The 134,625-nt window shown below is 42.0% G+C and overlaps 3 protein-coding genes across 4 annotated transcripts; 2 read left to right on the forward strand and 1 right to left on the reverse strand.

Annotated features, from left to right (window-relative positions):
• Positions 1-8,186: 8,186 nt before the first annotated feature.
• On the reverse strand, positions 8,187-41,311 carry CMPK1 (cytidine/uridine monophosphate kinase 1). The gene is made up of 6 exons (XM_081087093.1): positions 40,983-41,311; positions 14,347-14,493; positions 12,518-12,670; positions 11,182-11,258; positions 10,832-10,928; positions 8,187-9,494 (listed from the first exon to the last, which is right to left on the reverse strand). Exons 1-6 carry the CDS (start codon positions 41,151-41,153, stop codon positions 9,453-9,455), a joined length of 687 nt encoding a protein of 228 aa, XP_080943219.1. The 5' UTR covers positions 41,154-41,311; the 3' UTR covers positions 8,187-9,452.
• A 24,559-nt stretch (positions 41,312-65,870) lies between these two features.
• STIL (STIL centriolar assembly protein) lies at positions 65,871-96,987 on the forward strand. The gene is made up of 11 exons (XM_081088065.1): positions 65,871-65,954; positions 67,789-67,887; positions 71,759-71,909; positions 76,007-76,116; positions 77,150-77,264; positions 78,397-79,362; positions 82,960-83,125; positions 86,620-86,851; positions 89,238-89,454; positions 90,908-91,158; positions 95,001-96,987. Exons 1-11 carry the CDS (start codon positions 65,881-65,883, stop codon positions 95,788-95,790), a joined length of 3,171 nt encoding a protein of 1,056 aa, XP_080944191.1. The 5' UTR covers positions 65,871-65,880; the 3' UTR covers positions 95,791-96,987.
• A 10,823-nt stretch (positions 96,988-107,810) lies between these two features.
• Positions 107,811-122,329, forward strand: TAL1 (TAL bHLH transcription factor 1, erythroid differentiation factor; the record flags this gene model as incomplete). 2 transcript variants are annotated; one of them, XM_081085307.1, is made up of 4 exons in its annotated part: positions 107,811-107,827; positions 113,269-113,715; positions 115,047-115,141; positions 118,828-122,329. In XM_081085307.1, the coding sequence occupies 3 exons, from the start codon at positions 113,270-113,272 to the stop codon at positions 119,280-119,282; spliced, it is 996 nt and encodes a 331-aa protein (XP_080941433.1). In that variant the 3' UTR covers positions 119,283-122,329. The 2 variants fall into 2 exon arrangements, with proteins under 2 accessions (XP_080941433.1, XP_080941432.1); XM_081085306.1 differs by lacking the exon at positions 107,811-107,827 and having other exon boundaries at positions 113,270-113,715.
• Between the last annotated feature and the right edge of the window lie 12,296 nt (positions 122,330-134,625).

Consider the following 134,625-nt stretch of genomic DNA (forward strand, 5'->3'; position numbering starts at 1 on the left):
GAAGTGCTGAAATAGACTGAAAAATAGGTGGGATGTTGGCAGCTGCTCCTGAAAGAGAAGGTTTCTATAGAGGCCACATTATGATAAAAGACCTGACAGATCCAGTTCTTGAAGGAGCGGTCTTGGGACTGAGCAGGGACTCTGATGTATGCATTCAGCTAGGAGGGAGGAAGGCTGGGGAGCTGTGGTTGTTTCGGTGGTTTGGGAGAGAGAGAACGGGTGAGAATGGATGCAGTGGATCCTAGATGACTGGGCCTGAGAGCAAAGAGCCTCACAGTTCCGCACAGGGATTCGGGACAGGAAGGTGCACCCTGGTGCGTGCAGAAACAATCCACCCGCTGGCAGAAGCGGCGGAAGGTGAATGCAGGATGGATCCTGGGCGCCCCTTGGTGGCCGGACTGAGTAACTACACTTAATACCACCGGGACACGGACAATGCCCAGCTGATTTGGTACTTCATTTACCTCAGGACTGGGAGGGCCACTCTCCCACCCAGGAGGGAGCACCTGTTGTAGTAAAAATGATCTGTAGAGTGCATGTGCCTGGGGTCGTGTGGTTGTGTTACCCAATTGTGTAAGTGTATACACGCATGAGTGTATGTATGTACATTGGTGTGTGTCTGAGAGCATGTACAGTGGAGCCAGTGATTGGACATGTGAGTCGTGTGTACATGTATGTACTAGGTGATAGTATGCAAGCATGCATTGTGAGCCAAACTGTACATCTATATGTTTGTGTGCATATGTATCTGTTGGTGTGATTGCTTGTCTGAGTGCATGTGTGTTAAGGTAACTTTTGGGGCCTTGGCTTTCTTTTTTCTTACACATTGAAATAGTTAAGCATTATAATCGTATTGTTTGTTTAAAGTTTGCTCTTGGATGCAGGCCTGTTCCAGAATAACTAGCAGATGCGAAAAGCATCCATTATGTATTTTTGCAATTAGCCGAAAACCCAGAAACTTTTCTTAAATAACAGACACAATTCTGTGGGTTGCTTATTGCTCGGAGCCACCTCCTTTCTCCAGCTCGGGCGAGCCAGCCCTGGGCCAGCCCCACTCTGCCCAAGCCAGCGAGGGTTTGCAAACTGTCCTCAGTGAGATGGAAAAAACATTAAGGGTTCAGAATAGAACTCACGGTACAGCTTATGGCGGGGGGGGGGGGGGGGGGGGAGAATAGCGAGGGGAAGTGGAGCAGCCTCCGAAACCGGAGGAACCTTTGTCAAATGGGCTCTTCCAGCCTCGCAGTTACCCAGCATTCTATTGTGGACCCAGCTAGACAGACACGATAAACCCACATTCCTCTACCTGCTGTTGAGTGCATTTCCTCGCCTTATCTTTGTACACTCCTACCTCCCACTGTTTGGTACATGGACCCCCATCCCCTCACTCACCCTCACTGCCATGCTTTTGCTAGTGCTATTTTCCTCTCCCGAATGCACTGCTTCTCTCCTCCAATACACCCAGGAGCCTCCTGACCACCAGTAGCACGGCCACCAGCAGCACAGCCACCAGCAGCACAGCCATCCCAGACACTGGGGAGGGCACCGGGAGGCAAAAGCAGAAGCTTGAGGAAATTTCCCAGTATTTGGGTCCTTATGGGAAGACACAGACTCTCACGATGTTCCTTAGCCTTTCCTCCCACGTCCATGGGCAGGGAACTGTTGTGTCCTGGGTTACAAGAGGGCCCAGAGAATGTGGCTGGGGTTCCAGGTGGACTTCAGACTTAGTGACAACTGGGACAGGATTGCCCCAAACCACAGAATCCCAGAGCTGGCAGACTAAAACATCCTGCCAAGTAGGCATCCGGTCTCTGCTTGCACACCTCCAGTAATGGGGAACCCATCATTTCCCCAAGAGCCCAGTTCATTGTTGGGCGGTTCTAAGTTCAAAAGATCTTTCTTGCATTATTTCCACTGCCCTTGCTCTGTCCTCAAGCCACACTGACCACATCTACTCCATCTTCCTTCAGAGTTCTGGAGATCGATGGTGGCCTCCTGGGCTCTCCTCGTCTTTTAGGACAGTAGCAGCTGCTAAGTGAGATGAAATCAGCCCTACTGTCAAGTTGGCATTCACTGACAACTTCTTTAGTGGGAGAACATTTGTGATCCCCTTGCAGTACTTCTTCCCCCTCAACCCACAACCTTCAAGGATGGCAGACTAGGCAACTGTTTGATTACTGAGCTTTCCTGTTTGTTGTTATTAATTTATCAGTTTATCAAACACTAAAGATCTACTTACTCTATGCTAGGCAAGAAGGCTTGGTCCTTCGCCTGCAAAGACGCAAGGCTGGGAGTTCCCAAATATCTGCTCTGGTCACTTTGTTTAGTACAGTGGTTCTCAGCATATCAATATCAGCATCACCTGGAACTTTATAAGACATGCAAATTCTTAGGCCACACCCAAGATCTACTGCACCAGAAACCCTGGGGGTGAGCCCAGCAATCTGGGTTTAACAAGACATCCAAATGATTCAGATACACTTGAAAGTTTGGGAACCACAGGTTTAGAGTCACCTGGGAGACTTTTAAAATTAAGTTAGAATTTCTGGGGTTGGGGGCTGAAAGCATTAGTTTGTTTCTAAATATGGTCTCAAATACATGCCCAGAATACTGAATGAAATGTCCCTGAACCATCACAAGATCTTACTTTGCTTTTCCAAGTCCTTCTTCGGAATGATGGAGGTAGAAGCATGCGACTGTGGAGGAATGAAGCTGGGAGAAAGGAAAACTGGGTGCCAGACCTTGTTCTGTTTCTATCTGGAGGGCTTTGAGGACACACTCCTTTAAATATCCAGTAAAATGTATAGACAATGTAGTAATAATAAAATATATTACGAATCTACTCTGTGCAGGTCATTAAGAGAACTACAACGATCTCTAAAGCCTTTCCCAAAGACTCCACTGAGCAAGAACTACAATGCGTAACCACGGAGGAGGAAGTTGCTCACTTCATTCTTCCCAGCCAGTCCTTTCTACTGGAAGTCTTAGAAGGCTTCCAGTAGGAAAGTACACTAAGGAGTTTCAGATCCGTAACATGAGCCACAAACTATCAAAAGTTTCCATAAAGCAGAGATTTTCTGTCATAACACGGTAACATTAAAAGAGGTACAATAGGTAAATATCTGTCAACTAGATTGAACTATGGATAGTTGGATGCAATTTTCACCATAACAGTTTTCTGGCCCAGACTTTCCTTGCTTTCTTTCCAAGATAGTCACACTTTAAATCTTTCTACAACTTGTGTGCTAAAAGTAGAGAGAGACTGATGGGTTCAAAAATTCATCTTGGCTCCCGCCCCCAGGACTTTATGGTTATCAGCTTCCAATCTTCAGGCGGAATGAGAACAAAATCCTAAGGAGATTGCAAACACACCCAGTTGGGATCCAAAGTTCAGTGATGCAAACTGTAGCTACAGTGACAGCCAAAAATAATTTTCCGTTTCAATTTATTTTTTCAACAAATATTTACTGAGTGCCTACTATGTGCACTGGGACACAGAGATGAAGGCAGACATTTTTGCTGTCCTGGCTCTTATAATGTAGCAGAGGAAAGCAACAATAAATAAGCAAAGCAACTTCGCAAATTGCACAAGTGCAATAGAGAAAATAAATGAGGGCAATAGGCTAGTGATTGGGGAAGCATGGTGGGGTATTAGAAGTCGCCTAAAATTGGGCTCTATTACAGGCAGGCCGAATGGGCTGTGAGAGACAGGAAACAGCTCTCTAAGGCCCAGAGACCTGGGTTCCAGTTTTAGACTTACAGCTAACTAGCTGTAAAGACTTTTCCTTCATGTAAACAAACTAACAAAATTGCTTAGAATCAAGGCATACTTAATTTAACTGAAGTATGCAGGTTGGCCAATTGCCTTGGGCTCCTTGGGCCTCAATTCATTAATTCATGAAACAGGAAAATCACCATATTAATCCCCCTTGTTGGAAAAACTAAATGAGATCACACCGGTAAAAGTTTGCATAAAAGCATTAAAAGCACTATACAGAAATACAATCCATTTAAGAAACCACTGGATTTGAGCTTAACTAGTAAGCATGTTGAGGGCAAGGGTTGTGTATTACTTATTGTCGTATCCCTAATAAATCTGTTTCAAACATACTTTGAGTGAATGGCCAGCCAATTTTTTGTAACTTGAGCATTTTAGTGCTATTCTCTCCTGGTCTAGTGACAGACACACTGCCTAAGGAAGATGCAGATTTCCTGTAAAAACTCTCTGATCTCAGTCACAAGGGTTAGCATCTCTGAAATCTCACTTCCTAACGTGACCAGTCCGCTAAATTAAGATGGCAGATCCATGCATGAATGTAATTATAGACTGTAATAATGCCTCCCCTATGCACCTAGCTAATATTACTTCAGCAATTGGCCATAACCTTGTATCGTCATTTAGCTGATGACTAAATTTAACAGCTACTTTCTTAAGTCAAATATACCACCTGAACTCAGAAATAGCTATAAAATTACTCAAATCACAAGTTAAGGGCAAATGGAGACAGTGTTAAGGAGTCACATTCCTGAAACTCATTTGCAACAATAAAATAATCATGGAGAGAAATGGGAATGTGGTCTATGACCATGAAGACTTTTGGGCAGATTAAAGAATGGTGTTTGGTGCGAGTGATTATGGGTAGAATTAAAGTGAGCTCTTCCAAGAGCCAACATGTCTGAAGCAGAACTGGACTGAACCAAATCCTGCTCCCTATTCAAGTGTTTACACTCCCCACAGTCATCCCATCCCATCCCCTGGACTTCTGAATGTTCCATTAACACACAGCAGCAGCAGCCTCAGCCCAATAGTTACCCTCTTTCCCCAAACAGCACTGATCCAGATCGAAGACCTAAACGGAAGGAAAAATACAGATAGATTTTGCATTGACACATTTAAAACAAGCGGAGCCCAGCAGGTGTGGCTCAGTGGTTTAGAGCTGACCCATGAACCAGAAGGTTCCCATCCCATCCGTGGTCAGGGCACATGCCTGGGTTGTGGGCTCAATCCCCAGTTGGGGTGTGCAAGAGGCAGCAGATTGATGATTCTCTCTCATCAATGATGTTTCTATCCCTCTCCCTTCCTCTCTGAAATAAAACATAGGGGGATTGTGATGCAGCTGTTTCAACTTGGTTGTTTCGATGTAGGACTATTTTGACCCAATCTAAAAGTTAGCCATTAAACTTTAGCAACCCCCCCCCCCACCCCCAAATAACGTGTCCATCTTGACCACTATCCCAGTTGACGCTAGAACAATGGTAGTGCCTCCTGTGTACGTTACCTGGCAATTAAAGAGTTTTCATTTTGACAGGCCATTGTGATGCAGCCTCATCACCAATCAGATACTTGAGCCTAGTTCTCAAAGCTGCTTTGGAGCCACTAGTGGGAATGCTCCTCTATAGCAGCTCCTCGAATAACGATTCAATGTCATTTAGTTATAATGTTGGAACCTGACTCGTTTATATCAATTAGCCTATGTTAAAATTGACTTCATTACATATCATTTCACTTACAGTTGTTAAGCGAGGACTTACTGTATAAAAATAAACCAAGTGTGAGCCATACACTACAGCTTTGTGCTTCCAAGTACTAACTGCTGAACTGACTCAATGTCTTTCCCCTCTGGCTCTGGGAGCCCTCAGAGCCAGGTGAGTGCGGACCAGTTCCACTGGAGTCCCCAAAGAGCTACAGGGTTTTATAAACCAGCAAGGAAACCTTTCAATCCAGGGCTTTTCTTGAAAGTCCATCTTGACTTTACTATCAATTCCCCCTACCCCCAAGCCCAATATTTTAGAAGCAGCTACTAAGAGTATTTCTTCCAAGAAGCCTTCTAACAGGTAGTATATGAACATTCCTTAAAGTTCACACACATGGCTTTATTTGAATTTTACTTTCTCTTTTTAAAGGTGGTTACTCAACCAAATGAGAATACATCTGCTATGTATATGGTATGCTGCTTAACGGCTTCATTCCACTGTGTAGAAGATAGCTCTTAAAGTTTGCCTCAATTATCTCCTTAAGGGCTAGAATGTAGAGGTACCCCTGCAGATGCTTTCCCTCTGGCTGATTAGGGCATGAAAGGCCAGTTAGGAAGCTGCATAGTTTCTTGAGAATGCATCATAAACAGAAAACAATTTTCTGTGGCTGAAAGAACCTCACCTGGAGAAATGTTGATTAGGAACCCTGTCTCCTTAAACAGTACAAAATAATTAAGCCCTCTTCTCTTATGTCAGGGTCTTATGAGGACAGTAATGAAAAAAAAAAAAAAAAGCCTCTTTGGAAAAGAGGGACCCAGGAGAAGCAGGTTCTGCTCTAATGAATGGGGGCGCACAGGGATCCCATATAAGTCTGAGCAGACAGCCTATAGTCGGTATGGCTCACATGGGGTATAGGGTGGGAGCCAGAAATTCAACTGTTCTCTTCAGCTCTCGACAGGAAAAATGGTGAGTACAGAACTTAATTGAGGTCCAGAACTAACATCACAGTCACAATAACCATACCCGTTCAAAGGAAAGCAGGCCTGGATCCAAGAGAGTGCTTACACTGGAGTCCAGGATGACGAAAAAAGGGAAAGGAGATTAGGACCATTTTTACCTTTTTCCTTTGGTGCATAATAAATGAGTTTCCTTTCTTTCATTAAAAAAAAAAAAAATACTTAGAATGAAACAGTACTGAACTTAGCAGAAATATGCATGAAGGCTAGTGAGAAGTGCAGCAGACTATATGTCAGCCAACCAAGACAGCTAAAAGGTCTATCAGCATCAGTGTTAGTTTTAGACAGAAAGTTCTTGGAAGGCAGAAAATGTGTTTGTAGTACTATGGCTTGTGCAATTAATGTGTGTTTGAAGAGGAAAGACCAAACCTCCGGGACCAGTGAAATGTCAGACAACCACTTAAATTACATGGACAAAGCCACAAACCCACAAAAAAACCCGCATCCTGAGACACACTACTTGCCTGCTACCAATTCCCCGCTCAGAGAGACAAGGAATCGATGCTGCAGGCTGGCAATGAAATAGGCCACTTGTGCCTCAATCCAGATTACTTCTTGAAGGAATGGGATAGTAATGCTTCCTGCTTAATTCAAGATACACAAACATAATACACAGAGCAGAAAATTCTCCTGGGTCCCAACTCTGCTTTTGCTTTGTGAGGATGCACATGTTAAGTCTCCCATATGCTTGTGAAAACAGAAATCTGAACCAGCAAACAACAAAGGCCGCAGCACAAAATTTATTGGAATTATTTACTAAATAATCCATATATATCTAACATCACTGAATGGAAATAATGTTAATTTTTTTTTTTAATTGCAAGACTTCCACTGGGTTCTTTCAAGAAAAGTCAAAAACTTCTTGGTGACCGTGTCTTTAACAAATGGAATGACCTAACTAGTGAACTTAGATGTATCTCAGTCAGCTACTAAACTCAATATTGCTGACATGTTTTTCTATTTAAGCAAACAAAAAACAAAGCTTCATAGTTTAGTAATTATTATGTTTCTTGGTTTTGGTTCTCAAATGCCGCAGAAAGATATTTGATGAAAGGAAGCAAAGCACCTAGTCTCAGCAGTCTCCTTAAAACCCGCACGTTTAAGGTTGCTTTCACAACACCAATATAAATATTTAGATCCCCATCTGATAGGTTTCTTCACTATGTGAAGAGGAACACATTCAAAACCTGAAGTCTTCACTCTTGCTTCATACTACAGCCATTTTATTAAATTACCCATAAAAGCTCTCTGTCCTGGCTATATGGAATCACTAGATAAGAATTCATTACAACCTCCTCCAAGAAACCAAGATGTCAATACAAATTTTGGTGGCTTATATGTTATAGTACTTATGGAAACTTTGTTGTTTTAATGGCAAGTATATTGCAAATTCATCATTAATAAGTGAATTTCATAATACACATAGAAATAAATAAATCTATTACAAGACGGGTGGTGAACAAAACTAGGTTTACAGTTGTGAGTACACGAAACAGTTAATAAAGCCGTTGTAATAATCATAATGTGCATGTCTTTTTCCATATGAACTTTAAATCTACTTTTGCCCACCCCTGTATACGAATATACACAAATTGTCCTCACTATTCCCAATGGCTTTAAATATAAAAATTTAATTATATTAACAATTATACAAAGTCAAATTTTAATTACGTTAATTATACAAAGTCAAAAAGGTGCTGAAGACCAGAAACATTTTAATAAGTCTCATAATAAGAACCTTGATACCACTTTGCATTGGTGATGTCAGAAAAAAAGAATGGAGAAAATAAATTTCTCAGAGATTTTTAAAGGAAGAATAAATTTAAGGAAAAATTCCTTTGGACTCTACAGCCTTCTTTTTCATTCTGTACCTTTCCATGCTTCAACATATGCCAAAAAATAATTTACTGAATAAAAGTAGCCAGGAAGGAAATCAAACATTTATAAGATATATTTATTATTTTTCTGACCAAAGTGCAGTGATTTTTAAATCTTCTTAAACAAATAACTATGAAAAAATATTCAAGGAAATAAAATACAAATGGGAAATTTAATCATTAGATTTCTTCTACTTTATACTAACCTTAAATTTAGTCTAGAAAACAAACCAAAAAAAAAAAAACCCCAGACCATTTTACCATAAATCTAGTACATGCATTTCAAGGTTTCACTGCTAGGAATTTTGTTGAGATCAATTTAATCATTAATAACACTATACAATAGAGCATAAGGAACACATGTCATTAGATATGACCCTTGCCCCTTATCCTCAGATTTATGTCAGAATAAAGCTGACAATTCTGCCAGGCTCTGAACCCCCAGTGCGCTCATCCCAATCCCTGTAAGCAGACTATGCCATGTCATACAACTTTGTACAAATTGTATTAAAACTAAAACATAGCTAAGTTTTCTTACCTTTTTATAGGATATAGTCAGTTATTGGATAAATACTAAAACACTTCTAGCAATTCATCTTATGAGTTTACCAAACACATTGTGCAAGAACTAACTACACAAAAAGTTCCTTTGGAATTTGGTCCACAAATTCACTTAACAGGTTGGAAATTTAAAACCTGCAAGAAAAAGAGGAAGTGAGGAATCCCTAATCCTGACACGTCGTAATCACTAAAGGGATATATGCATACTAAAAAGTTTTGCTCACAGAAGGCACAAACTATAAAAGGGATATCCTTATCGAATAAAAACAAAGAACTAGCTAATGCCCTTCCTTGTTTTGTGAGCACCATAGCTAAGACAAAGTTAGACCCGAATTCACTGTCTATTCCTGTGACAAAAAAAAAAAAAAAAAAATGAAGATAAAAAATTTAATTTGTCTTACTATATACTTTCTGGCCACTAATTGTGATGTAATTATGAAAGATTAAAATTGCCTTAAAAAGGGATTGTGATAGCAGCTATCAAAGCAATATTCAAGCATGATTTCAAGGATGCTTTCAGGTTTAGTTAGCCTTCTTTGTCAAAAATCTTCACAACTTCATCAAAAACCTGTAAAGGAAAAAGATAGTAATAATTTTAAAAGCAGATATTGTTAAAATACCATGTGGCTTAGAAGTATATCGATTTTATGTTAATTTCCAAAGTAGATAATTAAAAAACACATTATGATTTCTTAGTTTTATTTATTTTACTTTTGACAGTAATATAATATCATAAATAATACATATAAGCCCTGGCCAGTTTGGCTCAGTGGATAGAGCATCAGCCTGCAGACTGAAGGGTCCTGGGTTCGATTCCCGGTCAGGGCATGTGCCTGGGTTGCGGGCTCGATCCCCAGTGTGGGGTGTGCAGGAGGCAGCTGGTTGATGATTCTCTCTCATCATTGATGTCTCTCTCTCTCTCCCCTGCCCTTCCTCTCTCTGAAATCAATAAAAATATATTTTAAAAATACATATAAAATTATGAACATGTTGCATTCAATTTTAGGAATAAAACTTCTTCATCGGCTACCAAAAACTGATAAAATGGAAGTGGCTTATCTTCCTAGTTCTGATTCTAAAACACTAAAGTTTTCTGATATATTACCTCACCACTATACAAAGTGGCAATAGATAAAAAAAAAAAAAAAAGCAAAAATGACTATACAATAACAAAGGAAGGTCCAGAGGAAGAAGACTCAGGAAATCAGGGGATGACTGGGTGAATTAAAAAGCACTAGAAATAGCTGCTGGGCACTGAGAGCTTCTGAACCACAGTTGAGAGAAGACAGCTGACTTATAAAGGAAGAGAGCAGTGCTGAGCCACGGACACCGTGCACCTCTGGAGCTACGTGTTTTTATTTTTATTTTCCTTTTCATTGAATTTACTGGGGTGACACGGGTTATCAAAATTATACAGGTTTAGGTGCACAATTCTACAACACATCATCTGCACACTGCATTGTGCACTTACCACCCCAACTCAAGTCTCTGGCCATTAACATTTATCCCCACTTTCCCCCACTCCTGCCGCCCCCTGGAGATCTGTGCTCTGTGCCAGAAGAAATGAAGCAGCCTCGGGCTCCTGAGCTAGATAACCTGCAATTCATATTATGAATTTTTTTTTAATGCTCATGGTCCAAAGCATAGTCTCAAATGCCAATTTTCCAGTGTTTGAGAAATGAGGTTTGGAATTAATAAACCACCCACTTCTATGAAGACAAGTCTGAAGTTGTAAAACCCATTTTAGACTCTATTCAAAAAGGAGAAAAAGCCTAATTTTTCATTTAATCTCCAGTGTCTTGAAAAGCAAACTGTTCTGTCATACTATTTTTTTTCTCCTGCCTATGCCCTCCATCACATTTTTACTTGACTTTTTTCTTTTTAAGGGAGGATAGGGATACTCACTTCATCAACAGATTTAGAAGCATCTATTTTCTTGACTTTTCCCATTTCTTCATATAAGTCAATAACTGGCTTTGTTGACTGAAGATAGGTTTGAATTCTGGGGGAAAAAAAAGGCAAATATTGCAAGGCTCTATCTAAGTATTCATCCGTTCTCCTCCATGTTATAGGATAGCTCAGAGAACACTGGATTTGACCCAACTGACTCCCTTAGCATCTTCTTAGATAAGCCAATTCACATAGTTAAGCATGACATTATCTTTTTCTGGACCAAAATGAGGCAAGTATTTAACCTGCTATTCAAGTTCCAAACTGAGACTGAGGTGGCTTATTGTATAAAAACTGCAAAGTACCTCTTTTCCAAGCTCTCCCTGTTGTCGTCACTCCTACCACTACTCTTTCCCCTCTCAAGACATCGTTCAATACAGATCTAAAAAGAAAAATAAATACAAAGTTATTATAAAAAAAGAAAGATATGAATTTGTCAATCTTTTAACCTGAAAAGAGAATAAAGTTTGAAGAGTTTTAAAAAAACCTGCATTAAAAAAACCTGAATGTATCTAATTCATTAATCAACATGTAAAGTCCTCTTAAATTTAAACATGTGGTTCAATTTATATAAACTAGATTAAGTAAGTACAGAGCATAATACGAATTCATTCATGACTCAGTTTTTCCTGTGTATTTTTTTTCAAACCGCAATAAAAAGAAGATCTATGTGTGTATGGGTCCATCTAGGATACATTATTAACTTATTAGGTATGAATTACATGCCTTTGACTTTGTTCTATTTTTGCTTACTTTTCAGTAATTCCATAAATATCCAAATATTGAAGAATCAACATATTTGCATTTGAATAAAGTACCCCTTGTTAATCATGAATAAACATTCCTTAGTTATAAAGCTGTGGTAACATTCTAAAGTTAACTTTGAAGAATAAGTGAAAACATATTTTTGGGGGTTGGAAGAAGAGAGTTACATTTTAAAACAACTCAAAGGCTTCAGCAAGTCCCTCCACCAGAGGCACATTTGCAATTCAACCAGTCAACTTCCTTTAAAGCAGAACTTCAGATTCTTATTCTTTCAGGCTGTTGACAATAATTTAATGAAGTTTACAGGTGTGAAAGGCCTTTTAATTAAATGAGTCCAAGAAATTAACTCAGTTAGTCAAAGGTATGTCTAAGTATGCTATTGGAAGTGCCAGAAAGAAAAAGAACGCTTTCCTGCTTTTTTTCAAGATCATTTTACACTATGAACACAAATCAGGCTATCTTAACTGTTGCCTTAAAATAGAAAGTTTTCCCAAATTCCCAGAAATATGTGCTTATTTTCCAATAAACAACCATCCCAAGGCAAGATACACTCTCTAATAGTGCATACCTCAGAAGTAACAGGGCAGCTTCATTACCTAACATTATTATACAAGTCAAGTTTTACTTAAAAACAAAGCAAAGAAAATTCTTATTATTTTCAAAATAAAGCAAAGTTTAGGTCCACAAGATTGCTGATGCCAAAAAGTGTTTAATACTCCAAGAGCAAGACAGTGCTATTCTGTCCATCCAATGTTCCAATTCAAAAAAATATTGCTGCCAATATAAAATGGAATATAAGTAAAGAGTGACTGCATTTCTTTAATCAATGAATCAAGTTGTTTAAAGCCCATGTGGGCAGATGAAGATGTTCATTACCTCATTATCACAATCAAAAAACAGGACGAAAGATACATCTGCCTTCCCATCCATGGTCTTATTCCAACCTTGAAGGTTGTCTTCATTTCTTGGAAACCCATCAATCAAGAATTTATTCTTCTGAGCATTGGCAGCCATTATCTGATCCATTTCCTAAAAGGAAGATTTAGGGTCAATACTACATTAACAATTTCTTAAGGAGGGTAGTGGATATATTGGTGTTTCTTTTATTATTCCTTAAATCAGAAGTAAAGCATGAAGGATGCATGGACAAAAAAAAGACTTAAAGAAAATGATCTGCCCTGGCTAGTGTGGCTCAGCTGGTCATGCCATGCACCAGAAGGTCGCTGGGCTGATTCCAGGTCAGGGCACATGCCCAGGTTGCGGGCTCGATCCTCAGTATGGGGATGTGCAGGAGGCAGCCAACTGATGTTTCCCTCTCACATGAATCAATCTCTCTCCCTCTCTCTCTCTCTCTCTCTCCTTCTTTCTCTGTCTCACTTCCTTTCTCTCTAGAAAAATCAATAGAAATATATTTTTTAAAAGAAAATGATCCAATTAGTATTACCAGTAACATGGTTGCCTCGAACTAGTGGAATTATGGGTATGTATCCTTCCCCCATTTTATGCACATTCACATACAATTTGTGGGCAGTTTCCAAATGTTCTACAGTACGCATGTATTACTTTCACATACACATTCACAGCATAAAGAGAAATATAAGTATTAATCAATATCTTTGCTTGGGCCACTAGAGACCCAAGCCAGCCCTCCCCCTCCCCTTCCCAAATCATCTTGCTGTGGTGAGAAGTATGCTGCATCTAAAGGCACTCAGATTCTCTGCAATAATTCAAGTCCAATTGCAAAAATACTTGGGAAAATATAAAGAGACTGCTAGAATTAATGATTAGTATAGGAGTTAATAATCTCTCTCTTTTTAAACTGCAGCTAATTAAACCTAAATGTCACTGGCTACCCCGAAACACAGGTAGCAAAGAAAACAATACATTCAGAGAGACAGCAGAACACCTCACCATCCTCTTCCAAAGTCTGAATTTAGGTAGGAGAATGTGGCTATGTGAATGGGAGATGCAGATCTCTGATCTCCAAATCCTTACCACTACTAATCCCCACGGGCTAATAAGCTCAGATGCATGATTTGGTCAAACTCCCGAGGAGCCTCTTTTCCAAAGCAAACCAATATCTAGTCCCATAAGTGCTCACACTGTCAAGACCCCTGATTCCTTTATCTGAGTGTTGGCTTTATCCCAACATCTAGCTACTCCAATATTCACAACACTTCTACACAATTCTTTTGGACTTCTACTATAGCATTTCTACCCCAATTATGGTAGTGGAAGATATGAGAAGAGGTACATCCATATTCTACTCACTCAACACACATCTGAGGCCAACTATCAGGGAACATGAAAAGCAAGGTCATGGCCCCTGGGGAGCTCAAAGTCCAGTGGATCATAAAATGTAATTAAATGTTCTAAGTTCTATGATGAGGTATAAAAGGATGCTATGATAAAACAAAGAAGCAAGCACTAACTATCTGGGACATTCAGAAGCTTTACCCAAGAAGGGCACATGTGGGAGGCAGTCAATCTATGTGTCTCTCTCACAGTGATGTTTCTCTCTCTTCTCCCTTCCTCCCTCCCTTCCACTCTCTCTAAAAGTAAATGGGGAAAAATATTCTCAGGTGAGGATTAACAACAACGAAGTTCAACAACAAAGTTCAAATATTTTCATTACTCAAAGAAAAGGCAGATTTAACTTATCATTTCCTTGCTTATTGAAATTGGTTGGCATTCACATTCCTTACCCTCTTTAACAAACTGATGGTTATCTCAACTGGCACAATCTTTCCATCTTTAATGTACTTTTCAATGAGTTCACCATACTGTGAATCTGGGTTTTTCCTTTCATCACGAAGAAGTTCTCCTGCAGAAAGGTGTGTATAGCCATATTTCTGAAAGAAACAACACATAGGGAAAAAAAATCAGAATACATTCAACCTAATGGAACTATTGTTTTTTTCCCTTCGTTTTAATTTCTATACTCTATTTCTTTTCTTACAAAAAAGAAGTTTGGCTTGTATATTAAATAATTTAATATTTTAAGAGAGATTTCATGCGATCTCTCAGTTTGCTTAAAAATATACTTTACCACTCAGCCAGTGCAGAGTAGTGGCTGAACATCAACCCATGAACCAGGAGGTCACAGTTCAATTCCCAGTCGGGAACATGCCTGGATTGCAGCAAAATGATGACTCTTCTCATTGATGTTTCTATCTCTCTCCCCCTCTCCCTTCCTCTCTTTGAAATTAATAAAAACACATTTTAGACATATACATTTATTTATTTTACCTACATAGGGCATGGTAGCTATAAAGGTCACAAACCATGAAATCCTCCCAAAATTTATCTAATTACTCAAGACATTAACACCTCATTATATTTCTTCACAAACACTATCAACAATCAATGTTGAAATGTTATTAACCTTCAAAAAAAATGCCTAACAAGTATCCATAAGATTCAAGGCAAAAAACAAAACAAAAATCTTGGCTGTGTTTTTTATAAAGCAATGCAAATGTTCAGTGACACACCAACAATATAATTGCTCTTTATGGATTGCCTCTGCTATATGAAAAACAAATTCCATTGTTTAAAACCCACATTCTATAAAATCTGCTTCCCTTCCTTAAGCTCAACATGTCTAAAGTGAACTCATCAGCATTTACACAATCTCCATTTTTCTGTTTTATTCCCTTTCTCAGTAAACAGTATAAGTCCTACACAAAATCAGCTTTCCTGGCCACTCTGGTCACATCAAAAAGCATCTTAGAGTATCACTGTCTTTCCACCTAGACCAGCATATTCCTTACTACTCTCGGACCCAAACCGAGAATCATACCCCTAGACCAACGAGCCAGCTAACTACTCTCAAATGTCCATTTCCTAAATCTCTAGTGAGGTCTCATTAATAGGGAAATACAGTTACCTATTTTATATGTTAGTGGAATGAGTAAATGAGATAATATATGGAAATCGCATACCAGAGAGCCTAACACATAGTAGGGGATAAAAGCCATCAATTATATATATAAAAATGTTTATGTTATAATATGTGTATATATAGTCAGTGTAATGGTTTTGATAGAAACACTAATCAAGGTGTTTAAGTGAGATGATAGATATGAGTATCTTATGAAAGGTCAGTAAGTATAGTTTCATGACTGTGATTATCATTATTATTAAGGACTTACAAATAATGTATCAGGTCATAGGTCACATTATAGGGTAGTTGAGCTAAGTCATATACAATGCTATGGTGTTGTTCTGCCATTTCCCCAAGGTCAGAATGAGAAAACAATATAGATCTAAGAAATAATACTGAAAAGCTTTCTCTACTGAACTTGCACATTCCCTCTGATTAAATCAAAAGAACCGTAAAATCTATTTTTTTTTTTAGATTTTTTTTTTTATTAGTTAAGGTATTACAAATGTGTCCACATCCCCCCCATTAACCCCCAACCTCCCCCCCACACACAAACTCATGCTCCCATCCCTCTGTTGTCCATGTCCATTGGTCTGGCTTATATACATGTATACAAGTCCTTCAGTTGATCTCTTCCCCTTACCCCCGCCCTCCCCTACTTTCCTTCTGGGGATTGGTTTACTCCCAAATATGACGACACTCAGAACTACATTCAATGTTCAGTTACAACAATCATATCATCCTAAATTCTTAAGACTCCCTAAGTGGGTTTTATCTTACCCATAATAAGTGAACAATAAATAGTTGATAACTTAAATCTTATCTTTTTTAAATATATTTTTATTGATTTCAGATAGGAAGGAAGAGGGGGAGAAAGAGATAGAAACATCAATGATGAGAGAGAATCATTGATCACCTGCCTCCTGCATGCCCCACACAGGAGACCGAACCCACAACGGATATGTGCCCTGACGGGGATCGAACCGTGAACTGATTCATAGGTCAATGCTCAGCCACTAAGCCATCTTGGCTGGGCTTAAATCTCATCTTTCATTTCAACATTAATATCTGAGGCAGCCCATACTCCCACCCTCCTTTCAAAGTAGTATTTCAATTGCACATTTTACCAAAACGAACTCTTTCAATTACCCAGGCTATGGTGAGTTTTTCTTCTTTTTCTTTTTTTTTGGATTGCAGGAGCCATGTTCTTTACCCCTTTTCTATTTCCAAAAATTGTTGGCAAACTTGTCCTTGCTTATTAATGTAAGTTAACAGTTAGGTAGACAGCAAATACTAAATAGTTTATTTGCTGACTAAAATTTGGCATAAAGTTTGGTCAGAATAAACAATCATAGTATAGTTCATGTCTCTTAGTCATATAGCTCCTTCCATTAGAAGAAATGACCAAACGTGTATTTAGTTGTTGTAATAGGCTTTTTAAAAATTTCTAACATTTACAGAAAAATGAAATATGAAAGTGTTTAATTATTTAAACTGTTATTTTAAAATTATTTCCACACCACACCATTTTAAATGCCTACTTTGATCACCAAGTATAAGCAAACTTTTGAAAGATGGGTGTAGAAAGGACTTTATAAAAAATGAAGTGTGACATACTTTCCCATTTATTATGTACAATTTTCAAAAGGTATTTTGCATATACTGTCAACAAAATTTTAGAGCAGCTTCATTCCCCACTGCTTACTTTGGCTCCTGCTTGGAAGTCTATGCTTACTGGTTGCTCTCAGCTGGTCTAGAGATTACAGCATATGGTAATGTTGAATAATGCAGAGACAAACAGTACTAAACAATGCAAATGTTCAGTGAAACACCAGCAATACAATTGCTCTTTATGGACTGCCTCTGCTATATGAAAAACACGAACATTTAGAAGCCCAGCTAGTGATTTAGAAATTAGTACATACACTGTTTGTTTCCTGACATTGCAGAACTCAAATCTGTAAGCTTTATGTTTCATTAAAATGGGTTTTGCATACCATTTTTAAAAGAGAAACCAGCTACAAACTGTAGAGGTATACAAATGGAATTTAAAAAAAATAAATTAGTCTGTCAAAAGAGAGAAAACAACCTAATCTGCAAAGTCCTAGGAAACAAGGAATTTAAATAAATATAACCATGTCAAACCTACATGTGTCTTTCTATTTCTCATCCACATTCCACTGTTTAAAAATCTTCCATTTATTAGTGATTTTTTTATACTCTATTTTTCTTAAGGATTTTGCAGTTTTCCTCTTACCACAGAGTTGCTATAACAAAAAAAGCAGCTATTACTTACATATTAGTTATTATAGTATTTTAGTAATAGCTATACCTTTTTTTCCAGTGGGATGACATTTTTTAAAAATTTCTTTATTGATTAAGGTACATATGTGTCCTTATCCCCCCATTACCTCCCCATCCCCCCCAATCATGCCCTCACGACCCTGTTGTCTGTGTCCATTGTTTAGGCTTATATGCATGCATACAAGTCCTTTGGTTGATCTCTCCCCCTTAACCCCACCCTATCTTCCCTCTAAGGTTTGACGGTCACAGCTATACTTTAAAGAGCGTGTTTTCAAAGTATTCTGCTTTCATTAAGTAATCACTGATGCCAATTTTAAAGGAAGCAAGAATGGGTATTTCCTAGGCTTAACCAAAACATTTTTACATTCTCTGAAATTTCCGAGCAATTAAAACCTAGTGGTCACTAAATACAGTCTTAAGAGCAACATTCAAAACCACAGCAAGTTATAAAAACTATAAACTACAATAACTACCATGACATAAACTACTATTCAACTAAAAATAGTTTTCTAGTGACAAATGTATAAACAATTCATTTAGAGTAACTGTCTTTATGTTTTACTTTCATTTTCTTCTTTAAGAAGTTAAAAAACAACTCAACTTTTATGAATCACAGACTAACATTTCGAGGGAGAAAAAAAATCCCTATGTTCTCAATATGACAAACAGACATTCTATATTACTACAACTAGGCAAATGTTGATAATAATGATATCAAACCTCAAATCATCTTGATCAATTTCTCTCACTTACTAGCCCTAAACCCTAACTAACTCTAACCCTGTCTTTCCCTCTTTCTAAATTTAGCTAATGTGGTTCTATGTGAACAAAAATAAACAACAACAAATAAAGAGTTCAAGGTAAATGGCAAGTCCTTGGAGGCAAGAAGAGATCCACTGGACTGCTACTGAGCCTTGCACTACATAGAGGAAATATATATTAGATACAAATATATTTTTAAACAAACCAGAAAGAAAGAAGAAAAACTGTCAATATTTATATATAGCATGATATTGTATATAGAGAAACCTAAAGATGTGAAAAAACTACTAGAACTGATAAATGAATTCAGATTACAAAATAAATATCCAGAAATCAGTTGCATTTTTATAAACCAATAATGAACTATCAGAAAGGGAAACTAAGAAAACAAGCCCATTTACAACTGCATTAAAAAAAAATAGCCAGGAATAAGTTTAACCAAGGATATAAAAGGCCTATACTTAGAAAATTATAAGACACTGAAGAAGGAAACTGAAGAAGATACAAATAAGTGGAAGCATATACTGTGTGATAGGAAGAAGTAATATCATTAAAATGTCCATTCTACGTAAAGCAATCTATAGATTCAATGCAATTCCTATGAAGTTACATTTAATGGCTATTTCACAGAACTAGAACAAAAAATTTACATGGAACCACAAAAGCTCTAGCTGGTTTGGCTCAGTGGATAGAGTGTTGACCTGTGGACTGAAGGGTACCGGGTTTGATTTCGGTCCAAGAATCGTTGCAGACTCCTCCCCGCTGGGGCCCTGGTCGAGCGCATGGGGGAAGCAATCAATCGATGTGTTTCTCTCACATCAATATTTCTCTCTGTCTTTCCTTTCTCTTCCACTCTCTCTAAAAATCAATGGAAAAATATCCTTGGGTGAGGATTAAAAAAAAAAAAAAAGACAACCCACTGAAAGGGAGAACATATTTGCCAATGACAATCTGATAAGGGGTTAATATCCAAAATGTATAAAGAACTTATAAAACTCAACACCAAAAAAACAATCCAATTTAAAAATGGGTGAAGGACCCTGAATAGACATTTCTCCAAAGAGGACATACAGATGATCAGTAGACATACAAAGATGCTCAATGTCACTAATCATTACAGAGATGCAAATTAAAACCACAATGAGATATCAGCTCATACCTGTCAGAATGGCTATCATCAATAAATCAACAAACAAGTGTTGTTGAGGATGGAGAAAAGGGAGCCCTCGTACATTGTTGGTGGTAATGCAGACTGATGCAGCCACTGTGGAAAGCAGTATGGAGTTACCTCAAGAAGTTAAAAATGAAACTGCCTTATCACCCAGTAATTCCACTTCTGGGAATATATCTGAAAAAAAAACCCCGAAACAGTAATTTGAAAGAATATATGCACCCCTGTTTTCATGTCAGTGTTATATACAATAGCCAAGATTTAGAAGCAGCCCAAGTGCCCATCAGTAGATGAGTGGATAAAAAAAGCTGTGATAGATTACACAGTGGAATATGACTCAGCCGTAAAGAAGGAAATCTTACCTTTTGCAACAGCATGGATGGACCTGAAGAGTATTATGCTAAGTGAATTAAGCCAGTCAGAGAAAGATAATTACCATATGATTTCACTTATATGTAGAATCTAATGAACAAAATGGAAAACAGTCTCATGGATACAGAGAACAGACTGACAGTTGTCAGAAGGGAGAGGATTTGAGGGGCTGGGTGAAAAACATGAAGGGATTAAGCAAAGAAAAGAAACTCACAGACACAGTCAACAATATGGTGATTACCAGGGAAAAAGGGGGTTGGTGGGAAGTAGAAGAGGGTAAAGGGGGGCTAAATGGTGATGAAAGGAAACTTGACTTGGGGTGGTGAACATACAATACAATCCTATATAATAAAAGGGTAATATGCAAATTGACCAAATGGTGGGTGGAACGACTGGTCACTATGACGTGCATTGACCACCAAGGGGCAGACGCAGGAGCTGCCCCCAGCCAGCAGGCTCCGATCGCCCGATGGTGAACAGGGAATGGGGGGGGGGGGGCAGCAGGGGACAGAAATGGCCAACCTCTTGGTCCCTCCCTCACCCTCCCCCCCTCAGCTGGCAGGCTTTGATCACCTGACGGCGAACAAGGAACTGGCGGTGGGTGGTGGCGGGGGGGGGGTGAGGCCGGCTGCCAGCAGCCAGGGAAGATGGCCCTGATCGCAGGCCAGGCCTAGGGACCGTACCCGAATTTCATGCACCAGGCCTCTAGTATACAGACAATGTACTATAGAGTTGTACAACACAAACCAATGTAATTTTATTAACCAACATCACCTTATAAATTCAATAAAATTTTTTACATATAAATTTTAAAAATAAGTAAAACAACTGATTTAGTTACAATTATTGGATGTCCTGTAAATAGTTGATACGTTTATGAAGCATTTAAGACTACGTTTACTTTGAATTCCCTATAAGATCGGTGAACCTTAAAATCTAAATTGTGGTTATGTACTATCAACAAAGCACTTTTAGAAGAACACCTGGAAATGCTGCAGGTACTATTCATAGCCATCCAGACTCACCAGTCTGGTACTTGTTGCAAACAGTAACTTTAGAGCCTATAGCAACCCAGCAACAATTTGTGTAGGGCTCTCATTATTTCAAAGGCATTTCCAATAGAACTTTTTCCAATTACTGGGTACACTAGCTGAAATGTCTGGTAAGGACTTTCTTGGAACAGTATCTGCCAGTCTTAGGGAACTTTTCTTTGACTGCAAGTGTACACAGATAGTACTTAAAACTGATCAATTGTTTAGAGGGTTAGAAAGAGGTTTTTCATATAATCACCATTAGAGAAAGGCTAACATTAAAAAAAAAAAAAAAAAGGCTATCCAGTGGGGAAAAAACTTAAGTGTAATATTTGACTTAAATTGCTAGCAGATTTTCAATCTCATTTTTAGTCTGCCCTCATTGTATTTTCAAATGTGTGCACTGCATTTGACCATACCTATTTAATTGCAAATCTACATATTAATATAAACTATGGAAGTTTTAAACCCAGCTAAATCTTTTCTTAAGCAAAAAGCTTAATTGGGTGATTTAATAGACAGACTCCAGATTAACATGAAGCATACTTCTTCCTCTAATTAAAGAGTGATATTTTAAAAGCTTACATCCTGTAAAAGAGAAATGAGGAAGGATATAAATCAATTCAACTACAGATGATTACAGCACTATTTCATTTTCCTCAAAGTTTTCCTTTTCATATAAGAAAACCTTAATTCAGGCAATACTTGGAACTTATTTTAAATCCATAAATATTTATTGTCTATCAGATGCCAAGCAATGTGTTGTTTCAGGGAAGGTAAAATGTTATATTCTCAAAGGATGCTTAGGATTTGCATATATAAAGTGACTTGAACCCTATTATTAATTAAGGCAATTCTTCACATATGCATAACTTTTGCTAAGGAATTCAGTCTTGACCAGCACTGTCTTCCTAGGAAGAAGTTGATTCTGCAGAGACAGTGGCAAGAAGATAGAACAATAGATAAAACTTAAATGAAGGACGAGTTAGAAGCCACCAAACAGGCTGTTTCCTCATTTGTGTAGACCTGGATAGCTCTCTAACATTTTGCAGAAGGCTTCTCAGATAATTGAGGATATTTGGTATCTGATGTATATACCAAAAGGCCCCAAAATCAACTATGAATTGAAATGGTCACATTCCCAATTTCATTCCAGTTGGTCATTTCCAGTATTTTTATTTCTTTTAATTTATCTCAGCCCTTCCTAATCGAACTACATTCCCTATAGCAGAAGGGGATAGAAATGATCAATTTTTACTTAAAGTCACTGCAGAGCCTACAAGCTATACACTCATATCACTACAACCCAAATATTGTAGGTGGTGTAAGAGCTGGGAATTCAGTTAATTTAGTTACTGTGAGAACACTGGAAGGACATACATCAAACCACTCAGCTGTAGCCCTAGTCTTTGAGCTTTCACCTTATGAAAAAGAGGTTTTTTTAAACACTAAGTAGGCCCTACTGTACATTTATTCTTATTTTAAAAAGGTAAATAACATTAAAATGAGAGTATCATTTACCCAGGGAATACCAAAAGAAATCACCCTAAGAGAAATAACTACTTGGGAATGTAATTTGTAAAGAGCCTCATCACAAAATAACCACAACATTTTAATAGCTCAGGTTCTCTTTGAGAACTAGAATTTATTTGGATTACAAATCAGCACTTGAGAAAAATGTGCTAAGAACACCAAAATCTGAATTCAATAATATGTGCAAACATGACATTTGAGCATCGCCCAAGTTACCAAATGAATGCAGGAATGCTTTTAGAGAAACACACAGAATTCAGCAAGGATCACAAGAACATAACCTTCCATAAAGTCATCTTCTATATATATAAAAGCCTAAGCGACCGTCCGACTGGCTGACTGGTAGCTATGACATGCACTGACCACCAGGGGGCAGATGCTCAATGCAGGAGCAGAAACCACAGGCATGGAAACATGCAAGAGTGATGAATCTCAGAGGTAAGGGGGGAAGGAGGAAGGTGGGAAAAGATTAACCAAAGATTTTATATGCATTCTAGAGGCTCACCTGTGGGGTCCCTTGGTCTGGCCTGCGCCCTCTCACAATCCAGGACCCCTCGGGAGATGTCAGAGAGCTGGTTTCGGTCCAGTCCCCACAGGCCAGGCCGAGGGATCCACCGGTGCATGAATCCGGGTCTCTGGTATACTTGTAACACTGAACTAGAAGTTAAGAGATAAAGTTTTATAACTACATTTTGTCACAACCCAGTGTGACACTGGGAAATTTACTTAACCTTTCTTAGATCTCAGTTTCTTATTTGTAAAATAAAAATATCTACACTACCAGAAATAATATCTACACTATATAGTAAATATCATCATTAGCTGTTAGAACTAGAAGCATCTCCTGAAGAACATACTCCTAAAAATGTGCTCTGTGCTAACAGATTCAAGACCTAATGTGAGAGTACTCAGAAAGGTCAGGGAGGAGTCAAACTTATACAGGTTAGTCCTAGAGCAGTGATGGTGAACCTTTTGAGCTTGGCGTGTCAGCATTTTGAAAAACCCTAACTTAACGCTGGTGCCGTGTCACATATAGAAATTTTTTGATATTTGCAACCATAGTAAAACAAAGAGTTATATTTTTGATATTTATTTTATATATTTAAATGCCATTTAACAAAGAAAAATCAACCAAAAAAATGAGTTCACGTGTTACCTCTGACACGCGTGTCATAGGTTCTCCATCACTGTCCTAGAGCAAAGTCCAAAATAACCAGTGGCTAAACTACAAATTACATACCAATAAAGGAACAGAACCACTTAAGTGGCTCAACAGCAAGTGAAACATATACAAGAAAAGAGTAATGTCAAAGAATAACCATAGAATAAATAAGAGTATGCTATGTAAAGATCCAATTCATTATGTAAATAGTCTCAAACACAGAGGCTCCAAAAATTGGCATCACAAATGTATTTGAGTACATTAAAAACCTTATGAGAACCAACAAGAACTCACCTTGCTTTCTATCTTCTTATAAACAAACAGATCAATAGCTTTCACAACTAAGAATGACTAATTAGAAAATATACTTTTAAAAGATCCTATTCAAGTCAATTATACCTAATTTTTTAAAAAGTCCTATTCTAAATAGCAATAAACATTTAAATTAATATCAAATCCAAAGAGAAAAGCAGAATAAAATTCAAAGTAGCCTCACATTAAGGATAAAAAATTCCTATATAATCAGCATCATCGCCCTTGGTCAGGTGGCTCAGTTGGTTGGAGCATTGTACCATGCATCAAAAGGTTGCAGGTTCGATCCCTGGTCGGGGTGCATATGGGAGGCAACCAATTGATGTTTCTCTCTATCCCCCCTTCTCTCTAAAAAAAAAAAATTTTTTTAATCAATAAAAACATTTTCAGATGAGGATTTTTAAAAAGCATCATCTAATTTCAAGAAAAAAGAGAAACAGTACCTGTACAATCAAAAACTTATTTAAAATCTAAAACAAAGTAACTGCAGAGAATAGCAGCAAAAATCAATTTAAATGTTTGTATAAAAATTTCTCTGAAAAGTGATCCATTCTTTAAACAAAGGAGAAACAAAAGTATAACATAGCAACACAAAAACATACTGCATGGGCATAAAGTCAACAGTTATAGGAGATAGAAAACAGTCCAGTTTTATAGCCTAGAAACAGATGGAAATTTAGAGACACACTGTTGAGAGGATCTAAAAGGCACAGCAGCAGAGATTTAAAAGAAAACATATTTCAATGAAGCCCTACTCCAGTCAGTAGAGTTCGAAATTATAAGCAAGATGTTCTGGAAATGACACTTCCATGGCTAAGACAATATATCCACACTACTTCTAGTCTCCAGAATAAACCCTTGGAGCACTTTCAGAACTTTATTGTGTCAAGCAACCTCTCTCAATTAACATTTTAGAGAAAATTACTCTTGCTAGACAACAAAGAATATCTTCATTTATAGTCTACCAACCTGTGCTAACAGAAGTGTGAGCAAAATCATTATTTGGCTTTAAAAGGTAGTACATATTAGAAGTCGCATGTGTCACCCAAGAGAAAATTAAGAAGGAGCTGGAGAGGCCTATGGATGGGGAGAAGACATGCCCATTGCTGCTGCTGCGTGTCTTCACCACCAACACCTGGTGCTACTACTGCATGGACACGTTCTCCAGTGGGAACATGCTTTCCAGTGAGCTGCAGATCTATACCTAAATGGATGCACTCTTGAAAGAACTGACTGGCTTAGTAAATGAAGTCTACCCAGAAGCTAGAAAACAGAGTACACACTTCAACTTTGCAACTATTTTCACAGATATTAAAAGACCTGGCTATTGAGTTTGGCACATCATGTCTGGGAGAAAGGGGCTGAAGACATTTATGAATGCATTTTGCTTAATTTCTAAGAAGATACATTTTTGATGGCATCAAATCTTAGCCCAACCTGGGATTTAATGTTGACCATAGATAACTGCACCCATCTATATAATGTAGAGCAGAATACTATAAGGGACTCCTGATTCTTGATTAGAGCCTATCTTTCATGTAAGGAAAATGTCCTAAAAAGTGCTAAGTTTATGGGAAAATTATATGGAAAAAAATTTTCTCTGCCATAACTATACAACAGGAAAAATGCTGGATACCATTCTGCAAAATAGGCAACTTCTCCCACCCCACTAGTCTGATTTAACTTAAATCCAATTTGCTCTGGAATCAGTCAAGGAAGAATAAGAACCTTTTACACTCTTCCTTTCCATCTACCACTATCCCTTCTCTTTCCAGTCCCAGCTCTTAGTCCCAGGTATAACATAGACACTTACAAACCTCTTTTGTAGTTGTGGACTCACTTATCAGTCTTTTGATCTCTGCACCATAGGCAATAGAAAGTGTGGACCCTGAGAATGAAGATACCTACTATGAAGGGCTCCTGATGTCTAACTGGGTTAAAAAACAAAAAAACACACCAAAAACCAGAGCCTTGCAGTCATTTCTACACAAACCCTACTTCAGGGAGAAGCCTGCACTAAGCCACCCACCTCCTTCTGCGCTCCTTCAACTGAATTGCCTTCCTGCACTGTTTCTGCCATCTGAGCATCTTCACCAACTAATCAAACTGGGAGGATTTGAGTCCTCATTTGCATGAGGACATACCAATCAGCTCCCCTCTGGCTGGGAAAGCTACTTTTCCTTTCCACCAAAGACAGAAGATTGTGTTTCCCCAAAGATGTATGCCAGAGCAGAACAGAGCAATCTAACTAGAAAGGGGGCAGGCCCCAGGGCTGTCTCACAGCAGTACTGGTCCCTCAGCTGTTCTGCTTCATAATTATGCTGTAATACTATGAGCTGTTTCACAGCCTAGCTGTTCTCACATTTGTGCTGTATCACAACTGAGCTGTCTGCACTGATTTGAGCTTTTTCACCACACCCCAAACTGGGGATTCCTTTGGCGCTGATTTGGCACAGGCTAAAAGTATACTATGTCCTAATTAATACACAAGATGTAAGGCCTTATCAAAATTTAAAACTTCAGTGCTCTCAAGGACACTACCAAGAAAATTAAAAGATGGGAGAAAATATTTGTAAATCATATCTGAATAAGGGACTTCTAGCTAAATTATATAAACAATTTTACAACAATAATAAAAATATAAATAACTCAATAAAAAATGGGCAAAGCCGAACCGGTTTGGCTCAGTGGATAGAGCGTCGGCCTGCGGACTCAAGGGTCCCAGGTTCGATTCCGGTCAAGGGCATGTACCTTGTTTGCAGGCACATCCCCAGTGCGGGGTGTGCAGGAGGCAGCTGGTTGATCTCTCTCATCGATGTTTCTAACTTTCTATCCCTCTCCCTTCTTCTCTGTAAAAAATCAATAAAATATATTTTTTTAAAAAAATGGGCAAAGACAACTTTTAAAATACAATGTTCAGGGTCAGGGGGGTGCAAGGACAAAGGATCCAATTAGACATTTCTCCAAAGAAGACATACAAATGATTAGTAAGTACAGGAAAGTTGCTCAACATCATTAGTCATCAGGGAAATGCAAATCAAAACCATAATAAGATACCATTTCACACCCACCAGAATGCTTCTTAAAAGTAACAACAAAGAACAGATAAGTGTTGGCCAGTACTTAAAGAAACTGGAACCCACCCATCTTGCAGGTGGGAATGTAAGATGGTGGGGCTACTTTGGAAGTCAGGCAGTTCCTCAAAAGGTTAAAAATGAAACTTCTGCACATTATATATCTGATATGGGCTTAATATCCAGAATATATAAAGAACTTCTATAAGTCAAAAACAAAAAGACAAACAAAAATTTTAAATGGCTCAAGGACATGAATAGACATTTCTCCAAAGCAGTTATACAAATAGCCAACAAGTAAATGAAAGATGCTCACATCATTAGGGAAATGCAAATCAAAGCCACAATGAGATACCACTTCGCAATACTAAGATGGTTAGAATTAAACAAACAAATGGAAATGTTGGTGAGGATGTGGAAAAAATGGAACCCTCTTTGCACACTGTGGGTAGAAATGTAAAGTGGTTCAGCTACTGTGGAAAACAGTTTGGTGGTTCCTCAACAAGTTAAACAGAATTATCATATGACCCAGCAATTCTACTCCTAGCTATATACCCAAAAGAATTGAAAACAGGGCCTCAAACAGACACTTGTATGCCAACATTCATTGTAACATTATTCACAATAGCCAAAAGTTGTAGTAGCCCATGCCCAATAACAGATGAGTGGATAAGCAAAATGTGACATATACATACAATGAAACATTGCTCAGCCATAAAAGGAATGAAGTTCCCATACATGCTAACATGGATGAACCTTGAAAGCATTATACCAAGTGAAATTAGCCAGATACAAAAGGACAAATACTGTTTGATTCCACTTATATGAAGTATTGGAAATAGGCAAAATCATAGAAGCAGAAAGTAGATTAGGGATTACTAGGAGCTGGAGGAAGAGAGGAATTGGAAGTTATTAGTTAATGGTATAGAGTTTCTGTCTGGGATGGTGAAAAGTTTTAGAAATAGTGGTAGTTGCATAACATTATAAATGCAATTAATGTCACTGAACTGTGTATTTAGAATGGTTAATATGGCAATTCCATGTTTTATTTTGCCACAATTTTTTAACAATTAATAATGTAATATAATAAATCATTAAATCATACTTGAAATGGGTGAACTGTATCTTTTGTGAATTGCTATATTTCATTCATTTTTAAAAATTTACTTATTGACTTTTAGAGAGAGGAAGGGAAAGAGTGAAGGAGAGGGAGAGAAAAAGAGAAACACTGATTTGTTGTTCCACTTATTTATGCATTCATTGGTTAATTCTTGTATGTGTCCTGACCAGGAATGGAACCGGCAACCTTGGCATATCCGGACGATGCTATAACTAACTGAACTACCGAGCCAACGCCTCAAAGTTATTTTTTAAAATATATACATTTTTTTATTTTAGAGAGAAAAGAAGAGGGAGAAAGAGATAGAAACATCAATGATTAGAGAGAATCATTGATCGGCTGCCTTCTGCACATCCCACACTGGGGATCCAGCCCGCAACCCGGCCATGTGTCCTAACTGGAAATCATAGGCCCACACTCAACCACTGAGCAACACTGGCCAGCCTCAAGTTATTTAAAACAAAAAACAAAAACAACACAGGACACAATTTCTGAAAAATCAGAAACAACAAAATCTCCAAAGCAGAGAATTAAATAATGTACCTAATCTATAGATTATGATATTGTTATATGGATTATATGGTAAAACATTTATTAACATGTAATATGTTTACAACTTTATAAGTGAAAAGCAGGTTTTCGGAGAGTATGAGCCTAATTAAAAAAAAAAATGTCTGGAAGACTATACCCCAAAATTCTGATTATTGGTGGTTTTATCTGGATGACAAAATTACTAGTAGTTTTTATACTCTTCTAATTTTTCTATAATGTATGTGTACCACTTATATAGTAAAAAATGAAGAAAATAAAAAGTATACACATCTTTAATAATAGGACAATTAAGGTATATATACGTATTAGCTATAACACTTTCTGATCATTAAGTCATTTGGCATCTAATAACCCATTTTAAATATAATTAGCATTTATACTATAAACTTCTCCTTAAATCCACTTGTCCTTTCTAGAATTCTTAAATGTTAACTACAAACATTTTCTCTAAGTAGAAAAATCTTTCACATTCAATACAATAGAAAATGTCATACCAGATTTTTAAAAATCTGTAAACTGTTTAGTGAGTAATCATTTTTTTATGCTGTAGTAAACAATGGGAATAGAATGCTCCTCAAAACTACTTTTCCAAATTACTCTTTCAATTCTTTCCTATAGATCTTTTCTAAAAATAAATAAATAAATGTTACCATGAACATACTTACTGAGTGCCACGTTCTGTGCTAAATACTGTAGAAGCATGATCTCATTTCATCTTTATAATAACCCAGTGAAGTTAGCATTATTATCATCACTTTACAAATGAAGATACAGAATCAGAAGTTAAGCAGTATAGTCACAGGTGGTGGACTAAGATTCAAACAAACATCTGACTTCAAAGTCTACATTCTTTTTAATACTATGCTATATTGTAAGAAAATTGGCCCTAATATCCCATTTCTTAAATCTTTTTAATGAAAAACCACATACATACACAATTGTTCTATTTCAAAAAACTTATTTCTTCTCCCGCCTTTACACATTCTTTGTTACCATTCTGAAGTTCTATGAAAACATGAAATATAGCAGGAATTTATAACTACAATTCCTTGTTGCTCTCATTCATACAACACAGAACGGCAAAGAAGATACATATTCATAATGATTGGATAATTTGCCTCGAGTGAGCCTACATTGGATTGTATGGTATATAACACTGACATCTAGGATACAGATCTGTTTTAGGGCTGACAAGACCACCTACTTCCACACCCCTCATTTTCCAAAGAGGGAAATTGAGATAAGCTGACTTGCCAGTTAGAGCAGAGAAAACTGGCACTTGAAACTAAGTCTCCTGACTTAGTGACTCTACTCCTCCACAGTGGGTCCCTGAGGTAATTCCTAGGTGACAGATATGGAGGCAGTCTTTTTTCCTCAAGCTACTATTACCTTTGAACACAGAATCCGCTGGTGGAAATTAAAAAGGAGATTCAAAGCTGATGGACTTGGTCATTTTGTTGTATCCTAGGATGGAGATGTGATCGGGAACTTTATCCATACACAAAGAGCCAAGCATATTCGACCCACCATTCAGCCAGATTACAACCATCCTTGCTTCATTTGCTTTATTTTTGCCATTCTCCACTTCTGATACCATTTCCACTTTCCACTTGTCTCACCCAATAATCATTAATTAAGTAGCAAATAAGATTTTTCCACCATTTAAAACCTAATTACATAATCAAAACATCATCTGGGCTGTCTCTCTACACCCAGTAGATACAACAGAAATTCATGTTATTATCTACCTAACCCTAAATCATAAAGGTAAGTCCTATAGATCAAGTTAAATACAATACTTTCCAATGGCAAACATCAATGACTAATACATTATGGAAGTTCCAAACAGGGCAGGGAAACAGCCTTTTCTGTGCCTCAAGTTAGGCATATTTAATTGCTTGTTGATAGAGAACACAATATCGCCTAATGATGAATGGAACCAACTTATGGGTCTTCTGGAGAAGAGCGATGGAAACCAGGCATGGAACATATCATTTCCTGGAACCCAGTCCCTCAAAGTGAAAGTTTCTGACAATGATAGTTAAGAGCAGATGTTTTTTCCTTTACCAATATGATGTTTTGTTAGTTTCGTTAACCAGGCAACACTGTCAGCAAACAATAAATATAGCCAGTTACACCTGTTCTTTATTAGGTTCTAAATGCTCTTATCACATGTTCAGTCTGTAAAAATGTTCTTGATTTGTCAGGTTAAAGTAACTGAAATGATAGAGCAAATACATTTTCATATGGCAACTGGGCTAAAAGTATTAGCTTTTAAGGTTAACAAAAGTTAGTGTGATCAGGCCAACATGACACAAAGAATAAGATAGTTCTCCCGTCTCCACCCTTTCTACCTTGGTCAAAAAGTCCTACTACTAGAGCAACTTCTCTGAAAAACTCTTAGTTTCAATTCAGAAAGACAATCATTAAAACACTGGAGCTTGCTCTGGGTGAGTCGGTGAGTGAATGTGAAGGCCTAGGACATTACTGTACACTACTACAGACTTTATAAACACTGTACATTTGGACTACACTAAATTTGCAAAACATGAGATTAAGTAAAGCACAAGAGAAAATAACATAACCAAGACATGCTGTAAACATGAGGTGTGGGAGGCTGCTGCTCACACAGCAAACTTTTTTTAATATAAGTAGAAAGAATAGACTCTAAAATAACAGTAAAAACAGTATGTGCCATACTTTTATACAACTGGCAGCCCAGCTTTGTTTAGACCAGCATCACCACAAACAGAATGGCTGTATCACCAGGCAATAGGAATTATTTGACTCCTAATAAATAATATTATGAGACCGCCAACACATATGCGGTCTGTTGTTGACTGAGAGCCATTATGTGGTGTATGACTGTATATATCAGAAACAAATTTTGGTCATCTAAATCACCAAATATATATTTTTCTTATAAATTACAGTATCACAGAGAGACAAATAATTATAAAAATAAAGGGTGAACTGCAAACTGATAAATGTTATAAAGAACAACAGAATAAAAAACTGGTAAATATTGAAAGATAAATATCACATAATCTCACTCATTTGTGGAATATAATGAACATTATAAACTGATGAACAAAAATAGATACAGAGACAAATAAGCATCAGACTGTCAAACTTCAGTGGAAAGGCGATAGATGGGGGTAAGAGATCAAACAAAGGACTTGTATGCATGCATATAAGCATAACCAATGGACACAGACACTAGGGGGGTGAGGGCATGTGCTGGGGGGGGGCGGTTGGCTGAGGGAGGTCAATAGGGGAAAAAGGAGACATATGTAATACTACATGCAATACTTTAAACAATAAAATAAGACTAAGAAAAAGATAAAAACAAAACAAAACAAACTGGTAAATACTATAAAGGACAACAGAATTACAAATGGATAGATGTGATGAAGTGCTCTGAGAGCATATAGTAGAGAAATCTGACCTTGTCTAAACGTGTGAGGGCCAGTTTCAGAGGAAACTTTTGCTCATGGTTCCCGAGCTATATGCCAAAGTGCCTGGAGTACAGCAGCAAATTCACAAGAGTGCCCTGGGTTTAAATTTCTAAGGGAAATAGTAATATTTGATGTCTGTTAGATAGCATGTGAACTAGAAGCTCAGGGTAGTTCAATTTCAATGTTAGATCATGGCACGTTCTTTTTGAAGACACATCTCTGTGATGCTGATTTTTTGGTGGACAGTTGCTGTGATAAAAACTAGCACCACATGGAAAAGGAAATGAGGATAGAAGTATCCAATCTGATTCCAAGGTATGAGAAACTACAGTGCCCAACAGGCATTTACATCCCATTAGTAAGTAATTGTGGAAAGAAAATTGCCACTTTTTGTTTTAAATAATATGTATTATTTCTTCAAACAGCTACTAAATTGTTAGAAAATATTAAGTACTAGAGGCCCGGTGCATGAAATTCATGCAGGGGGGGCGGGTGTCCCTCAGCCCGGCCTGCACCCTCTCCAATCTGGGATCCCTCTCACAATCCAGGACTGCTGGCTCCTAACCGCTCACCTGCCTGCCTGCCTGATTGCCCCTACTTCTGCCTGCCAGCCTGATCTCCCCCTAACTGCTCCCCTGTTGGCCTGATTGACACCTAACTGCTCCCCTGCCGGGCTGATTGCCCCCAACTGCCCTCCCCTGCCGGCCCAATCACCCCCCAACTACTCTACCCTGCTAGCATGGTTGCCCCTAACTGCCCTCCCCTGCAGGCTTGGTCCCCCACAACTGCCCTCCCCTGCCAGCCTAGTTGCCCCTAACTGCCCTCCCCTGTAGGCCTGGTTGCCCCCAACTGCCCTCCCCTGCCGCCCGATCATCCCCAATTGCCTTCCCTGCTGGCCTGTTTGCCCCCAACTGCCCTCCCCTGCCAACCTGATCGTCCACAGCTGCCCTCCCCTGCCGGCCATCTTGTGGTGGCCATCTCGTAACGTCGTCACACGAGGGCATCGCGCAAGGGCGTGATGCCACCTAGGCTTTTATTATATAGGATTAGAGGCCCAGTGCACAAAAATTTGTACACTCGGGGGGGTCCCTCAGCCTGGCCTGTGCCCTCTCGCAGTCTGGGACCCCTCGGGGGATATCCACCTGCTGGCTTAGGCCCGCTCCCCAAGGGATCGGGCCTAAGCTGGCAGTCAGACATCCCTCTGGCAGCCCAGGAGCCTTTAGGGGATGTCCACTTGCCAGCTGGGAGCAAGCCTAAGCTGCAGTCAGACATCCTTAGCACTGCTGAGGAGGTGGGAGAGGCTCCTGCCACCACCACTGTGCTGGCAGCTGGCAGCCTGGCTTGTGGCTGAGCAGAGCTCCCCTGTGGGAGCGCAGTGACCACCAGAGGGCAGCTCCTGCACTGAGCGTCTGCCCCCTAGTGGTCAGTGTGTGTCATAGTGACCAGTCATTCCCAGTGGTTCTGCTGTTAGGGTCAATTTGCATATTACCCTGTTATTATATAGGATTGTTTGGATCTAATTTAATAAATAGAATTATTAGATACAGTATTTCTTTTGGACTAGCATGGTTGTGAAAATATTTACTGAGATGCTAAGGAAATCTTTAGCCTTTGGGAGTCTCTGTATTAAGCTAAGATGTGAAGGATGAATAGGCATTTCAAACATCAGTAGAAGGAGCAAAGGACAGAAAAGACAGGGTTCCCAGTCTTAAAGACATCATACTCTAGTTAGGGAGGCAAAACTAAAAGATAAAAAGTTTTAAAACAATTTACTGTTTAATATTTGCAAAAATCTTTCATATCTTTTCTCATGAAATTACATTGTGTGTGTCTACTTCCACTCTAAATTGAGAACCCCTCACCTAGAAACTTATATCCCTGCACACAGATACAGCACAGTTTGCATTCAGGAAGTATTTCTGGGTCAATCGCACTTCCTTTTTTTCTCCAATAGCAATTTTATAGCTTTAGCCTATGTTACGCTTTTCTCAGAAATGAAACCTCCAGCCCTGGCCAGTGTGGCTTAATGGTTGAGCATCGACCTATGAACCAGGAGGTCAAAGTTCAATTCCCTGTGAGGGCACATGCCCGGGTTTCGGCTCCATACCCAGTAGGGGGCGTGCAGAAGGCCAATGATCAATGATTCTCATCATTGATGTTCCTATCTCTCTCTCCCTCTCCCTTACTTTCTGAAATCAATAAAAATATTTTTTAAAAAGAAAAAAAAACAGGTTTCACTGTATTTGCAATTTAAATATATATATATACTTTTATTGATTTCAAAAAGGAAGGGAAAGGGAGAGAGAGATAGAAACATCAATGATGAGAGAGAATCATTGGTCAGCTGCCTCCTGCATACCCCCTACTGGGAATTGAGCCCGAAACCTGGGCATGTGCCCTTGACTGGAATCGAACCTGGGACCTTTCAGTCCACAGGCCAATGCCTGGTCCACTGAGCCAAACAAGCTAGGGCTGCATTTTTATTTCTTAGTGATTTCAAATTAGAGAAGATTAACTTTCCCAGCTAGTATGTAACTTTGGTAACTTAAAATAGAAAGGCAAGCCGAAACCGGTTTGGCTCAGTGGATACAGCGTCGGCCTGCGGACTGAAAGGTCCCAGGTTCGATTCCGGTCAAGGGCATGTACCTGGGTTGCGGGCACTTCCACAGTGGGGGATGTGCAGGAGGCAGCTGATCGATGTTTCTCTCTCATCGATGTTTCTAACTCTCTATCTCTCTTTCTTCCTCTCTGTAAAAAATCAATAAAATATATTTAAAAAAAAATAGAAAGGCAAAAAGAATGAGGAAGCTTTCAAAAGTAAGGATAGTAATATCTGAATATAGTCATTCCTCCAAGTTCTTAACAAAAAAGTCCTATGTTACAACCACTTTTAATGAAAAGGTGGTACTTCAGAAGAGTCAAGAATTCTGTGGGGAGAACCAAGATGGCAGCATAGGTTAACTCCGGAGTTTGCTGCTTTGAACAACTACTTCAAAAGTGAAACTAAAAGACTGAACGGACATCACCCAGAACCACTGGAACGCTGGCTGAGTGGAAGTCCTACAACTAGGAGGAAAGAGAAACGCATACGGACACTCAGAGGAGGCGCAGTGCTGAAGTCAAATTCTGAGGTGTGGAGTGCGCGGAGTGGGCTGGCGGCGGAGGGCGCCGTTGGCGTTTTCAATCGGGAGGGAGTCGCAGACTCTGAGCTCCAGATGCAGGCGAGTCTTTAGGGACCCAGACTCAAACGGGAGAAGCGGGACTGCCTGGCTTCGGTCAGAGCGAGTGCAGCTTTCTCTCCGAGCTTTGCAGCGGGTGCTGGGACTCAGAGAGGCAGAGCCCCTGGGGACAGGACTGAGAGCGGCCATAACTGCTCTCTCCGGCCCACCCTGTTGATCCTGTGCGACCTGCCCCGCCCAAGCCCTGCACAGAGGCATTTGCCGGATAGCCTCAGGCAAACGCCAGATTAGCACCTCCCTAGAGGACAGAAGTTCTCGCACTGCTGACACAGCTGATTCTCATAGCCACTTGGCCTGGAGGTCAAACCCTCCCTGGAATTAGCTACAACAATCAAGATTTAACTATAAAACCACGAACAAAGACCACTAGGGGGTGCACCAAGGAAGCATAACAAAATGCGGAGACAAAGAAACAGGACAAAATTGTCAATGGAAGATCTAGAGTTCAGAACCACACTTTTAAGGTCTCTCAAGAACTGTTTAGAAGCCGCCGATAAACTTAATGAGATCTACAAGAAAACTAATGAGACCCTCGATGTTATATTGGGGAACCAACTAGAAATTAAGCATACACTGACTGAAATAAAGAATATTATACAGACTCCCGACAGCAGAACAGAGGAGCGCAAGAATCAAGTCAATGATTTGAAATGCGAGGAAGCAAAAAACACCCAACCGGAAAAGCAAAATGAAAAAAGAATCCAAAAATGCGAGGATAGTGTAAGGAGCCTCTGGGACAGCTTCAGGCGTACCAACATCCGAATTATAGGGGTGCCAGAAGATGAGAGAGAGCAAGATATTGAAAACCTATTTGAAGAAATAATGACAGAAAACTTCCCTCACCTGGTGAAAGAAATGGACTTACAGGTCCAAGAAGCGTGGAGAACCCCAAACAAAAGGAATCCAAAGAGGACCACACCAAGACACATCATAATTAAAATGCCAAGAGGAAAAGATAAAGAGAGAATCTTAAAAACAGCAAGAGAAAGAAACTCAGTTACCTACAAGGGAATACCCATACGACTGTCAGCTGATTTCTCAACAGAAACTTTGCAGGCCAGAAGGGAGTGGCAAGAAATATTCAAAGTGATGAATACCAAGAACCTACAACCAAGATTACTTTATCCAGCAAAGCTATCATTCAGAATTGAAGGTCAGATAAAGAGCTTCACAGATAAGGAAAAGCTAAAGGAGTTCATCACCACCAAAACAGGATTATATGAAATGCTGAAAGGTATCCTTTAAGAAGAGGAAGAGGAAGAAAAAGGTAAAGATACAAATTATGAACAACAAATATGCATCTATCAACAAGTGAATCTAAGAATCAAGTGAATAAATAATCCGATGAACAGAATGAACTGGTGATTATAATAGAATCAGGGACATAGAAAGGGAATGGACTGACTATTTTTGGGGGGGAAAGGGGTGTGGGAGATGCAGGAAGAGACTGGACAAAAATCGTGCACCTATGGATGAGGACAGTGGGTGGGGAGTGAGGGCAGAGGGTGGGGCGGGAACTGGGAGGAGGGGAGTTATGGGGGGAAAAAAGAGGAACAAATGTAATAATCTGAACAATAAAGATTTAATTAAAAAAAAAAAGAATTCTGTGGACTATCTCTATCAGAGATAATTTAAACTTCCTTAATACAAAGCAAAACAAACAAACAAAAACCTATCTCTTACTCTACGTTATCCCATCAAAAAGAAAAAGGCCTCTTTTAAAACAAGTTTAATGTCCATTGGATCTTCTCATCTAGTTCCTTCTATGAATGGTAATCTGCTTTAGGGATTTGTAATCAGGAGCTTGGAAATTTTAGAATGCTCAGATTTTCACAACCATACCATTTACTAAGAGTAAACAGAAATGCTACACAAGAAACTTGAGTAAGACAGAGCTAGGTTTCCTTCAAACCCTTCTATCTAAAATTGGGAGTACTAACTGCAACTTGGGCGCCCCCTGGGGATCAAATTTAAAAAATGTTTTACATCTTTAGTTTAGACTGTATCCTCTAAAAATATTCAAAGAGCCCAGTGGTATGGTCCAGTAGTTGAGTTTTGACCTATGAATCAAGATGTTACGGTTAGATTCCCAGTCAGGGAATATGCCCGGGTTTCGGGATCGATCCCCAGTAGGTACCGTGCAGGAGGCAGGCAACCAATGTTTCTCCCCTCTTCCTTCCTCTCTGTAATCAATTTAAAAATATATTAAAAAATCAAAATGTTCAAAGAATACTTATTAAGCACCTGCTGAATGCCAGGCACAATGTTCAACACCTGAGACACAAATATAAGTAAAATCAAGTTTCTGATTTCTACATGCTTAAAGTCATTATCACCCCAGTGATAGGTAAGATTACCAAAGTATGAGTTACCCGCAAAGCTTGGACGTTATGACACAGAAGATAAGAATTTTGTTGGGGTGCTATAGAAAGCAATTTGGCATGGATATATACTTGAGTATAATTTGTTTATGTAAGTAAAATGTTCACCATCTTTAAAAGAGTTGGTTTAACCATCTCTTCCTGCTAACACATGCAAAATTGCAGATCTTATTTTCAAAGAGGTTATGGCACCATAATTTTTCTTGAGTCAAAACAATATACATAAATTTTAATTTAAAAAACTCAAAAATAAGGCAGTATCATCATGATTTTTTAGTAACAAGTTATTTCACAACTCTACTCTCACTAACTCTAAGAGGATTGCACTGATTTTAAAAATGGCTAATTTTCAAAAACAAATTGAGTATGAAAGGGCACAGAAAATAGAAACAAATAGTTAGAAAATAAAACTAAATTGAAAAAGACCAGTACAAATAAAAGGGAAAAGTCAAAACTAAAACCCCTCAAACCTTTCCTTCCCAGTTCAGAACACTTTCAGAAGATACCATATCAGATTTGCCCTTCCTTCCTCGAGATCTGGGAGAGCATGTAATAGAGGTAGAATTCCTCTTCAGAAAGAAAAACAGGTACAATCTTCCCTCCAGTCACACTCTTGTTCCTAAAAGCAATGCCCCATGACATCAAAGGGTCAGATAGTTGTAGGTTCTGTAGCCAGGGCTCTAAAATGTACTTCTGGCAGCCTGAGTTGGAAATCAGTGTACTTTTCCCAACAAAACAATTCTATTTCAGCCATATTTCAGGGCTCCTGTGAGCTAAATTAGCATTGGCATGATAGTTGGAAAATTTAACCTTGTTTAAATTACAATCTTTTGGGATTCAGCTATTGTTTGCCTATATAATAAAATATTCAATCAAAATACAAGGGACTCATAAAGAAAAGAATAAAAAAACCTCTAATTTAACTGACCACAGACTTCCATTGTTCATTTCATCAACTGGGGGACAGCAATTACTAAATTATAAACTGTTTGGAATCTGTAGATATCAACTTAATGTTTATGGCAATTGGAATCAAGAGTAACTATTTTCATGGAAGATAACAGTTTAAAACAGCTTAAGCTCATGTAACTGCTCAAATCTTAAAGAATAGGATAATAAACTATAAAACATATCTCATCAGGGAAATCTTGTAACAGGTTTAAAATGTCATCAGCCCTTACTGACCAGATATAAGAATAAATACTAGTTATAGAATGTGGAGATTATTTTTAAACCAGTGCAGTAACACGGGTATTATTAGTTGGGGTGTGGACAGTTAAAGCCACTTTAGGATTCAGAAACAAAATATTTAAATGCATTCAAATATAATGGTCCTAAGTTTTAAAAAGTTAACACTACTACGAAGTAAAAATAACCAATCTCATAAATTAAGTACAGGAAGTCTAACACTGAGAAAGAAATTATTTGCATCTATGTGTGCCAGAGATTTTACTTCATTTAATATTCACAAATACCATACTAGATAGAAATTAATTCCCCCTTTTTACAGAGAAACTCAAGCTAAAAGTAACACCTTGTCTGGGACTAAAGAAACAGTAAATGGCACATAGACTTTGACCCCACATCTGTTGCTTAAGTCTTTGCTCCTTCCTCTATCATGCTATGTACATATGAGTCATTTCATACATAAAACAAAAGCTTGAGATCATCCAATTGTCCACTTGTCTTCTAAAGAGTAAAAAGAACCATCAAAAATGAGAAAAATATTTATGTATTTTTTTGGTTGAGTTAGTTCCACTTTTACCCCTAAAAATAGTCAATAATGATAAATGCAGCAATAGAATATATAATGAAGTAGATGTCACCATCCGACTTTTTCTGGATGTTCTTTCGAGAGTGATATATAGGGCAGGAGTGAACGGTGTCACCGCACACAGAGGGAGAGGAGTGGAGGCCCAAAGCTAAAAGAAGCCACATCATGCAACAGAGGAGGGAATTCTATACGTTCTGTGGCAACACTTTTGTTGGTCACCGAGTTCCACAGGGACTCAGTGTTTACAGCACGCCGGTCGCCTCTTCTGTTTCTATGTATCTTGTTTGCCTTCTCTCCCAAATAGTCCCCCAGACTCTCCAAGAAGCATTTCTTAGTGTCAGTGCAGGTAACCAAGTATCAGTTTGAAAATTGTTGACAGAATTGAAATGGTAAACTTATCACCACTTGAAGAAAAAAAGAATTAGAAAGTAACACAATTTCACAATTCCAGAGTTGGACGGTATTTTATACTGAGTTTAAAGCTGGGTGTACAGCCTCTTAAGTTCTAGAGGGGGCAACTGAGACTCGGGGGCAGTGACCTGGCCGTGGACTCGGCGTGAGCTGGCAGCAGTGCCCCGGCTTTTCCAACCACACGAGCTCGGGCTGTCAGGGCTGGTACTGCCCACTGAAGGGGCCAGAACGCGCCACTGGCGGGTCACAGAACACCTAACCTAACAGCCTGTCCGCCGGGATTCCTTTCTGGGCTGATTAGTTGCGGGCTTGCGGTTTAGAGAGCCCACGGGGAGGGGCAGAGCAGAAAAACCGGTCTCTTCTTCAGCCCGGCAGCTGTGGGCGCACGACGCCTCTGACCTAAATCCGGCTCCCGCTGCCTTCACTGACTCCACGCCCAGCGACACGCTGACCTCTGCGCTGAGGGCCCCCGAAAGCTGGCCCTCTCGGAGTCCCTCTCCCAGCCCACTCTCAAGACGAACTTTGTCCCAACATATAAGGAAAGAGGGGCGCAGGAACAAAGCGACCCCAAGGAGTCCCCATCCATTCCCGGCGCCCCCGAGGCGGGCGGACGTGGACTACCAGTCCCGACGTGCCACGCGCCGGCGGACCCTCAACCACCGCCACGCGGGTGGCGCGACGGTCGCCGGGATTCGTAGTCCGCGGCCCCGCGGCTCCGGGGGGCGCGGACCTCCGGGCGCGACAGGACAAGCCGGCCCGGCGTCTGGTCAAGCCTCCAGACCGCCAGCGGCCTGGGCCTCACCTCGACGATGCGGGCGCACTGGGTCCCTTTGCCGGCGCCGGGACCGCCAAGAACGAACACGACCAGCGGCTTCATGAGGCGGTGAGGGCAGAGGAAAAACGGCCGGCGGGTCACCAGCGGGAAACGAAGACCCAGGTCGTGCAGCAGCCGGCGGCCGCAGCGGTTCAGCATACACTGCGTCTCTGACAGCAGCCCGGCCGGCCGAGGCGCGGGGCGGAACGGGGCGGAACGGGGCGGGACAGCAGAAGGGGGCGGGCCGAGCCGGCGCCCGCCACGGCCCGCCGCCAAGGCTGCCGGGGCGTCCCCGTCGCGGCCGGAAGGGGCGGGGCTCCCACTGCTGGGGGGCGGCGGTGCTAGGGCTCTTCCTCGGCGGGGCGGGGCCTCCTCCAACCCGCTCCTTCGTCCGCTCATTTATTGGTTCAATCCGGGGATTCTTAACCTGGTGCAGCCTGTGTCAGGCCCGTGCTGGAGTCTGGTGCGACACTACGGGAGAGCAGAACCTATTGTCTCTGTTCACAAGGAATTTAAGTTCCAGTGGGGAGGCAGCCGACCTGAGCAAGTCAACACACGAATAAGTAAATAAATGCAAACAGCAACAAACAAAGAAAAAATATATACAAATAGCAATGTGAGCTTTGAAGGCATAACAAAGGATGAATGTAATTTGGGTAAAGTAGTCAGAGAAGACCTCTGAAGAGGTGACATTTAAGCCAAGACGTAAGGATAGGAAAGAGCAAAATCAGGCAAAGACTAGATTATAGTGTCCCACAAAAACAGAAAAGGTGGCCCTAACCGGTTTGGCTCAGTGGATAGAGCGTCGGCCTGCGGACTGAAGGATCCCAGGTTCGATTCTGGTCAAGGGCATGTACCTTGGTTGCAGGCACATCCCCAGTAGGGGGTGTGTAGGAGGCAGCTGATTGATGTTTCTAACTATCCCTCTCCCTTCCTCTCTGTAAAAAATCAATAAAATATATATTTTTAAAAAGAGAAAAGGTGTGCAAAAACCCCGGTGTTAGAGAAGACAGACCAGAACTGTATGAATGACAGGGAGAACAGAAGGTGGAAGAGTTAGACTGGTGGCAGGTCATTCAGGCCCTTTAGTTATGGAAAGGAGTTTGGATTATAGTCCAATTGCACTGGGAAGCTCTTTAATTATAACTCCATTTCTCTGCCCCCTGCATGAAGGAAAAATCTTAAGAAAGAAGAAAAGGAGTCTAAGGAATGAGTCTTGGAACACAGACCTTTAAAAGTTGGAGAGAGGAGGAGGAGCCTGAAAAGGAAGAGCCAAAAAAGGTAGGAGGAAAACCATAAGAATGTGGTGTTCCAGCAGAATATCTGGAGTAGGATTTTGGTGATGCATTGGTGAACATTGTGTTATACTAATAACTTGGACTTGGCATCAGGGAGAATTTAGACTTATGAACTCTATGGTGTCACCCAAAGCAGATCACACACTATATTTAATTTGAAACTAGATTGAAAGAGGAGTGCATAGGTGAGGAGCTGAAGACAATAGAGAGAATAAGGGTCAAGGCTTAGTTTATTAGGATGTCATTAGGAGTAATAATGTCTAATATGGTAGCCACTAGCCACATAAGGCTAAATTAATTACGTTAAATACAATTTAAAAATTCATTTCCTCAGTCATACTAACCACATTTCAAGTGCTCAATAATCACATGTAGCTAGTGGCAATTGTACCGGACAATGTACATACAGAACATTTCCATCATCACAAAATGTTCTATTAGACCAGGGGTGGGCAAACTTTTTGACTCGAGGGCCACAATGGGTTCTTAAACTGGACCAGAGGGCTGGAACAAAAGCATGGTTGGAGTGTTTGTGTGAACTAATATAAATTCAAAGTAAACATCATTACATAAAAGGTACGGTCTTTTTCTTTTTTAGTTTTATTCATTTCAAACGGGCCGGATCCGGCCCGCGGGCCGTAGTTTGCCCATGGCTGTATTAGATAATACTGTACTAGAGCTTCTATTTAAGCTTCTAAGATTGATATGAAAGAAAGGAACAGAGGTAATCCCTAGAGAAGAAAAATCACATGGGTTCCAAAGGGCACGGGAAGGGCCTTAGATTACTTAAAAGGACTCAGAGAAAACGAAGTTCATTTATAATAGGAGTTGGAAGAAAGGTATAGTTACAAGAAAGTTTGAAGATAAGGAAGCATTCCTGTCTGATAACTTTATTTTCTCAGTAAATAAAAGGCAATATCAGCTGAGGGTAAAGAGAAGGGAGTCCGGTGTTTGAGAAGACAGAAGGTATGAAACAGACATCTTTGAGAGTGGAAAATTGGTTTTCTAAAGAAAACTAATCAGCAGGACTTCAGAGCAACCTTAGGAACTCATTTGGTGGTTGAGTTCGTCAACTATCAACGAGAATCAATTAGGTATTCCAAAAAGGATTTATTCTGGAAAAAGAAAGGATTGTAACCCAGTATGTACAGACATAGCAGCATGTGCACAAACTATCATGAGTTAGTCCCTCACTCAGGCTGGGACTCACAACCTCAGCATCACCCACAAGAGCTCCTCCCTGACCTTTGGGTTAACACTGACCATGTTAAGAGATTGCACTGGTCTAGAGCTCCTTCCCAGGTTCTAGCTGCTTCCACATGCCCTATCTATTGATTGGTTATATGCAGGTTAAGGTCTCTGTCATAAATTTTATCAAGATCATGGATTTAAGCCCTAGCCGGTTTGGCTCAGTGGATAGAGTGTCGGCCTGTGAACTGAAAGGTCCCAGGTTTGATTCTGGCCAAGGGCACATGCCCGGGTTGTGGGCTCGATCCCCAGTGGGGAACTTGCAGGAGGCAGCCGATCCATGATTCTCTCTCATCATGGATGTTTCTATCTCTCTCTCCCTCTTCCTTCCTCTCTGAAATCAATAAAAATATATTTTTAAAAAGAGATCATGGATTTAAAATATTTGAAGATGTTTGACTGTTCAGATGGAGGCATAGAGAAGACAGTGTTGAGTTTAGCCAGGGTAGGAGTTTTGCCAAACAAGCACAACAGAAGGAGAAAGGACCGAGAGGGTATTTGCAACAGAATGTTTATGATGATGTATGTGAGCCCAGAACATATAGAAAGCATTTGGTAACCGGAAGTGTTTAGTAGTGTGAGTAGTTTTGTCAACAGAGAGAGGAGACACATGGAAGAGTTTTTCAAAAACACGTATCTTACCACACCATGTAGTCACATGAATCCAAGGAGGCTAGGATTCATGAAAGACACCATGCTTCTCTGATGCTTGAACATTTAACTCCTTCTTAGCCTTATAATAGTGCTCCTACTCCTTGGTGGTGGCAGAGAAACAATGAGTCCCACCTAAATGCAGACAACAGACCTTCAATAATAATATGACTCCTTAAATATATATTGAATAAGTGGATGTTACCCAGTAGAGGGCCATTCCTTATCTGAATTAATAGATTGAATCCATAGATTAAATAAATTGAATGAATATATATTGAATATCCACTATGTATCAGGTATTTGACTTACATTACATTTTCTGAGGCTACAAGAGGTATCCTCAAAACCCACTCCTACCTATATGTGTTTATTTATCATCAAGTACATTTCACTTACATTACCATTTAATAATCATTACAATTATAATATCTGTAGAGATTTCTAGGCCAGGATTTGCTGTCCTGGACATCAACCCTCTAATTGTTGGATCATGGAAAGTCATTGATGTCCCAGGAGAGGAGTGAATGGTAAACAAAGTGCTCTTATATACCAACTCATATGAAAATAATTCAGTATTTTAACCATCAAAAGAGTCTTACAAGTTGTGTTGGCTAAACATCAGTCTTGCCTTATAAAATCCTTGTAATGCTGTGAAGTTAGTACTGTCATTTTGCAGATGGAGAAACAAAGCCAGAAAGTGGAAATACTTTAAGACCACATAACTAGTAGATAGCAAAGTGAATTTCAAACTCAGCATGTACAGCTTCAAAATCTGCATTTTTTCTCTACAATACTGCCACCTTAGGAGATAAAAAGTTTCATATTCACAAAATCCCTTTAAAGTTAGTGTTATTACAGATAAGAAAACTGATTTCAGAAAGAAGTATAACAAGAGGTATCCTCAAAACCCACTCCTATCAATATGTGTTTGTTTATCATCAAGTACATTAGGTCTTTTGGGCATATATTCAATGCATGCATACTATTCCCATATATAGTCAAGTTCCTAGAAAAGTCTGTAAGAGCTTCAGAAATAGGGCCTTGTCACCATTTATTTGTCCTATTGATCATAATTGCCCTTTAGAGATAGATCATCTGTTCCCATACTTCCACTTTCCCATTCTTCACCACACCTCTTTGCTGGTATATGCTATTCATTTTCCAGGATTCAACTCAGATTTTACCTCCTCTAGGAAACGCTCTCTAAATTTTCAAGACTGGGTTAGGTGCCCCTCTTTTGGGCTTTTACACATACCACCTCCCCACTTACTGTGTCCCTTGTTTACTTCTGTTGTAGCACTGTGGTGTATTGTGTATCTCCACACTAGATTTACAGATCCTTGAAGGAAGGGACTAGGTCTCATTACTCTTTATACAGTATTACAATGTATTAATTGTTGTAACATGACTCACTGGTATGTGTTTTTTTGTTAATCCTCACCTGAGGATATTTTTCCCACTGCTTTTCAGAGAGAGTGGAAGGGAGGGAGAGAGGAAGGAAAGAGAGAAAGAAAGAGAAACAGTGATATGAGAGAGACATATTGACTGGTTGCCTCCTACATGCACTCCAACTGAGGCCTGGGAGTGAATCCACAACCCTCGTACATGCCCTTGACCGGGCATCGAACCTCCGTGCTGATGCTCTAACCACTGAGCCAGGTCATGATTCACTCTTTTAAAGGAACTCCAAGGTTCCTGGAAGATTTAGACTAGAAATAAAGATATATTACAACTAATACCACAGAAATACAAAAGATCCACTATGGATAGCTATATACCAATAAAGTAGACAACCTAGAAGAAATTGATAAATTCCTAGAAGCATATAACCTACCAAGACTGAATTGTGATGAAATAAAAATCTGAACAGATAGATTATTAGCAAGGAGATGGAACCAGGAATCAAAAACCTCCCAACAAACAAAAGTCCGGGACTGTGAATGTCCTACATCCCACACGGTTCAGGGTTTGGGATCTGGAGAAGGGGCCGCACGCAAATGAAATGCTGGGGTCCAACCCCAGCAGGTCCAGGGGTCCCCAAAGGTGTGGACGGAGTCGGTGAAGAAGGAATGACACAGAGGCAGCGTTCAGGTGATCATCATAGCCGGGTTCTCTTGTCAGGGTCTCCAGCCAGGTTCTGTAGCCATGTTCTCTCGCTAGATTCTTCAGCCAGGTTCTGTCTAGGTTCTCCAACCAAGTTCTGTCCAGGATCTCCAGTGAAGTTCTGGTTAGGATCTCCAGCCAAGTTCTGTATCCATGTTCTCTTGCTAGGTTCTCCAGGTTCTCCAGCCAGGTTCTGTAGCCATGTTCCCTCGCTAGATTCTCCAGCCACGTTCTGTCCAGGTTCTCCAGCCAGGTTCAGTCACCAGGTTCTAGTCAGGTTCTCTTGCCATGTTCTATCCAGGTTCTGTAGCCAGGTTCTGTCTCTAGGTTCTTTTGCCAGGTTCTGTAGCCAGGTTCTGTCCAGGATCTTTTGCCATGTTCTCTCTCTAGGTTCTGTCTCTATGTTCTGGGTCTAGGTTCTGTGTCCTGTTGTCTTGTGACATCTGTATTTATACCAGTTGATTCCAATCCTATCAATCTCTATTCCAAAGGTTAGGGCATTTCTTATCTCCATTCCAGGGAGTAAAGATTATGTAGCTTAAGTGTGATTGTTCGTAGTTAAAAGTGATTAATTACCCGCCTGGCACTTAGTTAAGGGGTTTTATTCCCTCCCTAACTTCAGGGGAAAATCCCTACCTGGGGAAACAACCTTTCTCAGAGAGGTGACCTTGGTTAAAACACATAGTGCCAAGAAGGTGAGCAAACATATTAAGAACAGTATGCCATATATGCCAGGTCCCTTGAAACAGCAAGGATGGACCGGCTCCCGGCAATGAAAGAGATGAGACAATAAATAATAATTTGGAAATATTGGGGGCCAGGGGAAAGAACTTCCACTGGTGCCCAGGTTTGCCAACCTTTTATTCAATTTTGGATACATATCTAGCTCTTAGGCATGTAATTGCTGTAATAGACAGACTACCTTAAAGGTCAGTAAATATTAGAAAGATTTACTCTGAGAATATTTGGTCAGGAAATAGCTTGAGCCCTCATTGTCTGGACTAAACAATCGGTGCATAGCTCTAGCCCTTGCCATGGGCTCAAGGTTCACCAGGTTCCGGGATCCTTGTTTACACTTCTCTGATAGTGAAGACATGGGACCTGACATCTTCACTGGTGAATTCTACCAAACATTAGTACCAATCTTTCTCAAAAAAAAGAAAAGGGGAACTATTCAAACACATTTTATGAAGCCAGCATTACCATAGTACCAAAACCAGACAAGGATGCCACACATACACAAAAAAATATTACAGGCCAACATTCCTGATGAATTTAGATGCAAAAATCCTCAATAAAATATTAGCAAACAGAATTCAACAATACCTTAAAAGTATTTTATACCATGACCTACTTCTTATTCAATATAGTATTGGAATTCCTAGCCAAGAGCAATCAGAGAAGAAAAAGAAATAGGCATCCAAATTGGAATGAAGCCCAGCCAGCATGGCTCAGTGGTTGAGCCTGTGAACCAGGAGGTCATGGTTCTATTCCCGGTCAGGACACATGCCCGGGTTACAGGCTCCATCCCCAGTGTGAGGCATGCAGGAGGCAGCCAATCAATGTTTCTCACTCATCATTGATGTTTCTATCTCTCTTTCCCTCTCTCTTCCCCTCTGAAATCAATAAAAAAAAATTTTTTTTAAATATTTTTAAAAATTGGAAAGGAAAAAGTAAAACTGTCACTATTTGCAGATAACATACTATTATATATAGAAAACCCTAAAGTTGCCATCAAAAAAAAAAAAGTTAGAATAGGCAAATTCAGTAAATAAAGTTGCAGGATACAAAATCAATACATAATGTTCTGAAAGAGAACAATCCCATTTACAATTACATCCAAAAGAATAAATTACAATTTCACCAGGGATTTGAAAGACCCAAATACTGAAAACTGTAAGACATTTTAATTAAAGAAGACACAAATAAATGTAAAGATATTCTGTGCTTATAGATTAGAAAAATTAATATTGTTCAAATGGCCATACTACTCAAGGCAATATACAGATTCAATGCAAATCCCTATTAAAATCCCAATGGTATTTTTCACAGATATAGAACAAACAATCCTAAAATTTGTTTTGAACCACAAAAGACTTCAAATAGGCAAAGCAATCTTGAGAAAAGAGCAAAGCTTGAGGCAGCACACTCTCTGGTTTCAAACTATGTTACAAAGCTATGGTAATTAAAACAGGATGGTATTGTCATAAAAACACACACATAGATCAATGAGACAGGGTAGAGAACCTAGAAATAAACCCATTTTCTTATAACAGTATCTGTGCAACAAATTTATACAAATTCACATATGGCCATTTAATTTACAACAAAGGAGCTAGTTTTCTTGAATACAAAATTAGGATGATGGTACATTAACTCAAATTAGCAAAAACTTTCAGTGAATTTACTGGTGTGTGTTATTTACTTATTCTAGTCTTTTTTTAAAAAAAAATATGTTTTATTGAATTTTACAGAGAGGAAGGGAGAGGGATAGAGAGTTAGAAACATCGATGAGAGAGAAACATCAACCAACCGCCTCCTGCACACCCCCCATTGGGGATGTGCCCGCAACCCAGGTACATACCCTTGACCAGAATCGAACCTAGGACCCTTCAGTCCGCAGGCCGACGCTCTATCCACTGAGCCAAACCGGTTTTGGCAACTTATTCTAGTCTTTATTTCAAACAATCCAAGCTTTGAAAAATAAGTAAAATAAGTCAACATGAGTTAACACATAAATTGTTATTGTCACCTCTAACAAGAGGCTTAAGAATCTATAAGGAAGTTTGCATAAATTGACAGATTAGCAATTCCCTTTAAAAATATGATGTTCCTTAAAAGTGAAATTGTAGTTATTTTTAAAAAGCAATCAGCTTAGTTCAGAAGTGTAAATAGAGGAAGGGAAAGTTGGGTGTTGGAGAAATTTAGTAAATGAGTAGCAGAATTGACAACTGAGTACAACTTCCCTGTTCCTGGTGATAACAATAGCTCTTTAATTCCCAGAGCCAGCCTATTAACAGGAACGTCAGCATTCATAACATTAAACATTTACCTGGTCTAATCATAAGGCCATGTCACATAGATAGTGACTAAAAAGGAAAATGAAAAAAAAAAAATGAAGACAGTTGATATGTTAGGATATAGACTTTTTGATGATTCTCTTTTCATTTGCAATTTTTTCTTATAACATTGTGCAACAAATTCATACAAATTCATATGTTAAAAAGTGTATCATAGTTCACTGTGAAGAAAATTAAAGAGCCTGCAAATTTGAAATATAAAACTGGTAGCTTTTCTCTGTTAAGGCCAAATAGCCATAACAAGTCCATAATGACCTGAAATGACATAAATATATATAAACTAGAGGCCCGGTGCACAAGAATTTGTGCACTCAGGGGGGTCCCTCAGCCCAGCCTGTGCCCTCTCACAGTCTGGGACCCCTCGGGAGATATCCACCTGCTGGCTTAGGCCTGCTCCCCAAGAGATTGGGCCTAAGCTGACAGTCAGACATCCCTCTGGCAGCCGGGGAGCCCTCGGGGGATGTCCACTTGCCAGCGGGGAGCAGGCCTAAGCTGCAGTCAGACATCCTTAGCGCTGTTGAGGAGGTGGGAGAGGCTTCCACCACTACTGCTGTACTGGCAGCTGGCAGCCTGGCTTGTCGCTGAGCAGAGCTCCCCCTGTGGGAGCGCACTGACCACCAGGGGGCAGCTCCTGCATTGAGCATCTGCCCCCTGGTGGTCAGTGTGTGTCATAGTGACCAGTCATTCCCAGTCGTTCTGCTGTTAGGGTCAGTTTGCATATTACCCTTTTATTATATAGGATAGAGGCCTGGTGCATGGGTGGGGGCTGGCTGGTTTGCCCTGAAGGGTGTCCCGGATCAGGGTGGGGGTCCCACTGGGGTGCCTGGCCAGCCTGGGTGAGGGGCTGATGGGTGTTTGCAGGCTGGTCACACCCCCTTCAGGGTGGGGGTCCCCACTGGGGTGCCTGGCCAGCCTGGGTGATGGGCTGATGGCTGTTTGCAGGCTGGTCAAGCCCCCCCCGCCTCAGTGGGGATCCTCACCCCATGGAGGTTTGGCCAGCCTGGGTGAGGGGCTGATGGCTGTTTTCAGGCTGGCCACACCCCTTTGGGTGGGGGGTCCCCACTGGGGTGCCTGGCCAGTCTGGGTGAGGGGCTGATGGCTGTTTGCAGGCTGGTCTAGCCCCCCCGCCTCAGTGGGGATCCTCACCCCATGGAGGTTTGGCCAGCCTGGGTGAGGGGCTGATGGCTGTTTTCAGGCTGGCCACACCCCTTTGGGTGGGGGGTCCCCACTGTGGTGCCTGGCCAGTCTGGGTGAGGGGCTAAGGGCCGTTTTCAGACTGACCAAGCCCGCCGGCGACAGAAGCTCCCACCCTTTCCTTTTTTTCTGTTTTCTTTTTTCTTCTGGGATTTATTTACCTTCTATAATTGAAACTTTGTTGTGGTCACTGGAGCTCAGAGCCAGCTCCTGCTCGCTCCAGCTTCGTGGCCATGGCCGGCTAAAAGCAGGTATCTAGGGTTTATTTACCTTCTGTAATTGAAACTTTGTTGCTTTTAGAGGAGCTCAGAGTCGGCCGTGGCAGGCAGGACGTTGGCTTCCTCCATCACTGGAGCAACCAAGCCTCCTGCTTGCTTCAGCTCCGTGGCTGCTGGCCACCATCTTGGTTGGGTTAATTTGCATATAGCCACTCTGATTGGCTGGTGGGCGTGGCTTAAGGTGTAGCAAAGGTACAGTCAATTTGCATGTTTGTCTTTTATTAGTGTAGATAGGGATTAAAGAATAGCATAGCATGTATTCTATTTAAACTGGCTTGCAATCTAATAATAATACATATTTGCTTTGGATTATTACCTCTTATTACCCTGTCTATAAAATTGTACCTTATTTGTTCTATGCTTGTCATGTCCTTCCAATTCTCCATTCATTCCACATTTCAAGAAGCTTACTGTGTAGTAGGTCCTTGTTATAGCATTTGTAGATTTTATTTCAATAAGTAAAGTCCTAAAATTTAGCTTACTTTTTCTCTTTATTCAACTGAAATAGCATCTACACTATGCATATCGTTAAATATATATCCTGCTTAAAGTCCAATAGTAATAAAATGTTTAATTGAAGTTCTTTTTAGTATTTGAGTTATTAAACAACAAGATATTTTATTTTGTTCAATAAATAGCATATGCTTCAACTCTCCTCTTGCTTTCCCTTTTTCTTTTTAACCAAACTTTATTTTTTATAGCAGTTTTAGATTCACAGAAAAAATGAGAATGTAGTACAAGTTTCCATGTACCCTATATACACACAGCTTCCCCTATTATTAATATATTTAGTATGGTACATTTATTACAATTAGCAAACCAGTATTGCTACAATATTACTAAAGTCCTTCATTTATTTAAATTTTCTTAGTTTTTAAAGTAGTGTTATTTTTCTGTTCCAGGATCCTATTCACCATCCCACATTAAATTTAGTTGTCATATCGCTCTAGGCACCTTGATTAGTTTCTGGCTTCCCTTGCTTTTGATAACTTTGACAGTTTTGAGTACAGGTCAGGGATTTTATAGGATTCCTCATGATTGGAATTGGTCTGATGTTCTTCTCGGGACTGAGATGTAGGTTATTGGAAGGAAGACAATAAAGTGCCACTTTCATCACAGCATAAGTGTACATACTATCAACATGACTCATGACTAATGTTAGTCTTGATTATGTGGCTGACATATATTGGTCAGATTTCTCCACTGTAAATTAGTCCCCCCCCCTCCCCCCAATCCCCTTCCATACTGTACACTTTGGAAGGATGTCACTATGTCCAGGATTAGGGAATTATGTGTTATGCTTATCCTTTCGTTTTGTCTAATTCATATAATCTTACATTTGTCTTTCCGGTATCTTAAAGTAGTTCTAAAGAAACTTAAAGGAAACTAAGTGGCATTTCAAATCCGGACTCACTAGCTTGTGCGATCTTTAACCCTACTTTGAGGGTTAGGACAATTGTTTAAGAAAATGGCCGAGAACGCCTAATTAACCAATACTGTGGAGATACCTATGAATTGTCACACCAGTATTAATACCATAGGCCACATAATATACACATACGCCATATATACCACATGCCATTAATATATGAAGAAATTTTATTTAAAGATGTTTGTTATGGAAAAGAGAGGGCGTTTCTTAGGAAAACACTGGGAGAAATCTAACTTCCTCTTTTGCCCATTCAAGTTAAGGGCTTCTCCCGCTTCTAGTCGCGGAAAGACGACAAAGGAAGCGAGCACTTCCTCCACCAGACTCATCTCGGCCAGGCTGGGCTTTTCATTGCGCGTGTGCAAGGCCCGCCCCACCCCGGAACTTAATCGTTTAAGAAAATCAAGTGTTTAAATCCTCCGGAACCTGATCCTGGAACCCCGGTGTCGACCTCATTTCTCCAAGGAGGCTTGGGATTGGTCGAACGCTGTCCGTTTCGGGGCGCTGATTGGCTGGTGCCCAAGTCCGTCGCGGAGAACGTGCGTAATGCTTCTAGCACCGCCCCTGCGCCCTGATGAGTCGGGTTTCTGACCAGTCAGCGGGCGCGGCGCGGGTTTCGATTCGACGAGCTAGTGTTTGCCGCCTCAGTTCCCGCGACCCCAACGTCTCAGGGCGGAGTCGGTGGAGGCGTTTCCTGGAGCCCACCTCTGTTTCGGCTCAACAAACAGATCCGGCCTCAGCGGAGGTGGCGGTGACTCGGGCTTCATGCCTTACCTTCCACTTGAGAGGCCGAAGCGGGGACCGGAGAAGGACCGTGGGCGACGTTCAGGACCCCGCGTTGGGTTCAGCCCTCCAGGAGCCAGGGCTGACTCCGTGACGGGGACCTAGGGGGAGAAATAAGCGGATCGCGGATTCCTGGAGCATCATTTTTGCTTAGGTATGTGAAAGAGGTTTCCAGTGCTGTTTATAGTTGTTTTCGCTGAAAAATTTTCTTGAGGACTGAAACCCTGCATGCTCGTTCTTAATTCCTCATTATCTAGCGCAAACAGCTACATAGTAAGGGATCGGTTAATGTTTGAAGTTCGTCGTCCGCTGTAAATAATGGGTAAACAAGCAAGTGTGACAATGCTACGTTTATGAACACGGGCGAAAATAAAATCACCATGATGTGTAGGTAGGAGGTGGTTTCACAGAGGAAGGAGAATTGGAGTTGGGCGGTGAAGGATGTTGGGGGGTTACCCGGGCATTCCGAGCGAAGGGGACAGACAGGCTGTGCAGGTACTCAGACTCGGGGAACTGCAAGCAGTTCCGTTTGAATGGGATGTAGGATGAGTGGATAAGGGACACAGTTGGAATAATAGGGAGGACCAAATTGTGATGGTTTTTTATTCTGTATATAAAGAAGAGCCATCAACTTTTAAAGCAGGAAACTAACTAGGTCAGATTTATGTAGAAATAACCTTATAGTAGCACTGTGGGGAGTTTACAGTAAATCTGGTGAGTTGATGAAATCAGGAATTACGCGGAGATGGAAAGACAGACATTTTATGGGGGAGATGAAGGAGAGATAAGGATGACTTGATGATTTCTATGTAATACAGGATGCCATTGTCCAAGGAGAATATATTTTGCTAGGTATAGGTGTTATGTGGTTTTAGGTTCCCTAGCTTTAATTACTTGGGTGGTACAATGCATGAAATTTGTACAAGGGGCTCGGCCCCTTGCAGCCCAGCCTTCCCCTGGAAGGTCGTCTGGCTGTCCGGTCTAATGATCATATTATGCTTTTATTATTGTAGATTGATTTCAGAGAGGAAGGGAGAGGAAGAGAGAGAGATAGAAACATCAATGATGAGAGAGAATCATTGATTGGCTGTCTCCTGCAGGTTCCCCACTGGGGATAGAGCCGCCACCTGGGAATGTACCCTGACCAGGAATTGAACCCTGACCTCCTGGGTCATAGGTCAACACTCAACCACTGAGCCATGCTGACTGGGCTGTATTGTTTTAAATGAGAAATGGATCAACATTATCTTTTTACCCTAAGTCACAAAAAAAGAAGAGACATATATGGAGTTTTAAACCACTTCTGCTTAATGGCATTTTGTATGCTTCCTATAGTTACAGTTACCAAGAATCTAAATACTGTTACCCATGACAACAAAGCATCATAGAAGGGCTTTAGAGTTTAAAACTTGCATCCACAGAAGCTCTTCACAAAGTCCAGATACCTCCAAGAGGATCTTAGTCAACCTTACAACGGCACTTTTAATAGAATTTTGTTCTTGTAAATGTTTTCAGCCTCTGAGTTTATCTAAAAAATATCTTCTAGCCCTGGCCGGTTTGGCTAAGTGGTTAGAGACCATCGATCTCGGGTTCAGTTCTGGTTTAGGGCATATACCTTGGTTGTAGGCTCAATTTCCAGCACAGGTCGGGGTGTGTGGGAGAGGCAGCCAATCAGTGTGAGTCTCTCACACTGATATTTCTCTTTCTCTTCCCCTCCCTTCCATTCTCTCTAAAAACCAATGAAAAAAGTATCCTCGGGCGAAGATTAACCAAAAAATAATAATAATAATAATAATAATAATAATAGAATAGAATAATTATGTCTTCATTATATCTAAATAATGAATAGATATAATAAGTAACCTGTTTGTAATTTATTAATAAGTGGTTAAATCATGTTTTTTTATTTTATCATTCATTAGTAATACTCTTTTCTTTAGGATACTGAGCATTTGAAATTTAATAAATCATTCACCAACTATCGTGGAGCCTCTATATCCTCGTGCAGGGTCCCAGATGAACACCAGGTATAGAAATATTTTTATACAACTTTTTTACAGCTGCTCACATAACTTGGAAAGATAGGGTGAAATAGAAGGGGAAAAAAACTAGAATCAGGAAAATCTGGGTCTGTATTTCAGCTCTGCCATTTATTAAGTGGATGACTTTGATCAAATTAATTTACTTCTCTAAGCCTCAGTTTCCTCATCTGTAAATTGGGGATAAGTAATTTCTTTCTAACAGAAGATTTTTTGTGAAGGTTTAAGATTACTAAAGGGTCTGGCACATAGTAGGCACTTGGTAAATTTTACTCTTATTCCCTCCTTTCCTTATTTTAGTTTCACAGAGGATCATTTTACTGATAGAAAATAGTACCTAAACTCTTAAGGCTAAAAATTTATTTATATCCTAGACAAGTGGGAAAGTGGTTGGGTTCCTTGCTTCTTCTAAACCCTAATTCCTTGGGAAAATTTTCACATTGGAGATACCTAGTTTCCTTAAATGTCCCTAAGCCTTTTCCCACTCATGTGGAGTAGGAAGGAGGAGCTTGCCACCTGTCTCCAGTTTTCTCAATCTGTCAGTACTAAGGGGACCATGCAAATTGACTGTGTTATTTGCTTCTTTGGATCATTTATTGTTCTTTTTTTCCCTTAGGGAAGAACAATTAGTGCTGACAAGTGATTTTTTTTTTCTTCTAAGCTAGAATTGCATCCATGAGTTACCTTTAGTCTCGGTATTGCCTTTCTTTATGCCAGATGTTCTTGATGAAGACAACGGAAACGTGACCCAAAGAGGCTATCATATGTCTTTCGCTTATTTTTGGCCCTTCTGTTCTACTGCCATCTCTTATTCTTTGAAAATTTGTCCACAGTTCTCTTTGCTAACTTATTTTGGGTCAAATTTATTCCTTATATTCTTGGTAAAATAGTATATCTGTGTGTTTTAAACTGATTATTCCTGGCATATTCAATTCTAGTATTTTTGTGTGTGTTTTTAAAAATAATATTCAACTCTAGTTTTCTGTTGGTTGGTTGGTTTAGTAAAACCTCTGGTTTTCAGCAATCTATGGATTTTAGGACAGTAATTTTGAATTATTTTGAAGTTACAAACTGCTTTAAATAGCTGGTAGCCATGAATTTCATTTCATGAGAAAAAGTTTTTATATACATACATGCAAAATTTTGCACCCAATTTAAGAGTGCTTTTGTCTCCCCTGCCTCCAAAGTCTAAGTGTATACCTTAGATTAAGCAAAAAACTAACAACATTTATTAAAATCTTGCTATGCCAGGTGCTTAGTGTGCATTATTCTTAATTACTTTTCACAAGAAACTTATGAATTGTAAGTACTATTATTATCTTCCTCTTTTTTTTTTTTCTTAAATGAGGAAACTATAGCCTAGAGAGGTTAACCAAGCTAAAGTTATACAATTGGTAAGTGGTATAGCCAGGATTTAAACCTGATGTGACTTACTCTATACTGCGATGAAGTAAACCTGAGGTAGTGTAGATTGGGCTTCAAAGGACTACTGAGAGCAAAAAGAAATACCTAACATTAATATTTATAATAAGCCAGGAATTTTTCTAGAATACTGACATTATGCTGTTTAACAGGTGAGGAAACTGAGGCACACAGACATTAAATAACTTGATGAAGTTCACACAGCTAGCAAATTTTGAAGCAAGGTTTCAGACCTAAACAGTTGACCTCCAGACTTTTTTTAAAATCCTCTCTGGAGGATATATTGATTTTAGAGGAAGCAGGAAACATGATGTGCCCTGACAGGGAATCAAACCCACAACCTTTTGGCGTACAGGTCGATGCTCCAACCAACTGAACCACCCAGCCAGGGCAGTCTTCAGACTTTTTTCTTTTCTTTTTAATATATTTTTATTGGTTTCAGAGAGGAAGGGAGAGAGAGAAACATCAGTGATAAGAGAGAATCATTGATCAGCTGCCTCCTGCACACCCCCTACCTGGGATGGAGCCTGTAACCCTGGGCATGTGCCCTGACCAGGAATGTAATTGTGACCTCTTAGTCATGGCTTATACTGTTTTTCTGTTATTAAAAGAGGATTTTATAGGATTAGTACTCCTGGTTCTTTTTAAAAAACTTGTATGTATATAAATTCATGTATGCATAAGAAAAAAGCTATACCTAAATTTATAGTGCTGCTTCTCTTGATAGTAGTTACACGTGATTTTTTTCTTTTACTTCTTAAAAATATTTTCAACTCTTCTAAAATAACAAAAGTAATCTGCAAAGCTTCATCATATAACGTTAAACTGTTTCTTATAACGTTTCTAAGTTTGCTTTTCATTGTTCTTTGATTTGAAAATTTTCTTTTAAGGTTTTCTTCAAGCAGGATGGTACCATTTTACTTTCCTCCATCAAAATGTGCACTTTGGAACCCAATGCCAATTGGAGATTTCATCCATTTACATCTTAATTACTACAGGTATAAGATGTTTCTCTTTTCAATTCATAAAAACAGGAGTCAAAACAGTGTTTAAGGCAACATTGATTACTGTGACTAATTTTTTTTTTTACTTTCCTATTCAGAATTTCTTCCCTTCTGCTGCTGCTTAAAAATATTCTTCATGCTTTTGAGAAATAATTTCTGTTTAAATAGTCTGCAAACCTAAAGTTCTAAGTATTATAAGAACTCAAAAGAGACTAAATAATAAAAACTGAAAGGATTTTTCATAATGCTTCAATTCAGCATGATGTCTTTGTATAGCATTAAAAAGATTGAATTGATTTTGAGTGATTAGACCATATTAGAAAGGATATACAGTGGGGCCTTGACTTACGAGTGTCCTGACTAACGAGTTTTTTGAGATACCAGCTGTCTCTCGGCCAATTTTTTGCATTGAGTTGATAGAGTAATTTGAGTTAACAAGCTCCTTAACGAGCTCAGTCTCGGACCGAATTAAACTCGTAAGTCAAGTCCCCACTGTATAATACCATAAATATGGCCAGGTTCTTGAAAGAAAGACAGAAACTTGGACTTAAAGTGTTAGAAAATAGAGATCCATTGATACTTTTTTATATAAAGGGGTTACTTGTTAAAAGAATTTTAAGGATGGATCATAGTAGGGAAAACTTAGAGTCAGCCTAGCTGTGAGATGGTTTTGCTGTTATATAAGAAACATAGATTTATGCCATATTGGTTTAAGGAGCTATAACGAATCAGACTGTTTAGAGGGTCAAATTCTAGTTTTACTATTTCTTATTTATGTGACCTCAGTAAAGTAGCTAAGGATCAGTTTCCTTATCTATACTAAAAGGGTAATATTCTAATTAGACCAGGAGACCTTCCGGACATCCTTCTGGACAAAGCCATGGTGGTGGGGCCAAGGCAGAGGCGGTTAAGGGCGATCAGGCCAGATGGGAGGGCAGTTGGGGGTGATCAAGCTGGCCGGGGGGGGGAGGGGGGGGGCAGTTGGGGGTGAGCAGGCCGGCAGTGGTGATCAAGCCGGCGGGGAGGGGGGGGAGTTGGGGGTGAGCATGCCGCCAGTGGGGGGCAGCTGGGGGCAAACAGCCTGGCAGTTGGGGGCCATGAGGCTGGCAGGGGGGGGGAAATTGGGGGTGAGCAGGCTGGCAGGCAGGGGCAGTTGGGGGTGAGCAGGCCAGCAGGGGGTGGGAAGTTGGGGGTGATAAGGCCAGCAGCGGGGGGGGGGCGGGCAGTTTGGGATGATTAGGCCTGCTGTGCTGGGGAAGCAGTGCAGGCGAGCAGGCCAGCGGGGAGGGGCAGTTGGGGGTGAGCAGGCCAGCAGAGGGGGCAGAAGCGGGTGAACAGGGGGGCTGTGGGGGCAAGAAGGACAGTGGGGAGGGCAGTTAGGGGCGAGCAGGCCGGCGGGTGGGGGGAAGTTGGGGGTGATAAGGCCGGGGAGGCAGTTGGGGGCGAGCAGGCTAGCAGGGAGGGGCAGTTTGGGGCAAGCAGGCAGGCAGAGGGGGCAGTTGGGGGCAAGAAGGCCTGTGGGGGGGCAGTTTAGGGTGAGCAGGCTGGCAGGCAGAGTGGTTAGGGGCAATCGGGCAGGTAGGCAGGTCAGCGGTTAGGAGCCAGCGGTTCTGGATTGCGAGAGGGATGTCTGACTGCTGGTTTAGGCTCGATCCTGTGTCAGACATCCCCCGAGGGTTCCCAGATTGAAGAGGGTGCAGGCCAGGCTGAGGGACACACACCCCCATGCACAAATTTTGTGCATCAGGCCACTAGTTTATTTATAAGATGGGGATGATGATACTTGTTCCGTAGTACTCTCGTAAGGATTAAATGAGTCACTCTGTAAAGAATCAGTCAGCACAGTGCCTGGAACATAAGAAGTATTCAATAAATAGTAGCTATTATAAAGGTTTAGAGGAGTATTGAGATCAAGAGGAAAGAATGAAACAGGTGGTTTTGAAGAAACAGTTTATAGCATTTGATGATCTACTGAATAGAGGAACTAAATGGAAGATACAAGTCAAAGAATATTTAAGAGAAAGGTGGTATCTGACAGAAACAGTCTTGGAGAAGTTCAATTAAATATTTGTTAGGCCTGTTCATTTCTCCTTGTCTATATTTCCTATTATCTTTCTGTGCTACATTTTGAGTAATTCCTTTTGTTCTTCAACTCTACTAATTTTCTTTGTGGCTGTGCTTAGTTGCCATCTAACCTGTTCATTTAGGTTTTTTAAACATGAAAGTATAATACACCAGTATGTGAAAGACTGTGTATAATATACTAGAGGCCCAGTGTACAAATTCCTGCACCGGTGGGATCTGGCCGGCCTGCCCCACTCAGGCCGATGGCAGGGGCGGGGCCATGGGCAGTTGGCTGTCCGGCGCCACCCCCTGGTCAATCTCCCAGTTGAACTCCTGGTCAAGGGGACAATTTGCATATTAGCCTTTTATTATTTAGGATATGTATAGTTTATAGAATAATAAACATTTGTGTACCTATCCCCAGTTGATTATATAGGGTGTCCCAAAATTCACTCAAGATTTGCAATTCAATTGAATTGCAAATCTTGCTTGAATTTTGGGACACCTTATATAATACTCTGAGTTTTTAATTGATTCTGTTTTTAAGTCTGCAAGTTTTTTTTGTGTTTTTTTTCTTTTTCAAATTGGCCAGTATTAAATATATATATATATATATATATATATATATATATATATATATACATACATACATATATATATATACATTTTTTTTAATTAATTTTTTTTTTTTTAAATACAGCGGGGGCCTTGACTTACGAGTGTCCCAACTAACAAGTTTTTTGAGATACCAGCTGTCTCTTGGCCGATTTTTTGCATTGAGTTGATAGAGTAATTTGAGTTAACGAGCTCTGTCTCAGAACGAATTAAACTCGTAAGTCAAGGCTTCACTGTACATTTTATTGTTTTTTTTACAGAGAGGAAGGGAGAGGGATAGAGAGTTAGAAACTTTGATGAGAGAGAAACATCGATCAGCTGCCTCCTACACACCTCCTACTGGGAATGTGCCCGCAACCAAGGTACATGCCCTTGACTGGAATCGAACCTGGGACCTTTTAGTCCAAAGGCTGATGCTCTATCCACCAAGCCAGACTGTTCAGGGTATATATATTTTTTTTAAATATATTTTTATTGATTTCTTTTTACAGAGAGGAAGGGAGAGAGATAGAGAGTTAGAAACATTGATGAGAGAGAAACATCGATCAGCTGCCTCCTGCATGCCCCCTACTGGGGATCGAGCCTGCAACCAAGGTACATGCCCTGGACCGGAATCAAACCCAGGACTTAACAATCCACGGTCCGACGCTTTAACCACTAAGCCGAACCAGTCAGGGCTAGTATTTTTAATAGTATCTTATTCCTTGCTCATATTTTAGTCCCTTTTATATTTCTTTAAACATTTGGATAATATTTATTTATATTTTATATTCATACTAGATAATAAGAAAGCAATGGATGTGACTATTTCAGTCAAATTTTAGAAAAAAAGGAGGCTAGCCTCATAGTTTCTTATCCCCTGTTCTGATTCATAAAAGTAAGCAAGTGCCTGGAGAACAGATATAACCTCAGTGTCTGCTTATTGTAGTTCTGATTTCCAGGCAGCCTTTGACCTTGGGATTTTCTGACAATGATTTTTCTGTACATTTTTAAAGATGTGAGTTATATTTCAGGCAGCATTTCATGGCAGGAGGGTGTTTTAGGATAACAGATCCACTACCTTTATAAAAGACTTGTTGTTTTTCAGAAATCCAAAGCTTGTGGTAACTGAGAAGACAATCCGACTTGCTTGTCGACATGCTAAGCAGAATAAAAAGAACTTGCCATGTTTTTTACTTGGTTCTCTCACAGTAGATGAAGGTAATATACTTTAAAAAATTATTTTTATTACTATAATAGAGTTTATGTTTACTGATCTAGCCAATTATTGTAATGTATTTTGTGCTAATGTTCTTTGCTGTATGCCAGTGATGAAAAAGTATAAAAGTTGACACTTCATCACAGAGTTCACAGTCTGGTCAGGTGGAAAAATGCATGTGTATGCTAAGAGTTTAGGGTTACCATTAGTATGAATACAGTGTTTTGTTATAATGTATGCTTGCTTGCTTGGTTTCACATTTTTAGTTGGCATGCTAAATAATAATTGCTATTTTTGTACTTTAGATGAAGAAAGTGTGATACTGACAGTAGATCGCTTTGATCCTGGTCGAGAAGTACCTGGATGCTCTGAAAGAACCCCTACTGCTTCTCTTCCTGGGGACTTTGTGATTCCATGCAAAGTCCAAACTAATGGACTTTGTTCAAAAGAAATAATAGTTCACAATGCAGATGACTTCAGTTCAGCTTTTAAGGTGAGATTTGTTGACAACTTGATTATTCTTAATTGAACACAATAATCAAACTATGTTGTATTTTAATAAATACATATTTACTAAGTATTCATAATAATTTGTTGACCTAAAATGCAATTAAACATGGTTTCTAAGGGCAGAAATCCTAGATAGGTAATATGGGTAGCATTCCAGAAGAGGAAGCAGTGTGACCAGGATAGCTAAGTGCAGTATGTGCTCAGGGTGATTTTACTGGTATAGATTTCTGCTGGATTTGTATGCAGTCAGACTGGAATATTAGTTTGGCCAGATTATAGAGAGCCTTGCCTGCCAGGTTAATGAATTTGAACTTTGTCATATGGGTCATGTAGAGTCATTGAAAGTTTCTGAAAAGAGGAAATGTTAATTGTATAATTCTAAAATAATTGTGTAATGTTGATTCCTCAGGCTCTGCAGCACCATGTACGTAGCAAAGATTCCTTGGATTGTAGTAAACTGCTTTCCCTAAGAGCTCATATCACTTCCAGCGAGAGTTTGGACAATGTGGATTTTGACTTACACTGGGCAGCAGTAACTCTAGCAAATACCTTTAAATGTGTACCGGTGAAGCCAATCTCCATTATTCCTACAGCTCTGGCAAGAAACTTGAGCAGTAATCTGAACATTTCTCAAGTTCAAGGTATCTATAAATATGGGTAAGTAAAAGATCTATTCTAAAATTTTAAATGTTGGTCACATTAATATATTTTCATGATATGTATATAATCCTATATAATAAAAGGGTAATATGCAAATTGACCCTAACAGCAGAACAACTAGTCGCTATGATACACACTAACCACCAGGGGCCAGACACTCAAGGCAAGAGCTGCTCTCTGGTGGTCAATGCGCTTCCACAGGGGAAACACAGCTCAGCCAGAAGCCGGCTCATGGCTGGCCAGTGCGTGGCGGTGGCAGGAGCCTCTCCCACCTCCGCCTTTGCCTCTGAGGCATCCCTAAGCCATTAGTTGGACATCCCCTGAGGGCACCTGGGCTGCCAGGGGGATATCTAACTGCCAGCTTAGGCCTGATCCACCAGAGAGTGGGCCTAAGCCATTAGTCGGACATCCCCTGAGGGGTCCTGAACTGCGAGGGGGCGCAGGCCAGGCTGAGGGACCCCCTCCGAGTGCATGAATCTTTGTGCACCGGGCCTCTAGTATGAAATAATTGTGTAGTCAGTTTACATGCCAGAGATCTGCAGTGCTAGATAAATAACCAGGGAAGATGAAAATGGAGTTATTAATTTTTTGCTGAGTATAGTTTTCTTTCAAAGAGTTGTGCCTACCATACCCAAAAAATTAGTGGTAAAAATTATATTAAAATTGGCAGTATTCTTTGATTTGAAAATACAAGGAAAATTATTCTCTATAATACCATTTTATTCCTTGTATTTTGGCCAGGTTTTAGATCATCTTTTTTTACTTTGTCTTTTTTCCTCCTTGACTTTAGTAGTGATTATGAGCCTGAAAGAGGCTTTAGAATTCCTTCATTATTAAATCATTTAATTATTAATAATGAGCATTGCAGATAGAGAAAGGAGATAAATAATAATTTGTAGTACTTTTGCTTACCAAATTGTCAACCACTTGAGGGTGGAGTTTCCTCACATACTGGAGCAGTATTCTCTCCAGCGTCCTATCAGCCCTCTTAGTTTCTTAGGAAATGTAAGCCAAATTGCATGCTTTCTGCTCCTCAGCAGGGCTGCTTCCCTGAATCCTCATCTACTTTCTTTACCCATTGTCTACGGAGCTAGATTAGACAATGTAAGCACCCTCTGCTTTAAAGTCTAAGCAGTTCACTTCTGGCTTCCTTTCCCGCTAGACTCCACCCTAGTTCCTGTTAGGTCTCTAGAGTCAGAAATGTTTGCCAAGGTACACTCAACTCCAAGTCTTATTCTCGAAAAAAAATGCCTCTTCAAAAGAGGATAAGGAGAAGGGAGGATTTTCTTTTCAGAGGGTTCCTAGAACAGCAAGAAAGATCCCATTTTGAGTCCCACATGCTGACCTGGTTGGAGTGCCATAAAAAAAAAAAGTGTTGGTATATTCCGGAATCATGGAATGGCTAAATGTGATGGTGATAAAAATGTCTGAATTAAGTGTAATGTTTAATTTACATGGAGTGTCCTGGCTGGTGTGAGCAACTGAGCAGCGGTTAGAGTGTTGGCCCGAGGACCAAAGGGTTTCGGGTTTGATTCCCAGTCAAGGGCACTGGATTGCAGTTTCCATCCCCAGTCCCACTTGGGGTGAGTGTGGGAGGCAACCACTGTATGCATCTCCCTCATGTTGATGTTTCTCTCTCCCCCTCCTTCCTTTCCACTCTTGCATTCTTTCTGAAAAGCAATGGAAAAATATCCTTGGGAGAAGATTAATAAAAAACGAAAACAAGCCGAAACCAGTTTGGCTCAGTGGATAGAGCGTCGGCCTGCGGACTGAAAGGTCCCAGGTTCGATTCCAGTCAAGGGCATGTACCTTGGTTACGGGCACATCCCCAGTAGGAGATGTGCAGGAGGCAGCTGATCGATGTTTCTCTCTCATCGATGTTTCTAACTCTCTATCTCTCTCCCTTCCTCTCTGTAAAAAATCAATAAAATATATTTAAAAAAAAAAAAAAAGTAATTTCCTTGGAGTAGTAAAGTTGGGACATGGGAATTTGTGTTAATTAATAAAAATATTAATTTGTTATCTTTAGTACCCATGCCCACCTACTAGTGAATTACCGTTCTCTAAATAATCCTTCTGTGACCCCTTGGCATGCTACCAGTAACTCATGATGTTCAATATTCTAATTTTCCATTCTCCTTGCCCCTTATTTTCTATAATTATGTATTAAATTTATGACATTTGCCCTTTTCCTTGACCACATTCATTTGTTTACCCTAATTTATTAGGATCCATTATGGAATAGGTATTATGTTAGACACTGGAATTAAATGGATTTTTAAAAGGCATACTTACTGTCCATTAAGTATATTAATGTGTAAACATGATGTGGGTAAAGATAATAGGGGTTTATGTACAGTGTAGGGGAAGCAGGAAGGTATGTGTGAATTGCCTGAGAAAATCATGGAAAACCTGAGCTGGTTCTTTTAGAGAGTAGGAACTTATCAGGTAAGCAAGGCAGAAGAGCTTACAAAATATGTGTAAGTGTGTCACCGATAAATCCCCTGACAACTCAGGCTTAATCATCTTGTCACATGGGCTGATAAATTCGTTATCTTTGTGTTTTAGGGTTATAATATCAATTAAATATATCCTCAGTAGACTATTGAGACTTAATATCACAAATAGCATTGTTTTAATTTTTGTATTTTAATGCCATACCAATAAAATTCACTCGCCACAATTCTACTGTAGTTATTCATATCCTTAAAACTTACTGTAAGTAATAAACATAACAAAGTATAAATATATTATAATATCCTTTTAGAGACTGGTGAACTTTTGAGTTCTATCATGATAGTTCCAAAGTTCTGTGATATTGGTTGGAGGACGATAGTACATGAAGGTTGACTATATCTCACCTAATTCAACTTCCTTCAGTGAGAAGTTACATCTGTTACAGTCTTATCAAGTCACCTGGATGTTTGAACACTTACAGTAAAAGAAAATTCACTTCTCCCTGGGAAGCCTATATGGTTCTGAAATTGTTAGCCTTGATTTTAATAATTTTTATTAAAATAAGTTGACACTTTTAGAGCAAAACCTTTTTAAAGGGTGTGTAATTTTCAATGACCATTTTAATAGATTGAATTTTAAGATATTGAGTATCTTTAATCTCATCTTACTGGAGTACTTTTTTATACTTTGAACTGTTTTCTTTGTGTACATGTGTGTGAAAGAAATTATTCATTTGAATTATCTCCCCTGCCTAAAATGTACTTCAGCACTCAGATGATCTCTTTTAAAGGTAAAAAGTACATACTCACAATTGTTTTTACATGAATGTTTTCTGCTTAGATATCTTACCATGGATGAAACACGCAAATTGTTACTTTTGCTGGAATCTGATCCCAAGGTTTATTCTCTACCATTAGTGGGAATGTAAGTGTTGCATTATTTATGAAACCTTTTCAGTCACATATGTGTTTAAATGTGTATGATAAACATACTATGAATATGTAATTAATAGTTAGATTACCTTATAAAGCCACAACAGCCAATGATTCTTAAGCTTTCTTATTTTAATAGCAGAATCAGTTAAAACAAGGTTTTTGTCCAATCTTAGGAAGAACTTCAATGTATAAAACATAAAGTTGGGCTCTTCTGGTTGAAGTCAAAGCGTTGGAGCACGGTTTCTTTAACTTTACTCCTCGTCCTTAAGGCACGTTGAAGAACACAGGGCTAGAATAACACTTTAAATTCATTGTTGGGCAATTTTTTATAACTTCCCCTAAAATGTTAATGGTTTTCTCTTTTGAGTTAGTGATTAATGACATTTAAACAAATTATTCAGTCAAATTTATATTCCATATTTATTGAGTGCTTATCGTATGTATAGTATTATATTTGGTGCTTTATTAAGACTTAAAGCTCCTCAAGAGATTTATAATCAAGGCGAGGTGGTAAAATATTCAAATATTCATGTATAGAGAGAAATAATAAGGAAGTATATGATTTGCTATGAAATGAGCAACATATCAATAGTTAGCATTATTAGTACTTGTAAGAGGGATGATGTGGACATTTCCTTAGAGAAAGCACTCTTGAGCTGGACTTTTAAGTGTTTGGATCATAGAAAGGAGGATTGGTGAGGAGGGAACCCATGGGAGGAAATAGTATGTGCAAAATTTAAAAACGAGAATACACATATGTCCTGTGGGTCATGAAATCTACTTAATTCTGTTTGCTTTGCTTCTGCTATTGGCTATGGGCCTTTGATGCTAAGTGAATATTTTTTAATTGAATTTATTGGGGTGACATTGGTTAATACGATTATATAGGCTGCAGGTGTACAATTCTATTATACATCATCTGTATATTGTGTGTTTACCACCCAAGTCAAGTCTCCTTCCATCACCATTTGTCCGCTGTGCCTTCTTATACCTCCCTCATTCCCCCTTTCCCTCTGGTAATCATCATACTTTTGTCTAAGACAGTGGTTCTCAGCCTTGGCTGCACATTAGAATCACCTGGGAATCTTTTTAAAATCCTGATTTCTGGGCCTCATCCTCCGGAAATTCTGTTTCTTTGTTATGGAGTGGGGCCACAACATTAGTGACAAAGAAACAGAATTTCCGGAGGATGAGGCCCAGAAATCAGGATTTTAAAAAGATTCCCAGGTGATTCTAATGTGCAGTCAAGGTTGAGAACCACTGGTCTAAGAGTTTGTGTGGGTTTTTTTGCTTTAATCCCTTCACCTTATTCACCCAGTCCACCAAACCCTCTCCCCTCTGACAGCTGTCAGTCTGTTTTCTATATATATGAGTCTGTTTTTCTTGTTTGTTAGTGTATTTTGTTCATTAGATTCTACATATGAGTGAAATCATATGCTACTTTTCTTTTTCACTAAATGAATATTTATTAAGAGCCTTTTATGTTTCAGGCTACCTATGTATGTTACAGTATTTAATCTTCTCAGTAACTATTATTTTGGGCTTGTTAACCATTTTTTCTCTCACCATTTTCCCTTCATCTCAGATGGAAAAGGACTGAGAGAAAGAAGCTCTCTATTTATATATTTGTACCTATTCTCTCTCTTAATTATTATCATGGTCTAGTGTTCATAGATTTCTTATTTATGAGTCTTTAACGTATTGCTGGTGAATGCCAAGAATCTCTGCCATATTACCCTAACAACATAATCTAAAGTATATTAAGCATCAATTTGTAAATGACTACAGTTTTTTATTTCTTTTTTTTTTTTTTTTTTTTTTAGATGGCTCTCTGGCATTATGCATATCTATAGTCCTCAGGTGTGGGCTTGCTGCTTGCGATACATGTTCAATTCCTCTATTCAAGAAAGGCAAGTGATATTGTGGTATTTTATTTTGATCTTTTCCTCCATTCATATTTTATTGATCTTAAAATTCATGCAAAGCCTAACCTTTTATAATACTTATAAACTAGAAGAACAAGCACATTAGAAAAACAAACCTTATATTAAATAGGAATAATACCAAAGGTGAGGTTGCACTATATTTGGAAATATGAAGGAATTTACTTGCCTAACCTCAGAACTGTAATACAAAAGATACACTTTTTAGGAGTGGGGGGGAAACCCTAGACATCATCTATTCTAGCTTTCTATTTTATAAATAAAGAGATTAATTTTCAGTGAAATGGCTGAAATGAATTTGAATTTGTTACAAGTGTTTTATTAAGTTACACAGTGATACTACTAGCACTCTAAGAAATATTTGAGAGGAAATGTTTGATTTTCTTCCTGTAACTAAAGTACAGGCATTGAAATTAATAGGGACACTTTATTTCTAACCTCACCTCCTCATTTAATTTTGTTACTTTGTACAAAATTTTTTAAATTCTCACCTGAGGATACCACTCTTTGCCTCTCACCTTCTTCTTCTATTAAATGAAACCTTCTTCTTCTATTAAATGAAAATTCCACGGTGTGTTTCTGTCTACCTTGGGTGGCTATGATACACTTTGGAAAAAAACTTTATTCAAATATATAGTAATAAATCAGACAGACATAAATTAAGATACACAATAAAAATATCTTCTACTACATTCCACCAGACCCTATCCCCAGAGACAATCACTATTAAATAGTATTTTGTGATTCCTTCCTGTAACATGCAGTGCACAATCCGCTGGCCTATAAAAATTAAGTCACAAATGGGAGCATACCATTTTTTTCTGTATATTGCTTTTTTCTCTATATCATTATTCTTTGTAGATCATTACATATTAGCATGTACCGATTTAACACATTTTAAAACTGAATAGTAAATAATATATCCCACATTTTAAAAACTTGTCCTTTTTGCATTTATCTTTGTGTGCATATCTTGGAATATTTGTAGAATAAATTCCTAAAAGTGGTCTTTCTGGTCAAAGAGTATAATTTTAAATTTTGGTAGACAATGCTAATTTGCCCTTCAGAAAGACTGCCAATTTATTGACCCGCCAGCTTGGCTCAGTGGTTGAGAGTCAACCTATGAACCAGGAGATTTGATTCCCGATCAGGGCACATGCCTGGGTTGCAAGCTCAGTCCCCAGTGTGGGTTGTGCAGGAGGCAGCCGCTCAGTGATTCTCTTGTTTCTACCTCTCCCTCTTCCTTCCTCTTTGAAATCAAGTATAATAAAGAAACTTTAAAAAAGAAGACTGCCCTAGCCGGTTTGGCTCAGTGGATAGACTGTTGGCCTGTGGACTAAAGGGTCCCAGGTTCAATTCCGGTCAAGGGCACATGCCTGGGTTGCGGGCTCGATGGCCCCCAGTAGAGGGCGTGCAGGGGGCAGGCAGCCAATCGGTGATTCTCTCTCATCATTGATGTTTCTATCTCTCTCTCTCCCTTCCTCTCTGAAATCAATAATTAAAAAAAAATTAAAAAAAATAAATAAAATAAAACAGAAGACTGCTAATTTATAATTCTTCCAACAGTGTTTGAGGGTACATGTTTTCTCCATCCCCTCACTAACACTGTGGAACAAATACTTAGTGAGCACCTACTATGGACCCAGTACTGTACATGATATTGGGAATGAGGCAGGAAGCAAAATGAAGACCCTGTAGATATAGACAGTAAATAGAACATAGAAGTAAAATAAACAATATTTAACAAGGTGATGAGTTGTGGAGAAAAATAAGCTGGCGAGGAGGATGTGTATCTGGATGGTAGTGGTAGGTAAAGAGTAACAATTTTATGTAGGGTAGACAGGCAGGCAAAGACTTGAGGTGAGGGAGTAAGCCATTTGGCTGCCTGGGGCAGTCCGAGGCAGGGGATACATTAAGTCCAAAGACCATGGGGGAACCTCACCTTGTATCTTATTTTTTTTTTTAAATCTTTACCTGAGATATGTTTTTATTGATTTTAGAGAGTTTGGGGGGGGGGGGGGAGAAACTGATGTGAGATAGAAACATCCATCAGTTGCCTCCCCAACAGGGGATCATACCCACAACCTAGGTATGTGCCCTGACTGAGAATTGAACCCACAACCTTTTGGTGTACAGGTCGATGTTCCAACCAATTGAGACCCGGCCAGGCCTCACCTTGCATCTTAAAGGAACAGCAATGAAGCCAGTGTGGCTGGAGAGGAGTGAGGGAAAGGGGAGGTGGTCTTTTTCAATGTTTTATAACCACTTTCTGGGAACTTGTTATTCATGTCTCCTGCCATTATTCTCTTGGATTGTGAATCTTTTCACATTGCTTTGAAAGAGCTCACTACCTTTTTCTCACTCTGTTTAGTCATGTTCCACATAACAACATTTTGGTCAACAACAAACCACACATAGACTATGGTGTATCATATAGCCCAGGTGTGTAGTAGGTTGTACCATCGGTCTGTGTAAGTACACTCAGTGATGTTCACACAACAGTGAAATAGCCTAACAATGCATTTCTTAGCATGTGTCCCTATCATTAAGCAGTGCTTGACTGTGTATGTGTACATGTATGTATGTATGTATTTGTAGAATAAATTCCTAAAAGTGTTCTTTCTGGTCAAAGAGTGTAATTTTAAATTTTGGTATACAATGCTAAATTGCCCTTCAAAAAGACTGCCATGTATGGATATACACACTTTGAATAATTATAAAGGCAGTGTTTATTAAAATACATTTCACTTTTATAATTTAGCTAATGGCTATTAAAGTTGATATACATTTTTTGGGACACCCTATATATGTAAAATATGTAGAGAAATAATATTTATATTTATATGGCAAAACTTTTTTCCCTCCTGCTTGTCATTTGACTTAACTTTGATTAATGATGTTTTTTCTAAACAGACTTTCTTTGAAAAATTCATATTTATAAATTTTTTTCCTATCTTACTTAGAAAGGATTTGCCCACTCCAGGAGTATTTATTAAAGTAAAAAAAAATCTCTTGTGCTTTCTTCAGATGCTTTTAAAGTTCTGCTTTTTACCTTTAATTTTTAACTTTACAAGATAGTTTTATTTGCAATAAAAAAAAATGTTCATTTTAGAGTATTATTACAGTTATTTGTCAATGACTGGGCTTGCTTTAAGTTATTACTGACAGTAAATGCTCAGTAAAATTAATTTTGAGGCTCAGTATGGGTTCAGTCTGAAGCATTAAGGAATTTTTTTAATACTTGAATTCTTTAATTACTGTTAACCCTTTCAAGGAAGGTTTGAACCAAAGAGGAGTCAGCACTGCTTAGCGTAGCTTAGGTACTTTAGAGCATTCTGATCAGTGATCTTGGCTAACCCCAAGGTACATGCCCTTGACCGGAATCAAACCTGGGACCTTTCATTCCGCAGGCTGACGCTCTATCCACTGAGTCAAACTGGTTAGGGCATAATAAAATGTATTTAAAAATTAAAAATTGCCCTGGCCAGGTATCTCCACTGGTTAGAGCATTGTCCTAATATGCCAAGGTTTCAGGTTTGATCCCTGGTCAGGGCACATGCAAGAATCAACCAATAAATGCATAAATAAGTGAGATGACAAATCAGTGTTTCTCTCTCTCTCCCTCTCCTATTCCCTCTCTCTCCTATTCTCTCTCACCCTCCCCTCTCTTAGGAAAAAAAATCAATGAAATTATAAATTAATAGCATTAAAAAGTAAACATGAATTTGCTCCCCAGTTTTCTCCCAAAAATTTTAGTCTATTAACTAGATTGAGAGATTCATATAGAGTTCTTTGAGTATACTCTTGTTGCCCTCAGTAAATTTTAATTAACTGACATTTTTTCATCCAGGGTTTTTTCAGAATCTGGAAATTTTATTGTAGTTCTATATTCTGTGACACATAAGGATCCTGAGTTTTATGAATGCCTCCCTTGCGATGGCAGGTTACCTGACCTTCGATTCCAGCTACTAACCAGCAAGGAAACGTTACATCTTTTTAAAGTAAGTGATTTGATTTGATTAATGATTGTTTAGAGTTGCATGTTATCAGGGTGTTTTTTTTTTGCATGTTGTCAGTTTAAGCCCAGTATCCAAAGTAACTATTAGGCTTTGTGTATTTATAATCAATCTTACTAAATATTACTTTATTCATTTATGGTTAATTTTGCTTCATTAACTTTAGGTCATATTTCCAGAACTAAATTATAATACGGGGTCAAAGGTTATTCACAGAATAGCTTGCCTTTTTTTCTCCCTAAAACCTTTGAACGCGATATCAATAATTTACATGTTGTATCATTTTATGATATGGAGAGTTAATTTGTAATTTTAGTGTTTTCTTTGTCCTAATTATTACTTTTAAAATATAGGGGTGTAACTGATGGTTTTTCACACTTAAAAGTCAGTGTTAATCACACTAGTATATAATCCCAGAAATCAGAATATCTTGTTGCTGTAGCTAATAAATACATAAAAATACATATGTGTCATTTTGTAAAAACATTCAAAAAACAATTTTCAGTAAAATGATTAGTTCTAGATCTCAGATCAATAATAAAAAAATTCTGCATTTTATTACAAAAAATATTGAGTAACTGAATAACCATGTGTTTTCACTCAGATCTTATTTTGTGCCTGATTTCATTTTATTTATAGGTTGTATCAGTTTATGAGTTAAGTTTTTGCATTTTAATCGTAAATATAATCATCTTAAACAAAATCTAATTTATTTCTACTTTAGAAACATCATTTACTCATTTTATTCTTTAGGTTGTATCAGTTTAAAGTTACCCTTTTAACTGAATCCCTATTTATTGAGGGAGTTATATAATACAGGTGATTAATACTTTACTTTTGTAGCAGGGACATGGACAGTATAAAAGAGGTAGTTACATAAAAACAGGACTACTATGCGATCCAGCAATTTCACTGCTGGGTATTTATCTGGAGGAAATGAAAACACTAATTCAAAAAGATAACTGCACCCCCATGTTCACTGCAGCATTATTTACAATAGCTGAGGCATGGAAGCAACCCTAAGTGTCCATCAATAGGTGAATGAATAAAGAAAACATGGTACTTATATAATGGAATATTATTCAGACATTAAAAACAAGAAAATTTTGGCACTTGTCACTTAGCATGAAGGCATATGCTAAGAAATAGACAGAGAAAGACAAATAGCATATGATCTCATTTATATGTGGAATCTAAAAAAATAAAACGTAACTACAGAGAACAGATTGGTGGTTGCCAGAGGTGGAGTTAGGAAGGTGAGAGAAATGGGTGAAGGTACTATAAAGGTACAAACTTCCAGCTATAAAATAAGTAGGTTCTAGAGCTGTAATGTACAGCCTGATGATTATAATTACTATATTGTATACTATCTATCTATCTATCTATCTATTTATTTTCAGTTGACCAGCGCAGTTCAAACCCACACTGTTCAAGGGCCAACTCTGAGGTTGGGAATCTGGGTATGCCAGAGGTCCAACTATTGTTATATGTTATATGTGTATTTTCCTGCTCGGAATATTGGCACCCCAGCCCCTATTTTGTTTAAGAGTCAGTTATATTTGAAAATTGCTAAGAGAGTAGATCTTAAATGTTCTCATCATAAGAAAACAAAAATTGGACTTAACACCTATTATCTATATGATAATAGGTGTTAATACAATTACTGTAGTGAGCATTTCATAATATATACAAATATCGAGTCTATGTTGTACCCTGAAACTAATGTTATATGTCAATTATCCTATATAATAAAAGCCTAATATGCAAATTGTCCCCTCAGACCAGGAGTTTGACTGCTTGCTATGATGTGGGCTGACCACCAGGGGGGTGGTGTGGAACATGGCGGGCATTGGCGATGCACTGTGACCTCTCGCCGGCTACCTGGGGGCGGCTGGGGGGGGTGACGGGGACGGAGGTGAGGTGAGAATGCGGGGTGTCCTCTGAGCTCGCTCTCACTCCCCCTGCTACCCTCCCCCAGGACGCCAGGGCTCGTGTGCTGGGGAAGGCCCCGTGCTCAGGTGCTGGGCGCCCGCAAGGAGCCCACCCTGCACCCGCATGGCCTCTTCTGGGTGAGCCGGGCTCCCCGTGGGTTCGTGCAGGAGCTGGTCTGCGAGGCTGGCCAAGAGAGAGCATGCTGCCTGCTCAGTGGCACCACTGGGCGGCCCAGAGGCCCATGCTGCTCCCCAGCCCTCTACATGCGGCCGCGCTCACCGCATCTCCGCTCACCGCATCTTTGCATGGAACTCAGGCGCTGTGACTCAGGCGGAGGAGGGGCACGCAGGGGCCCGGGGACCCAGGTGCTGCCCAGGGCCCAGAGGTCAGCTGGGACCTGCCCTTCCATGCCAGATGCTTGCACTTGGATCACCAGCCAGACCTAGGGACTGCACCCATTCATGAATTTCATGCACTGGGCCACTAGTATCTCAATAAAATGCTTTTTTAATATAAAAGGTTACAGTTATAGAAATCAGAAATCTCCCTCTCCCCAGTGATTCAGAGCTACTTTTCATCTACTAGGTATACCAGTTAATAATGCAGATTTTTTTCAATAGATGGAGTTACACATATGTTGATATATATGCAATTTGATATATATGCTGTTTTGTTGTGTTGACAGCAAGCTTCAAAACTTAATATGTCAAATTTGCTGAAGGTGTTAACATCATAGATATTTTTACACTTAGAAATGTCAAATTTCGTGCCAAAAAAATGCATTTGCGGGAAGTTATAATTCATTATTTTGAAGAAGAAGTTATATATTTTGGGAAGTTATGGTGAACATGCTCCCCATCTCAAGATACTTGTGAGCGCTGGTTTAAATGCTTTAAAAGTGATGATTTCAGTGTGAAAGACAAAGAACGTCCAGGTCAACCGAAAAAGTTTGAAGACCAACAATGACAAGCATTATTGGATGAAGATGCGTGTCAAACTCAAAAACAACTTGCAGAAAGATTAAATGTTGCTCAGCAAACAATTTCCGATCATTTACAAGCAATGGGAAAGATTTTAAAGGAAGGAAAATGGGTGCCACTTCAACTGAACGAAAGACAAATGGAAAACCGAAAAGTCATCAGTAAAATGTTGCTTCAACAGCACGAAAGAAAGTCTTTTTTGTATCGAATTGTGACTGGCGATGAAAAATGGATTTATTTTGAGAATTCCAAATGCACAAAATCATGGGTTGATCCAGGTCAACCATCAACATCGACTGCAAGGCCAAATTGCTTCGGAAAGAAGACAATGCTCTGCGTTTGGTGGGATCAGGAAGGTGTGGTGTATTATGAGCTTCTAAAACGAGGTAGAACCATTAATACTTATCGCTACCAACAACAAATAATCAATTTGAACCACACTTTGATCATAAAACAACCAGAATGGGCCAGAAGACATGGCAAAGTAATTTTGCTTCATGATAACGCACCATCACACACTTCAAAACCAGTTAAAGACACGTTAAAAGATCTTGCCTGGGAAGTATTAACCCACCCGCTGTATTCACCAGACCTTGCTCCTTCAGATTACCACTTATTCTAATCAATGGCACACGCACTTTCTGAGCAGTACTTCAAAACGTACGAAGAAATGGAAAATTAGGTCTCTGAATGGTTTGCCTCAAAACAAGAAAAGTTCTATTGGGGTGGTATCCACAAATTACCTGAAAGATGGGGGAAATGTGTAGCTAGCGATGGACATTACTTTGAATAAAGCACTTTTTTTAAAAAAATATATTTTTTATTGATTTTTTACAGAGAGGAAGGGAAAGAGATAGTTAGAAACATCGATGAGAGAGAAACATCGATCAGCTGCCTCCTGCACATCTCCCACTGGGGATGTGCCCGCAACCCAGGTACATGCCCTTGACTGGAATCGAACCTGGAACCTTTTAGTCCGCAGGCCGACGCTCTATCCACCGAGCCAAACCGGTTTCGGCTGAATAAAGCACTTTTGATGTTTCTCTTGAAATTATCATGTTTTCTTTGATTACGAAATCTGCCATTATTAATTGGTACACCTAGTAAATAGAATTCTCTGGTGTTATACATGTCAAATTACATCTCAAAATATGACCTACTTTATTTCAGAATGTTGAACCTTCTGACAAGAATCCAATACATTTTGAACTGAGTGCTAAAAGCCAAAATGCAGAAACAGAGTTTTTCAACAAAGTTTGTAAGAATCTTTCAATTAAGAGGTAAATGATACACTTTTATTATCTTTGTACTTCGAAGTTATTTTCATTAGTTTTTAATGAGTAATTAACTCCCCAATTATTTCTGATGAAATTGTTTGTATATCTTATATGTTTTTGCTTTAAATGCATTCCTTCATACTCAGTAGTTGGATGATAATTTTAATGAAGTGGCAGCTCTAATATGGGTCTTATTTGAGTTGATTTTTTACATAAAGGGAAAAAGTATTTGTCAAGCAGTTATCTTGCTTAGGAAGAAGCATCCTGTTTTTGGTTAGTTTGCCTTTTGCTTGTTTCTTCCCTTCCTTTTAGTTTTAAAACTTGGGCCTATCAGATAAACTACTATTCAAAAATAATTTCTCTACTGAAAAAGAAATAGTTTGTTTTAAAACTTTTAAAGCAAATACAGTTGGGGATTATTAATTAAATAACAGTTTGTGACTTTGGGGGTCAGTATATCATCCATCCATGCTGCCTGCTGTCTGCTGAGGTGTTTTAATTTGCATCTTGGTCTTTGACAGTAGGTTCCTGCTGCCATGTGATCTATCTCATTACCCTGTTCAGGTCACTGGCTCTTTGTGTCATATCCATGCTGCACTGAGGTGTATGGCATATCATTCTGTATTCTCCATGTCATTCTTTGGTGTGTTTAAGACAGTAAATACGTATTTATCACCAGATTATAAAGTTTTTGATGGCAGGTGCTGTGCCTTATTTATTTCTACATTCCTCCAAGTGGTTAAACAAAAGATGCTCAGTAACTTTTCATTTCTTGTAACATTAAGAATAACTAGGTTACTAGTAAATATGCCATATTCAGGCAAAGGGATATTTTATTAAGCATGAGTCCGATTGGGCCAGCTGTCCTGGGCAACTAACATAGGCCTGAAAAATAAAATAATCTGTGGTTGTCAGACATTAAGTTAAATGATCCAGATATGACTGTGGGTTACGAAAGCACTTTCTTCAACTTCAAAAAGAAAGAACAAACACTAGATTACTGAAGACTTTTTCTTATTTCCCCTCTACTCTTTAGATCTGCCCAAAAGTTATCTCCAGGGAAAATGCCAATAAATGATCACGACTCTGGTGTTGAAGATGAAGATCTTTCTCCAAGACCAGTTCCTAGTCCTCATCCAGTGAGTCAGAAGGTATCACTGAACTTAAAAAGTACTCACCTTGGTGGTTAGAAACCTAAAAGTCTCTTCATGTTAAAGCACTCAGTAATGCAACCTAAAACTTATTGAAATTTTATTCTAAGATATATCTACCTATATGTATGTGTCTATATCTATATATATTCTTCACAGGTAAATATAATTATTTTATGTAGATACATGTGTCATAAGTACATATTATTCCCTGAGAAAATTGAGACACAGATTGGTTAAGTTACTTGCCCAGTGTTACATAGCTAGTAAGTAGTAAAACTGGAATTCTGATTCAGAAGGTTTGGTTTCAGAATCTGGTGCTTTTAACCCATATTAAAATATCTCAAACATATTTTCTCAACATTCCATGCTGTATTACTAAAGCTTGACATTGGGCCTTTCTACCGTATTCTGAGAAAACATGCTGTTTGCTTTTGGAGATTGCTAATATCTCCTGCCATAATTTTTTTATTGCAGCCAACCAGTGGGTTATTTTAGGATTGTTGTGCCTTAATTGGATTAATGGCTTATTAGAAGGAAAAGGAATGGGAAAGATTTTTTTAAAGCAATATCAAGTTACAACCAAATTTAGCACAGTGAATATTTTGTTTACTCTTTCCTGCTCTCTTCCAGCTCTTTTCAGTTGGTATCAGTAAAAAAAATAACAGTAATTTTGCTGAGTGGGGAAATATTCTGAAATATTTATTGGAAGATTCCTTGTTATCCAAGATTCAGAAACATTATTTGCTACTAAATCTGTTGAAGGATTTTGCTTGTGATAATTTTTTTGCAGAAAGAGTAAAAACATCTATTGTAGAATAGTTTCTCATACTGTGATCTGTGACCTAAGTAATGTCAATCAGTGTCCCAATAAAAGGAGTTCCATCATTATATAAGTTTGTGAGATGCTTAGTTTCATTCTTTTCAGGCAAGCACCTTGTTTATTTTGCTCACAATTGTATTACTAGTGCCTAGCACATAGAAGATGCCCAGAAAATATTCTACATAAAGAATAAACCCTTTTTGATAAATAACTGTATATAATTTGGGAAATACTGGACTAAGAAAAGAGAAGCATATGTCTTTTTCCTAAGAAATACTTTTCCTCTTTCATTTTTTTTCTCATTTACAGGTTTCTAAGATCCAACCATCAGTTCCAGAACTTTCACTTGTGTTGGATAGCAATTTCATTGACTCAAACCCTCTGCCTAATCCTTTGGAAATGGTGAATAATGAAAATCCTCCTTTGTTGATTAACCAGTCTGAACACTTGGAACCACTGCAATCCCAGCTTTATGATGAGAAACACAGTCCAGAAGCTGAAGTTGGAGAGCCTTCCTTGAAGGCTCCAAATCAATTAAGCCAGGGCACTACTTCCTTGAGACACTGCAAAATTCAACAGCTAGCTACTTGCCAGAATGAGAACACCCAGATAAGGAATAGTGTTAAACCATCTTCTCTTAACGGGCTACCTTCTAATGCATCTGAAAAGGTTCAAACAGTTTCTTCTGGAAATGCACACAAAGAAGAGTATTCAATAAGAGCTTCCACATTTAATTCCAGGCAGTCTTCTCATGCCCCACAGTCCCACCCACACAATTTTACTTTTTTACCTCATAATTCAGGAAAACCAATGGAATTTCAGATACCTACTCCTCCATCACCATCTTACTATTCCACAAATGTTTGCACTTGTTGTCAGCATCATGGCCATATTCGGTATAATCCAATAAATTCTTGGCAAGGAATGAATACCATAGGATCCGTTCAAGACCTCCAGTCTGAAGCACTTCAAAAGCATACATTATTTCACCCAAGTGGATGTCCAGCTCTGTGTCATAATGCATTCTATTCTTCAAGTAGTCCTGTAGCCTTGAGACCTCAAGGAAGCATGGGTGGTTGCTCTCCCCACAGCAACGTAGAGCCGTCGCCTGTAGCAAGACTACCTTCACATGTGGACTCCTATAACCTGCAGCCTTGTGCAGTGTGCATGCACACACCCAAGACTGAGTCAGATAATGGAATGATGGGACTATCTCCAGATGCATATAGGTTCCTCACAGAACAAGACAGACAGCTGAGACTACTTCAGGCACAGGTTTGCTGGGAGCTTTCTTAGTTCTTTAAAATTTCTGGTATTAAAGTGGTTTCTGAAAAATAACCAGCAACTCTTCAGTAATTATATGTTATGGAGTGGAATTGTAGAATGTCAGAATTAGAAGGAGCCTTGGAAACTGAATTCTGGCCCTTGTTTTACAGATAAGTAAAATGAGGATTAGAGAGAGAAAATAACTTACCTAATGACACATTGCTAATTGGGAGTAGAATCAGGACTAGAAAACAAGCCTTCATTTTTCTGTTTTGTGCGTATCCTAACCTACAACATAATTGTAGTTTTCTTTTCATTTTTTGCTTCTAATGAAAAGCCTATATACCTTACTAAATTTTTATAGACAACTAAATACAGGGTAGGGCAAAAGTAGGTTTACAATTGCTTATATCCTATATAATAAAGAGGTAATATGCAAATTGACCATCATGCCCTCACAAGATGGCCGCCCCATGTGGTCACAAGATGGCCGGCAGGGGAGGGTAGTTGGGGGCGATCAGGCTGGCAGGGAAGCAGTTAGGTGTCAATCAGACTGGCAGGGGAGTTATTAGGGGGTGATCAGACTGGCAGGCAGAAGCAGTTAGGGGCAATCAGGCAGGCAGGCGAACGATCGGGAGCCAGCAGTCCCGGATTGTGAGAGGGATGTCCTACTACTGGCAGTTGGACATCCCCCGAGGGGTCCCAGATTGGAGAGGGTGCAGGCTGGGCTGAGGGGCACCCCTCCACCCCCAGTGTAAAATAATAATACAAGAATAAACTCTTTGTTGCACGTACTCACAACTGTAAAGCTACTTTTGCCCCACCTTGTATAAGGGCTGCACAATGTATTCTGATACGGCTCTAGTTTGTGAACCCTATATAGTATGTATACTTAACCCTAAGACAAGAGTTTTAGAACCTCTTTAGTGTATTAGTATCTATAGTAGGCTTGTTCCACTCATTTTATTCTGAAAGTTTCCTTTCCTCTGGTCTTTATGGCAGAGTTCTTAGTCTTTTAACGATATTCTTGCACAGTCGAGTCTTTAAGTATTGCCTTTTTTTCCTTTTCTTACTGACAGCCCTCTTCCGCATACCTACCCCAGATCATTCCTTCCTTTCTTTCCCCCACACCCCAGTGCAAATGGAAACAGCCCAAAATATACTTCATTTTTTCCCCCATGATCCTGTAATTATGCAAATATAAGTATAATGGGCATATATACATGTGGGATTTTTTTTTAATCTTTGTTTTATAAAATTGGAATCATAGTGTTTGCATTTTACAAAACCAAAAGATAATGACATTTTGCAAATTTACGAACTTAGAGGCTAAAAATCTCAGTTAATTGGGATTTACATAATCAGAATGTAAATTATAGATTACTGGCTCTAATCTCAATGATCTGAATCACTATACTTGGATAATATAAAATGCGATATAAAAAATGCTTCTATGCTAAATACATGTAGTATTTTGCTCATGTGAATTTTTTGTTATTAATCCTCACTTGAGGATATTTTTTCCTTTGAGGGAGGGATGGAGAGAGAGAGAGAGAGAGAGAGAGAGAGAGAGAGCGAGAAAGAAAGAAAGAAACATCAAGAGAGAGAGACACATTGATTGGTTGCCTCCTGCATGTGCCCATCTAAGAGTGGGGAGCAAATCCACAACTCAGGTTGATGATCAACCACTGAGCCACACTGGCCAGGCGAGATATGTATTTTTCATAATTCTCAGATGTCTGGCCCCATATAAATATATTGAATAATATATTTTTTTTAATGATTTAGAAATGCGTTTGTATTGTATGATGAAAGTATCATGTGTTTACATCTATTTTGGTGCTGTATTCTGCTCTGTTGATCTATCTATTCTAGCACCAATACCATTCAATTTAATCACTATAGCTTTATAATCAGTGTCCTACACAGTGTTTCATAGGTGATTTCTCTAAACCTCACTTTATCATCTGTAAATTTTGAGTAGTGATTGCTATTGCATGTACTCATGTGTATTATACATGTACTAGAGGCCCAGTGCATGAATTTGTGCATGGGTGGGGTTCCTCGGCCTGGCCAACAATCAGGGCGGATTGGGGCAGTGGGAGTTCCGCTGAGGGGAGGGGCCGAAGGAGGTTGGTCAGCCAGAGGGAGGGACAGTGGGAGGTTGGCTGTGGGAGCGCACTGACCACCAGGGGGCAGCTCTTGCATTGAGCGTCTGCTCCCTGGTGGTCAGTGCACATCATAGTGAGTGGTCATTCAGTCGTTCGGTCACTTGGGCTTTTATATATTTATATAAGTACTTAGTGTAGGACCTGGCTATAGTAAGTACTCAGCAAATTACAGCTAGTTTATCTCCTAAAAGTACATAAACTATTTTGTATTAATGCAGTTTAAAGTTCTACTGATTTTAACAATTAATTAATAAAACTTACTTTTCTATACTAATAAAGTTAACCTAAAATTAATGAGGTGAGATGAACACAATAGTATAACTTATAGGGAAGTAGAAAATCACATTGTTTAGAAAGGGAGGCTCTTCCACTCTTAAGTATATATCAAAAATAAATATTCACACAAAAAATTGTATATAAATGTCATAACACCATTATTTATAATAGCCCAAAATGAAAAACACCCTAAATATCAATCAACTAATGAATGGATAAACACAATGTGACATATACATGCAATGGGATATTATTCATCCATCAAAAGGAATAAAGTATTGATAGATACTATAGCATGAATGAACTTTGAAAACATTATGCTGAGTGAAAAATTAAGATAATAAGGCCACATATTGTATGGTTGTGTGTATATGAAATATCCAGAATAAGTAAATCTATAGAGACAAAAATTTCTGGTTGCCAGGGCTACAGAGAGAGACTGCTAATGGGTATAGAGATTTTGGGGGGATTGATGAATATAAACTTCATAAATATACTAAAAAAAATAGAATTGTATACTCTAAAGGGATGAATTTTATCGTATGTGAATTATACCTCAATTTAAAAAGGAGGAGGGGACGTTTTTGGTGGTGGAGCCTCAGCTTTGCTACTTTTTAATTATGTGACCTTGGGTCTTGTTAATTTTTAATGCCTGAAGTTTTCTAATCTATAAAATGTATCTAATATGTTCTTCATAGGTTGTAAAATTCTACATAAAAGCTCTTAGGATTAGTGTCACATAAACAGGAAGCACTAAGTAACTGTTAGCTATTATTAATATTTCCAGTTTCAGCATGGCCAACCATGGGCAATTCTGATTATGTTTAACATTTGGTACATGGAGTTGAGATATACCTTCTACCATACTTTTAATTTTTAAGTGAAATTTTTAATGAAATGTAGGATTGAATTGTTAACATTTAAGCTTTTCTACATGAGTGTCAATTTAGGAATGCTAATCCACTTTTAAATTTATATATAGCCCAAAGTGTTTCTTAATAACAAATGATAATGATTCTCTACATTGAATAAGTTTTATGGTATTATCTAGTTTAAATGTTAGAAAATATAGTTAAAGTTCAGTTATATTTATAACTGGGGCACTATGTAATTCATATTTAAACTCACTCGGTTTAAAGTATGTTTTTAATTGTTACAGATTCAGCGTTTATTGGAAGCACAGTCTCTTCAATCCTGTTCCCCTCAGACAACTACCGTTGAAAACAAGGGGCAGACTGCAAGACAAGTGGAGTTGGTTTCCATGGAAGCACAGTCACCCCCTGGTTTACACATGAGAAAAAGTGTAAGCATTGCTGTGAGCACAGGTAATTTTTTTTTTTTAATTTGTAAGGAATTTTTTAAAATGCTTTTCATGTCTACTTTAAAATGTTTTTACATTGAAATTGGTGCATGGTACAAATAGAACCAAGACCAAGGTAATGAAGTATAACTTTTTAAAGTTTTTGTGTAATTTTCCTCTTGATGAAGTAAAAGTATACCTGAAAACAGTTATGAAACTACATAACAAAATACATTGTTTTGCTACTTTCCCAGGCTGGACCCAATTCTGATAAGATAAACCATCTGTAGTGTGAGAGATCAGGGAAGGTTTCATCAGTGCACTGTTACTGAATCTGGGCCTTGAAGGGTATGTAGAATTTTAGTAGGTGGAATTCAGAGATGACAGAACAGATTGGGTAGAGAAAATAATATGGGCTCAGTAAAGAAACCCAGGGCCCTGAGTTGTTCAGTACTCTACATTACAATGTTAAGGAGAGCCTTTTTTACATCTTTTACAAAGGACTATCTACTTTATTTGGTAAGCAACATTGAAGGCACAACCATGAAATCTTCAAAAACAACTTTGTGTCCTCAGGTTCCAGCAAGATGTCTGCTACATAGGGTAGTGGTGATAAGAATGAAGAGGAAGAGTCATGTAAGATGTTAAGTTTTGATAACTGATTGAATATAGCCATTGAGGAAGAGGGAGATTCAAAGCTAAATGCAGTATCATATCCTAAATTGGATCCTAGAACAGAAAAAGAACATTAGTGGGAAAATTGCTGAAATCCAAATAAAGTCTCTAGTTTTAGTTAATAGCAATGTGCCAATGTTAGTTTCTTGATTTTGAAAAACGTATCATGGTATTATAAGATGTTAACATCAAGGGAAACTAGATGAAGAATATACTGGAACTCTCTATTACCTTCTCTATAAGACTAGAATTATTCTAAAATTAAAAGTTACCCCAGGATTTTAAGCCTGGATGATAGAGGGAATGGTGATAATATTGAACAGAAGGAGGCAAGTTAGAGAAGCCAAGGAGAGTGGATGAGTTTAGTCCAATCTGTTGAGATTGAGCTACTTTGGAAATGAAGAGTGGAGGTGAGTTGATGACATAAGATTTGCAAAAGTGACAGATGAAGATTTCAGCCAGAGAATAAAAATTTAAGAGCGATAATAAAGAATGAAGACAGACTTCTATATTCTTTTTCTGGAGGGGAGCAAAGAGTGAGGGTAGCAAAAACTTCATGCACATTCATAAATTGTATTACTCAGTGTAGGTTCTTTGGCTACAACATAAACCACTTTGAACTAATTTAAGCAAGGAAGGAGAATTTATTGCGAGAAAATGTGGATGTTTCATGAAAGCCAAGGCCAAGAATGGGGCTAGACTTCAGGAAAAAGACAATTAGAAACTAGATTACTGTTAGGACCACCCAATTATTCTTTGTGGCTCTTTTACTCAGCTCTTTCTGCAGTCTTCAGTGCTTTACATTACAAAATATAGCTCACCCAGAGTTCCAAAGTTTATGTGTTACGTAGTTCTAGCATAAGCACAAACCAAGTCAATCCCAGTATCAAATTGCAGAGAACCTGCTGTAACTGGTTTGGCTCAGTGGATAGAGCGTCGGCCTGAGGACTGAAGGGTCCCAGTTTCGATTCCGGTCAAGGGCATGTATGTACCTTGGTTGTGGGCACATCCCCAGTAGGAGGTGTACAGGAGGCAGCTGATCAGTGTTTCTCTCTCGTCAATGTTTCTAACTCTCTATCTCTCTCCCTTCTGCTCTTTAAAAAAATCAATAAAATACATTTTTAAAAAAATTGCAGAGAACCTGAATGGCCAAGTTTGGGTTAGATTTTATTGTCTGATTCAATGGTAAGGCATTGAGAATCACATAACAGGAACATATCTCCTGGGGCTCTATCTTAGTTAATTGCAGGGGTGACAGTTCCCAGGGAAAGTGTGTGTATATGTTGTAGAGGGATGGTGGAGAAGGAGCTGTGGATATTGTAAGCTAAATAAACATACCAGAAGTGCAGTTTTCTCTTATGCCCTCTTGTAAAATTCTGTACATAACTGTATTACAGTTGTTTATCATCTGTATATGTCATAAACTAAGCATCTGGAACAACATAACACCTAAATGTGTGCTGAATAAGTGATAATCGAGTAAAGTTACTCACATTTGAACTTATATTCTGAAATGATTTGAAATGTTTTCAAGCATGATATATATAGAATTCAGTATTTTAAAACTTTATGTGTTCATATTCGGAGTTGTTACTTATATACAGAAAAATAAACTATTATTTGGATTAAATGGCTCTTAGAAGCACATTTATTCTATAATAATACTTAATTCCCCAAAGAATATATAATGATACATATTCAGAAAGAGTAGCAGTGCTTATGTAACTTTTTCAAAATTGCCCCTAAAACTTTTTAATGTTTAGGTGAATACAAGATTAAATCATTCTTGTATTATTTTCATAAAATTATCCAAGTGGGCCACAAAGTAGAGTCCATTTTGACTTGGATTTACTTTTTGGTTTTAACTATTTAAATCATTTTATAAAGCCATATTTCCTGAATTGTAGAATGTATACTGCTGAGTTCAAAAGATGACTTGGGGTGGTATACAGATGAATATTTTACACTTTGTAGGTATATTCTTAGAAGTATTGGGGAAAAAATATAACTCTTCTAATTGATGATTTCTTGGAAATGATGAAGCTAGGTAAAAATTAAGTGAGTTGACAAAGAAAAATAGCAACCAAGTAATACATGCAAATAAATTATGCAACTGATCCATAAAATTAGGGTAACATTTGATTTTTAAATACATGCCTTATATTACATATGTCTGATACATCCCTAATATAGCCTTATAAATATTGCATTTAAGTATCAAAATCAGAAAGCCTAAGGATTTGTATTTTATATATTATCTGTTTTTTAGAGCAGCAGTTATCAACACACATACACACACACACACACACACACACACACACACACACACACCAAATTGTATTCAGAACCTTAATATGTAAAACATATCACTTGAGAACCATACCTCTTGAACAGCGGTTCTCAAGCTGTAGGTCGCGACCCCTTTGGGGGTCAAATGACCCTTTCACAGGGGTCGCCTAAAACCATCGGAAAACACATATATAATTACATATTGTTTTTGTGATTAATCACTATGCTTTAATTATGTTCAATTTATAACAATGAAATTGGGGGGTCACCACAAGATGAGGAACTGTATTAAAGGGTCGCGGCATTAGGAAGGTTGAGAACCATTGCTCTTGAAGAATCAGGGCCCAGAATATGCCCTTCCCCCTTTGTACCCCAGTTTTCTATTTTTTCACCTTCCACTTAACTCTTCGTGACATTTCTAAGGAAATATAATCTGAAAACAGTTCTAGGTAATTTTGTTAAAATAATATAGTCTTATGTAACAAAAGTTTATCAGAGAATTATTTTTGTAGTGGAATATTTGTTTCATTATCTGCTAAAACATTTTATCTCCAGGTGCTAGCTTGTTTTGGAATGCAGCAGGTGATCATCAAGAACCTGGCTCTCAGCTGAAGCAAGATGATACCAAGATTTCTAGTGAGGACATGAATTTTTCTGTGAATATTAATAATGAAGTCACAAGTACTCCGGGTAGTGCATCTTCATTAAAAGCAGTTGATATCCCCAGTTTTGAAGAGAGCAACATTGTTGTGGAAGAAGAATTTAATCAGCCACTTTCTATATCCAAGTAAGGTCTCTTTGACTCAATATTTATCCCACTTTTTTTCTTTGTATAAATTCTAAGATTCTTTTGGTGATCTAACTCCTATGTGCATGTTAACCCATGCCTACATCTACATCTACATTTATTTCTATATGTATCTATCTGTATTTGAAAATCCTTGACTTCATTCCAGTCTTCTGATTCCAATCCTACACCCTTTTTTCTTATTTAAAACTTCTTTCCCCAACAGCGAAAACCCTGGCTCTCGTTCTGTACACTACACTGACTTAGTCTCAGTCCTAGTGCACACATAAGGCAGTTTCAGCATTACTAAAAATCCTGAATTTTACTAGAGTAAATTTACTAGAGTATGTTTGTGTATAGTTTTTATCTTTAGCCTTACAATATTCAGTGAAAATACCTTTGTTTAAAAAGTTATTTGGGTTATTTTTTCTTCCCTATTCCCTTATGTTATTTTTTTTGCATTGCCATTAGGTGTTACTATTTGTACTCCATTTTGAGGTCCTTCCATACCCTGGTTTTGTTTTTTTCAGTGTGTGAAACATCATTCTGGTTCTAACAAACCAAGCTATGTAAAAAGATAAACACATAGAAAATTGTTTCCTTTTCTTCTGGGCTACCTTGATTGTAAATTCTGCTTTTTCCATTTCTTTTTTTACATCGGATCTCTTTAGTTACTGGCTTATCTTTCCTGTATTTATTTTGTACAAATGAGCTTATATATCTGTATTTTATGTTATTTCTTTCTTACATGAAGTGTAGAAAAGTAGCATGCCTTAGATACTTTCCTAAACTCTTTTCACTTGGCAGTGTATCCTGGAAATCACTCCAAATTGGTTCCTAGAGGTCATTATATAGCAGAGATGTTAGCTGATTGTGGTATATTTTGTGAATATTTTCTTCCAGTTTGTCAGTTGCCTATTGACCTTATTTGATGTTTTTTGCCATTTAATGGTTTTTTACTTTAGGTAATCAAATTTATTGACTTTTTTTTTTAGAATTATATCTTAACTGATATTTTACAGAGATTCATTTCAGCGAATAGTTTATTGAGATTATCATGTACCAAATGAGTGCTTGGCACTTCATATCAAGTTAAAATTAAACAGTATGGAAAAAATTGAAAATAAGCTGAGTTTTAAAGAACAGGTACGGTTAGAAAATTCATACCCTATCTATAAAATGAAATATTATATAAAGATCAAAACTTGTTTTTAAGAATATTTAATGAAATGGAAAGATACTCATGATGTAATATTAGGTTTTTAAAAGCAGCTTCAAAAGCTATAATATGGTTCAGTTTTTTAGAGAAAATACATATTTATAGAAAAAATATAGATGGGAACACTGAAAAATTAACAGGTTATCTCTAGGTATTATATTACCTGTGACTTTTATTTTCTTTATACTTGGTGTAACTTTAAGCAGTTACCTAACTAACCTCTGTGCCTCAGTTTCCTCATCTGTCAAATTAGGATAAAACAGCCGTGGGCAAACTACGGCCCGCGGGCTGGATCTGGCCCGTTTGAAATGAATAAAACTAAAAAAAAAAAAAGACCGTACCCTTTTATGTAATGATGTTTACTTTGAATTTATATTAGTTCACACAAACACTCCATCCATGCTTTTGTTCCGGCCCTCCGGTCCAGTTTAAGAACCCATTGTGGCCCTCGAGTCAAAAAGTTTGCCCACCCCTGGGATAAAATGTAGTGTCTATCCCAGAGGTCTTTTTGATAAAGAGTATATGAGATGATGTACCTGAAAGAGTGTATGGCCTTTTTTGCCAGCTAACATTTATTATTACTTTTCCCTATTTTCTACAATCACCACATATTACTGTTTTTACAAGAAATGTTTTTAAATAATGCTTTTCATAGTTATTTTATAGATATGTATTCTAATTTTGAAAGTAATAAATGCTCATTTGAAAAATACATAAAAGCATAAAGAAGAAAAATACCACCAAGTATGTAATGTGATTATAAATGTCAACTTAGGAACTCTCATTTGACAAGGATCTTAACTGTTTTAAGACTTGAAGTAAACAAATAATATATTTAAAATTTTCAGAGTATCTAAAAAATATGAATTAAGCCTTTCCTATCTTTAAATTCTAAAAAGCATCTAGTTCAGGAGAAATCAACAGGTTGTTTTCCAACTTTCCAAGAAAGTTGTCTAAATATATTATAAATAACATAACTCAAAAAGGTATCATGTCCCAGCTTATATACAGCCTATCAAGATGAGATGGCCATCACTAAGAACTAAAAATGCAAACTAGAATACTGCTTGTGTCTTACCGCTTTCTTCCAGAGTTACAGTACTTCAAATATATGTGAAAGGTACCTTGAGAACTAACAGTTACATCATATACTTATATCCTTTCTAGCAGCTCTTCTCCAGTTGTGAGAAAAGAACCTGATGTGCCTGTGTTCTTTCCGAATTCCCTGCTGGCAGAGAGCACAAGCATGTGCTTACAGAGTGGACCCACAGAGGGTGCTAGTAACAACTCTGTAACATCAGAGGAACCAAAAATTGAGCAAGTAATGCAACAACCCTTGCCTCATCAAACATCAGATAACCAGAAAATATACCAGGATTTATTGGTAAGAAAATGTAAAGCATCTCATCTCTTATGAGATAGTTATTTAGTCTAGGATATACTAATCAAGCCTTTCCTACCTTTAAAACTGATTGGGACCTTGATATAAAAAAATTTTCTGCAAATTAATATAATTTATTTCTTTTAGCTTTTTATAAATTATGATAACGTGAATTCAGTAACTTACTATAAGTTTTCCAGTTGTCAGGTACTTAGATAGCCAGGAAATAAAGCCTTATTTTAAAAATAGAAAAGTTGATATTAGGCCAAATTCAAACTGAAGTTAGTACCATAAAAAGCAAGCAAGAGTTTGCAGAAAGTTTGAACATTGAAAAGAAGTAGAAGATTTGTGATAATATTTACTGATTTCGGTTTAGGTAAGCAGCATTTTATTGAATATGTAGCCTAGTCTATGAAAGTGAACTAAGTAAAATAGATAATATAAAAGACGAATATGGCAGTCTCTGCTTTTGAGAACCCAGGGGAAATAACACATGGATACCAGTAACAAACAGCTCTAGGGCAGGTGGAGAACAGGTGGAGAAGTGCTGTAAGCAAAGGCAGTGCAGACCAAAAAGGGATAGTTCTGGTTGGAGGAAATAGGTGTCTTGGAAAAGTTAGAATGTAAACTGGAACATAAAGGTCACATAGCCCTGGCTGCCACTTTCATCCAAATTGTAGACTTTGGAACATTTGATTTCTTCATTTAAAATTGAAGGCTAATTAAGCTTACTTCACAGGGCCATAAGATTTCCTCAATGAACACACATTATTTGCCTGCTAGGTCCTAGACTGATGTGAGCAGCTGTGTGCTTAGGAAATAAGATGCACTTTAATACCAGGAGGACAGAGATGGTATTCATTCTCACTCAAAGTGAGAAAAGGAAGAAGTCAAATTCTGAAAGTAGCAAGGATCTACAAAATGTATAATTGAAACATTACCATTTTTAAAATGAAAGCATAGTTTAAAACTTTTGTTTATAAAGAATGTACTTATAAGTCCTGAAAACACTGGAAAATAGTACTCAAGCAATTTTAAAACTGAAGGTTTTTAAATGAACAAGTTCTGAACAGACATTCTTTTTTCTTTTTAAATCAGTACCAAAACTTTATTCACAGATATTGAGAATTTAATTATTTATTTTTTAATTAAGTTTACTAGAGTGGCATTGTTAATAAGACTATGTAGGTTTCAAGTGTACATTCCTATAATACAGGATATATCTTGCATTGTATGCTCACCACCCATGAACAGATATTCTAAGTTTCCTCTAGGGTCTGATGAAATTATTCATTACGATGGGCTGCTTTTATTAAAATACTGATAATACTTGCAAATGTACTTACCTTAGAACTTGGGAAGATATTATTTTGCTTTTCTGTGTCCTTACTTATGCTATTATTTCCTAAGATTGTTAATAGTGATTTTTCAGGTATGTCCTTTTTCTTTTCATCAGGGTCAAGTGAACCACCTATTAAATAACTCATCCAAAGAAACTGAGCAACCATCTACCAAAGCAGTAATTATCAGCCATGAACGTACCAGAACCCAAAATGTTTACCAGGCAAAGAAAAAAAAACATGATTCGGGACTGGTGGACAAAGATTGTGTTCTTAATGCAACTCTGAAGCAACTAAGAAGCCTTGGAGTAAAAATTGATTCTCCCACTAAAGTGAAGAAAAATGCTCATAAAGTGGATCATGCCAGGTAATTTTAAAATTTGTTCTAAATGATGAATAAATTTTAGATGTATTGCAGCAGTCTGGTGAGAACAGGTATAAGCTTGCCATTTAGTTCAATTGATTTATCATTTATTCAGTGTCTGCTATATGTGTGATGAATAAGAAATCATCTCTACCCTTTAGATTCTTCATTTTAGTAGGAGAGAGGGTTATGTAAGTAATTACAGAGATATTGTAGGATGTCTCCTGGTTAAAGATGTCAGTGAAATCTCTGGGAGTCCTGGGAAAAGAGAAATGAGCTTTTATTCATTTTGGTGTCTGGAAAGTCCTCCTGGAGGGATAATGTCTATGCCAGTGATGGCGAACCCGTTGAGCTCAGCATGTCAGCATTTTGAAAAACGCTAACTTAACTCTGGTGCCGTGTCACATATAGAAATATTTTGATATTTGCAACCATAGTAAAACAAAGACTTATTTTTTTTTAAAACATACTTTATTGATTTTTTACAGAGAGGAAGGGAGAGAGATAGAGAGTTAGAAACATCGATGAGAGAGACACATCGATCAGCTGCCTCCTGCACACACCCCACTGGGGATGTGCCCGCAACCAAGGTACATGCCCTTGACCGGAATCGAACCTGGGACCCTTCGGTCCACAGGCCGATGCTCTATCCACTGAGCCAAACTGGTTAGGGCAAGACTTATATATATATATATATTTTTAATATATTTTATTGATTTTCTACAGAGAGGAAGGAAGAGAGATAGTCAGAAACATTGATGAGAGAGAAACATCGATCAGCTGCCTCCTGCACATCTCCTACTGGGGATATGCCCGCAACCCAGGTACATGCCCTTGACCGGAATCGAACCTGGGACCCTTCAGTCCGCAGGCCGACGCTCTATCCACTGAGCCAAACTGGTTTCGGCGACTTATATTTTTGATATTTATTTTATATATTTAAATGCCATTTAACAAAGAAAAATCAACCAAAAAAATGAGTTCGCGTGTCACTTCTGACACCCGTGTCATAGGTTCGCCATCACTGGTCTATACTAGCATCTGGATAGTAGGCAGTTGTGCCATCTAAAAGGCAAGAGGATAGTCACATGAGGCTTACCAGTTCCAGCTTGTATGTTCTTCTGTTTAGATCCCGCTTCATCAAAGTTGACCTTAGCAAATACTTGTTTTTAAAGATGATAAAATCTGGAAATTATATTAAGGTTAGCATGTTTTCTGTTCATTATTTTTGTTGCTGTAGTTTAGTTACAAAAGTAATAGTTTCATGATTTTAAAAAACATCAAATAATACACAAGAATATCAGATAAAATACAAAAGCCCCTACTCCCCAAACTTCTCAGACTCCTCCAACAAGATTATTTCTCTTGTTTGTTTTATATTCTTCTAGAAATATTCAAATATATACAAATGGTGATGAGTGTTGTGATTTCGATTTTCTTGTTTAACATTTATAGCTTATTTTTATAAGCATATGCAGTTCCTTCTCATGCATTTAAACAGCTACATAATAGTCTGGGGGACCCATGTACTATAATATAGTGAACCCTAGTCCTCTATTAACGGCCTTTTAGCCTGAATCTCTTATTTCTTATCTCAAGCAATGCTAAGTGAAATCATTCTACAGGTACTTGTACAAGTATCTTTGCAGGATAAATTCCTGCATAAGTAGGATCAAAGGATATGTGCATGTGAGGTTTTGGTAGATGTTGCCATTGGCCACCAAAGTAGTTGTACCAGTTTATATTCCTTCCAACAGTGTGGGAGAGTGAGGTAGCATTTGTGACATAGAAGCTATATAACGTCTGTTAGAATGCACAGATCACCTGCTATCTATATAGAACCCTTACATTTTAGTATGGCTGCCTTTAGGGAATAGTTTTTAGGTAATATATTTCAATTATTTACATTAGTATTATCTGTAGATACGTATTTTTCTGGTTGTGCATGTTTTCTGATTTAATATGCAAATTGCTTATAATTTTAGTAAATAAGCAAAGAAAGTAGAAAAGGACTGTATATTCAGAAGATATTATCACTATACTACATCATAAAAGTATAATGTCTAGATAAATTGGTAGTGTGTATTTCGTCTTATTCATTCTCCAAAGTATTAAGTACCAAGAAGGTTAAGGAAGAATTCTTTATAAGGACCAGCAGTATTAAGCATGCTTTCCCATTGCTTGGTGATGAGATCGCTGGTTTCAGGGAATATTAACGATGAGAATGAAAATACCTGATAGTTACTTGGATTTTGTAGAGGTAAGGATGCACATAGTGGCTGGCACATATAAAATGGCTGAATTTCTTCATTGAATTATATGGAAAGTCATAGCTTATTCTTTGCCTAGAACAGTGGTTCTCAACCTTCCTAATGCCGCGACCCTTTAATACAGTTCCTCATGTTGTGGTGACCCCCAACCATAAATTATTTTCGTTGCTACTTCATAACTGTAATTTTGCTGCTGTTATGAATCGTAATGTAAATACCTGATATGCAGGATGTATTTTCATTGTTATAAATTGAACATAATTAAAGCATAGTGATTAATCACAAAAACAACATGTAATTATATATGTGTTTTCCGATGGTCTTAGGCGACCCCTGTGAAAGCGTCATTGGACCCTCAAAGGGGTCACAACCCACAGGTTGAGAACTGCTGGCCTAGAATATACTGTTTACCACAACAAGTAGTACACAAAGGGCTCTAATTTTTAGGGAACAGAAAAACAGATAGCAAAAATACAAGTTGCTGAATACAGTATAATAACCAGTGGTTATAGAACCCCAGAAAGTAAGGCAGACCTGATCTCAGCTTGCCTGTTACTAGCTGCTCAACTTAAGGAAATTAGTTAAAAATCTCTATTCTTCAGTTTTCTCAACTATAAAATACATGTAATAATAGTACCTACTTTTATTCATTTGGTAAATTATTGAGTACCTGCTACCAGGCACCAAGGGATACTATAACGAGGACAGAAATTTGTGGACTTTCCTGAGGGAGCTAGACAATAAATAAGAAATGTGAGTTAATAGATAGCCATAAGTGCTAAGGAGAAAACAGAAAAGTAGGGGAAGGGAAATGTGAGGTATTAGAGTGGACAATAAAGTTGAGATATTTGATATGGATGACCTCTCTGAGAAAGGTTTCTGTGAGGGTTAAATAAGATAATGTTTAGCAGAGTGCCTGGCACATAATAAGGCATCCATAAAAATTAGCAGCTATTATTGTATATATGATATAAAGGGAAAGGCAAGTCAATTAGTTAACATTAACGAGATAACACTAGCCAAAGTGAGTTGAAGGTTATATCTAATGAAAGAAAGTCAGTGTATACACACACACACACACACACACACACACAGTAGTCCATATCCAAAGACTGATTGATGTTTATTTATTACAAATAGAATCTCTTCAACTATGAAAAATTTAATATTCTTAGTTATTTACCAGAGCTTGTTATGTTATATTATCAAATATGTTTTCGATTTTATTTATTTATTGTTTTATACTTGACCAATATTTACTTTACCAAAGACTTTTACATTTGGGGGTCTGTATTTTCTCTTAAAACCATGACTGATGTTTAAATCTAGGAAAATTAATTTGTGTTTTGTGTTCCACTTTCAGTCTGTGAATCATGGATTACCTTCTAGGTTATCGTATTTATCCCTTGAATATATCTGGGTCATCAAGACTTAGGTGTTTGAGCACTCAGATAAAAAAGCACCATAAGCCTTAGAGCGGAAGACCTTTTGTTACTTAGATGGATACATTTAGAATAACACTATTTGGTACTCAAAATAAGATAAAATGATGGCCTATTCCATTTTGTCTTTCAGTGTGTTGGCATGCATCAGCCCTGAAGCAGTGATCTCTGGATTGAACTACATGTCATTTGCTAATGTTGGCATGAGTGGCTTAAGCCCTAACAGTGTGGATTTGAGCATGGAGGCAAATGCTATAGCTCTGAAGTATTTAAATGAAAATCAGCTGTCACAACTGTCTGTCACTCGATCAAATCAAAATAACTGTGACTCATCCTTTAGCTTTCTGCATATTAATACAGACAGAAGCACAGTGGGGCTTAGTTTAATTTCACCAAACAACATGTCGTTTGCAACCAAAAAATATATGAAGAGGTATGGACTTATACAAAGCAGTGACAATAGTGAAGATGAAGAGGAACCTTCAAAGAACACAGATAACAAGAGTGAACATTTATTGAATCAGAATCCCACATGCATACCTGAGCAACTGGATTGTCAGAAGGAGCCTTTTAGGAATGCCTGTGAAATAATTAATTGTAATAACTGTGAATCCTTGGGCACCCCCACAGATATGCCAGTATTGAGAAATATTACAAATGAAGTTGTTCAGCCAAAAGCAGCACAGCAGTTGAATGAAAACCCAGCTTTTTTATTAAAGAACCTTAAGTCAAGTCCTACAGTGAATCTCCGAACTGGAAAAGCAGAGTTTACCCAACATCCTGAGAAAGAAAATGAAAGGGACACTCCATTTTTTCCTGAAAGTTTGAAACCTTCTGAAACTTTAAAGCAAATGAATAGTATGGATTCTGTAGGCACCTTCTTAGATGTTAAGCGTCTCAGACAGTTGCCAAAATTATTTTAAACCTTTTAACTCCCTGCCCTGATATGAGGACTAGGTGTCTTCTGAAGATACTTAGAGAAGCCAGAACCCTTTGGTAGTTTGGGGATTCCTAATTAAACATGGGTCATCCAGTTGTTTTTTTATAACAGCTGATTGCAAAGAGCTGAACAAGTGACCTGATTGGAAGATGGCTGGCTGGTAAGAGGGCTAAGTTCTCTTTGTTAGAGAGCTTTCAGTGTCACTGAAACCTTTTTAAAACAAACAGAAAAACTCCTAAGATTAGTTGTTTCAACAAATTTAGGTAAACAGACACCATCCAACTCTGGATCTTAACTGCTCTTTATACATTTTGAAAAGTAAGTCTGTTTTCCTAGCATGTTGCATCTCTACATCTGCCCAGTATCACCTAAAAGAACATAAAATAAAGTTATCATGACCCTGACTAAATTAGCTAGATCAATCCTTACTAAATTTAAGGGGAAGTTTTGTAAAATAATTTAAGATCTTTTTATTCTAGGAGTGTATAGATCCTCTTAAGATCCATATTTGTTAAATCCTGTGGAAGTAAAAGTTTTGCTATATGGTGGGTTATATATTACCTATCGCAGAATAAGAAAATTATTGGGTATGAGTGTTTTATAAACTTTGTGAGTTTTTCAAATGTTTTAATAGAACTAAAATACCTATTAAATTTAATAAAAATGTCTAGATTGACTGTTCTCCTTTGTTCTCTGCTATAGCATATCCTTCTCCACTTTAAAAAAAAGAAAAACTTTTAGGCCCCAGAAAGTTACAAAAATAGTAAAGAGTATACACTTCACCAGCAACCCCCAAAGATAGTATCTTACATATCCATGTAAATGATTAAAATCAAGAAATTGACATTGGGTGTAGTATTAATAATTAAAACAGACCTTCCAGGTTTCACAAGTTTCTACATGCACTCATTATCTATTCCATTATCACATTAGCTCTATGAGATTTTGTCATCACAATCACCGTAAAGAAAGAACTGTTCCATTACCCCAAAGAAACTAATTGTACCCTCCTGCCAACCCTGACCTCTAACAATCAATGGCCTATTCTCCATCACTGGAATTTTGTCATTTTGAGAATATAAATGGAATCATAGTATGTAACTTTGAAATTGGTTTTCATGCAGCATAATGTCCTTGAGATCTATCCAAGTTGTTGAATGTATCAATAGTTGCTTCCCTTCTCCCCTCATCTTCTTAAATATTAAGTTTTAAATTGTTATTTCTAGATATAAATGAAAAAATCTTCATTCATTTGAGAAATAAAGCTCTTCTGCTGAAGTTAAATGAAGATATTGCCTTATACTAGTATCTAAGCTTGATGTATAAATTGGAAAGATACAGACTTTGGATTTCTAAATACTTTCCAACCCAGCTGGGGCTTTCTGAGTTAATAATCTGATAATTTATAGTTAGCAAGCCCAAGTATAGCAACGTGATAGTTCTCTGCTGTTCCCCACTGGAGCCAGGGACCCATTTGTGCATCTTTTCCTTCAGTGTTGCTCTTTCAGGTTAAAAGTTAAGATGAGTAAATAGCAATGATACTGTGTTTCCCTTTGTTTCCATAGGCATTGTTTGAAGCTTTAGCTATTTTAATAAGTTGCATGAAAGTCCACTTATGGACTTCATTGGAGTAAAAATTAAAAATTTTTTTTTAATCTTTTTCTTGATCTCAGAGAGGAAGGGAGAGAGAGACAGTAACATCAATGATGAGAATCAGCCGAACCGGTTTGGCTTAGTGGATAGAGCGTCGGCCTGCGGACTCAAGGGTCCCGGGTTCGATTCCGGTCAAGGGCATGTACCCTGGTTGTGGGCACATCCCCAGTGGGGGGCGTGCAGGAGGCAGCTGATCGATCTCTCTCATCGATGTTTCTAACTCTCTATCCCTCTCCCTTCTTCTCTGTAAAAAAATCAATAAAATATATTTTAAAAAAAATGATGAGAATCATTGATTGGCTGCCTCCTACACGCCTGCCCCTCACTGGGGATCTAGCCCACAACCCAGGAATCAGACCATGACCTGGTTCATAGTTCGACACTCAACCACTGAGCCATGCCAGTCGGGCATTAGAGTAAAATTTTAATGGAATTGTCAATGCCACACTTTAACAGAGCACTATGTGCTCTGTAACTTTAGCCCTCAGTGTTTCACCTAAGAGAGTGTAGGTACAATTTATATTGCACATTAATGAACAAAAAACTAGGGGATGTTACTGAATTAACTGACAACCTCATTAACAATACCATTATCACTGGGAACCCACACCAAATAAGAAGCTCTCTATCTGCCAGAACCGGTTTAGCTCAGTGGATAAAGCTTCGGCCTGCAGACTCAAGGGTCCCGGGTTCGATTCCGGTCAAGGGCATGTGCCTTGGTTGCGGGCACATCCCCAGTGGGGGGTGTGCAGGAGGCAGCTGATCCATGTTTCTCTCTCATGGATGTTTCTGGCTCTCTGTCCCTCTCCCTTCCTCTCTGTAAGAAATCAATAAAATATATTTAAAAAAAAAAAAAATGAAGCTCTCTATCTGAACAATAAAAACTGAACCTGAGGCTTGTTAGGCAAAATCAAATTCCATCACCACATCTAATTTAAGGCCTCTGGTAGGATGCTTAAGCAGTTTGGAGAATGATCTTAGACTGCAGATGAATTCAACAAAACATGTCTACTAAATGCATTTCCAGAGAAGAGGGACCATCACTGAAGCCTCACTACAGAAAGTTCTCTAAGAAGAGTGTTTTACTATGGTAGGTTACTTGGCAAGCTATTGCTATGATAGCATTTAGGCATCTTTGGAAAAAGCATTAGTACTGAGAAAATTGGATTAAAAGACTTCTGAGATGATTGTCTCTCAAATGATATTTCTTTGAATTTTTTTCATTTATCCAGTCCCCAGCATGCTGCTTATAGATATGGGTGTGCTACTTCAAGTGAAATAAGGAAACAATGGAATTTCTGCATCCAGAAACATACCCACTAGTTTGGGTCCTGGCCAATTGGCCTACCCCCTGCCCCCCATCCCCACACACACACATACCAAGTGTCCGCTTACTCAACCTCTGAGCCCCTTGGTGGCTAACTGCTCCATGGTCATTTGTCCTTTGCCTTGCCCTGCAGAAGTGGATGTAGACATGTTAGACATGAGCCTTGTCCTTTGCCAGCTGTAAAGACTAGGGAAAACAGATACACCCTGAAAGCAGTCACACACAGTATATGATGAAAAGACAAAATGAGTGATCCAGACGAAGCCACAGCAGTGTAATCATGATAGTTTCCACCTTTTTAGAACTCACTGTGCAGAGTACTTAATATGTGCTAGTTCATTTTAGTCCCTGCTGACCCCAACTGGTGATTGTCATCCTCATGGATGGGGAACAGCCTTAGGGAAGTAACTTATCCAAGTAAGTTGCTAGGAGAGACTCACACTAAAGTATAACTCCAGAGCTCAAGTTCTTATTAAGGCACTGGGAAAACAGCTTCTCTGAGGCCTGAGGAATTCAGGAAGAGCTTCCTACAAAAAAACAAAACAAAAAACATGAAACACAAAAACATGATTTTGAACATTACAGTCAATGCTGTCTTCAAATATACACTGTCCTCCACGCTGCCCTGCCGTATTTCCCCCTAAGAAGGCGTCCCCTTGCCCTTTAGCCATGACCAGAAATGACTATTTTTTTTACACAAGAGCCCTGAAGGAGGCCACCCAAGCTATGTTATGTTAATATTAAAGGATTCATTTCAATGATTTTCATCATGGCAACCTCCTTAAGTCTACTGTTAGGGCTCCAGGAAATTGGAGGAACAAACGATTTTTCTGTGCCCTTGTTTTCTAGACATTACTCATAAGGGCAGAACCTTGGTTAGCCTACTAGATGAGAGAGGCCTTTATGCCTGCAAAATAAATTCCATGATAATGTCTTAGGTTGATAGACTATTTCAAGTATTTTTCAAAGTGTGCTTTCCCACATACTTCCTCTTATTAATACTTACAGAACCAGACTGAAATATATATGGCAGTATCATTAACCCTCTTTTTCAGATGATAAGACAAATAAGGTATAACTGGACCCAGGTCACACACCTATAGTTAACAATCTAGTGTCCTTCCATAGCATCTAGCCCAGCAGCAGCCATTCCCTCCACGCTTCTGATCCCCATCAGCACCATTTTCACGCCTAGTCATTCCACGGGTATCTAATGTTGGTTCTGCTGGGCACTGAGCTAGGTGCTGAGCATAAGGTGATGAACAAGACAGATTTGCCCTGTAGGAACTCTAATGGAGCCAGACATGCAAACATCAGCCATGCTGAGAGGTCGGTGCTCCTATATGAAATGGGAGAATAGATGAAGAGAAGCTTGGAGGAGGGTTATTCTGACAATGCTGGAATTTTCCAGAATCTTGCAGGAGCAAGAGGGAAGAGAAGGGAAAGAAGTGATAGTTCTAATAGAGGGAATAGCTTGTTGGAAAGCATGGAGATATGAATAGGTAACAGCATTGGAGGAGGGGGTTGGGGACAGGAAACCAAAGATAGGTAAAGGGATAAAATCTACAAGTAGAACACTGAGAAGTCAGCAACAATTGGATTCTTCTCGTTGCTCTGCCCCAAGTTCTGTGACATTGTGCAAGTCACCTCATATCACTCGGCTTCAGTTTCCCAATTTTTGAGGTGAAGGGGTTAGCCATGTGTCCCTGACATGCTGTGATTATATAAACAATGATTCAGAAACAGGGCATGAGGAGTGTTTTACAATTCCGGAGGAGGGGAAGGCTTCCATAAAAGATCATTAGAGCTGGGCCTCCATAGGTATAGATGAGGAAAAGGAGATTTTCCTACGTTTTACAATGCTTAATGTATTTCACAATTTAAAAAGAAAAAGAGAGTTCCCTTTTCCCCACCAAAATGTTGATTAATAATATCTGTTCCAAGGGATACCAAGATGCCTTTTTCCAGCTCTGAATTACACATTCCCTGTTTTTAAGGAGTTCAAAGTACAGTGTGAAAAAACATCAAACCCATGGAAAGGGGATTTCGGGTTTGGAAGCCTGGGTGATGTTCCTTATCTCCTCTCTGCTTCCCAAACCGGAACTGTCTGGGTCACTGAGAACATCCTCAGAGGAAATCCTGTTTTCCCACTTCCTGGTCAGAGACTGAACTCCAGGAAAAGGAGAGATTAGGGGAGAGCCCTGTGTCCTGTCTCTTCACGGGAGGTCTGGGACCAGGAGGGCAAGAGGGACTAATTAAAAACATAATGGAAACAATGACGTAAGGTATCCAAGCTGCAGAGCTCTCAGAAATCACTTGGGTCCTCATTGTACGAATGAGGGCCCTGGGGCCCAAAGACGAGGAGGGACTGTTCAAGTTCACACAGCTTAGTCAGCACAGAGCTGGGACTGGAACTCAGGACACTAGCCTCCCAGCATACCATCATATGTCACGGTATTTGAGTCAGTAAGTTAGGTATCAAGCAATCAAACCTCGGCCCCCCCTGCTACCCTTGATACCATAAAGGAAAGAAAGGGCACACACACACACACACACACACACACACACACACACACTTCTTGCTTTGCTCACATTTCTCCCTTTGCCTTCAAACCCTCCATAGGTTCAAAGCCTTGTGTACCCTTCAAAACCTAGCACTTTTGTTAACTTACTCATTCCTCACAACAACTGTATGAGGTACATACTTTTATTAGCCCCAATTTTATGGAGTAGAAAATAAGAGCTGCGGTGAATTAAATTTTCCCAAGATCACACAGCCAACATGAAGAACCAGGATTCAAACTCTGGCAGCCTCACTCCAGAGCCCTTGCTCTTAACCTGATCATTAGGTTGGGAGTATGGAGACTCAGGGGTAAAGTGATGTGCCTAAGGTCACATAGGTGAAGTCAGGATTTGAACTCAGGTCTGTCTGACCTCAAATCCCAAGTTCTCTTCTCCTTCTCCTTTCTCTCCTCCTCTTTCTCTCTTGAGGGCAGAGGGCTGAGGTAAGTGTGTGTTTCACTTCCCTAAAGCCCAATATTCCTACCTTGGGAAAGCAACACCAGGTCGTAGACACTGGCTGGTTTGAAGGGAAGCAGGTGCATGAACCAAAGCTGAGTCCATTCTTGGTGAGTGATTGCTCCGAACTCCCAGAATCACCCTAGGGCAGTGATGGCGAACCTTTTGAGCTCGGTGTGTCAGCATTTTGAAAAACCCTAACTTAACTCTGGTGCCGTGCCACATATAGAAATTTTTTCATATTTGCAACCATAGTAAAACAAAGATTTATATTTTTGATATTTATTTTATATATTTAAATGCCATTTAACACAGAAAAATCAACCAAAAAAAATGAGTTCGCATGTCATAGGTTCGCCATCACTGCTCTAGAGGGACCTGCTCTGTGACTCTCCAAGCCCCCTGCCTGTGTTCCCCTCCCCACCCAGCACAGAGAGTATCTGTGAAAATAGGGAGAGTCCACCGCCCTCACCCCAATCAAGGCCTGCGTGTCTTCACAGCTTGTATGATCCTGGAACCATTCCTCTCTCTGACAGGGGCCTTAAGGATGCACTTACATGTTCCCTGTGGCTGGTTTTTAGGACCAGGAAGGTTGGCCAGTTCCACTTCCTCTAAGTTCATGGCCCAGATTCCTGCTGGATGGTGTCTCCTCCCTCAGTTTCTTTCTCCAGGTTCGTCTCTGTCACTCTTATTCAACATACATTTGTGGTGTTCCTCCTCTGTCTGTGCGATAAGCCGGGCCCTTCAAGGGGCTAATTGGGTACACAAGCACCCAGATACGTGTGGTCAGCACCATGTTGGAAGGATGTTTAGTAGACACAAGAGGAGGAACTAGAGGCAAAACTTCTTTTCTGCTGGAAGTTTTCCATACTCTTGTCTCTTCCATAATGTTTTTTAAAAATTTATTTTCTTTATTGATTAAGGTATTATATATATGTCTTTATCCCCCCCATTGTCCCCTACCCCCTCCACTTGGTGGTACATCTACACAACGGAATACTACGCTGCGGTAAAAAAGAAGGAATTCTTACCATTTGCAACAGCATGGATGGAACTGGAGAGCATTATGCTAAGTGAAATAAGCCAGTCAGAGAAAGATAAATATCACATGATGCATAACGTTTTCTAGATTATTCTGTATTTTTGCATGTATCAGTAGTTTGGTTCTTTTATATGGCTGGGTGGTATTCTATTGCATGAATGTACCACAATTTGTTTACCCATTCACCTGTGGCTGAGCATTTGGATTATTTCTAGTTTTTAGCTACTATGAATGAAGCTGCTATGAATATTTGTGCACAAGAGTTCTTGTAGCTATATATTTTTCAATTCTCCCAATTAAGTATGTGTTTATAAACTGTTTGTTGATAAGGAACTGCCAAAGGGTTCTTCCAAGTGGTTGAGTCAGTTTTGCATTCTGTTCAACAATGTAAGAGAATTCCAGTTGCTCCACATCCTCACCAATACTTGATACATCAGCCTTTTGTGGCACAGTTATCACAGTTTTTAGTTGCATTTCCTAATGCAAGTTTGCACATCTTTCCATGAGATTTTCGGGTATTTGTTTATCTCCTATAGAGTCACTGGCTGTTCTCAACCTGTCTGTGCTTCAGTTGGTACCTACAAAATGGAGCCCCTGCTTCACTGGGTTGTTGTCAGGATCCACTGAAGTAATCTTTAGGAAGTGGTTAGTCAGTGCCTGGCACCTGGCACTGCCATATAAATGCACCCATTGGAAATTAGCCTGGCTGCCCACCAGAGCACACACAGCACATCTCTCAGAGGACAAGCTCAGGGGAGATTCGCTGGAACCCAGAGTCAGGGGAGGGGAGGGCAGAACCACTCGAAAGCCTAGAATTTGGAGTTGAGGGAGAACTCAGCCTTGGTCCGAGGTTGAGCGGGGGTGGGGTGGGGGTGGGGAGACAGGTCAGAGAGGGGACAACGTCTCAGGTCCAAATCTTGGCTGGGCTGTTCTCTCCAGGCTGCTCAGCTCCAGGACCAGACTCCAGACCAACCAATCTGGGTCCCAACCTCCCCTCTGCCTTGACACCCCAACCGAGGAGCTCCCGGGTTTCCTGCCTGACAAGGCCCCCCCCCCCCCCTCCCCGCTAGGGGCTGGCGGAGGAGGGCTGGCATTTCCTGACGGGGCCACAAGCGGCGTCACCCGCTCTGGACGCTGGGACCACGCGCTGACCGACAGGCACCAGATGCTATTTCGGGCGGCGCCCAGCTCAGTTCACAGTTTCCGTTTTTCCACTGACGGGTCGGGTCGGAAACAGGGGAGGGGGAGGTGCAGACGTCACCAGCCCCCAGCCCCAGGCGGGAGGTGGTGGGGCCTGGAGGACAGGTTGGGACCAGTCGGCAGACTGGAATGGGGGGCGGAGGGGGGGGATGTCTGGGGCAGGGCTGACAAAAGGCTTGCCTCCCTGTTACTTCTTCACAACTCTCTCGGACACGTCATTGACCCCTAAGTCAAGACAACAGCCTGTTGGTGCCTCAAAGGCACCCAAAGTCAAGGAATTCAAAACCGAATGCAGAATCTTTCCCTGCATCTCTGAGCCTCCAGGGAAGGAGAACCAAAAACCCCCAGGGTTCCTGGATTTCTCCTTCCTCCTCACCCTCCAAATTCTTACAAACCCGGTTTTGTATCCTAAATACATGTCATCTTCATCTGCCTTTTGCCATCTCTTCTGCCAGCATCCCAGTCCACATACCTTGGACCAGGACATTGGCCTCAGAACCTGTCTTTCCACATCCTTCCCACCCACATGCACCTCTTCTCCACTTTGCAGTCAAAGACATTCTAGAAATGCAAATGTCCTCATAGGACCTTCAAGCCAAATAAACAAAAGGGTTCTCTGAATATCCTTTGGATTGTCCATAGGCTTGGTCAAGCCATCCCAGACTATTTTCTGTTCCTTTCATGAACCTGAGCCCTTCTGCTTTAGCCCTTTACCCACCTGGAAGGCTCTTGATGCTCACTCTTCCACTCACCCTTCAGATCCCACTCTTAGATCCGAGTCCAGGCATCATTTCTCAGGGAAGCATTCCCTGGCTGGGCTCTCTGATATGGGAATGGCCAGCCCCTTTTGTACAGGAGCTCAGAGACATGAAATGACTCGCCCAATGGTGCCACAGCTCAAGTGTAGCAGAGCTGGGCTTTGAACTTGGGTGTAGTGCAGGTTGTGGGGCTGATGGAGCAATATTTTGCTCTCACCCCCCCTCTCTCCATCCCTCCCTCTCCCTCACCCTCTCTCTCAAAATAAGGAAATCAATAATACCGTGGCACCCTGATTTCCACCAGAGAGCACAGAGGAACACGGGGACTGACAGACTGCACTGAATTAACTGTATCTTCACGGAGAGCTGTCCCAATGGCCAAGGAGGAGACAGGACTCACTGCAGTCAACACTCTGGGCTTAGTCCTTGACTGGGATTCAGCCTGTGACCAGGCTAAGGGCTTTTCCCTAGTTCTCAGGTCCCAAAAGGAGCTCAAAACCAGAGGATCTGGAAGGACAAAGCAGCCCTTGCTCCTGGGGGATTGAGCTGTGGACTGTAAGCTTTATCCAAGCCACATCTCTCCATGCTTTAATTTCTTTCTCTGTATTAATAGCCCAACCGCCCATACAAGTGTATATATGTTATCCTGGGCTCTGGGATGGGTGAGGTTTCATAGATGACTGTCCACAGCACCACCACCTTTCAGAGATCATTTTATTTAATCCTCACAACTGGGTGAGGTAGGTAGTATTTTTCCATTTCACAGATGAAGAAACGGAGGTTCAGGGCTGAGTGACCTGTAAGACTTGAACCTGTGCTATCCCACTCCACTATAAAAGAACGACCCCGGACACCTTCCATGGGCTAAGCCGCAGTCGCCCATGTCTCCCGGAACCCAGATTTCTACCCCCCAGAACAGATTTCATTTCCTCTAACGAGCTGAGCCCAGATTCCTGCTCCAAGCCTGGGCTCTAGCTGCCCCCTTTCACCAGCTGGGCTCCAGAGAAGATTTGGTGCTAAATTTGCTTCAAGCCCACGCTCCACCACTCACTGAATATGCAACACTGGGAAATTTTCTTGTATTCTCTGTGCCTTGGTTTTCTTGTTTGTAAATTGAGGATAATAATAGTCCCCACCCTCTTTAGGATGTTTATGAAAACTAAATGAGTTAATATTAGAGTGCTTAGCAAGATTAAAATGTTTAAAAATATTGCGAGAGGACGGATGTTCCTGGGCTCTGGGCTCCGCCTGAAACAGTAGAATGGACATTCTAATCTCTCCACTGACACCAGTTCTGCCTCCATACACCCCCTGGCGTGAGCCCAGTAGGGGACATTCCAGGCATGCAGCTCCATTTTAGAGCAGAGAAGAGTCAGGGCTGAATAGGACACTGGAGAAATAATAAACGGAGTTGCAGGGAAGGGTTGGGAGTGATGGTTTTGGCGTCCTGGTCTTCCGAGGCAGGGACAGGGTGCTGGGATGGGAGTCGCTGGAGAAAGGTGCCTGGGAGGCCGTGCAGGGACTGAGGTGGTCGGGGAAGCCCGTGTTTCCCAAGAGGCCTCAGGATCAGAAATGGGGCTGGGCCCGGCGGGTCCTAGACAGCGCGCCCGACTCGCGGCGCAGCGCATTCCGGAGCCGGAGCCCGTCCCAGCTACACGCAACCAGTCCCCATTCCCTCCAGTGAAATTGCCAAATTAAAATGAATCATTTGGCCCATAATGGCCGAGGCGCTTATCGAGGGCGAGCGGACCCGCGGCAACGCCTTATCTCCGCGGCGCACACGGCCCCGGCGCGCCTGGGCCCATGCTAACGAGGCCTGGGACGTGAGCAGGATTAGAGCGAGTTAGTGGCGGAGCCGGTGCGGCGCGCGCGCGGGCGGGGGCGGGGGTGGGGGGGTGGGGGGACGGAGCGGGGGAGGGCCTCCGCACAAGGACCCGGCCTCAAAATGGCCACACGCGTCCCCCCGTAGCTGCAAAACGTGAGCATTCTAGCCTTTTTCTAGGGGGACAGCAACCTGCAGCCTCCCAAGGAATTCCCCAGCATTTTCCTCCTTCTTCCCCCGACTCGTAGAAGAGCTCTCCGCTCCTGGTCCCTCGTTTTCTTTCGAGGGGGAGGGGGGCATTTTCCACGGACGCTGTCGCGCCTGCCGCCGCCGCCCCTCCCGCCTTGGAGACTCTCTTCCTTCCTTCCCTTTTCTCCTTACGCAATATACAGCAATGCGCGAGGCGGTGGTTGGTTTCCATTTCTTCTTCGCGGTTGTGTGCATGCGGTGGGATTGTGAGCGTGCGCGTGTGGGCGCTGGCCAGTGTGGGCTTCTTCCCCGTGTGGTCTTCTCGGCGATCGGTGCTGGGGTCCGAGTGGGATGGTGGCTGTGCTGTTTGGGTGTGTGTAGATTTGGGTTCTTCGCGGTCCCCCTGCGTTTTCAGCGGTGTTTGTAATGGTTAGCTCGCCTCCTCAATTGGAGTCTGGTTCTGTGTGTGGGTTGTGTGGCCCTGGCGATGGTGTCTGGACCGGTTCGTTGTTGTGTTCGGCATGTGTGATCGCGACTAGGTGGGGCTGCGTGTCCCTGGGCGATTGCGTTGGGCCGATTTCGTTGTGTCAGGCTGGACAATGCGCGGGCCTGACCACGTCGGTGTGTGGCGCAGAGTGGCGTGGTGTTTACTCTGCTCCCCTCCTGCGGGGCTGGACGTGTGTGGCCCTGTCGCCTGGGTTGTGTGCTGTGTGCTGTGTCCTGCAGGAGTGCGTTTGCACATCGCTGGCGGGTAGCGGGAAAGGCGAGTGAGAGACGGAGGCGCACGTTGAGGAGGTGGCGTGGGGGTGCGGGGAGGGATTTCACGTTTTATTCCAAAGGATGTGTTCGGAAGCCACTGATGGCTTCGATGGGCAGACGGAGCTGCTCTGTCCGGAGGCCGGTCTGTGCCCTGGCGTTTCAGGGATCTGCTGATGAGCCGGAGGCTCTTCCAGCCCGGAGCCCTGGGCTCCGGCTCCAGCCGCACTCGCATTCGGGCTTTGTCCATTTCTGGTCAGTTCCTCGGGTCATGGCTGCTGGACGCTACGCGAGAGGCCGGGAAAAGGCAATGGGCACATTCCCCAGGCCCGGCGCCTCGGGTGGGGACCCTCGGGATCATCTCCAAGGAACATTTCCTTCCCATCCCTTCCCTGGTGAGCGACATTCCCGCGTGGGTCGGGTGCCCGTCGCATCGGTGTCCGGGTCTGGGCTCCGAGGGACGGAGTCAGTGCTGCCCTAGCTCCGGAAGAAATGGTTTTGTTTTGCCAGTTATTGTGGGTTCTAACGTCACCATCACCATCTTATTTTAATTAAAATAATGGTTCAGGAGCGAAGCGGCTTTTTTCTTCTAGTTTCTTTGGATCTATAACAAAGCCGCGCGGCTTCGCCCAGCAGCCTTCTGGCCTTTTAAGCTGCGGGGTGTAGGGCAGGGAGGGAAAATGGAGAGGGACAAACACAGAAGCTCGATCTACAGCAAAAATCAACCTCGCCCTAAGACACGGGGAATGGGTGGGTTCCCTCGGCCTCCCCCGCCGCCATGTGCATTAGAAGAGGAGAAAGAGAATCTCCCACAGTGGATTGAAACCGCAGGGAAGAATTGTTCCTATATTTCCACCAAAGTCGGGGCAAAAAAGAAAAAAAAGGAGGCCTTTGCAATTAATCCGAAGCTTCCATGAGTGCTCATAAACTGGGTGATTTAGGCAAAATAAATTAAACAAAACCCTTTGGGGGGAGCAGCGAACTAAATCTGGCTACTGCTACACCCTGGGAAGCAGCAATGGATTTGTTTTTAACCCTCCCTCCCCTCTTGTTTACTGCTGCGAGGAATTATTAGAATTCTCCCCTTCTCTTGAAGCTCTGAATACAGAAAAATGGAAATTCGTTGTGTAGGGATGGTTGAGGGGAGGTGGCGTTTATGTCTTTTCTTTTTTAAAAATTAAATGTATTGGGGTGACATTGGTTAATAAAACCATATAGGTTTCAAGTGTCACAATAAAGCATCATCTGCATAGAGCACCAAATAGTCTTTCTGTCTCCGTTTTCTCTTTTCTTTTCTTCTCCTGCTTTCTTGATTTCTTTCTTTCTTTATTCCTTGATTTCTTTCTAGGGTTCTTCTTTCTTTCTTCCTTGATTTTTCTTTTTCTTGATTTCCTTCCTTCCTTCCTTCCTTCCTTCCTTCCTTCCTTCCTTCCTTCCTTCCTTCCTTCCTTCCTATTTCTTAAGAAGAAAAGGGTCCTGGATAGAGCAAATACCCCCCCCCCCAATTCTTCTTGGGTCCCCGCGGTTCCAACTCCATTCAGGCAGGAACAGTCTTTGAATTGGGTTCTGGTTTTGTTTTGGGCTGGAGGTAGGCAGGTGGGGGTCATGGAGAGAATGGGGCTCAGAGGTTCTCCCCCATGGACCAGGGGTCTGAAAACGAGATTCCCTTTTTCCAATACACATGCCCCCATACCCCCCACTCCCAGGCCAAGCTGCAGACGGCTGCAGCTCCCCCTGACCCGGTTCCCCAGCCAACCGCGTAGACGCGTCAGTGCTTCGCACACGCACTGGCTCACACTGAACCGCACGCCCAGGCTGGAGGGTCCGAAATGCTGGGGCGGCCCGCGGCGGGCTGTTGTTGTGCTTGGGCTCCACCGTCATCCCTGATTGGTCAGGTGCGGGTTCTTCTTTATGGGGCGGGGGAGGCTTCAAGCACCTGCAGATGCGGGGCGGGACGCAGCTCGCGATTCCCTGGGCAGGCGAGGACGTGAGGTAATTCCCAGCCGTTGACCCCCATTTCTCTCTCGCCCTCCCTCTCGCCCTCCCTCTTTCTCTCCACCCCCATCTTTCCTGGAAACTCGATTTGGGCGCGGCAGACCGCCCGGCACCACACCGCGGCCTAACTGCCGCTCTCCGGGCGAGAGCGGGGCAAGCAGACACCCCCGCCCGCGACCCGCACCGGGCTCCCGCCCCTCTCCCGCGGAGGAGTGGACAGCCTATTCAGAGGGGCCGGTCTCCCTAAATATGCCCCAGGTGAGTTTGGGGGGGACGCTGCCTGTGGAAATGGTGACCAGGAAGGCCTTGGGTTCCGGCCCGGGTGGGGGAGCCCAGGACGGAGGACGGTCCAGGCTCCGATGGAGGGAGAAGGGGAGGACGGGCCCAGCGGCGGGATCCGGGACCTGCCTCCGCCGAATGGCCTCTGCGCCTCGGAGGGTTCCAGAGGCCCTTCCTTGTTCGACCCTCAGCAAAAACAGCTCGTTTTTGTTTGTTTTCACAACTAGTTAACCAGAACCACAGTCCCCGGGCTGCTACCATCGGTTCTGTGGACGTGCCCCCGGCTCCTAACCGTGGGGCGGCTGGATCCCTAGATCCGGGGGCGCGGGCTGGCTGCGCCCGCAGATCCGGCGGCAGGAAGAAGGCCGCAGCCGGCCTGGCGAGCGCGGTCCCAGCTCCATGGGCCCCGACCCGGGCTTAACGCCCAGGGTGGGGCGCGCTGGACTCCCTTCCACGCCCCCCCCCCAAACAGCAGGGGGAGAGCGGTTCTATTTACTGATGCTGTCGGTTCTCGTGCGAGCTTGGGGCTCCCCCAGGGGGTCAGGCGGGTGTGGGTGCAGTAGGAGGACTGGAAGCCCGGTCTCCGGCGGTGGCCTCGGACGCCGCAGGGGCTGCTTTATACGAGCAATTCTCCGTATGGGGAATGGGGAGTTGCCTGAGACCCGGTGCCTCCCCTCCACCTCCCACACCCAACCTCAGGAGCGCCCCAGACCCCCTGACTTGTTCAGGTGCAAGGACACCTTATGGCGGTTGGCAGCTGGAGATGAAAACCCGGGCTTGGGTGCTGCGAGCTGGGTCTTGGTTGCACAAAGACAGATGCATTGTAATGGTCGAATTCGCTAGTGCCATTCCGTTTGAAACCTTCTCCCCCTTCCTTCATCTTCCCCAAATAAAAACAAATAAACAAAAATCACTAGGCTTTCTCTTTAGTAATCTTAAACGAAGCCAAGTGATGGGGTTTAGTAGCTGAAAACCGACAACCAAAGTTGCGTGTGAGGCCGTCTGTGGCATCTTCTGGAGCATTGACCCCGGGCCTGGATGATACCAGTTGTAGAAGTGCCCCGTGGATTTTCCTGAGATCCCGGGAAGGGCGGGGAGGGGTCCGCCACAGACCCTGGGGACCAATCGTAGGTTTCCCACAGGGAACCTGGGACATACAGATATTTCTAGGCATCTAGAGAGGGCATTTGGGGCAGGGTCAACTCATCTGGAATATGGACTCTCTTCGCTCCTCTGGGGTTCACTCCTACGCTGAGCAGGGGAGCCTGGGATTAATCAGAGGGTATAAATGTGTCATAGGAGAGCCTGAGCTCAGTCCTGCGATTGCGCTGGGCATCACTTGTCACTGGGTTAGACACTGGGGCTGAAGCACGTGTCACTGGGTGCATCACGCATTGGGACAGTAAGGTAGGGAGCCGGCACCTGGGGGCTTGTGTGTTGTGTCACGGAATGGTCATTTCTGGTGCATTTCACTGCTGCAGGGGAGCCAGGAGGACCTACAGCTATACCTTGGGTACATTTTTAATTGCCAGTGTTGTGGTGGTTCCATTCTGTGGATATAGATCTATTGTTTCCACCATGATCATAAACTCGCTTCCCGTGAAGCCTTGTGGACCCATTGCTTTTGCAGCTTGTCTCAGGGAAATTTGTTGTTTCTGGGACAGGCTTCAGGGCTGGCAGACCCAGGGAAGGAGTGCAATCTGAATGGCGATTCTCCACTGGTGTGTGTGTGTGTGTGTGTGTGTGTGTGTGTGTGTCTGGTGGCAATTGAGCTGATCTTTGGAGGAGGTTTCAAAAAGTCGGGTGGGTGGGGGGGTGGGGGAAGTATTGTGGCCAGGTCCACTCGGTCTTGAGCAGTGCAGTGACAAAATGGAAGCTCAGTAGCTGCTGTAAATGATGAGATGGACTCTGCTCGGGGCTGAATTGGAGTTTGGGGTATTTATTTTCTGCTATAAAATACCCCAATTATATAGTTCTGAGAACAAAAATCTTACTTTGAACATCTTATGAAGCCTGTCGAGTTGATTATATTTTTTATTTATATATTTTAAAATAAAACAACTTAAAGGCATCCCCAACCTCTAGGCCCAGAGTCTCACGGTTTTTTTGGTTTAGTTCTTGATGGGGCCTGGCTCCACTGGCATCAGCGCTGGGTGCTGGAAGGAACGGTGGGAGTGCTCTGTGTGCAGTGGAGCCTCTGTGATTATCCCGGAGTATGGTTGTGAGGAGAGGAATGGCCTGAGCTCCAGGGACATACAGGGAGGGCATATATGGAGGATAGTGTAGGCAAAGTGAGATCAGAGTTCTGGTCTTGCTCTGTTGAAAATCGGTGGCGTGGCTTCGGGCAAGGCAGTGGTCCCCTGGGCGGCCCAGTCTCCAAGTCAATAATAATGTTTACTCGAGCCATTGTGTAGTGCTTTTAAATGCATGAGGAGGTATTTCCTAGAGGACAACGCTAAGGCAGAAGGGGGTGGGGGAGGGCTGGAAGAGTTCAAGGGCCTTTAGGACACCTCTTCCCAGGTGTGGATGGGAGCCCACACCCCATAGCCTCAGGGGCACCCTATGAATGTGTTGGCTCTGTACTGCCTCCGCCGGGCCTCCCTTCCAGACCCGACCTCACTTCCGAGTCCAGCTGAGCAGAAGAGGGAGGAGTGTGCAGGGAGGTAGGCCAGGATCACCATCTTCCCTCCCTGATGTCTCACCTCCAGTCCTGGGGGGAGTAAAGGGAGGCTGGGGTTTCCAGCAGCTGCACAGAAGACACCCTCGCGGGGGTGGGGAGGGGTGGTGATGAATATATGTTGAAATGGGGTGCTGGTTCCCTGGGATAATTCTCTGGCAGCTCCAGCATGGTGGACCCCAGGCTCTGCAGCCTCCATTCCCTAAACTTCCTACTCGCACCCCACCACGTTTCTAGGTACGCGTGGCGGTAGGCTGGAGGCGGCATTGCTGAGAGGCTCTTAAGGCACCCCCACCTCCGCGGGGCCGATTCCCCGCCAAAACCCAAGGGGAGGGGGCCGGGAGGAACTCGGTCGGGGATTTGTTCCCTCCTCTTCCCTTGCGGCCTGAGAAGGGGACGGGGTGGTATTTCTCTCTCGTCTCTTTCTACATTTCCTTCCTCCTTTCCCCCTTCTGTTTTTCCTCCGCTGACTCCATGCCTTTTCTTCCAAAGTCTCTGTTGTCTTTCTCTACCTCCGTCCTCGTGGCCCCCCATCTCTGTTTCCCAGGCACCCTCCCCTCTTCTCCCAAACCAGAGACACCCCCCTGCCCCCCCTCCCCCGGCCCACCAGGCCGCTGGGCCCCGAGGGCCAGTGTGTGTCCACGTGGCTCTCCGTCTGTCGCCTTTTCTCACTCGGTGCGTGAGTTTCTTCTTCTGCCTTCACTCCCTGACCGCATCCCACGCGTGTCTGTCCGTCTGCCGGCAGGATGACGGAGCGGCCGCCGAGCGAGGCGGCACGCAGTGACCCTCCCCAGGAGGGACGGGAGGCGGCCGAGGCCCGCATGGCCCCCCCGCACCTGGTCCTGCTGAACGGCGTCGCCAAGGAGACGAACCGCGCGGCCTCGGCCGAGCCCCCGGTGATCGAGCTGGGCGCGCGCGGCGGCCCGGGGGGCGGCCCCACCGGCGGGGGCGGTGCCGCGCGGGACTTAAAGGGCCGCGACGCGGCGGCGGCCGAAGCGCGCCATCGGGTGCCGACCACCGAGCTGTGCAGACCTCCCGGGCCCGCCCCTGCGCCCGCGCCGGCCCCGGCCCCGGCGGAGCTGCCCGGCGACGGCCGGATGGTGCAGCTGAGCCCGCCCGCGCTGGCGGCCCCCGCGGCCCCCGGCCGCACGCTGCTCTACAGCCTCAGCCAGCCTCTCGCCTCGCTCGGCAGGTCAGTGCCCGGCGGGAGGGCGCGGGGCGTGGGCAGCGGGTGGGCGCTCCCGGCCCCGGGGCTCCCCGTGTGCACCTCGGGGATGCTTGGCTGAAGCGCAAGAAGGGAGGGGGGTGTGCTAAACTCATGGGCGTCAAAGCCGAGAAGCCCCGGGTGCGAGTGAGAAATGAACCCGCTGTGAGCCCGTGCGGAAGCGCGTGTGCGGGCAGATGTGGGGGCGCCTTGTGACTGCGGAGCGCCTGGGTGGGGTGAGCCGAGGAGGGAGCGTGCAGGCATGTGGCTGGGTGCGAGCGGAAGAGCAGAAGTGCCCTGTGCTGTGTGGTTGGGAGGGAAGGGATGGCCGGAGGGAGTCCCGTGAACGTGAGTGCCAGGCAAGAGTGTGTCTGAATGTGCTTCACTGTGAAGTTCTTCTGGAAGCGGCAGCCTTCTGGGACAGGATCTGGGGGTGGATGGGGAGTGGGCTCCCTCCTCGGCCTCTGGATCTCTGCTCTAGGGTCCGGACACAGGTGGTGAAGGCCTTGGGGGGCGGGAGGGCGGGGCAGGCGCAGGCTGGAAGAGGTCAATCGGGGAAATAGGGGGACATATGTAAAAGAGGGACAGTCTGTTTGGGGAGTGGATCCCTTCCTCCCCTCCCCAACCCCTCTGCCCCTAGCTGTGGTCTCTGGCCCCAAGATTTCCACCCCTTGGCATGAGGGAGTCCATTTCCCTGCTGAGGCCACTGAGAAGGTGGAGAAAGGGAGGCAGGAGTGGGATGGAGATAGGAGGATGATACAGGGATACAGTCAATGAGTCTGCAGGAGACTCCAGAGAGAAGCTACAGAGAGCCCAAAGTGGGCCTTGGAGGGTAGGGGGTGGGGGGTGAGTCAGGGTTTCCTGTCTGTTGTCTGTCCACAGGCCCCATGGGGCCAGGGTGAAGGTGGGGGGAGGTTGGAGGGAGGGAGCAGTGTGCCCTTTTGTGGTGCTGGAGTTGCACACCACCAAGTGTGAAGGCCATGTCTGCCTGTGTGAGCACCTGTTTGAAAGTGGAGGTTGTCTGTGGATTGTGTGGCTTGTATTTGGGGAGGAGAGTGTGTCTCTCTGTGGAGTTTGTGTGTGTTCATCTTTGTGTTTGTTCCATATGTTCACCTCTGATTCTGTGTGTGTGTGTGTGTGTGTGTGTGTGTGTGTGTGTTCATGCTTCTTCTATTCCCAATTCAGGTATGAAGGGACCAGGGATGCCCTTGTTTTTCCAGGGGTGAGGGGCTCAAGGACATGCAGGGGGGTTGCTAAGGAGCCTCTGTCTCACATCCACCTTAAATGTTATCTTGTGACCTGCCTGCTCCTTCCCACAGTGGGTTCTTTGGGGAGCCAGATGCCTTCCCTATGTTTGCCACCAACAACCGAGTGAAGAGGAGACCCTCCCCTTATGAGATGGAGATTACTGATGGTGAGTCTCTGCCTCCACCTTTGCTATTTGCCCCTCATGCTGGTTAGCGCCTCCTGAAGGAGGGATCATGGGGACTACTCCTAGGTGTCTCACGTGGATGGGCAGGCTGTCTTGGGACCCCAAACTGCTGGAAGTTGCCTTGCAGCTGAGCTGGGATTAGAGAAGAGAGGACATGGGAGTGAAGACATGTGACATTTAGCCCAAGCCTCTAAGGGTCAGTTGCAGTCCCCACTCTAGCTCTGTTCCTACTCTTGGCAAGGATCCCGGGGAAGGGCAGAAACACAAGGTGGTCCCACACTAAGCACTAACCTCAGGGACTCCCTGCACTTCCTTCCAAGATCTCTTCAGTCTAGAGTCTGGCGTTTGCTCCTAGCCTGGAATTGCACCTGCTGGGGGTCTCCTTCCAAGTCCCTACGTTGTGGGGCCCTCTTGTCCCTTGTTCCACACTCAGGGCTGAGACCTGGAGTTCCCTTCCTGACATTATAGATTCTACACTGCCTCTTGTTTCCCCAGAAGGGCCCTAGCCCTGCTATTACACACTGCCCAAGTAACCTTTGGCTCTGAACTTGGGGGAGGGGATTTAAATGAGTGGGAAATTTGGAAGACTCCTTCCCTCTTCCCAAGGTTGACCTTGATGTGCAGATGAGGCCCAGCACCAGGAGGCAGGAGAGCAGACTCTTTAGAGCCCAGGGATATGGAGGGAGTCACTGGAGCTCCCAGTGCTCAGCCTGGCTGGAGCCCGGGCTCCGGAAGGAAGGGCACCTGAGGCTTTGGAGCCAGGCTGAGATTTATGCAAGGGGCAGGTGGGAGGGATGGGTATTGGGCGGGAGCTTCTGGAGGGGAGCCCACTGTGGTCTTCTGGAGAGGAGAGAGGCTAGAGTCTGGACAAGGAACAGACCTCAAAAGACCCAACCAGTCTGGGGCGCAGGGGTATAGGGCCAAGAGGGAAGAGTCATGGGGTGTCAGTGCTGCTAGGTTAGAGAGGGATGGGAGGTATGCCAAATAGGAAGTAGCCTGGACCAGGCCTGATGTTCCCCAGGAAAGTGACATTTACTACAAAGGGCAGAAGCATGGGGAAACTAGGCACAGAGGAGAGGAAGGAGATGGGAAGGGGCAAGGGTTTGGGGGGAGTGCAGGAGGGTTAGGGAAGCCATTACCCATATGTTACCAATATTTGCTGAGCACCTATTCAGTGACTGGCCAGAGAGAGAAAGAGGGCATATAGGATGGACATTCTGAGGAAAGAGGAAGGTGTGAAGAGGTGGGTAGTTCTCTTGGAAGGATAAACAGAAATGAGGGTGAAGGGGAGGTTCATGAGGGTGCGGGATAACTCCATGGACTTTGAAATCAGAAATTTAACTAAAAGGGTTATGTACAAGGTCTAAAGTCGGGATTTGATGTGGTTCCTGTTGCTGAACTTCTCTGGTTCTCAGTTTCCTCATTTGTAAAGTGGGGAGGATAATAGCTTCCTCACATTATTGAAAGTACACAATGGGGTAAAGTGTTTTTAGGGTCTGCTCGGGGTAGGCGCTCTTTCTGGGGCCTGTCTAGCTCTAACTGTGACAGCAGCCATAACATACCCACCTCCCCCCCACACCTAGGAGCTCCCTCAAGATCAGCCAGCATTAGCCACGGAGCAGGGGCTGGTTCTCCTTGTGCCACAGCTGAGGGATCCCTCTCCACCGGGCCTGGAGGCTGAGAGCAGCAAGTTATTTCCTCTGAGGCACCTAGGGTAGGACTGCCCAGCAGGTGTGCTGTGTTCTTCCCAGCCTGGGTCTGGTCTGGCCTTTGGCAGAGCCAGCTGGGCTGGGGCCTGTTGGGGTTTGGAAAGACAGCTTCAGAGGCACTGTGACAGAGAATGAGTGCCCCTCCCTGGGAAAACGTGTGTGTGTGTGTGTGTCCATGCCAACACTTTCTGCTTGATCATCTCTCTTCTACACACACACACACACACACACACACTCGTAGGAGAGAGATGATCAAGCAGAAAGTGTTGGCATGGACAAGCTGGGTCATGACTGACCTTGGAGGCAAGTCTTCCTCTGTCCTGGCTCTAGTCTCCTTAGCTGTGAAATGAGGAGTAGGTCTTAGGTGATGTCTTGACTTTTCCTTTCTTCTTCTCCCCTACCCAAGTTTCCACATTTTGAGGTCTGGTTCCAAGGATCATAGGAAGAGAACGAACCAATAGGCCAGTACTGGCAGTTCCTGCAGTGTGCAGAGCTTCCTGAGGACTGCCGGGCCCCAGCTCTGTGTTGGGGAGGAAGCAGCCACAGCCCAGGAGCTCAGGAGCACTGGCAGGGCCCACCTCTGTCTTCCCTGGCTTTGGAAATCCCAGGTCAGGCTTGGACATAGCACAGTGCTTTGCACACCGTAGGTGCCAGATACATGCATGCTGGTGTCTGCCACTGCTCTGCAAGTCTTAGTACACAAACGCAGTGAATATTGATCAGTGCATATAATCAGTGCATTGTAGACATGGAGAGACTGAGGCAGCCCCCAGCTGCCTGCCTAGAGCCTCAGGCGGAGCCTGTGCACGGCTGTCTCTCCACTCCTCTCAGCGGGGAGAGAGCCTGCAGGGCAAGTCCTTTTCCTTCTGTCCTCTTCTCTCTCCTCCATTTCCTTACCTGCCAGCATGATCAGTCAGCAAACATTTTACTGAACCCTTATTTTGTGCTTTCTATCACCTTTACAATAAAAATCCCCACACCTTACTGCAGGGCCCTAGGAACTGAACTTAGCCTACTCAGGTCTCACCCACTTCAGCCATTTTTACTTTACATTTTTAGCTCAGAGCCTTTCCACATGCCATTCTCTCTTCCCATGCCTGGCTGGCTCTTCTTCAGCCTTAAGTTCTCATCTTATAGATGTCACCTCCTCCAAAAGGCTGCCCCCAACCAACTCAACTAAGCATGGTAGCTCCTTTCTGTCTTTTATTTACATCCAGCCTCCTGTCTGTTTATCTGTTTGCTTCTTGTTCACCATCTGTCAGCCCCATTAAAAGGTAAGCTCCAGGAGGGCAGTCGCTCTGTCTGTTTTGTTCAGCATTATTCTTAGTGCTAGGCCTACTCCCTGGTTGTTAGGAAATAACTGATGCACAGATAATAATAACTAACATGTATTGACCAAATGTTTAATCTGAGGTTGGTATTGTCTTAAGTACTTTGCCTGTGTTAGTTGTTAGATCCATGTGATAATTTTATTCTTGAGTGATTAGTATTATCTTCATTTTACAGATGATGAAGCTAAGGCAGAGAGTTTAAATAACTTTCTCGGAGTCACTATCTAGTGAGTAATAGTCAGGAATTGAACCCAGAAAGTCTGGCTCCAGAGTTTGTCTTTGTAACTTGTGCAGTATGGCCTCTTGGTACAAGTAAATGAATGAATATGTGGTCCTTGTCCTCAGTGTCTCACAGTACAGAGAGATAAGCACAGAAGCATACAACAATGACTAAGAGTAATGGAGATCCAGGGATTTGTAAGGCTGTGGTGGTTGGTTAGATCTCTCTGGAGGGGTTGAGATGAACTGGGTTTTGAAGGATGAGTAAGAGTTTTCTAAGTAAAAGGAAAGAAGGCATTGTAGGTTTCCCAAGTTTCCCAATGAATGTTTTTTTTCTGCATCCCCATAGGAGAAGATCCTTGGTAGATTTCCAACCCATTCTCCTAACCCTTGCGCCCTTGTCCTCCAGGTCCCCATACCAAAGTCGTAAGGCGCATCTTCACCAACAGCCGGGAGCGATGGCGGCAGCAGAATGTGAATGGGGCCTTTGCTGAGCTCCGCAAGCTGATCCCCACACATCCCCCAGACAAGAAGCTCAGTAAGAATGAGATTCTCCGCCTGGCCATGAAGTACATCAACTTCCTGGCCAAGCTGCTCAATGACCAGGAAGAAGAGGGCACCCAGAGGGCCAAGCCTGGCAAGGACCCCATGGTGGGGGCTGGAGGAGGAGGTGGCGGGGGAGGCGGTGGTGCACCTCCAGATGATCTCCTGCAGGATGTGCTGTCCCCCAACTCCAGCTGTGGCAGCTCCCTGGATGGGGCAGCCAGCCCGGACAGCTACACCGAAGAGCCTGCACCCAAGCACACAGCCCGCAGCCTCCATCCTGCCATGCTGCCCGCCACTGAGGGAGTGGGCCCTCGGTGATGGGCCTGGGACCATCCTGGGCCAGCCAGGAGGGTGCCCTCAGGCCGCTGGGACCGTGGGCTTCAAGGCAGGTGGGCAAAGACTGGGTAGCTCTGAAGTAGGGCAATGGACTTGATGAACTTTCCTTGATGCCTGAACTTTGGGAAGCCCAAACTGCCCTGGGGCTGGCTTTTCACTTCCTGCCTCAGTAGGAGAACAGAAAAATGGAGCAAAGTGGTAGGTACTTTTTATGAAGACGGCACGGTCTTGCCCCTTCCCCAAATCCCTAAGACTTCTCATGTAAGAGGCTCGAGTGGCGCTGCTTTTGGCCTGGAGCTTGGGAGCCCAGTCTTTGCTGAGACCTGGGGTTGTCATCTCTCACCTGAGGCATTCAGCAATCTCTGCCTTGCCTTTAGCCCCCTCCTAAGCAGGCTGGGGTGGCTTTGCTAGCCACTCTACCCAGATATATAGGTACCCAATAGCTGCCCATTTCCTGAGCCCCATCTTCACCCAGGCCCATGTTGGTCCATTCAGCTTGCCAACTGCTGCAGAGTCAAGCCTCAAGGTGCCTTCTTCAGGGCCTGGTTGAAGAAGACGGCTGGTGGACCACCTGCTCCGGGTTAGCTGGGCCAGAGGGGCAGAAAAGCCAGGGGACCGAAGCTTTGCTTTCTCCCCACTGAAATTTGCCTTCCTAATCCTTGTGGCTGTGGGGACTGAGTCTGCAGCTGTGAGCATGTCCTTTGGGCTTCGGGTGAAGTCAGAGAAGGAAAAAAATTGTTAGAGGGAATTGAGCAAATGCTATTTGGGGCTTGTGGGCTTCAAATCCTGGTAGTGTCTCAGAGCTCCTCATCACTGTTCTAGCGGTGAGCAGATGCCAGTGTGCTGTTGGATGGGCATATGTTGGTGCTGAGAGGAGATAGGAGCCCCATCTGTGCATTCTCCAAGATGCTCAGAGGTCCCGCCCTGCTGCAGGATGTCTGTTAGCTAATGGTCTGGTCGGTGTTCTGAGTGGAACTGAGCACACACTCTGTCCTAGGAATTCCTGGCACTTGGGATTTTTTTTCCCCTGGCACTTGGGATTTTTTTTCCCCTGGCACTTGGGATTTTTTTTTTTTTTTTTACTTTAATTGTTGATGGGATCTTTAGGTAGATATGACCCAGGATCCAGCTCCACTTCTAGGACATGGTAATGCAGTCAGAGACCAGGCCCCAGCTGAGACCCGAATGGATGCACATTCACTGAGCAGAATCTTAAACACCTTTGACCGTGTAACTTTCAGTCATCACGGGTGTGAATGGGAGGCTAGCTTAATGCAATGGGAGTGCCCCCCTCCAAAAGTTGTACATGGCATTTTTGTAAATCAAATCCTTACTCTTAATCTTTTAAAGAAATACTACTGCAAGTCCTTTTGTAAGTGAAGAATCTTTTTGTAGAGTGGACCATCGCCCCTCGTTGATCTCCTGTGTCAATCCAAGTGTTGGGGTGTGGTTTTCTTAAGGCTAGGCCTGCCTGTGACCCGCATTTCAAGCCCATGGAACAAACTGCACACAAGTCCTTCATACCTGTCATTGTATCCTCAAGTCACCCCAGCCGTCTCCCACCAGGCTCTGCCTTTGAGGTCAGAGGGGAATGATCCTGTGGCCCGGCCCTGTCCATGGCCATGTGGAAGATCTTCACATGTTTTGGGTTTCAGCTCAGGCCTTGCCCTCACTGTGATGGGGCCTTGGGTACAGCCATTTGCAGACAGGGAATGACCCCTGCTCCCCTCCCTTTCCTTTTAAGTTGTGAGGATGGGAGCACTATGGTTAACCCTTGTCGCTCTCTGTCTATCTCATGTCAGCCAAAATCATATTTTAATGAACAGCTCCTGTGAGGCATCCCATCTGTAAAGAGGGAACACCTGTCCTAAGGCTGTGCTTGCTTCCCGGTGGGTTAATTTGACTTGGGGCCACAGTGCGGATAGGTGGATGGGTTTTAGGAGATGGATCCCACATTCTGTCAGGAACTCAAGCTTCTGGCTCCCTTTTCTCTCACAAGTTCTCTCTAAGTGTCAGTTTCCCATCAGTACCCTGGCTCTCTGCTCCTAGGACTGAATGGACATGAAAGTAGAAGCGTTCTGAGACCATAAAGAACTCGGTTCCTCTTAAACCTGAGGTGGGGTTTCCAACCCTGAGTTCAGGGCCTAGGCAGTGGGCCAGGCTGCCTGACTACACAGCTTGGGATAATTTAGGTTCTAACCCACTTTTGCCTGAGTTATCTAGATTGTTCTCATTTCTCATAATTGACCTCATGTCTGGTTCATTCCAAGGCAAGGTACAGGAATGAGAATGGATAAGAGATATGGCAACATGGGTAGAATATGTAAAATGTAATGCAACCACTTACCACAGGCCTGGGTAGGGAAGCACAAGGCTTTAGGTTTTTGTAAGAACTAGAGAAGATCCATACTTTATTTTCATTTTCAACCCTTCACCCCATCATACCCTCTCCCTCCCCTGCCTCCTCCTCACCCATGAAGAAATGGCAACATTCCAAGAATAATATCTGTACAAAAGAGAAAACATGGGAAGGTTTAAAAACATGAGAATAAAAATGATGGGGGACTCCCATCTTCTAAGAAAAATGTATATTCTTTTATTTGTAGTGGCAAACGACAAGATGGTACAACCTTTATCTTTTTCCAAAAACAAAACCAAGGGCACAGAATCTGTAGTCAGCCGACAACTATCTCGGCCTTTGGGGGTGGTCTGGTCGTACTTGTGGTGCCAATGGTACGTGGCCCCCGCCGAAGGCTTGCCCCTGCCCGTGTACATAGTGCAGTGTTCCTGTGGGCGGGCCCAGCACTTTCCGTCAATGTTGTACTGTACGTGATGAACTGATGAATTACGTTGGTCTCTGCATTTTCTGCAGAAGAGGAGTAATCGCTCCAGGTACCTGACCTTTGTACAGCCCAGAGGCCAACACTGTGGGCGTGTGACTCTAGCTACAAAACCCATGTGGTGACGATGTGTGTGTATATATAAGGCTATATTGGGAAGATTTCTAAATAAAAGTTTTACAAAGGGGATTGGACTCTGTGCTTGCATGTTGCACCCTCGGCCTGAGAGTTGGGACATTGAAAGGAAAGGTATGGCAAGAACCTGTCTCTTCTGAAATGGGGACCTCCAGGACTCAGCTGTCCTCTGAGGGGGAATCCCCCCTCCCTGAGGCTTCCTCAGTAAGGTTTCCATTCTTTCCCCGCTTCTCAGCATTTTGCACCCATGCTTTGCACCCAGGGTGGCCCCACGGATATTCCACTCTGTGCCGGGTTCAGCTCCTGTGGGTGGGCAGTTGCTTTTATCATAGGTTCAGGACAGATTCAAGTCTCACCAAGGTAGGCTCCCAGGTTCCCTGATGGCTCAGTTGAGGCTACAGCTCTAATGCCTGGCTCTTGAGGATTGAGGGGTACAGGTCTCTCACATGGGGCTCAGGGAAGGTGGTCAAGGCTTTGGGGGTAGCGAGTGGAGGCTTAGGGATGGGAATGACATTCAGAGGTGGGACTCTGGGTTATTGGGAGGCCTCTACATGTGAACTGTTGGATCTTCAGTAGGTCAGGCGGGCATTTCCAATGGAGTACCAATCCTCCTTTATTACATTCTTTTAGCAAATATTTAGTGAGCACCTCCAATGTGCTGGGTATTGTTCTAGGTCTTGGGGATCCAGCAGTGAAGAAAACAAAGATCCTTTGTGTAGCTTAAATTCTAGCAAGGAGACAGTACACACACACACACACACACACACACACACACACACACACACCCATCACAAATGTGTTAATTATATGGCAAGTTGGAAAGTGATGAGTATTAAGGAAAAGAAATGTGCCAAGAAGGGAACTCAAGGTGCCCACAGCTCCTTTGGGTGAGCTTATCTCATCCCGCCAGGTTTGGATCTTGACCACCCTGTCCTGGGTGTTTCCAACTGTAGCTTTGAGGGCAGAAGCACAACAGTATTTGGGATCATGCTCCGGCCTGCAGGGAAGCTCTTTGGGTTTGGACGACTGTGTCGCTCCCTAGGCCATGGCTAGGAGGTCCCCAGGCAGCTGGGATGGTGAGACTGAGCTCTGGGGCAGGGAGATCAGCGGGTTGTGGTGGTGGCAGTGGTGGGTGGCCCGGGACCCAGTGCCTGACCTGTGCTCATACCCGAGGGGCAGCATGACGAAAAGATCAGAGACAGGCAGAGGCTGACACAGCAGTGAGAGAGGTGGGAGGACAGTGGGAGAGGTGGTGGTTCAGAGGCTAAAGCAAATAAGTATGTGTGATTAACCAAGCCCCATGCCTCTGAGCTTGCCTCCAACAGGTTCAAGCAAAGAAAGGCCTGAAGTGTTGCCTGGATTTGGCAATGTGGAGGTCGCTGATGACTTTAGTGAGAACGGGGTCTGTCAGGGGGAGGGGTAGAGGCAGCAGCCTGGCTGTCATGAAAGAACACCCATTTCCAGAAGGTCCTTTCCCAGGAGCAGGCGAGGCTGTCCATGTCTACAGAGGCCAGGAAGAGCCCATCAGCCCTGTGGCACCAAGGAGGAGACTATGAAGCTGTGGAGTGCCCAGGCTGCCCAGGCCCTGGGGATCGTCTGGGCTAGCGTCGGTACCCCACATGGGAGATGAAGGCCCAGAGGGGAAAGGAGTCTTCCCAGGCTCACATGTCCCATAAACAATGACAGCTGTGGCAGGCAGGGCAGGACCAGGCTTCCTGCCTCCCAGGACAACCTGTGCCCACCACAGGGAAGGGACCACACCGGGGGTCATGTCTGAATGGCCTGCTGATCTTTCCAGCCTCCCTTCACCACTCTGCCCTTCATTCTCTTTGCTCCTATTGTCCTATCCTTTCTGTTCCACACTGCAATTTTTTCTCTTTATAGCTGTCCAGTTTTTGCACTTTTTGTTTCTACCCATCCTCTGCTCCCGCCCTCCTTTCATTTGGTTAACTTGTCCTCACCACCCAGGAGCGTTTATGGGGTCAGCCACTTCCTATGTGTCCCCACAGGCTCTCCTTCCCTCTGTGTGTCTGCTGTTTGTCCACTTGTCTGCTTCCTGATTCAAACCCAAGCTCATGAGGGCAAAACCATCTCTGACTTGGCTCTTCCTCTCTGGTGCCCTATGTCAGATCTGGCCCAGGTCCCTTTCAACATTTGCTGACTATTACCCTGTATGGAATATTCTAGTGCGGTTTTGAGGGCAACATGAAATAAAAAAGTGAGGGGAGGTGGATGGGTGGGAGACAGGGTCATTTCTACAAAAATGCCTGCTCCATTTCCCCCCTCCCCCATCACCATGGTCCTGGGCTGGTAAGGGGCTGGTGGACAGCTCTGCCCCTGGAGTGGCAGAGGGCCTTGGGCTGCTTTGGTTGGTAGGGGGAAGTAGGGAGGCAGGGTGTGAGTTTTCTCAGGCTACACACCAGTAGCCTGGTTATCATATTGAACCTAGATGGGGAGAGGTGGGGGGTAATGAAGATGAGGAGGCTGTTTATCTGGTCTGCTCATAGCCGCCTGCCTCCTCATGCTGCCCACTACCCCCTTCCTGCTTGAAAAACGGTGAATAGTCCCCCAACATCCAGGACATCCCTCTGGCCTATGGTCCATGTGAGCCAGGCAAACACTTTTGACCAGCCTGCTGGGGACAGGCCCTGTGCTGGGCACCATGTCCAGCAGTAGAGGCTCCATTACCATGAGTCAGAGTCAGGAAAGGACTAAGTCAAGATGGCCCAGGGCATCCTCTCCATTGCCCAGAGGAGGAAATGAGCGGATGGGGGCTTCATCAAGGGGCCCTAGGATTTGAATTCTGGTCTGAGTCCAGAGCCAGTGCTCAGCGTCCCTCAGAAGGAGGAGAAGAAGTGTCCAGTAGAGAGTTAGCGGCTTTAGAGCAGATAGGCCTCAGCTGTGCCACGGGGGAGACAGCAGCTCAGTTGGTCCAGCCATCTGCCCAGGGCCACGACAATCAGTGTGGGTTCTGGAGAGCTTGCCTACAACAGGTTCAGCTTGAAGACAGGCTCCTGGGCAGTCAGGACAGTCAGTGTGCTGTCAGCTCCAGGAGGGAAAGGCCAGGGCACAGGTGGACTGAGCAGGAAAGGCAGCTGGGCCCCAGGAAGACCCAAGCCTTTGGGTCAGACTTACCTGGGTTTAAGACCCAGGGCTGCCACTTACTGTACCTGCTGTGTGACTTTGGGTAAATCATTTAACCTCTCTGAGCTTCAGTTTCCTTGTCTGTTAAATGAAGATCTTAACACCCATCTACAAGGCTGCCATGGGATTTCAAAATAATATATGTAAGGAAGGTGTTTGTGTTTCATAGAAAGCAGCTGTATTAAACCCAATGCTGGAATGGGGTTGGGATAGGGCTGTACGTGGGAATGGCAGAAGAAAGGAAAAGGACAGAGGGAGAAGTGGGAACATTAGCTGTTCATGTTCACAGCAGCAGGGATTCCTCTGGCCTGCCCCATGCTGGGCAATGCTGGGGGGCCAGCTTGAAGGAGCTTGAAGAGGATGATGGGCAGGCTTCTTGGAGGAGGTACTATTTCCTTTCTTCTAGGTGCCTTTGCAGGGAGTTACAGCATCTTCTCTCAATGGCAAATTCAAGTTGCTCCAGGGATACTGGTCCTCCCTGCTGCGTACCCTACTCCTGCCCAGGCCACCTGGGGTCAGGCAGGGCTGCTGGAGCTCCCCACTACCCGCTGCGACATTCTCTTTGGCTCCTCCTTTCTCTCCCCACTGGCCTGGTCCGAGCCCTGCCTCCCTCCCCAGCTCCTGGCCTTCTCTGTCCACACAATAACAGGATGTGATCCGTTCGAAGAGAGGAAGTGGGGAGGACGGCAGTGCTGATAGTGCATTTCTGACTCCCCACGCCTCCCCTCCCCCTTGAACCAGCCCCTGCGGCTGCCTCCTCCCCAAGGCCCTGCCCAGGCCTCTAGCTGGGTTTGGGAGAGATGAGTTTGGGATCTTCAGGCTACAGTCAGGCCTTTGTAAGCCCCTGGAAAGATACGCATGGGCCTCCTGCAGGACTTGCCCTCCTGGCTCTAGCTTTGCTGCCTGGAGACAGTGGAGACACTCAGGGAAGCCTGCCAAACAAGCTCCAGGTTCTATGGTATTTTCGTGAACTGCTGGCGCTTGGGGATGGCAGGTGGGTCCCTCAGCCTCCACTGTTTCCCCAGGTCCACATGGTACTGACCCAAAGTGGTGGGGAGGCAGAATCAATCAAAAGGTCCTTATCAAGCATTGACTGTGCCCTGCCTTATACAGCGTGAGGGATGGGCTGCACTGATGAAGAGACTGAGGCTCTGAGAAGCCAAGGGACTTGTCTAAACTCAGCATGAACTACGAGCTAAGCTGGAGCTAGAACCTAGATCTCCTGACTCCCAAACCGCACTCTCACCCCTTTAGCCAGTGCGGTCGAGTCGAACTTTCTGTGATGATGGACATGTGCTATATTTGCCCTGCCCTGTGTGGTAGTCACTAACCGCAGGCAGCTGTTGAGCACTTGGAAAGTGGCTAGAGCTGCTGAGGAACTGAAAATTTTATTTTGTTTAATTTGAATGAACTTGTGTGTAGACCTATTAAAATGCCACTCCCCCGGGGTGGAGAGATGCTCTGTGGATCGTCAGTGAAGATCAGGGTATGGCAGAGCCAGGCCAAAGGCTCTAGATCCCAGAGCCCGGTAGCTGGGGAAGAGGATGTGGGTCACCACAGGTCAGCCTCACCGCACTTATCCCAAAAGACTGCACTTTCAGTCCTGCGGTCTCACGTTCTGTATCTCCCAAGAACCCATTGCGAGGGGACAACCACTCTCACTTTACAGGCGAGGAAACACTGAGCTCAGAGAGAGTAAGTGAATCGCCCAAGGTCATGTGGGAGCCAGTTCTGTCACCCCATAGCTGGTGGAGCCATGAACCCTGCCAGGATCTCAGGGAAGGACCACACAGTCCCAGCCCTTAGGACGGGACCATTCTGAGGGGAAGTCATGGGAGGCCGCCCATACACTGGGGGCGGGAGGTTTGGCTATTTGTTATTTTGTGTTCCCTGATTCTTGGAGAAGACACAATCCCTCCTGACTCGGTCTATTATGCAGATGGCAATCTGACAATAACATCCTTTCTTCCTGTCTGCCCCCCCCCCCCACCTGCCATCCCATTACTGAGCCCCCCACCCCTTCGGGACCCCTGCCTTTCTGAGACCCAGTGGAGCGTCGGGACCTGGGTAGAAAACCCTTTCCCACCCCTTGCCTGGTGACAGCTCAGCCAGCTGAGACCCCCGAAGCCCAAGGTCTGCAGCCCTTCCCAGCTCACCCTCTGCAGCCTGGGACCTGTGGTGCTCCTGGGTCCCAGGCTCTGTTGGGATCTCCCGGGGCCAGGCCTTCTGCCCTCTGGCTGTTCCCACACAGGCTGGCCAAGGCTCCTGCTCTGAGCACTCCGCCCCTCTCTCCAGCTGTCCCCTGGGAGCTGCGTGTTCAATGGGCTATCAGGCTTCCCCATCACTCTCACGCCCCCTCTGCATCGCCCCTGAATAGGTGGGATTCAGACAGATACAGGCATTCCCAACCCCAAGCCCCCAGGCAATCTTGCCCAGGATGGCCTGGGATCTCATAGCTCTGATGTGCTACCTGCCTTGCCCTGCTCAGGGCTGACTGAAGTCCTGGAGGCTGCAATTCTGTTGTTTGGTGAAGGCGTGTTCTAAAGCAGCAGTCTAAACGAGGTCTCAACACTCTGCGATTGCTCTGGTCTATGATGCTAAGATTTGGCAGTGGGTCTAATGGCAATGGAATGTTGAGGTCTCTAAGTCCCTCAGATTGTATCACCCTAGGAGCCATCACTGAGGGATTGTAGCTTCTCCACCTCTCTTTGGCTTTGCTGCCTGCAGCAGACCGCACAGCAATGTAAGGAGAGGCTTATGAGGCAGGCAGGACAGGGTGGTGGTTGCCCGGCTTGGTTATTTTTGGAGGAGCAGGGCAGGATCGGCCACAGGACCCTTCCTGGCCCACATCTGCTCAGTTGGGGCTCTGCCAAAGCTGGGCTGGCCTGTCCAGTTGCCTGGCTGCCATGAGCTGGCAGGTTTTCTGTATGATGCTAATGAGGGCAGTGGCAGGCGAGGAGGGGGAGGCGATGCTTTTGTCCTGCACTTGTCCTTGTTGGAGGGTCCTCGGAGAGAGACAAGGGGCCTCCTCAGACCCAAGGGGCCATGATTAGCCTGCCATCACTCACTCTGTTGGCTCCCAGGCTCTGGGGGTATGGACAGGGTTTGGGGGGGGGTTTGTGGAAGGGGGAGCAAGAGTGGCCACACTAGCTTAAAGTCAGGATGAAAAAATGCTGCCCTATTCTCCTCTTAAGGGGCTGCTGAGCTACCCGAGTGCTCCACATCCATCATCTCTTACTTTCTCACCTCTAAGCCTTTGCACATCGGAGGTGCCTTTCCTGCAGACTCCCACCACAGCGACAGTTCTGTGTGTGAAACTATCTCAGATGCTGCACCTGCTGGTTCCTCCCATGGATGGGGTTCTCTCCTGTTTCTGAACTCACAGAGCCTTGGACCATATCTGGCTGCTGCTCACCAGCTGCCTGTATTTGAATCCTTTTGTCTGTGATCTGGTCAATGTTGGGACAGTGTGCCACTGGCCACTGGTGGCTCCATCATGCCCATTGTGGGGGTGCTCAGTGGAGGTGCTCAGTAAATCTTTATTGAATTATTTCTTCAGACCCTCAGGATGAGTGGTCACAAATGGACCATTACTTTTATTGTAATATATATACAAGGTGGGGCAAAAGTAGGTTTACAGTTGTTCCTATGAAGTAGAAATAGTAATTAATAATAATACAAAGATAAACTCTGTGTTTCATGTACTCACAACTGTAAATATACTTTTGCATATATATTGAGGGGAAGAGAGAGAGAGAGAATAATGTAATGTGACATAAATCCGTCCATCAACACAACAATAATTCACTTGGATAATCTTATTTCATCGAAACCTCCATTCCTCCCCACACTCCCTATTCTTGAAATACATTATTATTAAGCAAATCCCAAGCATCATGTTATTTCATCCATACATTCCGTTAAAATCTTTAATAGTTGACTTAATTAAAAATATCTACTGAACATCCACTCTGTAAGGTTGTGTGCCACATTCTGGTAAATTCTTAGTCATCTTTCAAAGTTTAACTCAAATGTCATCTCTTCCTGGAAGTCTTCCCTGATCTTTTCTTTCTCCAGGGTAGTTGAATGGCTCCTTCCTTGGGGTTCTAATTGTATACCTTTTTAGTAATTGATATATTTTTTTTTTATTGTGAGGAGGAAGCATAATATAATACTTAAAAGCATTAGTGTTAGTCCTGATCGGTCTGGCTCAGTGGATAGAGCCTCGCCTGCAGACTGAAGGGTCCCGGGTTCGATTCCGGTCAGGGGCATGTGCCTTGGTTGCAGGCACATCCCCAGTGGGGGGTGTGCAGGAGGTGGCTGGTCGATGTTTCTCTCTCATCGATGTTTCTAACTCTCTATCCCTCTCCCTTCCTCTCTGTAAAAAATCATTAAATACATTTTTTTAAAAAAGCATTAGTGTCAAATAGACGTGGATTGAAGTCCTGGATCCACTTACTAAGTTTGCTGTCTCTGTGCCTCAGTGTCCTTGTTGGTAAAATGGGGACATAGCAATCACCTCACAGTGTTGTGAGGACTCAATGAGCCATGGATTGGAGGCACGGAGAGTAGTGTCTGGCACACAGTAAGCATATCTTCAAGGAGCGGCAGCGTTACTAAAGCTCCATGTCTCTCTGCCACCGTGGATTGAGCAGGAGGGCAAACTCAGGCACTTCCTACGTGTGTCCTGGCACCTGGAGGCCTCTCCAGAAAAGCAGGAAGGGGCAGAAAACAGACAGACAGGCTCTGCCACAGAGTCCTTAGTGGCCCTGCCTGGTTAGGGACAGATTCTTTAGCAAAGAGAGGCTCTTGGTTAACTTTTGGGCTATTTAAGAGCACTACTAAATATGTGGAAAAGTGACCTAATTTTGCCTCTTTAGGAACATTTATTTTTAAATTATGAATTTTGTGACACACCCTTCCCCTCCTCCTCCACATAAACATTCCTTGTTATAGAATTTCTGGAAAGAACAGAAGAAAATTGAATCAACAAACAAAATCACAAATTCAGCCCACTTCACTAATGAACATTTTTGCTGTTCATCTAGAAAAAAATCTACATGTTTTTTAAATTGTGAAATTATTTGCATTTTGTTTAACTTTTGCCTGCAGCTCCAGCCTTTTACAGTGATTTTCATTTTGAAGGTCAAAGTCTAACCTTTCAGACAAAAGCTTCAAGTACGAAATGGTCCCCTGGTTTGGGTGTGGCTTCTTCTAGACTGAGTTCCAGGCGGCGAGCATGTTGGCCAGCGTGTGGCCTGCCATGCCTCTCACCGCCCTGCTGGGGCTCCTGCTCTGAGAAAGGACTGGTTTGGGACAGGCTGTGTGGCTCCAACCTGTGATGCTCTGTTTAGATCTGGGTGATCCTAACACTTACCAAGTGTCCACGCCAACAAGGAGTTCAGATGAATTATCCTCCAGCCAGTTCAGTGCAGCATTACTGGAAACAGAGGCTCAGAGAAGGGAAGAGACTTGCTCAGGTGACACAGCTAGTGGTGAGTGGGGGTCTTGACCCCAGATCACCTATCCTGGGCTCCAGGAACTCCAGCATTAAGACCATGTACCCCTGCCCCTGCCCTTGCTGTTCTATTCCCTTCTGCAAGCTCATAGCTCCTGCTTGCACACCCAAGCAAGAGTGGGGAGCTCACCACCTTTTAGGGTCATCTCTGCCATCACTAGACAGCTCTTTCGGACAGGCCTTTCTCTCCCTGAACCAAATCCAGCCTTTCTGTCTGCTCTCATCTTCTCCCGCTCCAGGCCCAGAGACACAGAGCACAGTTTCTCTCCCTGATCTGGGACAACCCTACAAATATTTGGAGAAAGAGACCCTCCCAAGGCTGTTCCTGTTCAGACTGAAAATATCAGCTTCTCCAAATATTTAAGAGATTAATGGCAAAATTAGTAACAAGGGAGGAAAACAGTTTTGGTTAGGATAAATTATAATCAGTCCCATGACTCCAAAGGCCCTGAAATGTGAGGCATGCCTGATGCTGGTGGTTTGATCATAGTGGTATACAGGCAATATGTGTTGCTTCTTTATTTTCCCTTCATTTCAGAAGGAGATCTGCTCCCAGTCCATTTCTTAGGGCTAGGTCCTGGCCTGATTTCTCATCCTTTCCTATCCTGGCCTTCAGTCACTATCCACAAACTGCTGAATCCTAAGCCTCTATTTCCAGCTCAGATGTCTCCCAGGAGTGCCAGATATACACACTGAGCTGTCTGAGAACTCAGCCCATCTACTCTGGAACCCAACATTGGGCTCATTGCTCATTGCTTGTCTCATCCACTAACATGTGAGTTCCCTAGGACAGGGCTGTGGAGCTATAGTGCTTTGAATGGTGCTTGGCCCAGAACAGACACTTCAGAAAGTTTGTTAAATGAATTAATACATGCTTTCCCTGAAACCTGCTGCTCTTCTGGTATTCTCCAGTTTAAAGAAATGGCACCACAACTCAACACCGGGAAGACAAACAATCCAATTAAAATTGGGCAAAGGACCTGAATAGACACTTCTCCAAAGCAGACATACAGATGGTCATATTCATATGAAAAAAAAAATGCTCAACATCACTAATCATCAGAGAGATATAAATTAAAATTAAAATTCCCTCACACCTGCCAGAATGGCTACCACCAATAAATCAACAGACAACAGGCGCTGGCATGGATGTGGAGAAAAGGGAACCCTAGTACACTGTTGGTGGGAATGCAGACTGGTGCAGCCACTGTGGAAAACAGTATGGAGTTTACTCAAAAAATTAAAATGGAACTGCCTTTTGATCCATTGACCCACTTCTGGGAATCCTATATCATAAAGGGTAATATGCAAATAGACCGAACAGCAGAACAACCGAACAACCAATTAAAGCATAATATGCTAATGATATGCTAAGACTGCTCAACTGCTTGCTATGATGTGCACTGACTACCATGGTGCAGATGCTCCAACCAGTAGGTTAGCTTGCTGCTGGGGTTCGGCTAATCGGGACTGAGGGAGATGGGCCGGACATGCCCTGGAAACCTCTTGCGGTCCCTCCCTGACCCGATTGTGCACCGGTGGGGTCCCTCAGCCTGGCCTGCACCCTCTCGCAATCCGGGACCCCTCGGGAGATGTCGGAGAGCCGGTTTCAGCCCGATCCCACAGGCCACTTCCCTTGGGAGGGCACCAGATGCAGGGCTCATGGGTGGCGAGTGCTGCAGCAGCAGCACAAGCCTCTCTGGATAGGAAATAATTGGGCGCGAGTCCGCGGCAGGCATGGTGGGGCCAGAATGAGCAGGAGTGGCAGGTTGGACCTGCAGGCAGCGTTGGACTGTGGGTTTCGGCCAGATCCCTGCAGGCCACCCAGAGGGACCCCACCCATGCACGAATTCGTGCACCAGGCCTCTAGTATATAATAAGAATTCTGAAATACCAATCAGAAAGAATATATGCACCCCTATTTTCTAGCGGCATACAGGCAGTCCTCAGGTTACATACGTCATTTTGTGATTATGTTGCCATCTCCCATTTACAGTATTTATTAAAAAAAAAAGTTCTGTCATTTTGACATATGTACATATGTGCTTTATGTTTTTTATTATTCATTTACCATGAGTAAAGGTCAGGAATTGTTAAATTCTTCTTTTAAATTTTTTACTGCTTCACTTCATTACTGTTGTGTATGTGCTCCATGTGAGTGACGTAGGTGCTTACGTAGGTGGGTTCCCACTTACGGCAAAAATTGTGTTACATCACGCGGTAGGAATGGATCTCCGATGTAACCCGAGGACCTACTGTACTTACAATAGCCAAGATCTGGAAACAGCCCAAGTGCCTATCAGTAGATGAGTTGATAATAAAGCTGTGGATACATTTACACAGTGGAATACTATGTGGCTGTAAAAAGGAAGGAACTCACCGAAACCGGTTTGGCTCAGTGGATAGAGCGTCGGCCTGCGGACTGAGAGGTCCCAGGTTCGATTCCGGTCAGGGGCATGTACCTGGGTTGCGGGCATATCCCCAGTAGGAGATGTGCAGGAGGCAGCTGATCAATGATTCTCTCTCATCGATGTTTCTAACTCTCTATCTCTCTCCCTTCCTCTCTGTAAAAAATCAATAAAAAGAAAAAAAAAAAAAAAAAGGAAGGAACTCTTATCTTTTGGGACAGCATGGATAGCTAGAGATTATAATGCTAAGCAAAATGAGCCTGTCAGAGAAAGACAAATACCATATGATCTCACTTATATTGGAACCTAATGAACAAACTAACCTGACAAACAAACAAACAAACAAAAAGAGCACCAGTAGCCAAGCATTGTCCCAGATGGGAGACTTGGTGCCACCTTTATTCTTCTGCATCCCTCACTCCCCACATTCTTAGTCTGCCAGTTGTACCCCTTAAGTTGCTCTTTGATCCTCCCACTTCTCTTCATGCCACACCATCTTCTAGTCCCAGCCACACCATCTCTCTCCTGGAACCACCCCCCACCTCCACTCCAACCCAATAAAACAGCCCACTCAATGCTCACTGCCCTGTCTAATCCATTCTTTAAGCCGTGGTAGGGGAGTCTTGCAGAAATGCAAGATTTCCTCTGTCACATCCTTGCCTAAAACCCTGCGCTGGCTCTGTATTATCTGTAAGGTAAAGATCAAACCTCTTCACAGGTCCTGCAAGGCCCTCAAGACCCCTTTCTTTTTTCTTATTTAAAAAAATTATTTTATTGCTTAAAGTATTACAAAGAGTATTACATATGTCTCTTTTTTCTCCCGCCCTTGACAATCCCCTGGCCTCCCCTACCCCCCAGTGTCTTATGTCCATTGGTTATGCTTATATGCATGCATACAAGTCCTTCAGTTGATCTCTTACCCGCCTCCCCTCCTGCCCCCAACCCTCTCGGGCCTTCCCACTGTAGTTTGACAGTCTGTTCGAGGCTGCTCTGCCTCTGTATCTATTTTTGTTCATAAGTTTATAATGGTCTTTATTATCCAGAAATGAGTGACATCATGTGGTATTTTTCCTTTATTGACTGGCTTATTTCACTTAGCATAATGCTCTCCAGTTCCATCCATGCTGTTGCAAATGGTAAGTGGTCCTTCTTTTTTACAGCAGCATAGTATTCCATCGTGTAGATGTACCACAGTTTTCTAATCCATTCATCTACTGATGGGCACTTAGGCTGTTTCCAGATCTTAGCTATGGTGAATTGTGCTGCTATGAACATAGGGG

This window comes from Myotis nattereri (assembly GCF_964212035.1).
Source record: "Myotis nattereri genome assembly, chromosome: 3".
In the NCBI taxonomy this organism is placed as follows: domain Eukaryota; kingdom Metazoa; phylum Chordata; class Mammalia; order Chiroptera; family Vespertilionidae; genus Myotis; species Myotis nattereri.

Coding starts and splice junctions, on each gene's coding strand:
- CMPK1 (XM_081087093.1), bottom strand. CDS start 41,153: ATGCTGAACCGCTGCGGCCGCCGGCTGCTGCACGACCTGGGTCTTCGT. Junction 11,259..12,517: donor TTTTTGATTGTGATAATGAG/GTAATGAACATC, acceptor TTTTCTTTTTAG/ATCTGTATTGAACGATGTCT. Junction 9,495..10,831: donor CTTCTAAATCTGTTGATGAA/GTGAGTATCCCT, acceptor TTTCCTTTACAG/GTTTTTGATGAAGTTGTGAA.
- STIL (XM_081088065.1), top strand. CDS start 65,881: ATGGATGAAACACGCAAATTGTTACTTTTGCTGGAATCTGATCCCAAG. Junction 65,955..67,788: donor TCTCTACCATTAGTGGGAAT/GTAAGTGTTGCA, acceptor TTTTTTTTTTAG/ATGGCTCTCTGGCATTATGC. Junction 91,159..95,000: donor CATAAAGTGGATCATGCCAG/GTAATTTTAAAA, acceptor TTTGTCTTTCAG/TGTGTTGGCATGCATCAGCC.